The sequence below is a fragment of the Lynx canadensis genome, chromosome D1 (assembly GCF_007474595.2).
Source record: "Lynx canadensis isolate LIC74 chromosome D1, mLynCan4.pri.v2, whole genome shotgun sequence".
In the NCBI taxonomy this organism is placed as follows: domain Eukaryota; kingdom Metazoa; phylum Chordata; class Mammalia; order Carnivora; family Felidae; genus Lynx; species Lynx canadensis.
In genome coordinates, this window is record NC_044312.2 from 86,833,096 (window position 1) to 86,977,274 (window position 144,179).

The 144,179-nt window shown below is 43.2% G+C and overlaps 1 protein-coding gene and 1 long non-coding RNA gene across 2 annotated transcripts; one reads left to right on the forward strand and one right to left on the reverse strand.

The window, feature by feature from the left end:
• Nucleotides 1-3,181: 3,181 nt before the first annotated feature.
• WT1 (WT1 transcription factor) lies at nucleotides 3,182-52,924 on the reverse strand. The gene is made up of 9 exons (XM_030333286.1): nucleotides 52,423-52,924; nucleotides 46,771-46,893; nucleotides 46,196-46,298; nucleotides 35,757-35,834; nucleotides 14,586-14,682; nucleotides 11,485-11,635; nucleotides 7,694-7,783; nucleotides 7,005-7,097; nucleotides 3,182-4,555 (listed from the first exon to the last, which is right to left on the reverse strand). Exons 1-9 carry the CDS (start codon nucleotides 52,865-52,867, stop codon nucleotides 4,434-4,436), a joined length of 1,302 nt encoding a protein of 433 aa, XP_030189146.1. The 5' UTR covers nucleotides 52,868-52,924; the 3' UTR covers nucleotides 3,182-4,433.
• Nucleotides 52,925-53,425: 501 nt separating this feature from the next.
• Nucleotides 53,426-118,372, forward strand: LOC115525946. Its single transcript, XR_003972498.1, has 4 exons — nucleotides 53,426-53,560; nucleotides 82,576-82,728; nucleotides 107,731-107,778; nucleotides 116,459-118,372. It is a non-coding gene; the product is annotated as an uncharacterized LOC115525946 (long non-coding RNA).
• Nucleotides 118,373-144,179: the final 25,807 nt, after the last annotated feature.

The following is a 144,179-nucleotide window of genomic DNA, read 5'->3' on the forward strand; positions in this document are numbered from 1 at the left end:
GTGAGAAATTCTTTTTCTTAATGTTTATTTCTTTTTGGCGCGGGGTGGGGGAGGGGCAGAGAGATTGGGAGACAGAGAAGCTGAAGCAGGCTCCACAGTGCCAGACCAGAGCCGGTTGCGGGGCTCAAACTCATGAACCCGTAAGATCATGACCTGAACCGCAGTTGGACACCTAACCAACTGAGCCACCCAGGCGCCCCTACCTGTGAGAAATTCTTAGAAGCCACCCCGTCTGCTGCGAAGCTTTGAAGAAAAACGCCCCCAGTTGAGAACCACTGTTCCCCTCACACACACACCTCTCCCTGACACACCTATTGGTCCAAGACCAGAAGTGCAAATGTCCTGCAGGGAAGATAGGGTTCTAGAAGCCACTGCCTTTGCTTGTTGGTACCCAAGATGCTAAACAAGCAGTTCCTGGTAGGAGCAGGACATGGGGAATTCCTGCCTGCCAGCGAGGCTGGCCTCTCCAAAGCCACAGAATTCCAGTTTACAAGTGTCAGGGAGGTTGAGGCCTGCTGACGGGATGGGGACTGAGCAAAGTACAAGGGCTGGATGTGCAGGTGTGACCACAGGGCACACGTCACCTCGCTGAGGGTGGCCTCCCTGCTTGTGGGAGGCCATCAACAGAAGATGGGGAGACTGTGTTGGAAAACAAGCTCCTCCGTGAACGGATTCACCAGGGCTAACACATGCAGTTCTTCTGGCCACGTTCAGGATGAACGCCCCCGCCCTCAGCCCCATGGGCCACCGCAGCACAGCCCTGGGCCATCTTCCCTGCTTGCTCTCTCAGGGCTGTAAAGGCTCAGTGTGGTCCCACGACTGGCAGGTGCAAATCTCATCAGTCACCGTTCAGCAAGTATTCATGGAGCCCACTCTTTAGGTCCTTGCTACATAAAGGGCGGCCCACAGCCCAGCTGGGAGCTTGGGAGAAATGAAGACTCTCAGGCCCTCAGATTCCTTCCAAATCTCAGCGTTCCCTTTAGCAACTCTGCAGGTAACATGTGTGGTCACTTAAGGCTGCGAAGGCCTTTATTAAGTAACATGGAAGGGGAGATTTTTTCCTCCAGAAGTTCACACTCTGGGAAGATAGGATTTATAGATAGGAAACAATGCAGCAGAGTGCAAGTCAACATCATCAAGCGTGATTTGGTGGACATAAAACATCAAGTCCTGCCTCAGCCACTTGCTGTCACCAAGCCTCAGCTTCCTCGCCCGTTAAGTGGCAATAATACTTGCCCCGTCTACCTTACAGATTGTCCCAGGTGGGAAAGTGCTACACCCACATAAGGTACTATTTAATGTTCCATTCTTAGAATGCTACACAAGTTCAGAGATGAGAGCGCTAAAGATGTCTGGAACAGTCTGGGAAGATCTGGCAAAGAGGAAGGGGGCCTTTAAGACACTGAACCACATACTGAACTAGACACTACAGTAACGCAAGATGGAAAAATGCACGTTGTGACAAGTGCACCTAACAGAGCCTCTAGCCGGAGCCACAGAGAGCTCCCACTGACCAACTTTCACCAGCTTTCATCCTCAGTTGACTGACGGTCAACTCCATGGCTCTCAGAAGCACAAAGTCAGGGCCACCCAGTGCTTTGCAAAAGACACAAAGCTAGATGTCTCTGTGGGGATGCTGGCAAGAGCCCTATTGCTGCAAATCTTAACCCTGGTTGGGAGTCTATGAAAATGGATTCGTCATTTTGCAGAGCTGTGAAGATGGCTGGATAGTGTGAGAGGACGGCCTGGGTAGGGGGAGGTAAAGGAAATTAGCAGGTGAGTGCTTGGGTAATAGTTTTCCTAGGTAATGCTTATTAAGACTTTGCTATATTGTAGATGTTTTCTTTTCTTTCTGTTTTTTAAAAAAATATTTATTTATTTATTTTGAGAGAGTGTAAGCACACAAGTGGGGTAGGGGCAGAGAGAGGAGAGAGAGAATCCCAAGAAGGCTCCACACTGTCGGTACAGAGCCCAACTTGGGGCTCAGTCTCACACACTGTGAAATCATGACCTGAGCCAAAATCAAGAGTCGGATGCCCAACCCAATGAGACACCCAGGTGCCCCTCTTCTACTTTTTTAAATTTCATCTTCACAACAATCCTATCAGGCAGGGGAATCTTTTGCCCCCATCTTACAGATGAGGAAAGCTTTCCCAGCTTTCCAAAGCCCATGACCTTAACTGCAAGCTAAACCACTAGGGCAGTGTGAGAATCTCTGGTCTTCCTCCTGCAGTTGAAACAATGTGGCTTTGCTTTTGTTGTGAAACCTGGCTCGCTCTGACTTGCTGACGTTTGCCATGCTTGTCCTGAGCTTCTCCAGAGAAATGCTGTCTTCTGGCAGGAAAAGATAAAAACGGCTGATACAAATGAGTCACCATACTCGCTATAATTAACAGTGATGCAAGAGCCAGATGCAAACGTAGAGCGGCCTCAGGACCTGACTTTTAGGCGGCCCAAGCTTTGAGCTGCTGAAAAGTCTTCATGGCTGAGCTGCTGTCTGCTCAAGATACATTTTAAATGAAGAAATGAAACCTGGATGCATGCAAACTCCAAGCTAATGGAGCTGAGAGGGGCAGCGCCAAATTAATCTCCTTATTTACAACTGAAAAACCGTACACTAGAACCAGAAAGGGAGTTTATAGATAATGTATAATGTATAATGTGCTTTTACACTTGGCTGCCCTGGAAAGTCTAAGCAGTTTTCAACCTGCTGAGCTAATTTATGGCAACTACAGCTGGAAACTCCGTTGTGCTAGGTAGGTGTCCAACCTATAGCCTCCTGGTTGCAGTATATACCAGAAAGTCCTGGAAAATTCTGGAAAGTGAACTTTCCAGAAAAGTCCAGTTATCAGTAGCATCCCTCTTCTCTTTTGCTGACTTGGAATAAAAAGTGATATAATAATAGCCTGATTAAAATAAACCCTCAAACACACTTCCGACCATGCCATCCACAAACCTATCTGACTGCAGCTTGAGCATGATCACTTTATGGTGCTGGCTGCTTCCAGAATGGATAATTGCCTCCTGAGGTTTGACAGAGAGAAACAGATAATAGTTAGGACCAGGATAGACTACACTAGTGCTCGTGATTGTCCATGTCAGTAGCATCTTCTTACCTGTTTAAGACTGTCTCAACTGTCCTTAAGATTTGAACACAATACAGCCGATACAATCTTGCCACTTTCCTTTCGAATAGACTTTAATTAATTGAGAGCGAAGTGAAAAATGCAGGTTACATTTTTAGTGTTATCATTGATACGTTGTAAGATCAACACCAAAACAGTGATGCATCTAACATTTATACATTTCCTAACTTCAGTTGTCAAAGAGCAAATCATTATCAGTATTTTTATTTACACAATAAGTTCAAGCAACAGTAAATAACAAACACCCTCGTTTGCACACACACACACACGCACACATACACACACCCAACCACCTTTAAACAATGGATTTCCTCACACCAGTCTCATTTTTTTCACATACACTGGTAGACTCAAAGTTATCAGTGGAGATCCCGGACCAGCCCTATTTTCTTTCAGAGTCACTTTAATTTTTACAACTTGAAGCCACATAACCAACGTGGTCGGTACACTCAAAGGACACCCCAAATGATAATAATGAATTCCACTTTTTTTGTGTGAGGAAATATGTACATCTCTGAAGATGCATAGGATTACCGCGCAAAAAAGTCAAAAATAAACAAAACCAAAATCTCAGATCTTCAAGCACAGTCTCTTAATAGCATTGTGCTAATGTTAACATTGTATTAACTGAACGGAAAAATTCTTTTAGGTTTCTCTACAGAGGTACTGGTTAGTTCGGATTCTTTTTTTCAGCTGCTTGAAACACACGAAATTTTTAAAGTTGCATGGTAGTCCTACATCCTGCCTTCCAGGTTAGCGGCCTGCCTAACCTCCGGAATGTCGGACAGGACTCACCCCCGGTGCCTTGCTCTCTGATTTATTTCTTGCTGTTAGTAAATGGAAACCATGACAAAGTTTACATTAGCAGACACATACACATGCCCTGGCCTATAAATATTCTATGATGGAAAATGGTACAATGACTCCATTCCTAGTGAAAAGAGCGTAAAAGGAGAAGAAGAGGGCGGGGGGACATTATCAACAATGGCTCTTCTTACAGTGAAAATCCAGACCAAATGGCAGAGATGGGCTTTTAACTAACTGGACATTGTTAGCCACTTCTCCAGGGCCTACGAGCTGACTAAAAGCAGGCAAAGCAGAGCCCAACTCCTCCGGGCAAACCTGGTAGGATCCAGTGGTACAGGCATCTTGTCTTGGAAGCTGGATGAAGATCACCTGCCATTTCCTTCTTAGAGAGTTGAGTGTGGAGGAACTTTAAAGTCAGATTGGAAAGCAGTTCACACACTGTCCTGCCTGGGCCACAGAACTGTCCCCGGGTGGGACCCCTCAAAGCGCCAGCTGGAGTTTGGTCATGTTTCTCTGGTGCATGTTGTGATGGCGGACTAGTTCGTCTGACCGGGCAAACTTTTTCTGACAACTGGGCCACCGACAGCTGAAGGGCTTTTCACCTGTTGACACAATTGCCAGTCAGAGACACTTGCAGCGGAGAGACTGGGCACAAGTTCAACTATCAAAGGCCCGAGTTAAATTATCCCAAGACACCCACTCCCGATTCCCTCTAGCTCTTTCCCTAGGCTAACAAATCGGGCTCATTTCATAGGCAGCCTTGAAACGGCAGCACCTCTGGGCCATTAAGGATTAAAAAAACTGTAAAAATTATAAAATATTATTCAGTCAGAAGACTGGGGAAATGGCAGAGAAGGAATGAGTCTTGTTAATGAAAGTGTCTGGGCAATTCATATGTCATCAAGGGGGAGAAACATTTGTTTCGGCCTCTGCTATTAGGCCATTTTGGGAATTGTGTAAATGCTTCCCCTCCACTGCCTCTTCAGGGAATTGAGCTCATCTGGGCTGCAGGGGCTCAGGATCATTACTCTGGATACTAACGGATCGATTGCCATCCAATAACAGAGCTATGACTGTAACTTTACTGTGTCTGTCTGTGTAGATATTCTGAATGGGCTGGATATTTTAAAATAAATCCCTGACACCAGTTTGCAGGATATTTGCTTCTTTAACATTAAAGTGTTACTCAGAGTATAATCCCTATCATAGTTTTAAGATTCTTAACAAGATTGCCAAAAGATTGAGACTTTTCCATCTAAGGAGCTCTCAGAAGTTCCTTCCAAGCTTCATTCTGGATAGGGAGGATAATGAGGGCCTTAAATTAAATATGCCCAGCCTTGTGCTAGGCATCATCTATATACATTATTTCATGTATTCCTTGCAACAGCCCTGTAACAGAAGCATCGGTATCCCCACTCTAGATATGAAGCTGGACATCTGGTGAGGGCAGACCCAAGCAGGACTTAAATCCAGGTCTGTCTATTCCAAGGTTCATGCACTTTGCAGTATCCCACCTCCCAGACCTGGCCATAATGGAAATAGAGCTGTGGCTTTATCCTAAGTAAAAATACTACAGGAGCCTATCTCTGGTCCACTAGGGAGATCTTTCCAGTTTGCCTCTCCTATGAGAACTATTGTTTGGGACAAGCACCAAGAAACGTCCCAGGGGAGGCACTGTCCCAGCGTCAGGACTGGGGGCTGATCAAATACAGGGTGAAACAGTCTGCCAGAGACACAGGTCATTTTGCACACATGCAGATATGCACAGGGTTCAGTGGATGGAATGGGGAAGTGGGGCAGAAGGGGCAGGGTACAAGGGACGATAAGTTTCTCACCAAATTATGAGCTTGGACTAAAAGAAGCAATACCAAAGGCACCTGAGTAGGGCAAAATTTATGCCCACCCCACCAACTCGGGGGCACAGATGCCTTGATTCTGTAAATGCAGCCTATTTGGGCTGAGAATCTGGGACTCATGATCTCACGTTTTCCTTCGCCTCCCACTCACTGTTCCTCTGCTCTTCCTGATCTAGCTCCTGCCCCTCCACCCGACCTCCAGCCAGACTGTCAAAGGTTATCTCCTAATAGACACATCCCAACCCTTTCTCTTGTTGGTCAGCTACGCTCCTCAGTCTCTCAATGCCATTCAGCTTTGCTGACATTGACTCTCTTCCTGATTTCTATATTCCCTGGGCTGTGAGATGAACCCATGCTCTTTCTCCAACAAAGAAGGCTGTGGGATATTGTGGGACTGGGAGCAAACAGAATTGGGTTTGCTACTTACTAGCTTTGGGACTGTAAATAAGTCATTTCATGACTATGTGCCTCAGTCTCCTGATCTGGAAAATGGGGATAAAACATGCCTACCCTCCTCTTCTTACAAGGGTGTTGCAAAAATACAGTGAGATAACCCTAAGCCTTGGCCCTCCTCCCAAAGTTAGAAAATACATAACAAAGATGGAGCTATTTTCATTATGAATCACACCAGTCTTGTGGAAAAGCAAAAACTTCCAGCAGCCAGGGAATAAATGTCTTATTCCCCTCTCTATACCAGTAGAAAGGAAATAGTAGCCATATGCTGATACAAGTCTGGCAGAAACCATGACTGCTCCTGGGACATTAACTTTTAGCACAGCAAGGATTCAGGTCTCTGAAAATTGTGTCATGAAATGTGAGCTCTCCAAAGAATAAATATCTGGCTTGGAAGAATTTCTGCTGTTTTTCTGTAAAGTTGATTATGCTATCAAACTGAGTAATGCAATGTGATGTGACAGAAAACTGGGCTACTTCAACTCTTCCTTTTGTTCTGGACGCTCAGTAATAAGTTCTTTTCACATCTCCCTTTTGCTAGTAGTTCCCACCCCACCTCTTCTGAAACAATGTTATTATTTAAAGACAGCCATGCATTGTTCTTCCTCTCAACTGAGTCTAAACCCGCTCAGAACTTCTCCACTAGACTTTTCCAATCTCTCTCTCATCACAAACAACTTCATTCAACAGTATTTTTTTAAAAAAAATAATGAAAAATAAATGTGAAGAAAAGTTTACGCACTTGTTTTACCTGTATGAGTCCTGGTGTGGGTCTTCAGGTGGTCAGACCGGGAGAACTTTCGCTGACAAGTTTTACACTGGAATGGTTTCACACCTAAACGGACAGAGAAGGTCTAGCCGCAGCCCTAACAATGTGGGAGCATAACGAGGCCCACAAGGCCTGCTTCCTGGTGGCCCGAAGAGCCGGGCATTTCCAGCCACCTGTGATGTCTGTCTCACCCTCAGATTTCCCCAGGTCCCCAGGCCTAGCATGAAACCACCTGATTCTGCAACAGTAATCCTTGAAGACCTGCTTGTGTTTTGGGAACAACTAGTCCTTAACCACAAACGTCCAGCTTCTCACCAACGTCCCAGCTGTGTCCGAGACTGAAAAAGTGAATCACACACTATAAATTGGATTATGCTCTCCACCACCCTGCTCTTTACTGCTGCTCAGCGTGTCATCAGCAGATGGCTGGTGGGATCCCACTGTTCCGCGGTTTGCTGGAGAAATGTGGGATGTTTCCTTTTCTTTTTTTCTTTTTTTTTTTTAAGAACAGGAAAATCCCCAGATATTTGAGGGGGAGGGAATTATTGGAAAAACTAAACAAATGGCTAACCCTCTCCCATCCATATTCAACAACAAAGAGAATCACAAAAGCAGCTGAAACCCAGAACATACTACCAGCAAGGAGAAGTGAGCCTACAAACCTGTGTGTCTCCTTTGGTGTCTTTTGAGCTGGTCTGAACGAGAAAACCTTCGCTCACAGTCCTTGAAGTCACATTGGTATGGTTTCTCACCTTGGGGAAGACACACATTCCATTTGAAAATGACACTGGAGATGGGGATGTCATTAAAGGCTACTTCTCCTCAGGGGACTGAAGGGATCCCAAAATGCCTAAGGCACTTGATGGACCTTGCTAGCGTGGTGAGGCCAACGGCAATGTGAAGCTAAAGGCCCACCTGTACTAAGCTGGGTGTAGAATGGGGAACTGGTTGATTGAGGATGGTCTCTAACCTGCAAGTTACAAGTGGACAGGAGCTCGGGTTCTGAAGTCTGACACTAGGGTCACATCCAGCTCTGACACTTAAAGCTCTGGGTGAGGGGCTATTTCCTTATTGAGAAATGGGGCTGATAATCTGACAGCTTCAAAGGATTTATGAGCAGATTAAACAAGACCATCCAGGGGCGCCTGGGTGGCTCAGTCAGTTAAGCGTCCGACTTCGGCTCAGGTCATGATCTCGCGGTTCGTGAGTTCAAGCCCCGAGTCAGGCTCTGTGCTGATAGCTCAGAGCCTGGAGCCTGTTTCAGATTCTGTGTCTCCCTCTCTCTCTGACCCTCCCCCATTCGTGCTCTGTCTCTCTCTGTCTCAAAAATAAATAAATGTTAAAAAAAATTTAAAAAAAAAACAAAAAAAAACCAAGACCATCCACATAAAGAGCTTAGCCCAGAGCACTGCTAAAAAAAATAAAAATAAATAAATAAATATAAAAATAAAAATTAAATTAAATTAAATACTGGTAGAGAATCTTTAGATCAATAATAAACCAAAAAAGTGTTAACTCCTAAACTGAGTTGGAGGCAGAATTCTGGAATGGATATGCCTTGGAGCTGGCCTCATGAAATAAGTGTTTTATGTTTTATGGCCTAAAGATTTGGTGTTCTCCACTACTGACTTCTCATTCCTGAATCAAGCACAAAAAGCCCCATGGTTGTGAGACACCCAAGTTAAACCAGGAGCCAAAGTATTTAGAAAGATTCTGGTATCCCTTTATCCGAGAGACATCAGTAGTGGGATTACACAACCTTCTGCCTCAGAATGCAGAAGCCCCACCCCTGTCCTTGCTAGAGAAAGTTCAGCCAAATACTGGGAACTAAGCCCCATGAGTGCACTGAGCGACCTTGGGCCTTCCCACCTTCTTATGAGAATTCTGAGTCACCAGTGTTCTGGGATGGAGAGCAAGCTATCCCAGGACCAGTCAGTCTTTCTGTTGCAGGGCAGCCCTTAGTTGCCTTTCAGGCCTCATAACTTCCTCTATTCCCCCTGATTAGTCTGCATTCCTGCTATCCCAGAGCTCACCCTTCCCCAAATCTGCCTTGCACTTTGCTGACCCCAACCGCCATTTGTCCCTATCTCCATCCACGTTCCCACCCATCAAAAAGTCTGCCGTACATCCCTCTCTAATGCCCCTTGTTTCCTCTTCAATGCCTTCTTGGAAATTTCATGTTCAGATTGAAAGCCCTTCCTTCCCTCAGTACAGAATTGATCATAGAACACCTAACGTGGAAGGCTGCGTCCAGGGCTGCCTTGCACCGTGGGCTGGAAAATCCTGAGGGCAAGAGCCTCCCGTTAACTTTGTATTTACATCTGGCCCGGTGCCTTATACTTCAACAACACTACTCAGTCTAATATCTTTTCCCTGCCTTTCTGCTTCTGCTCCTTCTTGACTTCCTCTACCGTACCCTACCAACCCTCTGATGGTTAGCTTAAGCCCTTCCTCCTTCTGGGATGACTTTAGCTCAAATCAGCAACTCTCCTCAAGTTCCTCCAGCCTCTGTTCTAGTACATTATCCTATGCTCTCTTCATCTCTTTTCATTTGTGTGTAGCCTAGCTCCAAAACAGACTCTAAACTTTTGAGAAGGGAGTTTGTGACTTGGGAGTTAAAAGGCATGAGTTTGGGTCCTGCTTCCACTATATCCTACCCACCTGATAACTGTTCAGGTGTGTGAGGATTAAATGAAATAATGCATGTGGAGAGTCTGGCACATAAAAAGTATTTAATACAGAAGTACTTAACATTATTACATATAGATAAGATTGCATTCTTTCAAGAAAAGGGCTGCAGGACTGTTAAATACCAGGCTGCTGTCCTGTCTTCTGCCAAGAAGAGCTTCTTAGAGCCTCAGGTGGGTCTGAGGGTCTTGGTTAGCTTGTCCACTGCTTTCCCTTCACACATACATCTCCCCTTTACTGCTTGCTAAGTGTCTCTTCCCCATTAAAGGTTTCAACAACCATATTGCCTTCAATGCATTCTCTTGCATTTCTCCAGTCACAATTTTACTCTATCATTTTCCTTATAACTTTTACAGATACTTCTCAAATGATCATATTGGGGGAAACATGTAAAAATATAACATCCCTAGTTCTCTCACCTTTAACCTCAAAGCATGTGGTCTACTGAGTGCAAACTCACTCTCTTCTTCAGCTTCCCCAAAGCAAAATAAGCAGTAATAACAAAACAGTAAGGGTAGTTGTAACAATGAAGCTGTCCTTCCAGTTATGGGGAAAAAATGACACCAACCCCCCTGCAGGAAAGGCTGTGTTCCACACTCTTTCCCTGCAGCCGACACCCAACCACACTCCCGTCCAGTGCCCACAAGGCCAACAGCAAACATCTGTGATCAATAATAAAATCACATCCAAGATGGCCAAGAACCAGACGAGGCCAATTCTCTTCCCTAGAGGGAGGCGAATCCCTTGACCTGTGGGAAAACCCAGCCTTCCTTGACACATCATCAAAAATCATGTTTGTTTGTTTTTTTTAAGATTGAAAACAAAAATTAAACCTACAAATCCATTTTCCTATTCCTATCTGGTTATTACTAATCAAGCAGTTAAAAGTTTTTCTTTGGACCATCTCTCCTTAAGTCTTATGATGACCTTGCCCATCAATCTCTCAAACTGTCTTATTACCAAACTCCCAGAATAGGTCCTCTCTCTTTAGAGAGCCTAATAGAGAACCTCTCTCTTTAACAAAACAATAGTGACACTTGTTTATTCAGGCCATTGACATAGCGTACTATACTACGTGCTTCATATCTAATGCCTTTAATCCAATTTTATTTTCAAAGATAATCTAGTTTGGGGGCACCTGGGTAGCTCAGTTGGTTAAGCATCCGACTTCAGCTCAGGTCATGATCTCTTGGTTTGTGAGTTTGAGCCCCGCGTTGGGCTCTGTGCTGACAGCAAAGAGCCTGGAGCCTGCTTCAGATTCTGTGTCTCCCTCTCTCTCTGACCCTCCCCCGCTCACACTCTGTCTCTCCTTTTCTCAAAAATAAATAAACATTAGAAAAAATTTTTTAAAGTTAACCTAGTCTTAAAAATTATATAAGGTAGGCATTGTCATTTCCATCTTCCACAAGGCAAAATGAGGACCAAATGCTCAATGTCTCACCATTTGGTCGTGTAGCCTGAATTCAAAGACAAGTAAGTCTCTTTAGTTCTGTGGAATTCTCTTTCCATCACTCTGCTCAGCCCTTCCTGAAGACAGTTTACTGACTTTTTTATTAAAGGATGGACAGTCAGGATGCAAAATGCCCCTGCAACCTTTTTTTTTTTTTTTTTTAAATCACCTTGGCCAGACCTTTCAAAGCACTGCCTACTGTCAATCCAAGAAATCTCCTGTGTCCTTAGAGGTGTGACAGCCAGGAGGAGGAGCTCCTGAACCACCCTTGCCCAAAGGCCACTGGAAACAAGGCTGGACAGCAGACACACTTACCAGTGTGCTTCCGGCTGTGCATCTGTAAGTGTGACAGCTTAAAATATCTCTTATTGCAGCCCGGGTAAGCACACATGAAGGGGCGTTTCTCACTGGTCTCCGATGCCGACCGGACAAGAGTCGGGGCAACTCCGGGCACACGTCGCACATCCTGTAGGCAGAGTGTAAGAGAAATGGAGGCTTTAAGCCACATGTGAACATTCGTGTCAGTCCTGAGGGAAAGTGAGCTTTAGATTAAACCTGAGGAAGGGATGGCAGATATTAAAACCTAAAACCACTCCCACGCATACCCCAGATACCCACAGCAAGCATCACTAATGGGTGACAGAGCAGGACATTCTACAATGCAATACTTCAACGTCATCACTGTTGATCAACCAGAATCAGTACTTCATCTGTCTGTTTGGGGACGCTGATCCAGAGGATCTGGCAAAGAAATGCTGGTGCTACAAGAGCTCCCAATCCATCCCATCCCTCAGCTTCTCCACTTGAGGCAGTGAGGTCTGGAAGTCCAAAGTCCCAGGTTCTATTCTACTTTCTCCCATTTGGACACATGGCCACATGACCTCAGGCCCCACCTGCAACAGGTAGGGAAGTCCTTATTAGAGAGAAATATGGGATACTAAATGAACCCCAAGCTGACCACACTTTCCATGTGGGAGTAAATGACAAGGAAGGAGGAGCCCCTGAGATTTGAGGGTTCTCTTTGTGAAGGGGCTAAAACCACCAAAGGCCAATGGTGTAGCCAGTGTAAACATTTAGTAATACCACCAGAAAACACTGTCTGCCTTCTGTGCACTTTACATGTCCTTCATTGTTTATTCCCTTGATCCTGTGGGAGTGGGTAGGTGAATGGTCAGTCCTCCATGACAAGGCACTAAAAGGCCACAGTGAGGCAAATTTTTCCTGCTCTCAGGACCCATGACCCCTAGACAGGAGCAGTGGGAGTGCCCCAGGGGCCACTGAATCCTCCTCACTCTCTTACAGATGTGCAAAAGTCAAGACCAAAGCACACATCTATGTTTTAAGACCTGGAACTGCCTCTGAGCTTAACCCATCCCCTGCTCTGTGCATTTTCCACACCATGCTTATGTTCTAGTTTCTATTTCACACTGCCTTGCACTGTGGGAGCTTCTTTTTTGAAGGAAAAGTACTTAGTGACATACGACTTTGCTGTTGACAGGCCACAGTGTCTCAAGGCAAATGGTGGCGTAAATTTAAATGGTGAGCCAGCTACGTTTGAATGGTAGACTCTAGGAGAAAATGAGTCGGTAGTGAAACAGCACCTGTGAGATCTGGAGTCTATCAGCAGCCATGACAGCGAGTCTGACAAACCGGGCTTTGTGGAAAGAAAGACAAATGGAGCTTCCTTCACTTCCTTTAATTCAATCTAGATGCAGCGCACACAGCACTGGGATATAAAACTGAGTTGTCAATGTCAGTCAAGGGTCCCGGTGGAGGATTCCGGTGGTATTTGTTGAAGGAGAGACTGGGATGACTCTTCCCATACTTCCATCAGATTTCCGTATTTCTGCAATCCTCGGCTTTATTCTCACCCCTGGAAGGTTTGGGCTGAGGGCACATGCTGTTCTGTCACCATGATGCTTCTGGAAACATCAGTCAGAACATCTAAGAGCTACCTGCCCCACACGTCATGTGGGGACCTGGGTCACACACAACTTTTTTCTAGAGTACTGACTATGCTGGTGAAGTATAACCACAGTTACTCATGTTACAGCCACGGAGTCATAAGTGAAAGCCACACACGCAAATCCTTGGTCACTGCGTGTGATTCTGACCTCCCCAAAGAGGCTCTGCTGAGGTGGCCTTCCATTGACTTCCCCGAATTCTCCAGAATGTCTACCTTTTTACTTTTCTTTCCTCACTCTCCTTGGAGACCCCTCTCCTCCAAACTGTTCACAGCCCCGTTTCCCTAAGCAATGCAACGTGGTAGTTAAAAACAGGGGCTCTGGAGTCAGGCAAAGCTTGCTTTATAAGTAGTTATGTGATTGTGGACAAGCCACTCATCTCTGGCCTTCAGTCTCCTCATCCATAAAGTGGAGATAATAATACCTACCTCATAGAGGTGCACTAAGGATTAACTGGAAAAAGAAAGTTTAAGTATAGAACCTTAAATGCCTACTGCTAAGTGGCAGAAGTGAGTCTGAACTGTGTGATTCCAACTATATGACATTTGGGGGAAAGGTTAAACTACAGACACAATGAAAAGATCAGTGGCTGTCCGGGGGAGGGGAAGAAGGGGGGACGGATGAGTAAGTAGAACATAGACATTTTTATTTTTAGGCAGTGAAACTATTCTGTGCAATAATGTAAGGGTAGACCCGTGACATGACACATTTAACAAAACCCATGGAACCACACAGCACAAAAAGTCAACCCTAGTGTAAACTATGGACTTTCATTAACAATCACACACCAATACTGGCTCATCAATTGTAACAAGTGTACCACACCAATGCAAGATATTAACAATAGGGAAGACTGTGGGGGAGGGTGGGGATGAGGGAGAATTTGGGAACTCTGTACTTTCTGCACAATTTTTCCTTAAACCTAAAACTGCTCCAAAAATTACGTCTATTAAGACAAAAAGCCCATTACAAAAGTCAGCACAGTGCCTGGCACATAGAAAGGGGGCAGCACCCACAGAGTGGGCGCCATTACCATCATTATGGTTAGTAGAACACTCGGCAAGGCACAGCCTACCTTTGGGCACTTTACAATGCAGACCAATTCAAGGGTCTGACTTGGGAAGTCAGGAGTCCAGGTCATTAGTTACAAGAGCCGCAAGCCCACCTGGAGGAGTGAATTAAGCAGTGAAGGGGGAAGGGACGGGATTCTGCCAGAAGCATCTTGGTCTGAGTCAGGGAGATGACCGCGTTCACAATGACCTGTGGACAGGAGGCTGCCCTCTCTGCCCAGGAGGAGAGGAGAGGTCTTTATTGTCAGAGGAGCCTATAATTAAGAACAGACTTACCAGGGCCAAATGGCCATCAGCAAGCAAGTGAAAGGCTGTTGAGAAGGAAAAGAGGCATTGACGTCCCCTTCCAGCCAGCCCTCTTCCCCTCGACCTGAGTTCTCACCTGAATGCCCCTGAAGACGCCATGGGTGTGTATTCTGTACTGGGCACCGCAGAGGATGGGCGTGGTGTGGTTATCACTCTCATACCCTGTGCCGTGGCTGCAAACACAAAGAGGGAAGAACAAGGCTCAGGTCGGTCCACAGGCACCCTTTAGAAATGTGCATCTACAGCAGAAGGAATGTTTTTAAAAAGCTCACAGGACAACAGCCATTGGTTTTTGCATCCTTCGCTACTCTGGAAGCAGGGCTTTGTGAAGGGCAGGGGGCTGTTCAACCCTTGCATCACCACCACGCGGCCCTCCCTTGTGCTCAGGGAGGCCATCTGTGTCTATGCTTCTCAGACAAGCTGGGAAAAGTCACAATGGCTTTCATCCCCAGCAAGTTGTTTACCATCTAGCCAGCAGAACAGACAGCTGCGAATGTCTCCGGAATGAGCAGATACCTCAAGTTTCACATTAAGTTCAATGGATTTTTGTTGGCACCTCGTGACTCAGTTTTTACCAGATAGCCCCAAGAAAGTGATGACACAGAAGAAATGTCACATTCTCAGAAGTGGGGATTACACATCAGTGACCCTTCTCCACTTAACGGACAGATAAGTTTTCCAGATCAACTTAACTCTTTGCAGCCAACCCGTGCCGTAAGCGGACACTGGATAATCTTCCCTAGCATTAGATTGCCTAGTCCTCTAGTTGGTGCTCAGGCTAATCCTGGCCTGCCAGCAAGGGCTGAGGGATGTGGAACATTGAAATGAACAGCTTGAGAGAAGCGAATACTCTGAAAGTATTCTCTCCTTTAGGTCAAAGCTGGTATCTGTTCTGCAGTGATTTTACTTCCAAATGAGGCAGAGTAAAGATTCTTATCTACATGGGCAGGACATTATAATCACATCTACAATCACCACAAGGAGCTTCTATGGAATATCTCTGTGAAATGGTGCAGCTGCTTTGGAAAACATCTGGCAGTTACTCAAAAGATTAGACATAAAGTTACAATCTGACCCAGAAATTCCACTTCTAGGTATATTCCCAGGAGACATGAAAACATGTATCTACACATAAACATGTACACATTGTGTATTAGCAGTATGATTCATAATAGCCAAAAGATGGAATCAACCCAAATGTCTCTCAGCTGATGAATGGATGAACGTAGTATATTCCTAAACTGGAATATTATTTGGCAATAAAAAGGTGGGAAGTACTGATACATGATAATGTGGACAAGCCCTGAAAACACGCTAAGTGAAAGGAGCCAGCCACAAAGGGCACACCTATTGTGTGCATCCATTTAATTTTTTTTTAATGTTTTTGATTTATTTTTGAGACAGAGAGAGACAGAGCATGAGCAGGGGAGGGGCAGAGAGAGAGGGAGACACAGAATCCGAAGCAGGCTCCAGGCTCTGAGCTGTCAGCACAGAGCCCGACACAGGGCTCAAACCCACAAACCAAGAGATCATGACCTGGGCCAAAGTTGGACGCTCAACTGACTGAGCCACCCAGGCGCCCCAGTGTGTGCATCCATTTAAACAAAATGTCCAGAATAGGCAAATTTATAGAGACAGAAAGTGGTTTGGTGATTGGCTGCCTAGGACCGGGGAAGCTGAGGGAAATGGGAGAGTGATTGCTGAAAATGTCCTAGAACTGTGGGAGCGGTTGTACAACTCTGTGAATATACTAAAAACCACTGATGTCTCTACTCCAAACGAGTGGACTGTATGGGATGTGGAATTTATAAAGCTGCTTTACAAAATTAGCTTGGGGAATAATGAGGTCCATGCACAGTCTTTTTCCCCCCAAGCCGCCAGGTGTAATTAACTCGCTGTCAGGGCTGAGGGCCTCCACCCTCTGCCTGTGTTACTCTAGAGATGCCAGGGGTCCCAGTGTGGGAGGCAGGCAGCTTGGCTGATCAGCCCACTCCATCTGAGGGTGTGGGGAAAACCTGGGGCTGGCTCAACTCCCACTTCCAAGGCTGGGGGTGGGGGGGAACTCCTGGAGAGAAAGGGTGTTTGCCAGGATGACTGACATGGTCCACACATCCCGCAGCCACAGCAGCTGTGGAATTTCATGTTTCATTCTGGCTCCAAGCTTTTTAGAAAGAATTGCCTGTCTCCCTTGCATAGATAGTGAGAGCAGTTTCAGGAACTGGGTAGCAGTTTACAGTTATACTATAAAAGCAGTGGGGATGTAAGAACTGAGGACAGTGGTGATGTGGTAGCAGAAAGAGGACAGGACAAGAACGATGTGGCCAGAACATTTTGCCCTGAAGGCTGTGAAGACATGCTGCCTCTGTGTGGCTTCATCATCTGTATGGAGCCAAAATGTGACTTACACATTTTCTGGGGGTGAGGGCTTTCTAGGGACACAATAGAAATCTGAATTATTTTTAAGTTCTGCTATCAAAGAGGAAGAATTAGGAATCTGTTGTCTTAGCAGCTGATCTCTGGATGTTACTTGGGTTCCTGGAGGGTGTGAGAAATAGATTTTCCTCAAAATACTTGTTCCAGGAAATGAAGTGCTATACTACTCAAAGGTAACCTCATAGCCAGATATAAGCCAACACACTGAAGAAGCAACCAGAGAGGTGCCTGGTGGCTCAGTCGGTAAAGTACCCAACTGTTATTTTCAGTTCAGGTCATGATCTCACGTTTGTGGATTCGAGCCCCGCCCCGCATTGGGCTCCAGGCTGACAGCACAGAGCCCCTCTTGGGATTCTCTATCTCTGCCCCTACCCCACTTGCACACTCTCTCTCTCTCTCTCTCTCTCTCTCTCTCTCAAAAATAAATAAATAAACTTAAGGGGGGGGAAAAAAAAAAGAAGCAACCAGAAACAAGACTCTACCTGCCAAATAAACCCCTAGGTTCTTCTATCAAGTCCATGAATAAAAACTACAGCTGGGTCCTGCCTACTGGCTTTGGTGTTTCCAAAAGACAAACAACACATCAATGTAATTCCACACTGTGGAAACCCTACAAAGCTCTTCCCAGTGCGGTCTGCCCAGAACACTAAGTATAACCCACAGGTATTTACTATGGTGACAACTCTCTCTAGATAAGTAAAGGAAATCAGGTCAGTGGTCTTGGGACTGTATACTAACAGAGGGAGAAAAGGTATCTACTCCAACCCTCATTTCAAAGCCCTTCTAGCTCATCAACAGTTGCACAACACGACTGGTGGAGAATTTTTAAAGAATCCCATTCCATTTGGGGAGTGCTTTAATTGTGAAGAAAGGCCTTTCTGAGCCAAGCAGAAATCTGCCGCCTCCTTTCTGTCTTCTGGAGAACCACAGAGTCTTAGTGTTTTACAGCCAACCCTGCGTGTCTCCTCTGCTCTATGGTAAACTTGGCCTTGAAAACAGACCAGCTTGCCCCTCTCTGTATCCTCTCAGCTGGGTGACTGAAGTTAAGGCACAGAGTCCATAATGTCCCATGAGATGGATGGAATTTAACTCCTCTTCCACATGACAGTCCTTCAAATATTTGAAGACAACTTTCCAGGGTACAGAGCTGGGGTTCTCTCAATGATCATAACAAACTGGTATCTAATTCCTTTAGTGTCTGTATCATCCACCTCTTGATTCCCTTCCTTTTGTAACGTCTCTCTCAAAGCATGGGCTTAAAATGGATCCCAGTGCCCCCAGAAGAGTAGGGAAGGAGGACCATCCATAAACACAAAAAGTTTAAGAATTATGAAAATAACATAAATGCGTAAGGCCAGAGAGTACATGCCTCAGCCAAAGAGATTCCATTGCAAATTTCTGAAAATCAGTATGCTAGTCAAACACAGCACAATCAATGCGTTAGGCCCATAAGCTATCTGGACTCAATGAACGCATCTAAGGGGACATCGCTTCTAGCATTCAGGTCACAGTGGTCTTCCCCCCTCAAACAGAATCCTCATCGTCCACAACAGCAAGAACTGCAAGTAAGGCACATGTCTCCAACCTTGAGCTTGAAGACATGATTTTTTTTAATTCAGTTCAAAACTACACAGTTATCCTTCAAATTCCATTTTATTTCTTTTAGGAAGTATTTCCAACTGTTGAAATCTTTTTGACTCAATTTGGCTTCCAAAACATTGGCTTTCCATCCCATTTCATATTTCCTCTACCTTTGAAAAATCACTTTTTCTGTGTTTCCACTTAAAAAAAAAGGATTGGGGTTCCTTGGTGGCTCAGTCAGTTAAGCATCTGACTTCGGCTCAGGTCATGATCTCACAGCTTGTGAGTTCAAGTCCCACATCAAGCTCTGAGCTGACAGCTCAGAGCCTGGAGTCTGCTTTGGATTCTTTGTCTCCCTCTCTCTGCCCCTTCCCAGCTCACACTCTGTGTTTCTCTCTCTCTCTCAAAAAAAAAATAAACATTAAATTATTTTTAATTAAAAAAAAAGGATCTTCCTTATTGTTGTGGGGAACTATTATATTTACAATATATATACTATACTTGTTCTCTGGTATTCAGGAAATGGTAAAAGGTCTGTCCATGCAGCAACCTGAGGGAAGCCATCACAGAGAATCTAGTCATTTGGATGGGCAAATGTCATCAGTGGGAGTTAATCTGAGGCAGAAATGGAACAGTCACCACCATTAAGACCCAGCCGGTAGCTTAGATGGTCAGGTAACGCCAAGCTTTTCCCTGAGAGAATTAGCCTTAAAAAGTTCCAGTGACTAAGCCGTAAATGAACTAAATAGGAGTGAGGGTAGGGTTCTTAGAGGTCTGGAGCCATAAAGCCTTCCAAGAAGAGCAAGGAGCTATCTGCCTAGTGAAGAGATTTCTGGAGCCAAAGATGCACCTTCCAAATAAAGCATTCACAAAGCCCTGGATAGTATGGGGTAAAAATTTATCGGGACTTGGAGACAAGAATGTTATCATTCATGGAGCAACTCCAGAGTGGAGAGTGAATCCCACCAGATCAAGCAATCGAGAGACCCAAATCTCTCATAGGGTAGAAATATATGCAGTGGCTAGACCTCCCCTCCAACCCAGACAGTGAGGAAGAAAGTAAGAACTCTGCTCTACCAGCCGAGGACTGGCAATCATACGAACCCAGTGTTGTCAGATCTTTCCATTCTCCAGAAAGTCAGAAACCAAGATCTTTATGTGAGATCGTTTCAGTGTTAAATTCTGGCAAATAACTGAGATTTTACAGAATCACTGTCAGGTCAGACAAAAGATCTCTGGCCTCAGGGCCACCTGAGGTTTGCCACCTCTCAGCTTTAAAGGTTGTGCAGGAAGTTTAAGCTGCAAAATGGAAAATTCTGTCTTGATTTTGTTCTCTCCTTCTGTATGGCAACAAAGTAGGGGTGGGGATGCACCTGATTCTTGAAAAAACAGCATTAAAACCTTCCAAACCCTTGAAAGTGTGAAAAGATGCTACACCTACACAGCAAGCTTGACCAGTGCCACGATGGCAAAATCCAGAAGCACTCGTCATCTACAGGTATCAGCGGTTTACCTCTAACCTTCATTGGCCCACTTGCAAGTAGCTTTAAGCACTGGAGCTATAGACAGAAGACTGTAAATTCTAGTGTATCAGTTTCCTACAGCTGCTGTAACAAATTATCACAAATCTGGGGTCTTGAAACACAAATTTACTCCTTTACAATTCTGCAGATCAGAAGTCTAAAATCAGCCTCGGTGTCCTAAAGGCAAGGTGTGGGCAGGGCTATTTTCTTCTAGAGGCTGAGGGGGAAAAATCTCTTTCCTGGTCTTTCCTAGTTTCTAGAAATTACCTGCATTCCTTGGTGTCTTCCTCACATCACTCTGACCTCTTGCTTCCTTTGTCACATCTCTAACAACTCCTCTGTAGCCAAATCTCCCTTCTGTCTTCTTCTTATAAGGACACTTAATTCCATTTGGAGCCAACCCAGATAATTCAGTATAATCTCCCCCATCTCAAGGTCCTTAACTTTATCCCACCTGCACAGTCACTTGTGCTACAAAAGGTATCATTCACAGGTTCCAGGAATCAGGACTTAGATATCTTTGGGGGTTCATTATTCAACCTACCATACCAAGGGAATCAGACTTACTCAGTTTCTTACAGATAGATACATTTGAAAGAGCTCAGTTAATCTGGATCCTTTATCTCCAGATGAATCTAGATGACTAGTCCTGAAGAAAAACATCACCTCCCCATCAGACTAGGTGAATGAGACTAGGTGAATAAAGCACAGTGCTTGGCACATGGTATGCCCTCGGTAAATGTTTGCTATTACTTACTAGTCAGATCTGCATTTTGCAGCAAAAATATTGAGATTTAAGAAGACATTGAGTTATCTGCCCAAAGTCAGACAGATGGCAAGTGGCAGAGATGGGGCCTGAATGCAGGACAGCCCAGCTCTTCTTCCTTCAAAACTAGCTAGACAATTCTGGTGGTATAACCCCATCCTGGGTTCATGTCTATCATCGTGACACTGGACTAATTCCCAGCTCTTTTCTCCAGTGGTATGAATGAAATCAGGCATGCTGAAGGCTTAAAAATGTTGTGGGAGTGGGTAAGATAAGAGAAGGGGAGCAGTGAAGAGGAACAAGTTTAAGATACTCAGTCTTCAGTGCACTCCAGCTTCTGCTCTGAGGCACTATTTTTATTATGGTATAAAGAAAGCACAAAGCTATCTATGATAGAAATGGCCTGCTTATATGTGACAGAGCAACCAAAACTGAGCACAATTGTTACAAAGAAAATTCTTTCCACATAACTGGGAAAGTACACTGAGCAGGAACAGTTATCAGTAGAGCATATACCTCGTGACTTTATTCTTGGAGGAGGTGTGGACTGTACATTTTCCTAAACAGCTTTAAAATGCATAAAAATGCATCCTGAGAAATTCTGCTTTTCCTAGACAGCTTTAAAGTATGTAAACATGTGTCCTTAGAAAGTTTACAAAAAGAGAAAAATGTCCCTCATAGAACACAAATTATGAACCCTCTTCATGCTAAAAACCTGTACGTTGAGGTTTGGCCCAGAAAAAAACGTAATGTTAGAAGAGTAGCTTCTTTAGAAATGATTAATTTTGATATTCCACAGGCACAAGAAGATTAATAAAAAGGAATTGAGGTTTTACAGATGAAGAAAACCAGAGCTGCCCTGAAATCCCTTATCAACAGAAGAGGTTTAAAAAAAAAGGGGGGGGAGGAAAGAAAGAAAAGAGACTTTTGAAGGTAATTAACATCTGATATAAATATTCAAAAAGGGGAAACCTCCACCTGTGACTTCTCTCTTCCACCTCTAGTCCTTGGCCAGGTAGGCATCCCCCTATCTTCACCTCTGTCTTCTCACCTCTGCAAAGTTAATCGGGTTGAAGGAAAGCACCTGGAAAAACTTCAAACTCCTGCATATCCAGAAAATTGAATTTACCCATCAATCTCTGGTCTCTGTCCATCCTTGATACTCAGGCTTATATACAAGATGCTTAAATGTGTGATTCTTTTTGGTGTTGAAAATAAACTTTGCTGCAAGCCTTGAGAACCATCACCCCTGTCCCATGTGCCACTTTTGAGGGAAAAGAGCACTGGAACCATGTTCAAAAAGTGTGCCTCTTTAAAGGTTAGACACAAGAGATAAGGCTAAACACACCAGTTTAAATTACTCTTGCTAAGAAAAAGAAGAAAGAAAAGAACCCAAATCTAATCAGGCCTCTAGATCTAACTACCTATTTATATAGGAAATACAGGGGATGGAGGTCTAAAGTTAAAAAACTGTAAAAGAAAGCAATCTGCTGAATCCAGGTTGTGAGATATTTTACCAGCCAACTGACCTGCTATCTCCAACATATCAATACCATGAGGAGAAAAAAAAAAAAAAAAAAAAAAGAGGAGGTGGGGGTGAGAAGGACAGTTACAGCATAAAAGAAACTTAAGGGAGGACAACCAAAGAAATAAAACCAAGCCCAAAGAAACAATAAGCCTCTGCACAAATGCTCAGCATTCACAAGGACACACCATGCACAGAGATAGTTGGGACTTGAACTAGAGGACTCAAACTAGAGGACTCAGAGCTGAAAGAACAGGAACTTCACCTAGGAAGCCTAAGTGGTCACACCAGAATGCTTACGTTTAAAAGCTTCACTGAGGGGCGCCTGGGTGGCGCAGTCGGTTAAGCGTCCGACTTCAGCCAGGTCACGATCTCACGGTCCGTGAGTTCGAGCCCCGCATCAGGCTCTGGGCTGATGGCTCGGAGCCTGGAGCCTGTTTCCGATTCTGTGTCTCCCTCTCTCTCTCTGCCCCTCCCCCGTTCATGCTCTGTCTCTCTCTGTCCCAAAAATAAATAAAAAACGTTGAAAGAAAATTAAAAAATAAATATTGTCCTTTTAAAAAAAAAAAAAATAAAAAAAAAAAAAAATAAATAAAAGCTTCACTGATTGAAAACCTAATTTCCCTGTAGCCAGAGTAATTTCAAAATTCGCTTTCACATCCACTTATAAGATGTGACTTGAGAAGATGAATACATATTGAATTCTCTTTCTGCACATAGTCAGAGGTGGTGGCAATGAAGCACAACCACCTCTAGCTCAACGTGAGTGCTTTTTTATTCTCTGCCTGGATGTGATGTGCTAAGGGCAATATTTAAATCAAATTCTGCACAAACATCATCAGCAATGCCATCTAGCCAATCTCTTTCTTCAAGTAATTTCACCTTTTATAGCGGGAATCTAACAAATCAATTGGTCAAAGGATTATTCTGTTCCTGCAAACATAATGGGAAAGAGCAAGCAATGCAGATTCTTTTATGAATCCAGCACAGAAAGTAGAACCTAAAAATAAAACAACTAAGTTAAAGTTGATTGAGTTAAAAAAAAAAAGAAAAAGGGAATGTCCACAATCTGGTGAATCATGGGTATATAATTTCCTCTGAAGTATAGTCTACAGAAAACAATCAGCTATTTTTTTTTCTTGAAAAATTTGTCCTCCTCCTCCCTTCAGGTGTTTCATTTCAGATCTCAAGAATAAGATGCAACAATAGCCAAATGATGGAAAGAGCCTAAATGCCCATCAACTGATGAATGGATAAAGAAGTTGTGGTTTATATACACAATGGAATACTACTTGGCAATGAGAAAGAATGAAATATGGCCTTTTGTAGCAATGTGGATGGAACTGGAGAGTGTTATGCTAAGTGAAATAAGTCATACAGAGAAAGACAGATACCATATGTTTTCACTCTTATGTGGATCCTGAGAAACTTGACAGAAGACCATGGGGGAGGGGGAGGGGGAGGGGAAAAAAAAGGTTAGAAAGGGAGGGAGCCAAAGCATAAGAGACTGTTAAAAACTGAGAACAAACTGAGGGTTGATTGGGGGTGGAAGGGAGGGGAAAGTGGGTGATGGGCACTGAGGAGGGCACCTGTTGGGATGAGCACTGGGCGTTGTATCGAAACCAATTTGACAATAAATGTCATATTAAAAAAAATAAAATATAAGTTGTATGTATCAGATACAAAAAAGAATAAGATGCATTTTTGACTTTTAATGAAAACATAATATAGTTTGTGTCACTATTTTAATGGGTTTTTTGTTTTTTTGTTTTTGTTTTTGTTTTTTTTTTTTTGAGAGAGAGTGTGAGTATGAACAGGGGAGGGGCAGAGCGGTGGGGGGGTGTGCTGACAGCAGAGGCTGATGTGGGGCCCGAACTCACAAACTGTGAGATCATGAGCTGAGCTGAAGTCAGATGCTTAACCAACTAAGCCCCATAGATGCCCCTATGTGGTCTCACTTTCAGTTGGAAAGTATACTATAGTAATTCTAACTATTACACCTTTTAATGAGCACTTTTCCCATGAGCATTAGAAAGAAGGCTTCTCCTCTGCACCATCCTTCATTTTATTTTCTATCCAGGTCTCAAACATCCCTATGGCATCCAGCTCCACATGTGATCTGGAAGGGAGGAGGACTCACCCCACTTTCATTAACTTTGTTTTAATTCTCTGTTGAGTATCTCTTGTTCTGCCCACTCCACATCCATCCCACCTTCCTCTGGAAACAGGGCCCTTTTCCTTTCTAGGAAACCATCCTTCTCTTCTAATCCTCCCCTCTGGCTCCAAGGGTGAGGACATGCTCAGGACCTGGCCAATCAGACCAGTGCATTCTCTAGCCACATGACCCAACCCAGGCCATTCAGAAACTTCCCTGGGTTTCTACCAATAGAAAGGTATTCTCCTTTTGAGGCTGTAATTGCCAAAAACCAGAGCTATTTTTGCCACAATGGAGAGAGCCTGTCTGAGAAGGCAGCCAGCACAGAAAACAGTAGAGATAAGAGACAAGGAAACCATGTCCTAATAACACCATCTGAGACCCTGAATCCACACATGGGAGTTTTAAAATACAATACAGTAAGGGGTGCCTGGGTGGCTCAGTCGGTAAAGTATCTGACTTCGACTCAGGTCATGATCTCCTGGTTCATGGGTTTGAGCCCCATGTCCATGTGGAGCCTGCTTGGGATTCTCTGTCCCTGTCTTTCTGCCCCTCCCCGGCTCTCTCTCCCTCTCTTTCAAAATAGATAAATAAACTTAAAAAAAAATAAAAATACAGGGGTGACTGGGTGGCTCAGTTGGTTAGGCGACCAACTTCGGCTCAGGTCATGATCTCACAGTTCGTGGGTTCAAGCCCTGCATCAGGCTCTGTGCTGACGGCTCAGAGCCTAGAGCCTGCTTCAGATTCTGTGTCTCCCCCTCTCTCTGCCCTTCCCCTGCTCACGCTCTGTGTTTCTCTGTCTCTCAATAATAAATAAACGTTAAAAAATAGATAAATAAAAATACAATATAGTAAGCTGCCAAATTTAAATTTTTCCTTTATTGATGCCAGTTACAACTGGGATTCTGCCACCTGCTATAGAAAAAGTCTTGGTTTGGGGCACCTGGGTGACTCAGTCGGTTGGGCATCCGACTTCGGCTCAGGTCATGATCTCGTGGTCCGTGAGTTCAAGCCCTGCGTCGGGCTCTGTGCTGACAGCTCAGAGCCTGGAGCCTGCTTCTGATTCTGTGTCTCCCTCTCTCTGACCCTCCCCCTCTCACACTGTCTCACTCTCTCTCAAAAATAAATAAACATTAAAAAAAAAAAAAGAAAAGTCTTGATTCATACATAATCTAGCAGTTATCTAAAAGTAATTGGATTTATTTTTTCAGCAAATTTCTCAGAACATGGTATCTATAAATGAGTAATGGTCCCTTCAAATTGTTACCTTTTGGAAGATGCCTACTTGTTCCAAACATGTTATCATTACTAAAACCTAAGTTGTATTCCTCTTTTGAGAGTTTCTTTATAGTTCTGGCTCCTAGGTCTTCACTTCCCATGCAATCCTGTCATCAGCCGCTATTTAACAGGGGACACAGGCTGAGTGGTTAACAGCCTGACAACAACACTTGTATAAATCAGCCCTTATGAACCAACAAGCTTTCCTCACCACTTGAAATGGTACACAAACCTCCTTCAACTGAACTTTTCCCTCTTATTTAACACTCAGAGCAGAGCTAAGAGATATTTTACATATTTAAATCCAGTTTCTCACAACTTTTTGGAGAGAACACAGTCCAAAAACACCACAGTTTTACTGGGCCCTACCACTCGGAAGGGTATTTTTAGGTGGGACTTACATTCCTACTTCAACACACACAAACACAGGAACTACATTTTCCCAGACCACCTTATTCAGACCATATAATAAATAACTGATCTCTCCTTACATGTGTCTGGCATCGAGGTGATCGTTCATCAGAATCCCAATTTCATCTAACTCACTGGGTTTACCATTCTCAATGCTTTGGCTCTACGGCCAGAAATTGCCGCTAGGGTGTCCCAGATCCACACAAGAGACAAACCCACACAAGAGACAAACAGGAAAAGATGGAACAGGATCTTTTCAGCCTGGATTCCTAAAGGCTCCTACCCAGCTAGCTTACATGCTCTTGAATCTGAAAAATTTACTCAACTGTGCTCAATTAGTTAAAAAAAATTATCCTCCCTAAAACCCTAGGATTAAGCACAGGGCTCTTAAGACTAGATGTCCCCTGGGGTGCTTGGGTGGCTCAGTTAAGTGCCCAGCTCATGATCTTAAGGTTCATGAGTTACGGCTCATGTCAGGCTCTGCACTGACCCTCTCCCTCAGTCCTTCCCTGACGTGCACACGCCACATGCACTCTTCCCCCCCCCCCCCCCGCCCCGTGTCTCTCTCTCTTTCAAAAGTAAATAAATAAACATTAAAGAAAAAATTAGGGCCGCCTGGGTGGCTCAGTTGGTGAAGCATCCAACTTTGGCTCAGGTCATGATCTCACAGTTTGTGAGTCTGAGCCCCACGTCGGGCTCTGTGCTGACAGCTCAGAGTCTGAAGCCTGCTTCAGATTCTCTCTGTTTCCCTCTCTCTCTGCCCCTCCCCCGCTTGTGTTTTGTCTCTCTCTCTCTCTCTCAAAAATAAGTAAAACGCTAAAAAAAATTTTTTTTTTTAAGGATTAGATGTCCTCTGCTTCTCCAGTTGAAATGGAGGCTTGTAGGTGTGAAGGCTGTGTGAATAATCATCTTTTTCACAGGCCCCACTCTCCAAACAAATGTTAGTAACACAACAAAGGATTTCAAGGTGAAGAAACAAAAGAAAATCCTTGTACTATATTCATGAGTGTAATCACATTCATTCTCAAAGAGATTTCGGAGCCAGAGCATTACTGCTAAAAGTCTTGAAAAGGAGGAAATTCAAAATAGACACATCTGACACAGAACAAGACTTGAAAAAATGTTGAGGAATACCATCCACGCTCTTGAAGAAAGGGTTAGATCTTTTTCAAAAGTCAATCATCTCCAAAATTACTTTTGTTAAGTAGGCTCCACACCCAGCACAAAGCCCAACACAGGGCTTGAACTCATGACCCTGAGATCAAGACCCAAGCTGAGATCAAGAGTCAGATGATCAACTGATTGAGTCACCAAAATTTGGGTGCCCCCAAAGTTAATTTTTAAACTATCCATTCAAAATTCTAATTAAGACTTAAAAATAAACTTGTTATTTTAGAATTTTATATTTACAAAAAATTTTCTAAGATAATACAGATAGTTGCCATATATCTCATACCCAGGTTCCTCTCTGATTCACATCTCACATTAATATAAGTGCATTTGTCACCATTAATGAACCAATATTGACAAAGACTTTGAAATTAACAAGGTAAATCTAAAATTCATCTTGAAGAATAAACAAGAAATAATAGCCAGAATTAGTTTGAAAAAAGATCTACAATGCTAGTAAACTTTTCTATCAGATATTTAAGTAGACTATAACAGTATGATAGCTTGACAAAAAGAACCAGAATGATCAAAAGAAGAGTAGAGTCTAGAAATGGACCCAAGGAATTTGATAGGATCCAAGGATTGATAAAAGTAATATTTGAAGTTAATGAGGAAAGACTGGATTATTCAAAATAGTTTGGGAATACTGGCTAGTCTTCTAGAAACAAATCAAGGTGGAATCAAGTTGCCAAATAAATGTAAGATGAACTAAATGTTTAAATGTAGAAAGGTAAGGGGCACCTGGGTGGCTTGGTCGGTTGAGCATTCAACTTCGGCTCAGGTCATGATCTCGCAGTTCTTGAGGTCAAGCCCCGCATGGGGCTCTGTGATGACAGCTCAGAGCCTGGAGCCTGCTTCAGATTCTATGTCTCTCCCTCTCTCTGCCCCTCCCCTGCTCGCAATCTGTCTCTCTCAAAAATAAACAAACATTAACAAAATGTAAATGTAAAAAGGTAAATTAAAAAATAAACCAAAAAGATACTAATAAACAATTAAAATTTTAAAATCTTGAGATGGGAAAAATCTTTTAAAGAATTTTTTTAAGTTTATTTATTTTGAGAGAAAGAGAGAGAGCGTGCAGGCATGTGAGTTGGGCGGGGCAGAGAGAGAGAGAAACCCAAGCAAGCTCCATGCTGTCAGCACAGAGCCCAATGCTGGGCTTGATCCCATGAACCATGAGATCAAGATCTGAGCTGAAATCAAGAGTCAGACACTTAACAGACTGAGCCACCCAGGCGCCCTGATGGGAAAAATCTTTTTAGGCATGATATAAAAGCCAAAAACCTGAAGCAGTAAAACTGATAATGTTTACCATAAAACAAAAAAATTCTGCAAGGAAAAGATAAAACCATTAAAAGAATTAAAATACAAACCAGAGGAAATACCTGAAGTGCATATGACATATAAAGGGTTAATATTCTTATCAACAAAGAACCCTTGCAAATCAAGGTTACTAGATGAACTATCCCAGCTTTTAGCTAACCAGTCACCACTTTCCCATGGAGCCTCTTCTCTCTCAAGGACACTGTTCCAGCAATTCTATGCTCTCCCACCAATAACTTCTTCCCTCTTCTTGATCATTCTCATTGGTAAACAAGCATGCAGGTACTTCTCTCTAAATATAAATAAGTGAAATAAAGCAAAACAATAAGAAACCACTTTGTCCTGACATTCTATCCTCATTGAGCTATATATAACATCATTTCTTTGCTCCTTTTTGCAGCAAAACTCCACGAAGTGTCTTCGTACAAATGCCTCCAGTTTATCTCCTCCTAGAATCTCCTACACACACCTGTATCAGGCTTTCTCTCTCTCCCTCTAATCTTTCCAGATACAACTACAGTTACTAGTTCAGTAAATGTTTCCAGGAGTTTCTCTTTGCAGATGCAAACACACCCTAATATGTTGAAAAATTAGTTATCATTGGGTGGTGAGAGAAGAGATATCTTTTCTCCTCTATAATGTTTTGGTGCTGGCCTGAATTTTTAAATACATAAGTAAGCCTGTGTTACTTTTACAATCAAGGGGGGAAAAGTTGTTTTCATTTTGATAAAGTACCATCTTAGCCTTAAGAACATTGTATCTGTGGCTTCGCTTTTAAAATGAAGAGTTAGAAATAAAGCTAGAATGGGATGCCTGGGTGGCTCAGTCGGTTAAGATCCGACTTCAGCTCAGGTCATAATCTCATGGCTTGTGAATTTGAGCCCTGTGTTGGGCTCTGTGCTGACAGCTCAGAGCCTGGAGCCTGGTTTGAATTCTGTATCTCCGTCTTTCTCTGCCCCTTCTCTGCTTGTGCTGTCTGTCTGTCTGTCTGTCTGTCTCTCTCAAAAATAAATAAACATTGGGGCGCTTGGGTGGCGCAGTCAGTTAAGCACCCAACTTTGGCTCAGATCATCTCGGGGTTGGGTTTGTGAGTTTGGGCCCCGCGTCGGGATCTGTACTGACAACTCTGAGTCAAAGGCCTGCTTCGGATTCTGTATCTCCCTCTCGTTCTGCCCCTCCCTGCTTGTGCTGTCTCGCTTTCAAAAATAAATAAACATTAAAAAAATTTTCAATAAACATTTAAAATTTTTTAAGAAGAAATAAAGCTAGGATAAATGAAAATTTTCACTTTTAATAAGAAAAAAAAAAAAAAACCCTACTGATACATGCAACAGCCCCTCACTTCACAGAAGCATTTATATGGATGGCCTTTTACTAGCGTAGCTTCTATGTCGATGTTTTCCTAGTTGGAGGTTATGATTTTTTTCTTGGGTAAATGATAGTATACTTCTCCCCCTCCAACACCCACAGCCCCACACACATGCATGTGCTCATGTGTGCTTGCATGCATGCACACGCTCACACACACACACACACACACACACCCTTATCAACAGGCTGAAATCCGACTTCATCTTCTTTTTTTTTTTTTTAAATTTTTTTTTTCAACGTTTATTTATTTTTGGGACAGAGAGAGACAGAGCATGAACGGGGGAGGGGCAGAGAGAGAGGGAGACACAGAATCGGAAACAGGCTCCAGGCTCTGAGCCATCAGCCCAGAGCCAGACGCGGGGCTCGAACTCACGGACCGCGAGATTGTGACCCAAATAGTTTTTTAAATGAAGTTTTTTTTTTTAACAAGTTGAGAATATTTTCAAAAATGCTCTCTTGATGATTGAAACGCAGAACTTTGCAATGTCCTACAGAAGCTGAAGCCCAATCATTTGTTATAAAAAAAGAAAAGGATACAAATGTATATGTCTGCATAGAAAAAGGTCTAAAAGTGTATGCAACATAACATTAACAGTAGTTTCATCTGAAATATTGGGGGTGGGGTTAATTTCCTTCCCTGTATGGTTGTATTTTCTAAGTGTTCCATAATTTGTAACATTACTTCAATAATTTAAAAAATTAATACATTATTTGAATATATGGCCAAAGAGAAAAGGGTGGGAAAGGCGAATAGCAAAGGAGGCGATGGGGAAGAAAGAAGTAGCACGGAAGTGAGAAGTGAGGGCAAAGAAGCAAGTCCACTCCAGATGCAAGGAACAGAGACACAACTCAAAATCAGTCTCCATCCCCATCCTGCTGACCCAGGAGTCCCATGTTTGTGCCGGCAGTACCACTAGGAGATCCTAGTGGAGTCCAAATCAAAGCAAAGAACCACTTTCCCTGGCATAAAGGTAACCATTTAAAAGAAGAAATTAACAAAGTTTTGCTGGGGGTGTAGCTGGAGAATTTCACTCAAGAATGCTGATATTCACAGAACTGCTTCTCTCTACCTTCCCTCTACATCCTGAGCTCCAGGAGCCACTTAAAAGCAGGCTATCTATTTTCAAGAAGTAAATCTCTTGGACGAGTACCTTATGTTTATGAGCTGGAATGGGAAGGTGCTGGGCTGTGTACTGGAACTCCCAGCCAGAGAAGACAGTTATCTCTTTTGGCACAGGTTCTCAGGGATGAGACCATGTCTAGCGGGGATTTTCTCCAGATTCGACAGCCTTGGCCCTACCAAAATGCACAGCTTTGTTTTCACCATACATCCATCACTCATCGTGAGCCTTTCATTTTTCCTTTCAACCATCCACAGGTCAGATACTGTGTGTTCCCAACAGTCTGTGAACTTCTTGGACCAGCAAAGGGACATTCATTTTTCTCAGCACTCCTTCAACATTTCTATTGTATTCGATTTCCCACTCCCCCTGCCCAGCTCCCTGGAGAGTGACTTCTTCCTTGTTTTAATAACTTGGACCACAGTCAAGGTTGATGTGTTACTCCATTTTGTAGGATATTTTCTTCAGAAGAGACAAAACAGACTAACGGAGTAGCTGGGGCTTGTGGGCAGCTTTAGGAATTCAGCATCCATTAGGAACACACAGGAAAGATTTTTAAAGAAATAAAAAGTAGGCAACACAAAGGCCTCATAAACAGAATTATTCATAAAGGTAGACTAATGCTTTTCCTGGCAATTTTCTCTCCCAGTGACCCGCTTTAAAAAAATCTAATTTCATTTGTGAGTGACGAAAAGGGTCGGAGTTAAGAAAGTGGGTTCATAAAGTACCTTCTCTGACTTAAATTGAAATACAATACTCTCCCATTTGAAGTCATAAAAGTAGTTCTGATTTCAATGGGCACACAGATATAAGAAAATGAATAGAGAGAGGAAGAGAGAGGAGTAAATCAGGGTCAAGAGTATCCCTTCCTCCCCATTATATCATGTTTTCATCTCATCTTGCCCATACTCTCCCTAAAATCCCATCCCCAACCATTGTAATAACACTGCTCCCTGACATCTAATGAAAGATGTCTCCAAGGAACTGGTTAGGACACAGGGAAAAGCCCTGTTCTTTTTTTTTTTAAGTAAAATTTTCAAGGAAAAAAAAGACATGAACAAATATTTAATGGGGGTTATTCTGAAGTCCACATCTTTTTAATAAAAAATTTGATAATACTACATTTTTATAAGTGATATGGAAATTATCTTTTTTTCTCCAAAACAGGAGTCAAACCTCCAGTTTTTCTGTTATATATCTATTGTGTCACCATGATTCTTCTTACCATTGATTTCAAACAGCGGCAAGACACTAGCTGTGAGTTTAAATAAAAAATAGTTATTTATCTTTCTTCATGGAATATCTTTATTCAAATGTGTTTTCCATATTAACAGTGTTTTCATACCGTGACAAAAGTAAGTGAATATGGCATCAGAAAGAAGAATGACACCAACCCAGATTGTGTCTCCCCCGGACAAAAGCCCAATTTTCTACTGGAATAACTGAATTCAACTGAATTCAGTTCTTGGCAATTCATGGGCTTGGAGGGTAGAACTAAGGAGTAGCCATTTTTAAGAGCCATAAGAGAGGCAAACTGTGGGTCATGACACATCAGTGGGTTGTAAAATCAATCTACACATCACAAGAAGCATTTTTAAAAATGAAATTGAATACAGTAGAGAACATCAGCATGCACAGCTTGGAGTAAGGGTAAGCACTGTTTTATGAAAATGTATGTGGTATGTGTGTGTGCATGTGTGTATACTGGATCTTGGTGTAAAAGGTTTTTTAAGTGTCACTATCTAAAAAGTTTAAGACACTCTGATCAAGGGCTCAGACCCTGGACTCAGAGAGAAGTGGATTCCAACATGGCTCTGCCACTTACTTGCTGTGTGAACTTGGATTACCTGGCTTAGTCTCTCCACCCACCTCATCTGAAAGATGGACATACCATAGAATCTTAGGATTGTCATGAGATCAAAAGACCCTTACACAGGGCCCAATAATGTTAACATCCACATAAGGCACAAATCACAAATGGAAACAGGCATTGGTTGACTTACAATATGTTCTAAAGGTATAAATCCAGTGTGAAAGAAGATGTCAGTAAGTTAGACAATTGAAACTTTTTTTGCTCTTCAAAGAGTTGCTCCTCTGTAGGACTACCTATAGGAGATATCTTATCCTTTTCATTCAGCTTTCTGAATAAAAATAGTATTCAAGAAATATATTTTGGTTTCAGAACTCCTTTTCCAAAATGCAAGCACCAGACAAATAAAAACTCTTCTAGTTTTTTTTTTTTTTTCTTAAATGGGGTTGAACAAAACAAACTTCACTTTGTGCTTCATCCTTACAATATAGCTTCTGATTCCCCAGCAAGTGACTAATATCATGTGTTTAAAGACCTTAAAAGGTATCAAAATTATCTCTACTATGGGAAGACCCAGAGTTAAACACATGCCAAGATTCCTTATCTGTCATTTTTGTAATCAAGCAAACAAACAAACCCTGTACTCCAGCACAAAGAATTTTAAAAACTGAAACATACTGCTCACTTCATAATCATGTTCTGACTATTCTTGGCATTTAATTTGGGGACAGTTTCTGAATTCTGAGAATGGGAGAGAGAAGAAAAAGAAAGGGTCCAGAAAGAAAGGGTGAGAGCAAGAAGCCAAGGGACATCAGACAAGCTAAAGGACAAAATGCTGAAATTGTCAGCAGCCCCTTGGATGGAAGTGTGGAGATGAAAGTTTCAAGTCAATGGGCTTTTTTACTTTTGGGTCTAGACAGAGAAAGGTGAGATTTGGATAAAATAGAAAAATTGGGGGAGGACGTGGGGAGAAGGATCTAACAGTAACTCCTGGAAGACTCAAAAACAACTCTGCTGATCATTGAAGGGTGACTCAAAAGCCAGGACTGAGTAAACAAAAGAAAGAAGGATAAGAAGAGGGAGACCGGTGCCAGGGTTCCAGAAAATAAAATCAAAAGAAAGAGCTACGGGAATGTCCCAGGGTGCAGGCTATAGCGCTGGGAAGTCACAGATGTTGAGAATGAAAAAAAGTTTTTGCAAGAATTCTGGCAGACTTGGGGTAAAAATTAAGTTCTCCCTGAGAGATTTAAAAGCAAATAAAGAAAAAGAAAGTTATGTATGCCTGAAAGATCTGACTGATCTAACAGGAATATGTATAATACTCCAAATTTAGTATTTAGTAAAACATTCCAGAGGAAATGAACAGGGTTCCTGCTGCATCATTGTAAAAATTGCTTTCTAGGAGTATGTTGATGAGAATTGTCACCACCTCCATTTTTGCCCTCAATATGTCAATGATAAATAAGAGGGAGAAAGGGAGGAAGAGAGGGAGGGAGGGAAAGAGAGAGAGAGAGAGGGAGAGAGATTCTTCCCATCCCATTACACCAACGCTACCCTGATTACCCACTGTCAATCCTAACTCCTGCATCACCCCAGGCGCCAGTCAACAAGGCCTACATCATTGGCTTTGCCATCATCGCATCATCCACTCACTTGCTCTGCCCTTCTGTCCATTTCACTGAGCTGGAGCTCCCAGCAGCAACTCTAGAAGAGAAGAAGAGGTGGGGAATGGGGAATGGAGCATGCGTGGCTCTAGCAAGCCCCCCCAGATCCCAGAATCCAATGAAAAGTCACTAATACACAGAGATGTGAAGCTAGTTGTCTAGTCCAGAGTGTTGAGCTTAATCCCCAGTGCCACTTGGGTTGCTGGTGGGGTGGAAGGCAGCACATTGAGGCTGGAAAGAGCCTCTGCTTTGGAATTAGATCCAGACTTGGAATCCCAGCTGTACCACTTAACATGATGTGAACATGGGAAATGATGTACATCTCTGAGCTTGATTCACTTATTTGGAAAACAGGGTGACAATACCTAAGCCCTACAATGTTGTCAGGAAGATTAAGTGAGGTGACCTAGAAGAGCACCTACTGCATCACAGGGATGTCACTACAGTCACTAGTGTCATATTCTAATGTCATATCATATCTTCACTAGAGTCCTATCCTAATGCCGTCAACTTAGACTTGTTAGAAAATGAAAAGTGAATCCTTGTGCTGTTGGAAGCAAGTCCCACCTGTTTGCCTTTTTAAATATTCAGGTGCAAAGCATTTCCCATGCCTATGCTGTGTTCTCCCTATTGTGACTGTATATCAAACAGGAAGAAACCCTTTTGGTACAACCAGGTGTGAGCACATCTTACTCTATAGTGTCCAAATCTTCATCGCTCAAATACGAATTTGGATCCTGGGCATTATAAACTGAAAGGATGTCTCAATAAGATAACGTAATACTTAACATCTGTGATATCATTAACAAAACAAACATTAAATGAGGTTGAATTGTCACAATTGTGAAGAATTCTAAAACATTCAATAAGTAAAGGACACATTGCGTTTTTCTCAATATTCTCAATCCCTTGTTCCAGACACATACAAAAATCCCCTCTTTATGTTCCTGAAAATTTAATACTGTCCACAAGCCACCAACCGGGGGAGGAAAGTATTTTAATCCTACAGAGAGCCATGACTATTCTAAAGCTGCACTTTCTCATGAGTTATAAGTGCCTTTAAAACGGTTCAAGCAGGTGTACTTTTTAAGGGCCATGGAACAGAGAAAACCTTACCCCTTTAAGGTGGCTCCTAAGTTCATCTGATTCCAGGTCATGCATTCAAGCTGGGAGGTCATTTGGTATAAATTGTCACTGTTAGAAAAACATCCAGAGTTAAAAACACATAATTACAAAAAGATATACAGCTATTTCTTCAAAAATCAATGGAGGTTTACCTTTATTTTGCAACGAAAGCCTTCATGTTTTCCAAAATGACAGAATATGGGAGTCTGAAACGATTTTCACCTCACCCCACTGATTCCTGCACAGTTATTCACTTCACACACAGCAGAAAGGATGTGAGAGTAATCTGGAAGCCTTTTAAAAACCTGAGTACAGCAAACACAAGTTTCTAAAGAGGTATTAAACCTTTCAGGGGAAGAGGCTAAAGGGAGTAGAACTCTTGAAAGGCAACACAGGCTGGATAACTCAACATTAAAGTTAAAAGCCTGGAGCTGAAAGTAAAAAGATGGCAGATTAATTATTCGTGAAAAGGCCATTAAGTTGTTTTAATCAAAAGGATAAGTATCATGTGGATTATGAGGGTCTAAAAAGTCAAAGAGTGATGTGTGGTGGATGGTCTAATACTCAAGGATGTGACAAGCAAAAGGAAGAGGATGATAAAGTCTATGCACAACTGAAGGAATCACTCTCTAGAAATTTTATCACCCTAGTACAAGTTGAATGGAGTTAAAAAAAAAAAAAAAAGGCCCCAGCCCTTGTTCTAGAAAGTTCTAAGAAGGAAAACAATCTCTGATTGTTTACATTAAGACTCCACAGGAGAAAGTACACTCTCATGTAAACCAACCAAAAATTGTTCTCTCCTCTCCTCTTATAGTTATCTCACTCCTAGAAAACCGGCACATAAATCAATGAGCAGAAATCTCCTTAATTACCAAGCTGTGATAGGAATACATTTAGTCCTGAACCGACATGGTCAATTACGAAATTTGAGACCTAGAGATGAATGGGTTGTCTGCGAACCCTTGGTCTAAACACATTACAGAGGAATACCTTCATTCTACCTTCACGGCAAAGAGAGAGAAGCTTTCAGTATCTACTCTGCGGTATCAGACCCCAAACCTAGACAACCTCTGTCTTGTCATGGCATGCCTTTGGGTTGCTTCATTGGGCAGGGGCAACACCAAATTTTAATTAAGAGAAGGCATTGTCAGGCTAGCCAAACTGGGAACTTGTGGAGGGGGTAAGGGAGATTGCAGCAACTTGGAATAAATGGACACCGTGCTCCCTCTAGGCATAGCTTGATAAATCATGGCCCAGTCCCTCTGCCGTTCACATAATCACTCTGAAAATGATTTGGAACTCCTTCGTGGCGGGCACACAGGATAAGGGGAAAATCAGATTCCAGGAGGGAATTTTACATATGAAACATGAAGTGACTTCAAACTCGAACTATGTGTCCTTTCATTAGTCAGTGTCTATCTGGGCCCCATCATTCATCCTCGTGTCTGACTGGCTATTATGCTACTACAATATCCTACATATCAATGAAAAAACATGATTAGTTTCTCCTGCAGCTTCTCCATTTGCAGTAGCGGCCCGTGCTGGTCTGTGCCACTACCGTTTCGCAATTCCACAAATTCTTGCTGTAAGGCTGGTGTAATTAATTCCTGAAGGACCCCAATTTTTATTAGAAGTGCCAGCCCTGCTGCATTTAACACAGAAGAGTTTCGTGAACTTTCTTTGGGCTGACAGCTCATTAATAAGCAGCCTCCTCCACAATCTCTACTGGTTTTTGTTCTCTTGCGCCTTTTCATCAAGCAATCCATTTATTAATCTCGCCATTAATCTCAGCCAACAGGCATTGTATTCCCCAGGCAGCTCTGTATTTTTGTCACTGATTTTTAAAAAATTGTTCACCAACTAAAATCACTCAGCTCCGGTTGACAATTTTCCTAGGCCCTATTGGGATGTGGGGTCTTTCTGAAATTATTTCATCTTTGCATAAAACTAAGACCATAATTTTCAAGAGAGCTGGGAAGCAAGACAAGGGACAGAAGTTTATGCACATGGGTTAATGAGTCTCAAATATCTAACTTTATGATTTAGGAATTTTCTCACAGACTTAAAGAGTAGTCCAGTAGATTCCTAAGGGTCTCTATCAGGAAGTACCCCAAAGAGAAAATATTTTTAAGGCCATTTTCTCAGCCCCCAGAAAGCAAATTTTCTCAAATATTCAGTCTATGTCTTCCATGTATGTATTGTCCTAGTGTGTGCTTAATAAATATTCCATACTGCCCCAATAAGATAGTTACTAGTCAGACAAGGCTATATTGAGCACTTGAAATGTGGCTAGTGCTACACGCTGAAATGAGATTTTGACTATTTTGAATTAAATACAATGTATTAAAAATTAATTTCACTGTTTTATTTTTTAATGCAGCCACTAAAAAATTCCAAATTATAAATATGGTTTGCATTGGTTTTATTGGACAGTGCTGCTCGGTAAGTTTTAAGACCTTGAGCCAATCAGTTCAGCTCACTGCACCTCAGTTTCCGCATCTGCCAAATGGAAATATTAATCTCAATCATTCTAACTTTACAGGGATGTTGTAAAGCCCTAAAAATGGCTCTTTGAAGACTATACAGATCATAAATTTTAATTTTTCCTAATCTATCAAATTTTTCACAGTACTTTTCACACATTCCCCAATATGCCCCACAGGTACAGTGATGATCCCCATTTATCAGAGAAAGACTGAGGCTCAGAGACATGCCTGATGCTGGCCTGCCTGACGCTCCCACCTCACCTGCCGCATCCCTTTGAAGGCATCCTGGCATTATTTGGCCTCTAAGCTCATCGTCTACCATTTAAATAATAGTAATCATTATACAATAATAATACAGACAAGTCTGGAGGTGAAAGAGAACATGTTCCAGGAAGCATTGTGACTTTCTCTGTCTCCAGAAAAGTTAAAACATGCAAGATGCCCAACATGTCCTTTTCAGCTAAGAATCCTATGCCAAGATTGCAGGAGGAGCCCCACTTCTTGTTTTAGTGGTCCTGATAGCTCAGCTTGCAAATCCTCTTGAAGGGAGAGAAGATGGGATGGGCCAATAGGGGAGAAGGACTTTTAGAAACCCCCCAACCTACTAATAGGTTTCCTGAGTCCAGTGATAGGATCAGAGCACAATTTTAACCACATCCTGCCTTCTGCTGGCTGAAGTTCCTCAGTGGTTCCGTCCGTCAGCTTTGGCTGGCACCACCTTTTTACTGGAAGTCAATGACAGCAATGACAATAACTCCTCTGCTGGGGAGGAGACAGAATGTGAACCCGAGCTAAAAATACTGGACCCAAGCATGCTCCAGCTCTGATCTCTTTGGGCAATCGGTCAACACCCAGCTTTCATCGTGAAAACCCACAGAAAGAGGCAGCGCTGGTCAAGGAATATATGGCCTCTGACAAATAAAGCATCTAATTATTAAATAGCCACTGTAGGTGTTGACCACCTCATTCCCAGAGGAGATCAGATAAGCAGGTGGTTTGGCTCAAAGCAACCACAGTGGTCACGTAGGCATTTCAGCTCGCCATCTAACCCTGTTCGGAAGTGAACTCTGCAATTGCAGGCTGCCAAAATATATTCCAAAAGTCATGGTATCCTTTATATTTTTTTAAGTAGACTTTTTTTTTAAGCCCCTTGTTTCCTATGTAAGAAATGTTTGAAGTTGGAAGCAAGGGAGAGAGGAAAAAACCTTCTGTAACTGGGATTAATGCAAGTTGGAGTAAAATAAAAGGAAGTCAGTCCTAGCAAAAAGAGGAACTTAAAAGGAAATCGGTAGTAGATCATATAGAGTTTGTTTTGGCCTGGACTCCAGTATTACTGAGTTCTCGACCTCCACACAAAAAGAAAGGAGGAAAGAAAGCCCTCAGCTAGTATCTGGACTGGGACTCCTCCGCTCTTCAAATGTGTGTGTAATTCAAGTACATTTTCATCTTTAAGAGTGTTTACTATATATTCAGCAGAACAAGGTAGAAAAATTCATGTCACCAGTAGAATGGAGCTGACAAACCTGTTTAAGACCAGTGTTTCCTCTGCCAGATGGTTGCCAGCTGGCAAAGTAGCACCTTGGTGGAAGTAAAGAGTTTCCCCCAGAAGACTGACGGAAAAAATGAATGAATGGATGGATGAATGAGAAAAGAAAACACCAACCAAGAAAAATGCAGATATAACTGCCATCTGTGATCAGAATTCATGATGTCCAGCTTTTGCTGCAATAGGCCTGTCCCGCACCAACAGAGAGGCCCCTGTGGGTTCACCTCTCTACCTGATAACCACGGCTCAGGAAAAGAGGCTGCAGCCAGACTTCCACACTGCCCTTTTCCTGCGTTCTTCCCCCCAAGGCGCCATAGAGGCTGCCTGTTGAGAAATTTCTGCCCAGCAGGCCCTGGTGAATAATTATTTTACAGTCAATCTCTTGGTATTGTTATTTCTCTCCAGCTCACCAGTTCACCAAAGAAAAACCCACTGGGGATTCAATTTCTATTAATAAACACTTGGTCAGCACAAGAGTTGCAGGAATATTTGAAACTAGATTTTTCCCCCTCCCTGGAGACAAGTCCGTTTCAAGTCTTTGGTTTTGATACTGCCCACCCCTGGAAACCATTTCACCTTTCTGTCTTCATGACTACCTATGTGGGAAACAAATATCAGTATTGTCTTAAGTGAAACTTGTACACCATGTAAATGTACATATGTTCGCAAGTGAAAAGAAGTGTTATTGAATATAATATTATTTCCTTGGGCATGAGCTGTCCTCTGGCACATGTCTATGTTGAAAGCCCACCTAACTAGTATATAGTGCACTTCCCAAAGACCTGGCTTCCCCAGAAACTCTATGCCTGCTATGGAAGTCTCTCTCACATGAAAAACAATCTGCTGGTAAAAGCCTCCACTGTCAACTTCGTCGCTCATGAATCAACATTCAAGCATTTAAATTTTTTTTTACTTTTTAAAAATTTTGTTTATCAGTTTTGAAAGACAGAGAGAGTGTGAACGGGGGAGGAGCAGAGAGAGAGAGAGAGAGAGAGAGAGAGAATCCAGAGCAGGTTCCAGGCTCTCAGGTGTCAGCACAGAGCCCCATGTGGGGCTCGAACTCAACGAACTGTGAGGTCATGACCCCAGCCAGAGTCAGACACTTTACCTGACTGAGCCACCCAGGCGCCCCTGAATTGTCAACATTCAATTAAAAATATCTGAATCAGTAATTATTGCTTCCCAAATTGGGAGCAGTTTTACCTAGTAAGGGGCAAAAGGAAATATCCTCATTTAAATTGGTAGCAGATTTGCTAAAGAAGGATATGCAGGAGCACCTGGGTGGCTCAGTCAGTTGAGCTTCCCACTTGGACTTCGGCTCAGGTCATGATCTTGCAGCTCCAGTGTTCAAGCCCCGCATGGGGCTCTCTGCTGTCAGCAAAGAACTCGCTTTGGATCTTCTGTCCCCCTCTCTCTCTGTCTCTCCCCCACTCATTCTCTCTCTGTCAAAATAAATAAATAAACTTCCAGGAAAAAAAAATAAGGATATGCAAACCTAATAAAAGAGCAAGAAGAAAGGGAAAGGACTAGAATATCTTTTAAAAAATAGTGTGGAGAGGAGGATTTTTCAAAAACAGGGCACAGAACTCCTTTTCACAAGTAGCTGTGGAAATCAACCCATGAACTGGGCATAGTCAGAGATCGGGGGCTCAACTGAGGTCAGCCAGCAGAAGAGGCAGAAGGCCTTATGGAAGAAGATTCAAAGGACGTGAGCAGAGAAGGCCCAGCTAGCTTCCTGTTTTAGGCAGAAATCAGGGAAAGTTTTTGTGCTTAGTGAGTGTGAATTTTACTACTGTCTCCCCTCAGGAGAGCATGGGGTCCAACCACTCCTGGAACATTGCCCGTGAGCAAGCACAATCACAGTGGCCCTACAAGCGGTCATTCCTCCTAGGTCTGGAGGGATGGGGAGAAAGGTCTTTAGGTGCCTTGACTGAACTTCACCCCCAGCAGTTCACCCCAGCAGTAAAGGCTAAGCTAGAGGTGTCTGAAATATGAAAGACAGACTTTGTTGAATGAGCGCTTCAGGAGAAAGTCTGTTTCTGACGACACTCACCAGGGAGAAAACTGCCCTGAATCCATTAAGGGCTTTCTATTGAAAGTTATGGGTAGAACTAGTGGATAATGGGATTTCTTTCATTACTGGAAAATAAAGACCTTTCTCTACTGAGGCCCCGGACAGATGCCACCTTTGGAAAGAAAATGGCACTTATTCATCAAGAGAGATAGCAGGGTGCACTGGGTAAGAGGATGGATTCTGAAACCTCACTACCTGAAATCAGGGACCTTACTGTGTCATACTGGGCAAATTCACCTCCCAGGACCTCCTCTATAAAATGGGGACGATAACCTATTACCTGGCTCAAAAAGTCATCATCTGGATTAAAGAAGTCAATCCTGATACAGTGTTTAGAATGGTGTCTGGATGAAGTAAGTCTATATAAGCATTTGCTCTTCACACTTATCAGCAACAGTGTTGGCACAGATTGTATAAGGGGAGTATTCCGGGTGGAGGATGCTGGTGGTCTGGAATCCCTCAGTGATTCAGAGCACAGATGGGTTTTGAAGTCAGAGAGACTGAGGATCAAGTCCTGGTCTTGATTCTGACTCGCTGTGTGACCAAAGCAAGTTACTTTGCGTCTCTGAATCTATTTCCTCTTCAGTAGGATAAAGATTAGAGTACCTACCTCACAAAGTCATCAGAAGTTAAATGAGTAAACTGAGTGACGCACTTAGCACAGTGCCCAGCAACACACAGTCAGCATGCAATAAATCCTCGTCATTATGTTAAAAGGATTCATGCATGGTTCACCCAGCTGTGATCATGGCCCCTACGGAGAAGCCAAAATCTGTAACCTTTGGACAGAACTCCACCCACCTTCATATGGGGGCAGAGAGGATGGGAAAAGCCATCTCCTATCACCTCCCGTAAGTTAACTGTGAGCATTTTCTATTCACTACTGTTCACATCTACACACAAATGTTCACACATAACTCCCCAGATCTGTTCCCTGAGAGAGGAAAAAGACTTGTATAACAAGGAGAGAATTTTGAGAATTTCCTCAAAGCAAATACATATTGTGCACTGCTTATTTAATATTAGTGTATGTACCACTACCTTGATTTTATTCTGGGAAGGGAGACTACATTAAAGACTGGAGAGACAGAAGCTTTGGAAAGCAGTGGGGAAGAGGCTGGGCAGGCGGCCCCAGGGGGTCAAGTTCAAGGAGGCTAACAAAATACAAGCAAGCCTTTCCCAGGAGGTCCCAATTTTAGATGGAAGGGAATGGAGCCAGGGGCCAATAGAGGCACCACTAAATATCTTAAAACCCAAAAGTTAAGCCACTAAGTGATTAAAATTTAGTCTTGTTTCCTATGCTTTTTCAAACACTGCATTCACAAAAGCATTTAGGTACCCTCTCAAACTTTTTTTTAGGAGTAAGAAAAAAGGAAATGACGTAACTGCAGTAATTGCATATGACCAGTTTTAAAATATCCTATACCTGTCTGTTCTATCATTATTACTGTATCTGATCTTTGAAAAGTGATTGAAAATGTTATGAATGTAGGGTGAATGGAATTTCAAAGACAGTACAAAATTCAAGGGAGCAGACTTTTTTCCTACAGGGGTCCCAAATCCTTTTTTAGGAGATTTATTGCTTAGAAATCTTCTCTAACATGGGGCACCTGGGTGGCTCAGTTGGTAAAGCCTCCGACTTGGGCTCAGGGTATAATCTCACGGTTCATGAATTTGAGCCCCATGTCGGGCTCTGTGCTGACAGCTCAGAGCCTGAAGCCTGCTTCGGATTTTGTGTCTCCCTCTCTTTCCACCCCTCCCCTGCTCTCTCTCTCTCTCAAAAATAAGTGAACATTAAAAAAAAAAAAGAACTTTTCTCTAACAGAAGAAAATGGTATATTTGTAACATAAATATAAAAATGAAAACCAAAAAAGGATCCAAGGCGCCTGGGTGGCTCAGTCTATTGAGTGTCAGACTTGGGCTCAGGTCATGATGTCATGGTTCATGAGTTCAAGCCCCACATCGGGCTCTGTGATGACAGTCTGGTCTCCCTCTCTCTCTACCCCTACCCTGCTTGTGCTCTGTCTCTCAAAAATGGACAAATGGCAAAAAAAGAAAAGAAAAGAAAAGAAAAAAGATCCAATGGATAAGCAAAGATTTCCAAAAGATGAACCTAACAAAATTGCTTTATACAGTGGCCGATCAAAAGCTGGATTAGAAAATGTGAGAGTTTCACCTATAAAATGCAACCCAAGTGACTTTTCCTACATCCAAGACAACCACAATTTCAGCACTAAGTCAGAATCCACCACAGGGGCAGAGAATTATGAAACCAGTGGCTGTGATCACTTCATCCCCACCTTCTTCACTTTCTAGGTTGCTCAGCCCCTCTGATGGTCCCCTTCCAACATCTCCCAGTCCCCAAGCCCCATGGAGGTATCCCAGTGCACCTAAATGACACTCACTCCAGCAGCATCAAGGTCTTTCTCTCTGCCTGGGATAAGACACCAACCAGGAACCACGGAGGGAGGAGTGGGCGAAAGTCATTCCATGGGGAACCATTCCAACTGCGCCCCCAATGGCTACCAGAGTAACAGCAATGCCACCCTGGCAACCGGCAGGAGCAGCTCCTCAAAGATGACGATGACCCTGCCACCACAATTTTGCTGGGGTGGGGCTAGGGGTGTCCACAACAGAGAATGGCTGTGAGTTCTACACCCATTCCAGTGACTGACCCACCAAGGGGAAGCACAGAAACAGAGAGCTTGGGGCTGAACACTGGGCCCGCTGTGCCAAAGAACAGAACTAGATTCTAGCTAGTGAGAATGAATAGGAAGACGACAAGGTGTGGTCATTCTACCTCTCTGTACAACCTTTGTGCATTTCTTTGCTTCCTCTCACTCAAAGAAAGAAAGAAAGACGAAAGACGGGGAGGGGAAAGGGAAGGGGAAGGGGAAGGGGAAGAGGAAGGGGAAGGGGAAGAGGAAGGGAAAGGAAAGGAAAGGAAAGGAAAGGAAAGGAAAGGAAAGGAAAGGAAAAAAAAAAGAGTGATCTCGAATCCAAGATCCGATTAGGTATGCCGGATTTTCCCATCAAACGGAAAGGTTTCCGAAGTCCGTGGGTCTCAAGCATACATAATAGAAGGGGCTCGACCCTGTACTTCCACCGGATAGGGGAATCAGACCAGTTCCAGGCTCAAGTTCATAAGCACACCCGGCCTTTGGGATGAGCCGCCCGCTCGGGAGCGAAGATTCCTTCCCCTCCTCCACCTGTGGGACTAAGAAGTCCCCCAGGCGCGGCCATTCCCCCCACCCAATCTCCCAGGGCAGGCGCTTTTCCTTCCTTCATTACCTCACTACCTCCTTCCCTTGACGTCAGCCCCGGGTCCTCGAGCAGAGGGGGGAGGATGGAGATGCATTTGGGGGCAGTCGGTATCAGGATCCCCGTAGCACCGGGGTGGGGGGAGGGGGAGGGGCGGAATATGAGGTAATGCGCGCCCAATCCCCCGCCTCGAAGGCCGAGAGCGGCCACTTCCCTCCCCCCGCTCCACCTTCCAGCCCCGCGCTCGCCGGTGTGTGCACCAGTTACTAGGCAACGCTATCGGAGAAGCGGGATGCCGGCCAAGTTCACCCAAAGTTGAAGAATAAATTTGGGGGAGAGAAGGTGGAGGGTGGAGGGAGAGCCGGGAGAACGCACAAGGGACGGGAAAAAAGCTTGGAAGGAAAAAAAGCTGGTCTTCTGCCTCCCAGGAACAGGAACGAGGGCGGGCGCGGGCTGGAGCCGTGTCCCCGGAGGACGCTGCTGCGACCCGACCGCAGCCCGGCACACAGTCCGGGTCCGGTCCCTGCCCGGAGCCTGGAGCTGGGAACCACGCCCACCGAGCGCCGCCGCAGCGGGACACTCTGGGGCACAGGGGTAGGGAGAAGGCTGCGGTCAGAGTGTACGCGCCCTCGAATTACTCCCAGAGAAGGCCGGCCCGTGTGGCTAGTGGGCGAGGAGGGGGCTGAGACGGGAGAAGACCGGAGTGCGAGTCGAGTCCATGTTTAATCTTTGGTCGCGAGCGAGTTCAAGTCCTTTAAAAAGGACTTTAAAAAATAAGGAGCCCTTTAAAAAATAACTTCTTGAAGCCCCACTCTTCTTCAGCTCAAACAGTAATCGCCCTCATTTATATTTAAAAAAACAAACAAACCAAGAACACCAGGAGACGAGGAAACCTACTTCTTTCAAATCAGAGCCTGGAGATCTGCTTTAATTTGCTTTAAGTAGCTAAAGGTGTCCTTTGCCTCCAGGACCCTGCATGCCCGCGGTCGGGGCTGCCCGCGTCGGACGTTCCCGCTCCCGCCGGCTCGCGCGCCCCAGACACCGTGGCGAGCGCCTTCCTACCTGCTGTAGGGCGTCCTCAGCAGAAGGGCCTGGCTGCCAGTGCAGCTGTCGGTGGGGGTGTGGCAGCCATAGACGGGGGGCGGCACAGAGTACTGCTGCTCGCCTGCGGAGAGCCGAGGAGAGCGGGGTGAGCGCGCCCCAAGGGCTCGGGGTGGGAGTGGGGACGCGCGGGGCGAGGCCGAGGGCAGGGGCTGGGACAGAGAGCATCCCCAGCTAGTCTCCTCGGCTAAACTGGGGGCAAGGGGTCTGGATGCCGGCGCGTGCCGAGAGAGGGCGTGCAGATCGTAAGGAGCTAATCAGCTTCTCACTGCACAGTCCTTTATTAGCCACTTCGTAGAACACGTAGACATATTCGTAGGCTTGTTTGAGTGGAGCTGTCCCTAACATACTTGGGGGGGGGCGGGACAAAACTCAATCTTTTCTTTTAAATTGAGTGAGATTGGGCTGATTATTTCTAAAAATCCCTTTAGATGTCCTCTTCTCCCTTTCCCGATTTGCTGTGGTTTGGAAATTATGGGGACGGGAGTGGCATGGAAGAAAGAGAGAAGGACCCCACCTCATTCCCGCCTGCTTACCCAGAGAGCCCTGCTGGCCCATGGGGTCCTCGTGCTTGAAAGAGTGGTTAGGGAACTGCGCCGCGTGGTGCGAGGGCGTGTGACCGTAGCTGGGCGTCCCGTCGAAGGTGACTGTGCTGTATCCTGCGAGCGCGGCGGAGAGAAGCACAGCGTCAGGGGTGAGACTGGGTCGGTGATTCTGAAGCAGAACCAGGGTAGAGAAGCGCCTGGCCCCCGTACTCGAAACCCCAGCATAGGGTGATGCCACCCCACCGGTCTCCAGAACTTTCGGCGGGGAGCCTGGTCCAAGCCCAAATGTGTGACCTCGGAGCGGCTCCCCGCCTTTTCTCAAGAAAAACTCTGACCTCCCCGCCTTTTCCAATTCATTTACGCCCTTGTCTTCTTCCACCTTGCCTTCTGCTTCTGAGCCGAACCTCGGGCAAGTGAAGTATGAAAACCGCCAACCGCTCGCCAGAGAAAGTTCTTCTTCAAAACAAACACGCGGCTCTTGCTCCGGGGCAGCGCGGGCGAGCGAAATGAATCTGTTCGGCTGACCCCGAGCTGACTCGGAGCCGTAAATCAGGGGACCGCGCACCAACTTTCATAATTACTCGGAGCCAGTTAAACGGCATGGGCTTTAAATGGGAAGAGTAATTACCGAGTAATGTTATCTGAAGCTGCGCGACCCTACACCACGACAGGAAAGCTGGTGAGGCCCTTCCAGATGGCCCCGCCGGCCTCTGTCCTATGCCCTCCTCCTTACCCCCTCGGACCCACTCGCACCCAGTGCGTCCCTAACCTCTACCACTGTGGGGGCCACGTTCCTTGCGCTCCAGGCGGGGAAGGGCGCTTGTTTTAGAGTGTGCCGGACTGTACCTCCATTTCCCTTCATGGCAGTGCACGGGCCCCCTGCTCCAGTTTCCTGCGGAAAAACTAAGGGCAACTGTGTTCTTCCCCAACTCCCCGAAGGCTGGGTTAAAAAAAAAAAAAAAAGTCTTGATTGAAAAATGTATCTCTTTCTGTAATTGTCATTAAATTGCTTTAATCTATTCCTCACCAGCTTTTGGGAAAACTGTTGCCATCTCTGGGGAAAAAAAGCATCCTCCAGCTAAGATGAAGATCAGTCCTGGAACCCTGAACAGACTGACTAGTGGGATTCCCTCCTTCTATACACGCAGTCCCCAAGAGTCTCAGGACTGAGGGTCCAGGACAGGAGGTGAATGAGATCTGCCCTGATGCTCACACAGCCTTCATGCAGGGCCACAGTGCCAGCCCACCCCCACCCAGTCCCTGTACTGGATCTCCAAACTCCATTCAATTTCGGGGGAGTGGGTGGGTGAAAAGGCCCCTCACCCCCTAACTCTTGCCCCAGGCGTGACAGAGGCTCTGTGACAAGTGTCTGTGAAGATTTAGAATGGAAAGAGGAAGGAGACCATTACCCCAATCTTTGAAACATAACCCCCCAAAGAAAAACAAAAACCCAGCCTCTCCTACCCACACCGGGCAGTGTTACATGTTGGAGTGGAGTGGGGAAGAGGGTGGGTACAGGTCCCAATTACCGGATTGTACTAGGCAGGCCAAGTCTCGAACACTGCTTGGTGCCACAAGTTGACAACTTAAGAAGCTTTTATAATTTGCATGACCCCAGAGTCCTCAATCTATCGCCTGCTAAGTAGGCAAAGATAACCCCCCGCCCCATTAGCTGTCAGGGCTGGGTGAGAACCTTGGGCCTCCTTTTGGGAGCAAAGGCACAGCCCTGATTGAGGCCTGTCAGCTTACGAACGAAATTTGGCTCTCAGTGCCACATTTTGCAGAAAAAAGGCCGAATTTTGAAAGAAGTTTTTTTAAACAGGAGAAACAGAAGCCGCAAAGAAATTGTCCCTAGACAAACCCTTCTCCATTTCTGAACTGATGAGTAGAAGCTGTGGCCCAGGGCACGGTGCTGTTCTTGAAGGCGGGCTCCGCCAACTGTGGGATTGCAGGCTGCAGTTCCCGCACCCGCCGCGTCGGCTCCGCGTCCAGCGAGGTTCCCAAGGCCCCCCACCTTACAGGACACGAAGACCCGGGGACAAAGGCCAGCCTCCAACCCCCTCCCTCAAGACCCCCCCCCCCCCCGGCGGGGCCGAGGCGAAAGCGTCAGCGGAGGGGAGGGAGGGCTCTTTTAATTAGAAGCTTATCCGACGCGGGACTGATTAGATCGCGCTGTCCTGGGGCCTCGTGCTGGTCTAGGCGTTGAGAGCATGGGGGCGGGGACCTAGGGAGGGACAGTTGTTGGCGAAAAGAGCAGCGTATTCAAAGGCTCCTTGTACATGCCCGAGAGGGAGAGGCTCTAATCCGCCAAGGTAGCGCTTTTCCCACGGTTAGTCAGTGCTAGGGAATGGAGTGCAACCTTGACCGCAAGGAGAGGCGAGACACGCTCTGCGCGTCTTTTCCCCCGCTCGAGGCATTGGAGGAACCCAGGAACCGCCTGGCCGCCGGGCCTCCTGAGAGCTGAGGGGTAGAATGGAGGCTCAGTTAGGAAGGGGGTCAGAAGGCTGGAAATGATGACTCCACAGCTGTGGCAGAATAGGGGAAAATCTGTCCCCCAACGAAATACTCAAGTGACTCAAAGAGAAGTGCCCTTGGCCCTTCTCTAGAGCTGGTCTCTGCACTGAACCTGGGGTGGCTTGGTGATGCCCCCTGCGCATTAAGTCTGAGACTACCCCAGTCCTCACTCCACTACTGACTGCCCTTACAAACCATGAGCCCTCACGCCCAGACCACTATTAATTAGTTCAGTGCCCATCCAATGGAACAAAGGAAATCCATCTCAACAGAGGGGCCAAGATCCCTGGAAAAGGAGGTAGAAGTAACCTAATATGGTCTGGGTTCGAGTCCCAGCTCTGCCACAGAGAGACCTCTTGCACACATAATCTCTTAGAGCCTAGATTTTGTCATCCAGAAATAAGCAACTTCTCCGTCAGGCTGTGAGATATTTAAAAGATGCACTCTGTCTTAATACTTCCCAGTGCCTTGCATAGAGTAGAGGCTCAACAAATGTTTGCCGAGTTAATGTTTATGATATTAGGAAACCACCTATACTATTTAAGAAATTATAAAAAAAAAATGGGGAGGTGATGGTATGATCCCTTGGGGGGGGGGGGGCGGGAGAGGGTGCCAATTGTCCTCTCGTGTGGGCCACGGCAAGGCTGCCTTGCCTAGGAACGGGGATTCAGAGTCTTGACTCCTCTCTGCTGGAGTTTGGCCTGGGTCTGCTGATGGCCATTCCCATACTTTAGGGAAGGAGCTGATGCCCCTGATTCTCCCAACACACACACACACACACACACACACCGCTAGGCCCTGCATCCCTGGGGAGAGCCACAGGAAACTAGAAATCAATAGGATAAATCTAGAATCTCAGGGTTCCCGAGGCCAGGGCTGAGCAGCTTCTGACATTCCCACCCCACCTCCCAGCTGCCCAGTAAGTCCCAACAGCCAGGCAAGCATGACCCGTTTTACATTTTCAGTGCAAGAAAAACCTAAATTCACAGAAGGAACCCCTTACAGGTTGTGGTACATGTCTGGGGCTGGCTCTCCTCTGGGTTTTCCCAGAGTCGAGAAGAAAACTCCACCTGCCAATCCTGGTCCCAACTCCCAAGACTTTTATCTCTTCAGCGGCTGGGCCTACCTACTAGACAGGAATTCAGACGTTTCCCTTAACTGTAGTGCCTACTGGCTAAGAAGCCCACAGTCTCACCGCCCCCCAACCCTATGCTAACCTGATGGGATCCCAGGCACCAGACCTGCCTATAGAAGGGGTCCAAACAAAGTGAGAGAGCCCTGGTTCCAAAAGTCATCACAGAATCTAGATGAACTCAAATAAATGATAACAGCATGGTAGTATTTTGAGCCCCAGAAATAGACCAAATGGCTTCTCAGACTCTGCAAAGAGCACACATCCACACACAGACTCACATCACACCCCTGCCTGCCAGTCTTGTGGGTTTCTGGTCCAGTCAATTTTAGGTGGTCTCCTGCCTTCTGAATTTAGAACCCCAAGTCAGAGGAAAGTTGGATTTCTGCTCCAGTGGCACAGAACTTCAGGTGAGGCCCAGCCCCCAAGTTGCCCATTTCAGCTTTCCTCTTACAGATGGGGAAACTGAGACCTGGAGATTTGCAAACGGTAACAACCTGCTAATTAGAGGTGACACGATCAGAGAACACAAGCCTCTGAATCGACACCGACTTGTTCCAACATCCCTTGGGGCGAATCAAGAACTTCACTTAGAAAGACCTTGAGTGGAGGGGCCCCCGTGAGCCTGCCTGCAGTTGCTCCTCAAAACACAGATCCCAGATTCCCTGAACGAAGAAGGGAAGACGGTTTCGATTTCACCAGGGCTTCTGGACAGCCAGGTGCTCCAGGCTGGGTTAAGTTAGGAACCGCCTGAAGAGACTCCTTTAGAAGTTGCAGGAATCTTCGGGAAGCATAGAGCCCTTCAGTGCCTTGGAAGCCCTGGCACCTCTTGCAAACTGTCCATGCTCTACTTCTCCCATCCCACGCATTCCAGAAGCATCCCAGTCCCTAAGCTAGCGGGAAATTTTGTTCCAGCAAAACCCTCCGCCATTGAATTCGCAAGGCGTTTCCTAAAATAGTGAATCAACTCAAATTGATATAGTTTCTCACACAGCACAGAAGTCCAATTAGGATAAATTTGTAAAACAAACTACAGGGGCTCTGCACGATTTGTTCCAGCTAGTTCCTGAGGGGAGTAGGTGTGCAGTCGCCAGAGAGGGATGAGAAAACTATTGGCTGTGTCCCTATGTGTACACCGACTGAAGTGGGCAAGTAAATTGTTCTTGTTCTAACTCCCATGCTTTGCAAAAATCTTTCCTCATCTGAGCCCCGAGTTTAACGGCAAGAAGGAGGCAAGGCGCGTTGAAAGGAGGGCCTGTGCTTGGGCCCTACGGTAGGGAGGACCCGGTCCCACACAGCTTGAAATAGGATAAACAGAGTTCTCTTCCAGCCCTGGAGCCCTCATGGACGCCGCCTGAGCTGGACGCCAGGAGACATCCGCTTCTTATACTACCATAGGGACACGGTTCCAGGAAAGCCACTGTATACTTGCTAGCGGGTTCCTTGCCTCGTTCTTTGCTCCGTGATACTTATCACACGTCTAATGTGTGCCATCACCGTATTAGGGGCTGGAGCGGCTCCTGACATTTTGGCTCAGGGTAGGAACACCGGCTGCACACCCGTGCTGGTCCCTCAATTTAAAAGCTAAAAAGGTCCAGTGCCTCCTAACAGTTTGGTGGTGCCTTGAATCACAAAACACCTTCCTGAGACGAGACAGCGCCAGACACCACACCCGTTCCCCCTTCCCACTCCCACAGAGACTCTAAGTCCCGGAATCTCCCGGGGTGCAAGGGGCTCCAGATGACCCCCGGGCTCTCGAGAACCAGTCCGGCTCCTGGTTCAGGAGGATGTCGGGGGCCTATGCCGGCACATACTCCCTCTCCCTCTCCCGGGCCTCCTCTCCCTTAGCCGCTGCTTCCGCTATCCACACAGTCCTTGGGGAGGCAGCCGGGTAAGCGCTGGGGTCAGGGAAGGGGTAGGACAGGGGAGTGCCAGCGCGGGACGGTAGCCCCGGCGCCACCACCCCGCGTATAGGGGGCGCTCCCCGGCCTGCTTACCCTGGTTGCGAATAGCCGGCTGGCTCTCGAGGCAGCTGGGCAGGTAGGGCGCATTGGGGAACATCCTGGCCTGGCTGGAGGACGCCTGGCTGGGCGGAGGAGGACCGAAGGGCCCGTAGCGACAGGCTCCAGCTGTGCCGGTGAACTGGCCGGAGAAATGCACGGTGAAGGCGCTCAAGCACTGCTCCTCATGCGGCTCCGCGCCGCCCCAGCTCGGCTCTTGTTTGATGAAGGAGTGAGGCGGCGGCGGCGGCGGGGGTGGCGGCGGCGCCGGCGGCGGCGCGGGTCCGCCCAAGGAACCGTAAGCCGAGGCGCCCGGGGGTGCAAAATCCAGCACTGGCGCCCACTGCGCGGCGCCGCTCACGGGCAGGGCGCAGCCACCCCCGCCACCCAGCGAGGGTACCGCTGGCAGCAGTGCATTCAGGTCCCGCACGTCAGAGCCCATTTGCTGCGGCTCAGCCCCGGACGCCCCGCCGCTCCTTCGGCCTTGCAGATGCTGGGCACTGGACTCGGCCGCTCCTAACTTGCCCCAGATGCCACCCGGGCCCCGGAGCCCCGGCTGTTCGGGCTGCGGAAAGCACCCTGGCCCGGAGCGGAGCGAGTGAGAAGACGCCGGCTCCGGGGCACACGTGGAAGCCGGTTCCTGCGGCAGAAGGAAGTCCAGGATCGCGGCAAGGAGGCAGCGGGGCCCCGGCTCCTGGGCTGCCGTCCCGGCTCTGGGTGGGTGGGTGACTGAATGAGTGGGAGGGAGGGCGGGAAAGGGGGAGCGGACTGGCGGTCGGGTTGCGGAGAGCCCCCGGGTGTGGGCGCTGCCTTGAACTCCTTACCCCAGCTGCCTGGCTGCCCCCAGCTTCCCAAAGCTCAAATAAGAGGGGCCGGCGGCGGGGGAGGAGGAGGAGCCAGGAGCCTCGGCAGTTCCATTCACACCGCAGCCCAAGCCTGGCCGGGCGGCGCGCGCGGCTCGGCGGGGGCGCCCTCGCGGCGGGGGGGGGGGCGGGCCTGAGGGAGCCTACCTCTAGGAAACACCCTCCTCTCCTACCCGCCACGCGCTCCTAGCTGGCCTGTGGGACACAGCCCTCCCCCCACCTCCCCTTCTCGGCCTTCTCAAGTGTGGGCGCCTCTGGGAGAGCCTCTCCAGGTGAGCAGTGAATGTCCCCACTACGTCCATTTGTGATGGGGGGGGGGGGGATGGGGTTGTTAACGTGAGAGGGCGGGCTCAAGGGAGGGGCAGGTGAGCTCCCAGACGGCGGGAACTTCAGGAAAGCACGGAAAACTTTCCCGGGCTTCAGAGAGGCTAATTCCTTCGTTCTGCGCCCGCAAGCCCGGCTCTTGCTTCGTTTCTAGAGCCGCCGGGCAGGAGTGGTGGCCGTAATCTCAGGTTCACTGGGGTGGGGGTGACACCTTGTGGGTTCCAGAGGCCAGACTCAAGGTGAACGTGGGTGACTTGGGGGACGGGGTGCATCAGCTGTGATAAACGGCATGTTTCGATCGTTTGGTAGTTGGTTAACTTGGTGACATTTGCGCCCAGAGGAGGGCAGTTGCCGCCTGCCTAAAAATCGGTGCCAGCGGCACTTAATCTTCCTTTCCAGCGAACAGCGGCTAGTCTGGGAGGGAAGAATACCCTTAGGGAAACACCCAGAGCCTGCACATATTCTGACTGGAGAATCTCAGAGCCCGTTTTGGAGGGTGAGGGGTGGAAAGGATTCGAAGACAAGCACGCGGGGAGACGTTGGATCCTAGAGTTAATCCCACCTAGCTCGGCCTCTGCTCACGGTCAAGAGTACCATTCTGGATAAGCAGTAACTGATAAGGCGCAAACCGGCTAGGAGGACCACGAAGGAAAGCACACAGTGGCCCACAGTCGGTGGCAGCGTTCGCGTGGTTTGGAGCTCTGAGATCCGGGCATCGCCGCAACAGACTCCTCCCTCCAACTAGTCACTCTTTGGGAGCCCCACGCCTCAGGGCAGGTGTTTGGGGTTTTGTTTTGTTTTTGTTTTTTTGTTTTTTTTTTTGGTTCTTCCAGAACAGTCAGGATTTAAGGGGATGCAGACCCTAAGCAAGGAGAAGCGCTGGGAACCCGGGTTGGAGTGCGTTTCGGGGCACGTGGAAAAGCCCGGGAGAGGCAGGGGGTAGCGGCGACGGCGCAACCTGGAACCGCCTGGAGCACGGGCGGGCAGCGGCCGGTTGCCGCCAGGCCTCTTATTCCAGGCTGGCCGCGGATGGGGCCCGCAGCTCCAGCGAAGCGACAACCAAGGTAGCCGCAGTTTTACAAAGAAACAGAACGTTTTAAAAAGCTTTGACATACTCTCCATTTCTTGCTCTTTGCTTTTAATCTGCACTGAGTAAAACGAAGGAAGTGGGAGTTGCGTTAGCACGCTCAGGGCCCACACGCCAAACAAAATTCCCTCCTCTTGGGGTCGCTAGTCCTAGAGGCACAGGAGACGGTGAGGGCAAAGGTCGGGCACAGGCGCTACCGGGTTGTTCCCCAGGCCACCTACGAGGTCCTACACCCCTCTCTGCGCTACTTTGGTGCTTGACTGTGCTTGTTTCCACTCAGAAGCTTTATATATTTTTAAAGAAATGAAAAGGCTCTGGAGACCATCTCTTCCTCCCCCTACACTCTGTGGATTGTCCACCACGCTCCCACAAGTGCCATCTCTAAACCTGCAGCCGGGCTGAGGGCTAGGCAGAGGGCAAGGACGTTTGGTCGTTTTGGTGCAGAAAGGCCCCGCGAGACGAAACTTCTCAGGCCATTTTGCCCTTAGAATGCCCCAGACCCCTGTCTCATACTTCCCACTTTTATTTCTACTTCGAAGGAATTTTTCTCAACTAGGACTCACTCAGGCGCCACGAGGGAAGGAAAGCCCTTTATGAAAAGTCAGGGATTTTCATTTGCAAACGAAAAGATCCAGGTTGTTTCTCTTTCACCCAACATTGCAAAGTTTTTTGGTGGGTATTTGGGGGGGAGGTGGTTTGAACGGGAGATTTTGTGGTTTTGAATCCCAGACAGGGCAGAAGTGCTTAATTCCCTGCCTTTATGTTTTACAGAAGAAGTTCACCAGTGGGGTGGGGTGGAGAGGAAAGGGGGGGGGGCGAGAAAATTTAGGACTCCTCTCTCCACCGCCATTTGTTGTCTGAGAATCCTAGAGGGAGAGAGGAACCGTAGTGCGATCCCCGCTTCAATCCTGGGGTGCCTCCTCACCCCAATTTAGTAGTCCGAAGGAGTGGGAGGAGTTCCCTGCAACCCGCGGGGTCAACAAGTCAGTGCTGTGCGTCCGGAGCCGCTCGAAGTCGGAGGGCCTCACCCCAGAGGGCCTCACTCGAATGCCCCCTGCCCATCCCCACGCCCGGAAGCCCTGGAGCGCCTGAGCCACCTCCGGGGAACCAGCCAACTGAGGTCCCACTTCCTCCGTTGGGTAACGTTCTCTGCGGGAGCTCGGCGGTTAACCGCGCAGCCGCGCCCGCTACGCTGGCCTCGGCACCCGGAGCCTGCCGGAGGGAGAGACAGACAGTCTGGCCGCGAGGAAGGTCCACTCTGTAGCCCGCCCCCGCATGTAGGCGCTGTCCTGCACCTCCGGAGCTCTAGGCCCAAGGAAATGAGGGCTGCGTAGACCTGGCCGCGCACTTCTCTCATCCACGTTCCCACTCAACGTCAGCGCTGAGACCTGTGGCACAGAGGAGCTGGTCTGAATCACCGTTTGGCAGAGATGGAAGTTCAACTCCCCGTCTACAGAGAAGTAAACTGAGGCCCAGGCAGCGGAGGAAAGGCAGCTGTGGAGCTCAGTGGTTAAAAGCCAGGAACTGGTGGTCGGAGAACGGAACCTCAGGTCCACCAGGTAACAGCTGTGTAACCCTGGATGAGTTCCATAGCCTCTCTGAGGCTTAGTTTTCTTATTGATCAAAGGGGATAGTGGAATCCTAGCGTCCACCTCATGGGGTCATAAGGATTAGACAGGAGGATAGTGTTGGTTTATGCGTTCAATAAACGTTACAATTTTGTCACTATTCTTGTTTAAGGATGCGTAGCAAGATAGTGGCAAAGCCGAGCTGAAACCCAGGTCGCTCAACGTCTAGCTCGGGGCTTTACTCCCACGACCCCTCTGCCTTCCTAGAGCAAATGGAATGAGTAAAGAAAGGAGGGGGAGAGAGAAGCTGACAATCCATATGGCTTTGGTACGTTGGTAAAACGCATCCTGGCCTGGAAAGTGCTTAATTATTGCAAGATCAAAAAAATCGCTGCTGAGTGGGAGGGGGTACTGAGGACCTCTAAACCCCCCACTTTGACCTCGGCTCTGACCAAGAGCCGGGCCCGGCGGAGCAGCCGCGGCCCCAGGGGGCAGCGCATACTCCCAGGCGCGCTCCGGGCGTCACCCCGCGGCCGCCGACAACTGAATAAACACACCGAAGCACTGCGATCTGTCAAGGGCTGGGGCCGCAGACGCCGAAGAGGAGTGGCTCGACCGCCAGCCGCCCCGAGGAACTGGCGCTGGGTTAGCACCTCGCGCAGGAGCTCCGAGCGCAGGACGGGCAGCCTACCGGCTGCTCCTCTCCACCCTGAAGCCTCCCAACTCTTAGGTATCTGCTTCCCCCCAGCCGCCCGGCAGGCGCTTAAGCCCGTTTCCAGCCCGGTGCTGGCGGTAGAAACCCCAGCTTCATTTCTTTAAATTAAAAAAAAAAGTCAAGGAGGGACTTTTGTCGGAGTCCACCTTCCCCTTGCCCTCCACCCTGGTTTCCTCTGCTCCTTTGAAAAAATAACCCGATGTTTTTGAACAACCACTCGTCTACAGTTCAGACTCCGTTCTCTGACCCAGTTTGGCGTTCAGGACCGGCGAGAACCACCACCTGGGTCTTGCAAAAATATCCCCTCTCCCCCAGCGTGCAGTTCTTGGAATCGCCAGTTACCCGTCTGTTCTGATGCCACCGCGAGATGATGGTCCCCAAGCTCCCAGAGTCCCCATTGGAAGGATTCCGCAGCGCTGCCTCTATTATTATACCGTAAATCTTTTTAAATTCTGGAACTAATTATATAGAGGATATGTCTCAATTTGTTCTGCATTAATGCCACAGTGGGGATGGAGGCCGGGCCGTGGCCAGAGCAGATACGTAGGCCCATGAAATTGATGAACTGAGAGTTGCTTGCAGTCCTCAGCGCACCATCTGGAATTCTAGTCTGAGGTTACAATTAGAACTCCTGACCCCAGATTCAACTTTGCAAACAACAGGGGAAAAAATGGGGAAAAGAAAAAAAAAAAAACCCAACTTATTCTGCACCTGTAAAAAAAAAAAATCTCCACGCAATCTTAAAATCTTCCCAGCTTAGAAGATTCTTTCCAAGTATTCTTTTGTGTTTTTTTTAACGTATAAAAGATAATGGAATATATTTTATAGACTGGATTTTATCTTATCCCTTTCCCTCTCCCGGCTGCACTCAGTTTAATAGTTGTCAGGGCTTTTTTCCCCCGTGTTTTTCCTAAGTGTTGGATTTAATTATATGGGACCAAAATATACCTCAGTAAATTAGCTTGCTAAATATTCTGTCATTTTGTGATTCTGCCTTTGAGAAGCAGCTTAATTACAGAATCTATCTGGATCTAGGAACTTGACCTGCTCCAGCTAAAACTGTAATCAGATATTTTATTTGCGTTTAATTTTATTTGTGTTCTCAATCGGTTAGGGCCAATTTCTTCCTTCTTTCTTTAAGTAACATGCTGCCTTATTTTCCTCTCGCTTTGACCCTCTGAAGAAAATGAAGGACCGTCAGGCAGTACTGGGGAATCTGTTAAATTTATTAGCATAAATGCTTAGACAAAATGAGATATAAATCATTCAGATGTATTAAGCCATAAAGTATCCCAATGAAGTCAGTGCCTCACAAGGGTCCTGGTGTATAAATGTTCATATAAAACAAGTATCAGTATATCTTTCAACTGAATATATGCCGTAAAAATATCCAAATGTGAGTAAGGATATGGGGGCAATGGCAGGGCAGGAAGGGTATGTTCTCAGAGCAGCCTGTTAGCGCTGTGGTGGCTCGAAAAGTGAGGCAGAAAGGAAAAAATCTCCACAGTCTGCATTAGTAATACTCAGTAGACAATTTTTGAAGAAAGGTATGCAGGATAGATTCGAAGAGAAGACAAGAAATAAGGAAAGAAGAGATGAATAGAGAGCAAACATGCTATCTGTAGAATGCTTCCCCCCCCCCCAAAGGTCAATTTAGCTTTAAAAAAAAAAATCTACTCAGAAAAGGCACTGACTCTTCATACAGATAACGGATGAGCCATTAGTGAAGAGCCACCTGAGCCTTCGTCTGTGAACCCGGATATGTAGCTGGTCGGCAGGAGAAGGATGTGTATTCACTAGAGGTGGACTGGGAGAAGAGGGGTGGAGGGGTGAGGAAGGGGAGTTGTCAGAATTCCTAGCAGAGGTTTACCAAGACAAAAAAAATCTGACAATGTTTAAGGAGCAATGGCTTGCAAAGCTCATAATCACAGCTCTCTGTAAATCTTGGCAAACCAAGGCTTTCTTTGCCTTTTAGAAATGATTGTTCCAAAGCTTTCTCTCTCTCTCTCTCTCTCTCTCTCTCCTCTCTCTCTCTCCTCTCTAATCAAGGAGTTTACCAGAGAAAGGGAAATAGTCCCCCCTTTTTTCAGCAGGGACATCTCAGCTTTTGCGTGCTATCAGTTCATTCACTATGGGGCAAACTATTTACTGGCACTTCCGTTGTGCCAAGCATTGTGGCAGGGACCGGAAAGACAGGAGTAAGAGGACAGGCTCTACTCTGCTCACACAGAGGTTACATTCCAGTAGGGATGACAGAAAAATTACACGCAAACAAGGCAGATGCTTTCAGATAGGGATAACTGCTACAAAGGACACAAGGAGATTTTCTAGACTAGAGGACTAAAAGTAAGACAGGGATGGGAACAAATATACTCCCGCTTCTTCCCATCTTTTACCTGAACTGCCCTCTATCTTAATGTGTTTGTTAGTATCCTACCTTACTGTCAAGGGGCAAGAAGGGCTTGAAGGATTTGGAATGTTTGCTCTGGACAGATCTCTGCCTATCAGGGGCTGGACTTATGGAATCAGGAGGGTGGCAGTTTCTATAGGGCTGGATTAAAATCACCACCACCAGCTGAGTGTGAAAGTTACCTGTGCAACACTCCATTTTCCTCCTCTTCAAGATAAAACAACAGCACCTATTCAAGTTGAGAGAACTGGATGAGGAAATATAGACTCTGTTTTCCTTTGCTTCTAATTAGTTGATAAGTTCTACACGTAGTATCAATATTGGTGTGGGGTTAAGAAAATCTGCACTGCTGTTGGATCAGGGAGAAGGGCAGGAAGAGAAGCCCTTGCCAACAAGTCTGACCTTAAGCAAAGTGGTTGCCACCTTAAAGTGAATCGAAATCATTCTGTCCTACAGCCAGGCCTGAAAGGAAATATATGGCTTCTGCTTCAAAATCAAGCTTAGATTCTTTCCTTTCAGTACAGAAGGCTATATAGGTCAGCATCAGCTTGAAAAGTTTCGGATTGTACTGTTCCTTACAGCCACATTCAGATATGCAGTGTGGTCCAGAATAAAGATCCTGGGCTAGGTATAAAATTACCTTGGCTTGGGGTGCCTGCGTGGCTCCATTGGTTGAACATCTGACTCTTGATTTCCTCTCAGGTCATGATCCCAGGGTCGTGGGATTGAGCCCTGTGTAGGGCTCCATGCTGAGTGTGGAACCTGCTTAGGATTCTCTCTTTCTTTCCTTCTGCCTCTCTCTCAAATTAAAAACAAACAAACACACACCTGGGCTCAAATCCTGTTTCTGCAATAACCCAATGGCCATGGCCTTGGGAAATAGCTTAAGCTCTTGATTTTTTTCAATATCCTTATCTGTAAATGAGGATGATCGTAAGAATGAAAATAAATTAAACAGAGTGATTTAAAAACTGCAAAATGCTAAGCAACACACACAGAGAAACATCAAGACCACTTGTAACATGGGAACTAACCGGGGCAAGAAATGCTACAGGGCGCTGGAGAGTATATCACTTTCTCTCCTGTTTCTCTGTAAAGTGGGCATAGTACCTTTCTCACAGGACTGTTGCAAGAATTAAATGAGACATATGTAACTACCTGGCATAGAGTGCTTGCTACCTAAATGCTGCTGTTACTATTATTGTTATCTTTCTCTGGCCATTCTCCTTGCTCCCAGAGCTGAGCTTTACATTTTCATACTGTGGCAGTATGAAATAGTATAAAGAGCAGGGCTTAGAGATCAGATGGCTCTGATCGTCTCTTTATTCTTTGTTGTCCTTGAGGCTTAAGGTTCATAACTGTAAAAATGGAGCTAATGATACATTCATTTCACAGAGCTGTTTTGAGAACAGATTAATACAATGCTTGTCAAGTGCCTGCATGGTGCTTGGCATGTAGTCAGAAATCAATAAATGGTAGTTCTTAAATTTTCAGTTTGTTTAATCAGAGAATATTAATTTACTTCAAAAAACAGATCAGCCACCAAGAACTTGAATTACAGCATGATTCTGAGCACACACAGAAAAAAAGTCCCATCTTCTTTTAAATTCACCTGTACCACATTGAAATCTCACTCCACATAGGAAAGACTTTGCAGTCAAGGCATTGGCAATGACTTTCCTTTTGACTATGAGTCCTTTAGGTAATAAGTTAGAATCCCATTTATTTTCTCTGAGTTTCTTTGCAGAATGTCCAGCATATATCATGAACTTTAGTGATCTCATGTTTTTCAAAATAAGCAGAAAACTGTTTCCAGCCAATGAAGAGAAAAAAATGGTTTGACTCTCTTCCTGGGTTGCCACATAGCTTTTATTAATAGCTCTGTAACAGGCTTGAACATAGTATCAGCTGGGCCGCTTAAGATATACAAAAGTTTATGAGAAGTTGCTTAGGAAAAACAAGATAGAGTCATTAGAATCTGATACTGGTCAATATTGCCTTTATTCCAAGTCTCCATAAATCACACGCAAATGAAACTTCCTATTGTGATCACTGGTTCCAGATCTAAAGGATCTCCCTCTCCCTTTTAGTAGAAATTAAATACATTAAGAAAGCCCAAGATTTTTTTCTCTCCCGATACAGTGGCTAATTACAAAATTTCCTAAGAGGTAATAAATATTAAACTCTATCAACAGTTGTGACACACCAATGAATGATAAACACATAACTTTGATTCTCTATTTAGGGCATATGTTTATCTTTAATTATCCCCAACCTGAGAATGGAATAACTGTTGTTCTCTGTTATGTTTATTATTTATTTCTAGAGTGACACCACATTTTTATCTTACCCCAAACAGTCTCAGGTTAAGCTGTTGTCCAGCTTAATCATTAATTGCTCTCTTTTTACTTCCCAAAGTGTCCTGCTTGGTAAGGACTCCACTTGCTTAAAATTTTATTTTATAAAAGAGACAGATTCAAGAAAGCAATCAGAACAAAAGTGAAAGACAAGAGTTAATTGTGGCTAGTGAGGAGAACAAAAAGTTGGATTAATATTAGAAATCAAAGGATGAAGATAATTACTGTAATTGAGCATAAAACTTAGTTCTGAGCTTCCCAACAGCCAAGTCAAAAAAGGAAAATAAAACTAGTTACACATCTCCCATTATGAAATAGTAAGAAGAAACCCAGTTTTTTCAGAAAAGAAAAAATTTTCTAGTACTAACTCTGACAGAAACTTAGCTTACTGGCATTTTCTCTAAGGGTCATCAGATAATGGTTAGTGACTTCAACAATAACGTTTCAAAAGATGCAGAGACGTTCTCTGGTGGCTTCTCATTTCAATCCAATGGTGCAGTAACAAAATTATAGTTCTTTAAAAAATCAAACAAACAAAAAAACCCAAGCTTTTTCTAAAAAGAAAGAGGCAGTAATGTAATTCCTTTTTATAGTTTTCTGAGTCTGGCCTGATTCAAACTAACCTAATGCATTAATTTTCAGAAACTGCCAACTGATATTAAAGAAAAAAAAAAAACACCTTTGTTCATTAATCATCAAATAAATTTCAATGTGAAACCAAAACACTGCTAGGAACCTGACCCTTATTCTCTTTGTGATCTGATTTGGGAGAGCCCTAGGGCAGTAGTAGCTCTTAACTGGGGTGATTTTCTACCTCCCCCTGCGCAGGGCATCTGGCAAAGTCTGGAGACACTGTGATTGTCTCAACTTGGTGGAGGTAGGAAGGCGGATGTTACTGGCATCTAGAGGCCAGGGGTGCTGCTAACCACTCTAAACAGTACCCCCCCCCTCAACAAAGAATTATCGTGCCTAAAATGTCAGCAGTGCTGAGGTTGAGGAAGCCTGCTTGAGAAGAGACCATCATTTTCTAGCTGGGGTAAAAAGAAGCTTCATGGGAGGAGGGCCCTTGAGCTAGGTTCTCCCACCCCATTCCAGTGGAACTGGAGGGTGCCTCTCCCCAGCCTCGATAAATGGTGGGAACAAAAACAGGCAGGTGAGAAAAGGCAAGGCATGTTGTAGGGATGCCTTCCACAAAGGCAACTGTGGGTTAACTAATTTAGCCAGAAAAGAGGGAGAATCTATGTGAAGCAATAAGAGAGAAAGCCAGAGAGTACACGTGAATTTAGGGCAAAGAGTTTCTGTTCTGATGTTATGCTCCAAGATCCCTAAACATTGCTAGTGTTATTGTGTTTTTTTTTTAAACCACACAAATCAAAAGCAGCATAAACTTTTATGTTCACAAAGATCATCTTTGGAATAACCGACTTGTGCTGTATATATATGGATAAGTACATGTTTTTTTTCTACTCCCCTACATCATTTTTCCCCCACTTACATAGTAGGGATTCCTTCGAACTCCGTTTTATATCACATTAAATTAAAAAAAAATTAGTGCCTACTTAAAATACAACCTACCAAGGCACAGAAAATTCTGAACCACTGCTGTAATTAATAGAACATTGTAGGAATCACCATTAAGAAATATTATTCTGACCTAGTTCTCCATGTCACGCTGCAGACTGCCCTTTTCTTGAATCATGGAATGCTTTGTGAGAAAGGACTGCTAAGCTGGGTCCCTCGGTATTAGCCATCTCACCGCTCAAGTTCAGCCAGAAGTGGACAAAACCCTCTTCACCATGTTGACATGTTTACTTCTGGGGGAGGAAAATATTACTGTTGCCAATTCGGTTTTCCATTCCATTCACTTGCCTGGAACATATGTTTTATTCTTTCCTTTGATGATTTACAAATAAATTAGCATGATCCACTAAGGTCTGCCAACATATATGCGTTACTGGAGAAATCTGAGATGTTGAAAAATGACTGTAATTTATTGTATCCCGATACTTTCTTCTTACAGACCAAATAAATAGCATCAGTTAGTTTATATACCTGACATATTTATTGCAGTAGTCCCGCGAGCACTTCCCATAGTCATGTGTTCTCACACATTGTTTTCCACGAATTGTGTTTTGAAAGAAGCTAGGGAAATTCAGACCAGAGAAACAAGATGTTATCTTTTGGAAAGGATGAGCCGACTCTTGGAAGAGGATAATCCATTCAGAGCTTTCGAAAGCCGAGGTCCCTCCAGTGGGTGTGATAAATCCACAGGATCTGAATCCAGGATTTTGCACTAGGACCTTGAAATCAGCAGGAACAATTTAGTTGTGCTCCAGATAAACACAGTGTGTTGTTGTTGTTGTTGTTGTTATTATTATTATTATTAGATAAACACGAACATCTGTTAGGCCAATTTTACCCTATTTCCTTAAGGCAATTGCATTCACTGAACACAGTTCTAGTTATGTCTATCTTAACTGGATCTGAGATGAGTGCAAAATGCCAAAGCTGCTCCTTGATCATCTATCTCTGTGTTTGAAATACAGATATAAAAAATAGAAAATTTCACCTGTCATCTCAGATGGGTCACGTGCTTGGAGACCCCCACGGAGACTAGAGTTCCCTCCTGAATTCCATCAATAGAACCATTTTCAAAAGACAAGTATATTTGAGATAGCTGGGCTTCTTCACTTTTAAATAAATGTTGGACATGCTTTAAGTAATTTGGGGGAAGTGGAGCAGCAAGAGGATTCTAAATAGTTTCTAAGAAATTCTCGATCATCTCCTTTTCCTAATTCAATATGCTACCTTCCCAGGTAACATTCACTTCACACAGGATATGTAAGGTAATTTTTCTCTGGGTTGAAACAGCAGGGGTGCCTGGCTGAGTGTCTGACTTCGGCCTCAGGTCATGGTCTCATGGTTTGTGGTTTGAGCCCCATGTCAGGCTGTGTGCTGACAGCTTGGAGCCTGGAGCGTGCTTCAAATTCTGTGTGTCCCTCTCTCTCTGCCCCTCTCCCACTTGTGCTCTGTCTCTATCTCAAAAATAAATAAAATAATTTTTTAATTAAAAAAAAAAAACAGCAGTTTGCAGCAGGTTACAACTGCAAGGCACTTTAAAGAGCATCTAGCCCTCATTTTTCAGATAAAACATTATATGACTTGCCCCAGATTGCCCTGCTAGTTAGTGGCAGAGCTCTCCCTAAGGTCAGGCCCATGGGAGGAAGATCCATCCTTCTGTCACAGCATTCATTGTTCACACTTACGGAGTACATATCGCAGTCCCAATGATCAAACAGGAGGCACCCAGTCCTTGCTCTCAACTTGTTCTGTCTGGCTGTGCTGTAGGACTTGGTCACTATTGAAACAGGGTGTGGAAGCTCCACTGAAAGAAATATCCTTGTTACAACCCTCCCTCGTACCAGGTCCAAGAATTCTCTTCAGTTCTCCCCTGTGGTAATCAGGGAGACTAAAGGCCACTTCATTAAGTTTTAGAGAGAGGGCCTATGGTGGGCCTGTAAATAATTACCTAATCACAATATTGTTAAAATTAAGAAAGCATCATTATAACTTATGGAGGACCTGACATCCAGGGATATCTCACACAATGACAGCCATCTTTTTTGTTTGAATTAGTAAATGATGCCTTGCAGACGTTTAGCAACAAGGATGCCCCAAGGGGGAGCTCTTCTGGTTTGGAACTGAATTGAAGCCAGTGGCTCATCAAACCCAAAGCACCACAAGCCTTTCCAAACTGCATTTAGTAGCATAATCAAAGGAAGATAACCAGAAAGCCACAAAGAAACCGTTAATCCTCTCTACCCTGTATTTTTTGTTGCCTGTTTAAGGCTGATGAAATCCTGACAGCATGGTGGGGGGGGGGGTGTTACACAACCTGCAAGCATCACAGACATTTATCAAAGATCAAGTTCCAAGATGTAAAACAAAATAAAACAAAGATTTTCTCCTAATTTGACTCCCAAAGGACTCAAAAAGCATTTCAAATGTGTCCAGTAAGGCATTAAAAATAATTATCCCATAGAGTAATTTCTCCCTTGGTTGTTTTAATATATTTTTGTCTACAAACAAGTGAAGTTTTCTAAACTGTTCCCTTGGCTTACTTGAAAGGTCTCTAGAACAAAAGTACTTTGGGTGACCCCAGGATACCTGGCAACAGTAACCAAGGATGTGGATGAGGCTGAGAAAGATAAAAACAGACGATGCACTTTTTGATGTCAGACCTAAAATATTGTATACTGAAAACAGGATAAAATGTTGGAAGCCTAGAAACAAAGAATAATCCCATCAGGAAAATTAGTGAGCTTATTTAAGAGAATGTTAAGTAAAATTTCTCAAAGTGTACTATAAAATCACTCTTATGCTACCCAGATGGCCCTGTGGGGTGACTTCTTTATGTAATTAGAATTGGCTTTCCTCCCCTTTTCCTCCTTCTTGCCTCCTCCTTCTCCTTCTCTTCTTTTCGTAATAATAGTTATTATTATTATTGGCCATCATTTACTGAGTGGCTGGTCTCTCTCATACATTCTCTCTACTTCTCATAACAACCATTTTAATTAACGGTTATGATCCCCATTTCTGAGATGAGGAAATAGATGCTGAGAGGTTGGAACTGCCCGCTATTAACCACCGAGGACGTAATGCAGGCAGAACAACAGTCAATGCTCTGTGTGGTGCAGCATCCGAATTCTGGAAGGAAGTGAAGTAGGTAAACTTCACGGATCCACTTCTGCAGAAGCCCTTGGCCTAGCTTATTCTCAGATTCATACTTAGGGTCCAGCCCAATTGTGACAAGATCCACAGACCCAATTAAAATTAAATTGCTTTTGTCACAGAAACTGTTTCCAACCACACGGTGTCAACCAAAGTCTACCCACCCGCTTCCTGTTTGTATCAAATTCTGGCATGCCCTACTTCATACAATGGCTGTGTCCCTGAAATTAATTTTTTTTTTTGTTAAATAGTGAATAACAGTATTACTGCACTGTGGGGGAGTTATAGAAAGAACTTACTATTTCAAGGAATCCAAGGCAATTTTTTTCCCTTTCTAAATGATTCCCCCCTCTCTCTTTCTCTGCCTCTCTTCAGACCTGAATTTTCATGTGCAGGATTGAATCGAGAGGAGCAATGGCATGTATGAGTACACCAATATTGTGTTTAGATAAAGCAGGAGGAAACTCTATTGAAGGTCCACTTAGGCTTCCAACAAGGTGGCTCACAAAAGATCTCAGGGCTAGCCGTTTTCTGATGGTCACAGGAAGAGGAAAATGCACCTTTGTAAACCCAGAGCTCACATGTACTATAGATGTTCACCTGTGCATGCACACACATGCACACACAACCATTCCTGACATTTACTGAGCTGAGCCTTCTCAATTTTTCTTCTTACAAGGGCAGCTTCTGTTTACATGTGTCTCCCCTCCTCACTCCCACTTGCACAAACAATCCTGAAGTTGTGAGCTAAAGGGATATTACCAATTTAAAAAGGAAAATGGCTTCATAGGGGCAAATTGGCACCTTCTGGTTATATGAAAAGACAAGACTCCATTACAGTTGACTTTCTGGAACTTCTCATACAGTTGGTAGGAGAGATGGGTTAAATATCCCAGGGAGGGAGTCCCAGACTCAAAAGTTGAGACAGCTCTGGCTGGCTGAGTGCCTTAGGAAGACAGCTGTGGGTCCTCAGTCAGGTATTTGGGACCACCACTCTTCTCAGAAATGCATCTTGGTTCCAGTTTCCCCTTTATCTCTGGCAGTAAGCACTGTGATAATGAACTGAAGACTGTGGGTAGAACTTGGAGCCAGCTGCTGAAGGATGCCCCACCCTGCTGGGGTCCAACCCAGAAAGCAAGAGCAGCTCTCTTAGCCTAAGCCATGCTTCAAAGGCTGGGCATGAAACTTCTTGGTTCAGTTTTTTGTTGTTATTGTTTTGTTTTGCTTTGTTTTGTTTTGTTTTGTTTTGTTTGCAACCTTTCAGGATTCACAAATGAAGCTTTAAAGCTTATAAGGGTGGCATTCCCACCATTTTGGTCATTTGGCTTCTTTGAAGAGTGGACAGGTCTGGGCAGGCTAGCAGTGGCACAAGGATAGGAATAACAATAAATAATAATGGCTACCTTTTATTGGGTATTTGTTGAATGACTGGCACTATGCTACCTATTTTCTTAGATTATTTCATTTTATCCCTACAGAAACTCTGAGGAAAAGTCATATAAACATCCCCATTGTATATATGAGGCATAGAAAGCTTGTCATTTGTCCAAAGTCCCACAGATGGAAAATGGCAGACTCCCTCCAAACTCTGCCAGTATTTCCCATTAGCCAAATCCTACTGGAAGTGGAAGGCAAGAAAGCCCATCATGGCAATCTATACAGGTCAGCCTCTAGTGGCCCAGAGCAAGGTGAAGAAAGGTGGACATGGACTCAGAGGGGCTTGTAGGCCTGAGAATGACCTTATCCCAACCTTCACTTGATTCCTATTTGGCCGACTATATAATGATAGATTAGAAATAATTCTCTCTTGGAATTTTGAAGACATTGCTCTTTGCCTTTCAGCTTCTAGCATTGCTTTTGGGAAATCCAAAGCCATTCTGGTTTCTGAGCCCATATATAAATTAGCTTTTTCTTCCTGAAAGTTTCTAGGATCTTCAGGAGTCCCCTAAAATGCCCAATTAAACTCCCAATCGATCTATTAAATAAATTATCCCAACAGCTATTTTGAAAAACAATTTACAGAGACAGGAAAAGGAATTACTTATCCATTTTTGGAGAAATCACTTTTCCCTTAAGCAACATTTAGAGGCCAGTCTAATAGAGGTATTGAATTTTGAATTTTGTTTAAAATACATCTTCCGGGGAAAATCATGTCAGAGATGGGGAGGAAAAAAATCACGATAGTGGGAGTATCCAAAATTATAGTATTTCTACTCAACATCTAAAAATGTTATCCTATCCTCACATGAAATCGCTGTTGAGTAAGATCAACCTAGGTTACCACTAAACAGCGTGTGTCTTTTCAATAGCCTGGGGCCGCAGACTCTTCAAAAAGCAGATTTATAAAACATTTCTCTTAGAAAAATGGTAAGATTTGGTGCACGGTACGCCTGGGTGGCTCAGTCAGTTGAGTGTCCAACTTCAGCTTAGGTCATGATCTTGCAGTTCGTGAATTCGAGCCCCTCATCGGGCTCACTGCTGTCAGCACAGACCCCACTTTGGATCCTTTGTCCCCTTTTCCCTCCACCCCTCGCCCCCCAAAAAATAAATTTGAAAGAAAAAGACAAATGATAAGCTTTATTTTTAATAAGCTTATTATTTTACATGAGATATCATAACTGGGAGATTACCCTGTTGTAGAAACCAGAATCCAATAAGTTACCCCAGCACAGAACAATGTGGGTGACAGAAATTCTTTTGCAGGTTGTCGTCTCCCAATGGAGCCAAAGTTGCTTGGCCCGAGATTATTTCCATGGTCTGTTGGACACCAAAGATGAGGCTGGCTCTTGGCCACGAGCTAGGCTGCCCAGTCAATAAGACCTGCTTTCAACAACCCAAGGCTGCACTGACTTCTGATTTTTTTTTTTAACAATAGAAATGAAACTGCCACAGGGAAGAGAGAGAACAATGGTGTTTTGACAAATGGAACAAAGATCTAGCTTGACTGACAATTCAGGTCAGAAAGAAAAAGAAGGCACAGGAAGACTGGTGTGGGTCCTCCCTCTTGCCAAGAAGCAAGCACTCTGTGGGAGGTTTCCACCGACATGACGAACTGGCTCAGCAGTGGCCATTTGGGTTGAGCAATTGTGTTGGATGTTTTCTGGCAAAAGGGTGCTTTTTCTAGGACTTCAAATATAATTAGAGTAAAAACTGCGCAATCAACACGTACAGTCAGAGTATCTTTGAAACCTAAGGAAGGAAGAACCAGTGAGAACTTGTGAGATTCCCTGAAAAATGTTATTGTCCTGTTTCTTTGGAGATCTGCTAGAATAGGTCAGATGGGAGTTCTGGCCTGTGGATGGGGCTTGGCTAAGAAACCTCTAGCTGCCCTTTCGAGACTTGTAATCCTCTAAAAATGGAAATTAGGAAGCATTCATTCATGACCTTGAAAAAAATGTTTATAAAAGTATATTATAATGTATCAGTGAAACGAGCTGGGAAAAGGGTTTATGTGAAAGTTCATGTGAGAAATGCAGCTATTAGCACGCATGCCATTCCCCACCTTGACCCCAGCAGGAATGTGTAAATTGTAACATATGGAATGTAAGCGTCTGTTGAGATGTTTCATAAATCTGCCTGGCAATGAGCATCACAAGGCCCTGCGTGAGAACGGGCCCCAGAAAGGGAGAGACGGTGAATGTCACATCTAACTCTAGGCTGCTAATCAGCCCAGAATCTGACAATCAAAAATGTGCAGACAATGTTCTTTAATAATATCAGTTACTTTCTGACAAAGTGAGCTTTTTTTTATGGGACCCGGCCTAGGAATAGGAAATACATTCATCCATTCACTCAAGAAATGTTTATCAAGAGCCTGTAACATGGCAGGCAGTGTGCTGGGCACCACAAGTACAGTGGGAACCAGAGAGAGAGACACTGCCTTGCTGCCTTACAACCTGAGGTGTGTAGAAAAACAGATGTTAAACAAGTAATAACAAAAATAATTTTATAATTACAATTTGGATAACTGCTAGAAAAGAAAACAATAGCTTATGCCAATAGTACACCCCCTTGTCCAAACTTTCTACGTGGATTATCCCATTTAATCCTCATATATCCTCCTGTGGTAGATGCTATTATTTGCCCCATTTTATTTATGTTTGTTTATTTTTGAGAGTGAGAGAGACAGAATGCGAGTGGGGGAGGCGGAGAGAGAGAGAGAGAGAGAGAGAGAGAGAGAGAGAGACAGAATCTGAAGCAGGCTCCAGGCTCTGAGCTGTCAGCACAGAGCCCAACGCGGGGCTCGAACTCACGGACAGTGAGATCATGACCTCAGCCGAAAGTTGGATACCCAACCGACTGAGCCACCCAGGTACCCCTAGCTCCATTTTAAAGATGAAGAAATAGGGGCACCTGGGTGGCTCAGTCTGTTGGGTGTCTGACTTTTGGTTTCTGCTCAGGTCATGATCTCACGGTTTGTCAGATGGAGCCCTGCATCAGGCTCCCTGCTGATAGTGCGGAGCCTGCTTGAGATTCTCTCTCTCTCTGCTCCTCCACCACTTGTGTGCATGCACACGTGCATGCTCTCTCTCTCAAAATAAATAAACATCAAAAAAATAAAGAAATAAAGTCATGAAGGTCTGCACATCTTGCTCAAGGCCACACAGCTAATGAGTGGTGGGCTCAGAATATAGTGTCAGTCAGCATGAGTCCAGGCCCCCAGTTCCTGACTATGTGCCATTTTTTTTTATGACCTTTTAATGAGGAAAGAGCACTGATTTAGATTTGCAGGTTAAAGAAAATGTCTCTCAGGATATGATTTTAGGCCAAGCCCAAAGATAAGTAGGAATTAATTGGTTAGAAGAAGTATTTCAAAATTGGTGAAATAGCACGTCAAAAGGTCCTGCAGCAGAAGGAGTTGGCTTTGGAGGCTGGCGTAACTGGGGTGTGGGGGGGTGAAGGCAAGGCTGGAAGGTAGGCAAGGGTCAGAGTAGGTGGGACCTTGTAAATCCTGCTAAGAGTCTTGAGCTAAATCCTGGTTAGTGTGGAGCTCCTGAAAGACCACACTTTGTCTGGGCCTCAGTGGAGTTACCCCAGGCACAACTGCTACAGCTAGGAGAGGAGACGTGTTCTTCCCATGGAGGATAGAGGCTGCTGCTGAGCTAGGAACTCAACCGTCCTTCCCACTGTCTCCTGCAGAAGAAAGAGGATTCTACACAGTTCTGTTCTTATCAGCTCTCTGTCCTCTGCTGTAGTTAGAAGATGGCAATGTTCAGAAGAGACTGATGTTATGTGCTGAATGTTTATGTCCCCCTCCCCGAATTCATATGTTGAAATCCTGATCCTCAGTGTGATGGTATTTGGGAGGTAATCAGGTCATGAGGGCAGAGTTCTCGCAGATGGGATTAGTGCCCTCATAAGAAGAGACAGAGGGGGCGCCCGGGTGGCTCAGTCGGTTAAGCATCTGACTTCGGCTCAGGTCATGATCTCGCAGCTTGTGAGTTCAAGCTCCATGTTGGGCTCTGTGCTGACAGCTCAGAGCCTGGAGCCTACTTCAGATTCTGTGTCTCCCTCTTTCTGCCCCTCCCCTGCTCACGCTCTGTCTCTCTCTCTAAAAAATATTTTTAAAAATTTAAAAAAAGAAAGGGAAGAGACAGAGAACTAGCTCCCTGTGAGGATACAATGAGGCGTTGGCCATTTGCAAGCGGGAAGAGGGCTCTCCCAGAATATGACCGTGCTGGCACCCTGATCTTACACTTCCATCCTCCAGAAATGTGAGAAATTTCTGTTGTTTATAAGCCACCCAGTGTATGGTAATCAGTGATTACCAAACTGACTAAGACAGTCAGCCCAAACTGACTAAGACAACTGGAAAACGTGGGCACTTCAGTGGCTCAGTCTATCAAGCTAACCAAGAGTCTGACCAAGCTGACCAAGAGTCTGTCAACCTAAACTCTTGGTTTAGGCTCAGGTCACGATCTCACGGTTCGGGAGTTTAAGCCCTGCGTTGGGTTCTGTGCTGGCAGCACAGAGCCTACTTAGGATTCTCTCTCTCTTCCTCTCTCTGTGCCTCTCTCCTGTTTGTGCACTCTCCGTCCCTCAAAACAAATAAACATTAATTTTTTTTTAAAAAAGACAACTGGCAAATCAAGAATTCATTCAGCACTACCTAATATTAACCTTAGGCACCACCATTAATTTTGGCTTTGTCCAAACCACAGGAATTAAGATTAAGAAAACTATCCCCCCCCCCCAACTCCAAATTTCCAAGTTAAAAATGGCAGCATTTCCTTACACTCCTGAGACAGACACTCTGTTATTCTGGGGTGTTTCTTGAAATCACTTGTTTCATTTATTCATTCATCAAAGGTTTGTGTACCTATTGTGTGGCAGACATGAAGGATAGGAAAGCAAGTAAGACTCAAGCCCCCGTGGGAGGCAGAATAATGCATCCTCAAAATGTCCTGGAACCTGTGAACATATTACCTTATGTGGCTGAAGAGTGTTTTGCAGATGTGTATAAGTTGAGGACCTTGAGTGGGGAGATCATCCTGGATTAGGCAGGTGGCCCCATATAATCAGAAGAGTCCATTTAAGAGTGAAAGAGGGAGACAGGAGGGCCGGAGTCAGAGAAGCAGTTGTAAGGACTGAGGGAGAGTAAGCGATGCATTTCCTGGGTTGGGGCCACAAGCCAAGGAACAAGGGCAGCCTCTGGAAGCTGGAAAAGGCGAGGATTGGATCCTCCACTGGAGCCACCAGAAAGGGATGGAGACCTCCCAGCCTACCTTGGTTTTTAGCCCAGTAAGACCCTCTTGGGATTTCTCATCTTCATAACCATAAGATAACAAGTTTATATTGTGTCAGACCACTAAATTTGTGATCATTTTTACACCAGCAGTAGGAAACAAATGCACTCCCCGTTCCAGCCGGAACCTGGCCCAGGACAGACATTTTAATCCCTCAGTTTCCCACTAGTGCCCAGATGCAGCCTCGTAGTCTCCCAACTCAGCAGTCCAGGTGGGGGCTCACTTACATCCTGCGGGTGGATGCAACTCACTTCCCATCCTGTGGGGTCCGTGCAACCACTTACCCCTGAGTGTGACCCCACCGGCATTGCTGTATACCCAAATATTAATTATGTGGATATTTCTTAATAATTCTTCTAGAGTGGGGTTTCTACATTGGTTCTGCCCCCTGATTGCTGTGTCTCCTCGGGCAAATTACCTACATTCATTCCCGGGCTTCAATTTCATTACCTTTAAGATAATAATATCTACGTCCAGGATTGTGAAGCCTAGGTGACTTTGGTATGAAAGCATTAAAAATCATAACCTGGCACACAGGATGTGCTCAACAAATTTTAACATGGTCATGATGACTGCTATGATTATTCCCTACAGTGCTTAACATGAGGCTTAAAAGTCCTTTGGGGGCATGCCGTTTACAGTGTGGGACACACACTGGACGGGCAAGAGTGGGTGTCAGTGGACAAGGGCTAATCGGGGGGAGATTGAATTAGGGTGAGAGGATCAAAATGGAATGAAGTGGGTGGGCTTGACAGATACGGCAGAAGTAAAACCACCAGACCAGTTGGTGAGTGGCATTTGGGGGTGGAGATGTGCCAGGAACGACAAAGTCAGAAGCCTTATGATGATGTGCTAATACGGCATGGAATGAATCCTTATTTTGCTTTTGTGCTCTCCTGCTCCCTGGTTTTTTCCTACTGCGGTCCTCTTTCCTGTCTTCCCATAATAAAGAAACATCATACAAATTAAAAAAAAAAAAAAAAAAAGAGCAAAAGGAGGCACCAGGTATAAAAATGTAAACTATTTGGCAACATGTAGCAAAATAAGAGACTTCTTGTACCTGAATTTGGGCTTTTTCTTGCCACTATGTGGAGGAGGCATCATAATTGGGAGGTAAGAGGGAGTATAAGGTAAAAGAGGAAGAAAAAATAAGTAGAATTAAAATGTAGGAATTGATTTTTAGAAAAATAAATTAATGAGTAGCATAAGAAAGAGGTTTTTTATTTTTAATGCCTGTAATGAGTTTGGGCTGGAGGTGTAGGCAGCAGGTAGCAGAGAAACCAAGCCCTCTGTGCCTGTGCAGGGTATGGATGGGGACAGGGACTGACCGATGGGGAAGAGGGAAATGTTTTGGAGACAGAGGAGAGCTGGTTTCCAGGCCCCACTTTGCCACCAATGAGCATTTGAGCACGGAGTTTACCCGCAAGGATTCCACGAGGTAGCTCTTGTGTTCGTGGGATCTATGAAGTTCCAGGGAGCTGAAGGGAGGGGTACAGTCCCCAGAGGAGCCCATCTCGCTGGCATGTGAGTTGCCGCTAATATCTCACAGGCCTCACCAGCTGGAGGGTAGCTAAAGGGAACTACCTTCTCCCAAAAGGATGTGCATGCCCTTCTGCCTCTGTCCTCCCAAAGTGACTCCTATGAAAGCTGGAATGTGTCTGAGCTGGCCCGCCAGGAATTGCTGAATGGTGGAGTTTATTTCTGCATGAAACAAAACACCTATTTTTCCCCCCTTCTGCTTGGGTCCATGATTTGGCTGTATTTAGCAGAAGAAAGGCAGGGAAAAGGCACACTTTGAAATTGTAGCAAGGATTTGAGCAGATTGAGTTTAATTTTGGATACAAATGTCCAGGAAAAGTCTCCCTTGGCTCCCGCTCGTGGTTCACTGAGGCGTAAGGTGATGCTCCATTGAAAGGCCTGCTGATCTCAGCCAGTGCCAGCTGATAATGACAAAGTGCAGGAGGAGGGGGCCGTAGGCTGAGCCCAAGGAGGGCTGCTCTTCCCCAGGATGCTTCCAAAGACTCTGCCCAGCTCCACCGTGCATGGTGGGACAGAGGGCAAGAACCTGAGAGCTGCTCGAGTCCCAGCTTGGCGATAAACATGCTGCATAGCCTTTTCCCACAGCTTAGGTTTGATTTTCCTGTTCCATGAAATAAAGGGACTGGAATAGATGAGCTATAAGATCTTTTCTTCCTGATGTTTTAGGATTCTGACATTTGGACCATCTATAGATGCTGGAAAGGAATGCCAGCCAAGTGTGTAGGTTAAAATTTGGCACAACTATTTGGGAGGGCACTAGCTTCCAAATGTTTTAAGGTACATGCCCTTGGCCAGGTGTCAATTCTTGGGATGTATCCTGTGGAAATACTAGCATAAGTATGCAAGCATGGATGTTTATAACTGCAAAACATAAAAAACAACTTTTGTGTCCACTAGTAGGGAAGTGGCTAAATAAATCTACGATACAACCACAATAAAGAATGCACGTCCATATGTACTAAAAATAAAAATATCCCAAATATAACTTTAAATGAAAAAATTAAATTGCTGAGTAAAAATTATATACAGTGTGATTACATTTTTCTGAAATGAAATCCAGGTATGTGCAATGCATATTGTATTTAGTTATATATTTATATGCATATGTCTAGAGAAAAAGTTTCACACCAAAAGTAATGTGGCTTCCTGTGGGGCTGCACAGTTCAGTATAGTAGCCACGTGTAACTACTAAGTTCAAAATATAGCTGGTGTAACTAGGAACTGGATTTTAAAATTTTATTTAATTTTGGGATGCCTGGGTGGCTCAGTCAGTTAAGCTTCCGACTCTTGATTTTGGCTTAGGTCACGATCTCATGGTTCATGAGTTCGAACCCTGCATTGGGCTCTGCGCTGGCAGCATGGAGCCTGCTTGGGATTCTCTCTCCTCTCTCTCTGCCCCTCTCTCTCTCTCTTTCAAAAATAAATAAATAAACTTTAAAAATAAAGTTTAATTTAATTTTAACTACTTCATATTTAATTTAAAAACGGGTACTTCAACTGTATGTTTTGTGAAATCTAAATACAAATCAAGTATTTTCAATGAAAATTTAGCATCCAAATTGAGATGTAAGTGAAAAGTACACACCAGATTTAGAAGACTTAGTACCAAAAGTAGTAAATATCTCCATAATAATTGTATATTTTATGAATAATTTGTTAATGTTGATTATATGTTGAAGTAGTAATATTTGGGATACATTACTTTAAATAAAATACATCATTGAAATTAATTACACCTGTTCCTTTTTACTTTTTTAATGTGGCTACTAGAAAACTTTAAATTACATATATGGCTCACATTATATTTCTACTGAGTACTGCTGCTTTGGGAAGTGGAATAGCAGAGAAGCTAGACTAACTTTTTATTTATATACTTTCATATTGTTTCATATTGTTACAGTATTGTTACAGCTTTGCCATCACGTTATTATAAAGTGGAACTCTCATTGTGGTATCTCTGTGATTTTCCAGCATCTTCTGATTGCTTGACCCTTTTTTGGATGACTGCTATCCTCAGCAAGGATACCTCTGCCTGACAACCATCCCAGCTGTGTTGGAAAAGGGTGTTTCTCAGAGAGTAGGAGTTAAGCCCAAGAGAGGGAAAAAAAAGAGAAATAATCCTTAAAGAAATCTCCCCTGTTCTCTCCTGCTCCCTCCTTCTCCTGTATCAAGATTCCCCAAAGCTTTAGGGGATCTTTAGTCCTAGGCTGAACTTCCTACCTCACTAAATGACAAGGCCAGGATGTTAATGTTCCCCACACAGACACGTCTGCATTATACATAAAGATGTCTGTGTTACACATAAACACATTATGGCTGTAACAATATCACTTTCAAAGGAGCACTAATCCGCTGAAGTCATCGAGTCAGAAAACATTTGTTTCTCCATGTCTTGTGTCTGAGCTGTGTGTGAGAGAGAATAGTAGGAAGGAGGGAAGGAGGAAGGATGGAGGGAAGGACAAAAAGCGACAGAGTGCACTTAATAAAACCCTTCTTTGCAGAGGCAGCTTTTCAAACTGTGCCTCTGGTTTCTTATTTGTTTGCTATGGTGTCACTTCCCTATACAATTTTCTGTTTAAAAACATTGATTATAATCTTTTCTTTTTTTTTTTAATCTTTATTTATTTTTGAGAGAGAGACAGAGCGTGAGCAGGGGAGGAACAGAGACAGGGAGACATAGAATCTGAAACAGGCTCCAGGCTCTGAGCTGTTAGCACAGAGCCCGACGCGAGGCTCAAACTCATGAACCGTGAGATCATGACCTGAGCTGAAGTCGGCCCCTTAACCAACTGAGCCACCCAGGCGCCCCTGATTATAATCTTTTCTATACATACTGACAGATACACAGATGACCCTAGTCATAATCTTGGGTATGACGTTGGGTTTGAATGGATGTCATAGGGTGATGGTGGAGAAAAACCCAGCTGTGGTTCTCAAGGACCAGGAAATAGCTCCATGCTCCCCCAAAACCCCAATTACCCATATCTCCCTAGATCATGTCTCCTTAGATCATATTCACTTCTTTCTATTTGTCTTCCTTGCTAGGCACCTCTGTCCCCAGTACTTAGCACAGAGTCTTACAAAGAGTAGGCTTTTAATAAAAGTTTGTTGGTTGAATGAATGGAAGAATGAATGAAGAAATAAACAGCCCTACCCGTCAAGGGTCAGTCTTATCTAAAACATTAATGAAATTAGAGTTTCATCTCAAAAATGGACTTTTAAAATTTTCCATCTTGTTTACACTGTGTTTATTAAATACCTATTATGGGCTAAAAGCTTGCTAAACAAAGCCATATTTTACCCACAAACACAAATACACACATACACACAAGGTCCCTGCCCTTATGAAGTTTACAGTCTGGGGAGAGAGGGAAGGCAGAGGTCAGGCATAAATACACAAAATTAAAAATTACAAATGGTAATAAGTGTTCCCAAAAATATGATCAGGGATGATGACAGAGAATAAAGGAAGGGGCTATGCCAGTTTAGCCAAGCCAATTTTTCTCTTCTCTGAAAAAGTGACATTTAAGCCAAAGCACTGAGGATTGGGAGTCAACTATTGAATAAACAAGTTAGGGTTGGGAGGGGTACAGAAGACAGGAAGAGTCTTCCACACACCCAGGAGCAACACTTGCTGCTTCTGTGACTTGCCATCCAAATGTGCTCTGTAATTCGAACGTGACTTGATTCATGTGGGTGTTAGGGCCCATACTAATTTGCATGCCTGGCTAGGTGTGGGAGTCTGTTGGGACCCACATGCTCAGAGTGTAAAGAGGCTGATTTCCCTTATTAGAAGGGCCATGTGATTGTAAGGGGGGTGTTCTGGCAGTGGGCTGAGGAGTGGTTGGCATTAGGCTGGTAATTTCATTCCCTTGTTTTCAAGGTTCTCATACTTCTTTAACGTTAGCTTCTGCTTTTCAGATCTCTCACTAATCAAGTTTTATTTTATTTATTTATTGAAAAAATTTTTAATGTTTATTTATTTTTGAGAGAGAGAGAGAGAGAGAGAGACAGAGCATGAGTGGGAGAGAGGGAGACACAGAGTCTGAAGCAGGCTCCAGGCTCTGAGTTGTCAGCACAGAGCCTGATGCGGGTGTTTGAACCCATGAGCTGTAAGATCATGACCTGAGCCGAAGTCAGACGCTTAACTGACTGAGCCTCCCAGGTGCTCCAAGTTTTATTTTAAATATGTATATTCCCGTTGTCAGTAGTTAAATTGGATTCATAAGAGAGATAATTCTTACTTTTCACCTTATACTCCTTATCCCTTTTGACTACTTTAAGATAGGAGTTTTTATAACTTATAAAACTAGTAATACATACAATTGTAAGCTATATATACAGTTCTGTTTAACATGTAGCCCTATGACTATGGACGGGAACTAGTTTTCTTCTGATTATTAATGCAATATAAGCTCAATGAATTTAGATTTGGAAAAATCAGAAAAAAAATAAAAAATAAAGTAAAATTCTCCATAACTTCATCATGTAAAGATTACCACTGATAATGTCTTGTTATATTCTTTCCCAATGCCTTTTTAGAAATAGGATCAAATTCTACTTGTTAATTTCTAAAGCTGGCTTTTAAAAACTCAATATATGTAGAAACCTTTCCATGACAATAAATGCTGAGCTTTTGTATGGATATATCGTAATTTAAGTTAATGGACATTTAGGTTGCAATTTTTACCATACAATTAACTTTTAATCTAAATTTTTATGAAATTTTATGTGTCTGTCACCATCCAGAGTTTTACCTGATTCCTCACTATTCAGCAAACAAAAGTGATTCTTACTTGGCAATCAAAAAATAGGATTTTCTTTGCAAGTACATAATTAAGTACTTCAGGTAAGTTCCAATGAGTGCAAACTAGATGTTTGAAAATCTAGATCAAATTCAGGACTGTTTCCTAACCAAATCAAATTCAGGACTGTTTCCTAACATCGCTAAGCAATTTAAACTGCAAGTTTCACCCTTTCAAAATTCCCTTCAAGTTTCCCTAAAAATGCCCTTTCTTAAAATATCAACTTCTCAGAAGGTTGGTGGTGAGGGGTAGGGAGCCATGCCCCTGAAGTATCTAATGCTTTAAGACTAGCTCATGTCTGTTGCTTGGAGGTGGTGGGGTGAGGCGGGGGGATGAGTACTCCCCCAGAGTCCATTGCTCTCATCACAGCTGTTACCCTGTGACCAACATGTCAGGCAGGTGAGGAGGGCAGGACAAGAGGCAAAGTTCCACATGCCTAGGAATCAGAAGTGTGTAGGTTGGAAGGATTCTAGTCGTTGGAAGCCCCCACATGGCAGGACTTGAAAAAGAGAACCTCAACCAGTCTCTCCAGCAAAACAGAACATCAGCCAGGGCTGGGATCTTGCAAGATCTTCATGCAAGATCAGCCTGTCTCAAGCCAGGGAATACACAACGATCCGCCCCACCTTCAAACCTGATGTTCCCCTTAGTTACAATCCTGTGATTTCCAAAAGACTATTTTCTGTTTCTTTTCAGCTATAGCAACCTGCTCTCTTAAATAGCTTCTTTATCTAGTGGGGCAATTACAGTCTGTGACTAACAGCTGTGGTTCATAAACATGAGTTTCACTGTTTGGGTCAGTAGTTCTTAGCCTTTTCCGAACGGCAACTCCCCCAGCTGATCTTGGCATTAAGAGAAGCACCTCTCCCTCAGCACTCTGATGGGTACTCAATAGTGCAGTTTACTGGTGGAGGGTTCTGTTTTCCCATTATAAAGGAGGTGACATTTTTATTAAGTTGCAAGTCCTGGCATCTAATACCAAACATATTTCTGGATGTTGGTTTTATTAGTGGTTTTAACTTTCCCCATTGAGTTTTTCTTTGTATTCCAAATAGCCATGTCTTTCTTTTAGAAAAAAAGGTCCTTTCAAAAAGTAGTTCTTCACTGTAAAACTTGAAGGAGAAAATCTGCAAGATCTAAGGCTTGATGGTGAGTTCTTAGACCTGACACCAAAAGCACATTCCATAAAAGAAAATAAAAAGATAAATCACACTTCTAAAGAATTAAAAGCTTTTGCTGTGTGAAAGACTATGTAAAGAGGAGGAAAAGACAAGCTTCAGACTAGGAGAAAATATTATTTGCAAACCACACATCTGACTAAGGATTTGTATCAAGAATATATAAAGAACTCTCAAATTTCAACAGGAAAAACAAACAACCTAATTAGAAAATGGACAACAGAAGAGCCATAGCATCAAAGAGGGTATACAGACAGCAAATGAGCACATGAAAAGTTGTTCACCATCACTAGCCATTAACGAAATGCATTTGACCATGATGAGATACTACTACACATCTATTAAGGTAGCTAAAGTAAAAAAAAATAACGACAATGCCAATGCCAAATGCTGACAGGGAATCAGAGAAATTGGATCTCTCATACATGCCTGGTGGGAATGTAAAATGGTACATTGACTCTGGAGAATAGGTTGGCAGTTTCTTAAAAAAACTAAACATAGGGGCGCCTGGCTGGCTGAGTCAGTGGAGCATGTGACTCTTGATCTCGGGGTCATGAGTTTGAGCCCCACATTGGGTGTAGAGATTACTTATATAAATAAAAACTTAAAAAACCTAAACATAGACTTTCCATATGACCCAGCAAATTATCCCTGGGCAGTTACCGGAGAGAAATGAAAAAAAACCTGAACACAAATATTCATAGCAGCTTTATTGGTGATAGCCAAAATGCACAAAATGCTAAAACATCCATCAATAAATAGTTAAACTATGGTCCGCCATACCATGGAATCAAACTCAACAACAACAAAAAAGCCAACTATTGATATATGCAGCAACCTGGAAGGATCTCGAGGGCATTATGCTGAGTGAAAAAAGCAAATGTCCAAAGGTCACATACTGTATGATTCCATTTATATCACATTTGTGAAATTATAGAGATGGAATTCTAGAGATGAGCAGGAGGTGGGAAGGAGGAAGCTTAGTGTGGCTATAAAGGGTAGTATGAGGGAGATCTTTGTAGTGGTGGAATGGTTCTGCATCTATATTGCAGTGGTGCTCACACAAATCAACACATGTAATAAAATCACACACACACACACACACACACACACACACACACACTGTACCAATGTCGATTTCCTGGCTTTCATATTGTACTATAGTTAAATAAGATGTAACTACAGAGGGAAATGGGTAAGGGTATCCAGGACCATTCTGTGCTATCTTTGCAACTTTCTGACTCTGGAATTGTTTCAAAATAAAAATTTTTCTTTAAAGAAATTCATGCTTAGTGTAGAAAATTTAGAAGGTGTAGGAAAAAATATGAAGAATACGGTTTTAAAATTCATACCCTTTTGATATATGTATTTGTTTTAGAATGTTAGAGTTTATTGCTTAATTTTTGATTTGAGATAAAAGTCACTTAACATAAAATGTCATTTTAACTTTTTTAAGTGTACGATTCAATGGTGGTTTTGGTTTATTCACCATATTGTGCAACCATCACCATTGCACAATTCCAAACATTTCCATGAGCCAAAAGGAAACTCCATATCCATCAGGCCCTTTTCCCTCCCCTGCAATAACTAATCTACTTTCCACATCCCGTATGATTTTACATTTACAAAGTGTGCCTATACGTGGAATCATACAACATATGGTCCTTTGTGACTGGCTTCTGTCACTGAGCATAATATTTTCAAGGTTCATCCATGTAGTAGCCTGTATAAGTACTCCATTGCCTTTTGTGGTTGAATGATATTCCACTGTATGGATATATTTAATTTTTATTTTTGATAAAATTTTTCTTTGTTCCTTTACTTCAGGATCTGTTTTAGATAGTTTAGTGAACTCTCTCCAGCCTGGACTGCTGACCTGTGACCTCCCATTATTCAAACCAAGGCTGACACATGTGGGCATCTGGAGCTTTGTTCCCTCACTTCTCAGCCTCACCTCCTAAAATAAAGATGCTCCATTAGGTAAGTTGTTAACTGGGACTCACAAGGTCTATGCAGGGGAGGATGTCCTTGTGGCCCATCAGAGATGATAAGCCAAGTCAAATGAATGGAGTCAGGGCGGGAGGGATGGGAGACAGCCAGCCTGTCTATGAATAGCAGAGCAACTTTAGTAGCTCCTGGTCACAGGCTTGACCCACCTCTCTAGAACAAGGAGCACTAAATATTTTTCCCAAAGCAATATTTTGCTAGCTTGTTTTGGAAAAACAAACGTGTTGCCAGAGTGTCCCAGCTCTCCACATTGTGCTCCTGAGTCTAGAGCTGTCTGTCCTACAGTGTTGCGGTCACCTGCTCTCTATTAAGCATTCTTTCCTTCTGTCACTGGTGTCAGAACTGGGCTGAGTTGACTGTGCCCATAGTACACTGGTGTCTTAATGAATGTGAAGCCTATTTACTGAGCCCTTTCAATGCGTAGGCCCTGGACTGAGCCCCTTTTTAAAATTTTTTCAATGTTTATTATTTTTGAAAGACCGAGCGTGAGTGGGGGAGGGGCAGAGAGAGAGGGAGACACAAAATCCCAAGCAGGCTCCAGGCTCTGAGCTGTCAGCACAGAGCCCAACATGGGGCTCGAACTCACAAACCATGAGGTCATGACCTGAGCCAAAGTTGGATGCTTCACCAACTGAGCCACCCAGATGCCCCTGAACTGAGCCGTTTACATTTATCATCTTGGTTTAGTCTCACAGCAGTTCCATCAACCATGTTCTTATTCCCATGGTAAGATTCAGAGACAGGGGCTTAAAGAGTTTTAGGGTCCAGTCCAAGATCATCTCACCACTGAGTGGCTTGGCTAGGATGCAACAGTGTCCTATTAATCATCCAAGTGTGCTGAGAGCATAGATCCTGGAGCCAGTTCAAATCCTTGCTCCCTGTTCATTAGCTATTTGGATTTGCCTCCATTTCCCTATCTGTAAAATGGGACTAATAATAATACCTACCTCATAGCATTGTAAAAATTAACTACATGTATCTGTGTACAGTCTGAGAGCTATGTGCCATGTGAGTGATCACTGTTGTCATAGTCATTGTTAATATTACAGTGACTCTTAAAAATAGGAGAGTGAGGCAGGAAACAAACAGATGACCCAAACAGACACCATTTCGTGTTGCTTCATGAGATTTCTCCTGGCCAAGTAACACAAGATGTGCTGCCTCCAGACTGCTGCTCCCAAACCCAGGGGCTTTCAGCAACCAGCAAAGTGAAGCCAGCCATTTGCAAAGCCAAATTCTTTAGGTCAGTGATGAGTCTATTAACAGGAAAGGGGACTAAGTGGGGATAACTCTTTCTCATGAGAGCCAGCAATGGATTTCCTTTGAAAAAGTATATTATGTGGCCACCCAGAACCTTGCCTTTTGTATATATTTGCTTAGGAGCATCCAGTGCTCATATTTTGTGTATCTCTATTATCACAACACACCATGGATTATCAGTGCTACAGGAAATACAGCCATTAGTGCCTTTAAATCTAACCAGATTAGAGAACCAATTCCAGAAACTCTACAACCAAAACACAAAACTCATCTTTAAGATTTGGTTCTTCTAGAGGCACCTGGGTGGCTTAGTTGGTTAAGCATCTGACTCTTAATTTCAGCTCGGGTCATGATCTCACAGTTCGTGAGTTCGAGCCTCACATTGGGCTGTGTGCTGACAATGCAGAGGCTGCTTGGGATTCTCTCTCCCTCTCTCCTTCTCTCTGCCCCTCCCCGACTTGTGTGCTCTCTCTCCTCTCTCTCTCTCTCTCCTCTCTCTCTCTCTCTCCCTCTCTTTCTCAAAATAAATAAGTAAATAATTTTTTAAAAGATTTTTAAATCTAGATAGAGCAGCTCTAGATTTCTATAGGTTCAAAAGGATAACATGAGACATTACCTGCCTCACAGTGGGTTAGTTGCAAAGATTAAGAGCGCTGGTGTTGGTTGAGCCTTGCCTAACTCCTCTAAATTGGCGGTTATCAAGCAAATGATCGTTTCAGTCAGGGCCCAAATTGGGTTCAATCTGAAATGCCGTCAATGGCCCTGTGAAGGACTTCTTTTTGAGAGGCCCTAACTTGGCTGAAGGAAGATAGGCCAGGCTTAGCTGAACCAGATGGGCCTCACTGAACTCAGGGAGCTACAAAGAAAGGACTTTTCGGGCAAGCTTCAGACTAGGGTCTTACATACAGTAAGAATGTCCTGCTGACATAGGGCCATGTGCCATCTTTATAGCACTGAGTCCCTCCCTGCACAAACTCCAGGCTCCCATGGCCTTCAGGAAGGACAGGGTTTACAGCTGATCTTATTTAGGAAAGAGAGGCTCTTACCAGAATCCCTGAGTACAAGCAATGCCTGGTTTTTGTGGGAGGGGGGAGGCAAATATACACTTAGGACTGGTGTCCAAGAGAAGTGCTCTTAGAATTCTCAGGATCTTTTTTTTTTTTTTTTTCATCTCTATTAAGAACGATATGTCTTTAAGATTTTGGAAACTTGTCTTTATGTGGTTTTTACCCGTATTCCCATTCCATGTACTAGTAGAAGATACTAATTGAACTCTTTTATCTTATGATGAAGAAGCTGAGGCCCAGTGTCAGACAGCCATACAGTAATGAAGGCCCAGAACCCAAGACTGCTGACCTCAGTCCAGTTTTCAACCCTCAGAGTCACACTGCTGAAAGATGATTCTAAAAAGTCCTTCTACGTAGTTTGTTCCTCCTCTCTGCCAAGGCTGGTGGGTGCCCTCCTGGCAGATAATTTTATCCACACACTGTTCAGAGTGCTCTGTAGCATGTTCCACCACAAACTAGAGCTTCTGCCCAGATGGGAAGGGAGTAACTCAAGGTCGGTATGAGAACCGAAGTGATTAAAAGCCTCAACAGAGCAATCCTGCTGATTCAGCATGACTAGAGAATGGTCTTTCTGATTATCTAATGTTTCCACTCATGTTTGTTCAATGAATGAATATATGGGATGTTGAAATATAAAACCAGCAATGCTACTGAATTTAATTCGATCTTTCTTCCCTTCGTGTGTCAAGGTCATCATGATGAGTATGGGTTTACTGTTCTGGAGAATTCAACCAATAGAGAACAGGGTTGCCCATTTTAGGTAATTTTAGGTAATTTGCTGACCCTGTTGTAGAAGGTGAGGATGACCAAGCTGGTTCTTCTCTCTCTCTTTTAAAAAGTGAATCCTCGGGGGGTGCCTGGGTGGCTCAGTCGGTTAAGCCTCCGACTTCGACTCGGGTCATGATCTCACGGCTTGTGAGTTCGAGCCCCGCATCCGGCTCTGTGCTGACAGCTCAGAGCCTGGAGGCTGCTTCGGATTCTGTGTCTCCTCTTCTCACTGCCCCTCCCCCACTTGTGCTCTGTCTCCCTCTGTCTCTCAGTAATAAATAAACGTTAAAAAAAATTTTTTTTTAAAAAACTGAATCCTCAGACTAACTAACTTGGATGTAAATTAAAAATAAAACAAACAAAAAAGACATAGAGGTCTTAAAAGAAAAAATATGTAAATAAGTAAATAAAATAAAATACCCCCAAAGATTCAAAAAAAAAAAAGTGAATCCTTGGAGCACCAGGGTGGCTCAGTTGGTTAAGTGCCCAACTCTTGATTTCAACTCAGGTCATGCTGTCATGGTTCATGGGATTGAGCCTCAAGTTGGGCACTGTGCTGTCTCCCTTTCTCTCTGCCCCTCCCTTGATCACACTCTCGTGCTCTCTCTCTCTCTCTCTTAAAAAAGTGAATCCTCATATCAGTCCACTTATCTTCCACTTATCCTTTTCTTCATAATAACATCTTAAGGAATGTACACACACACACACACACACACACACACACACACACACACGCCTAGTATCTGAGCCTTTAGTTGATTGGACCATAGTTAGCCAGTTGTTAGGACCATCACACAGAGGATTACGTCTTAAACTTTCCCCCTGAATTCTCTATTAACAAGACGGGAGACGTGCCATGGGTCATGCGATTCTTTTTACTCTGTTTAGGAACATGAACCTTGAAGCCAAGAGGCAGAAACCAGCCCACTGACACAACTGATGACTACACACAGAGCCACTTGGTGATGGCTTCAAGAAAATGATGTCAGTTTTTAAAAATAATTTTTTAAAATTCCAATGACCAGTTAGTTACAGCTTAAATTTTTACATGTTTTTTTGAGCAGGCAATGAATTAAGCACAAGGAAGAGTAAGCAAAGAAATATGTTCAGTAAATTAAATAATAGAGGCTTTTACTGACACCATTCTTTTAACTTACTGCTTTTCAACTTAAGCTAAATGTTTTAAACTTTTTAAAATAATTTTTACACAAATCGAGATTTTATCTACGTCCAGGTAGATTCTCCTGGCTTATGTCCAAAAGACTTGGTCCTTTTGAAAGTAGGATTCTTTGCTTTTCTTCGAGTACTTATTAGCATCTTTTGCTTGTCAGGAATTATGGCAAGTATCGAGGCTGCAAAGGAGTAAGACACAGCCCCTGTCCTATGGGGACTGACATGGAAACTAAATGCTCAAACTAGGGGTGCCCGGGTGGCTCTGTTGGTTAAGCGTCCGACTTTGGCTCAGGTCATGATCTTAAGGTTTGTGGGTTCGAGCCTCACGTTGGGCTCTGCTTTGACAGCAAGGAGACTGCTTAGGATTCTCTCTCTCTCTCTCTCTCTCTCTCTCTCTCTCTCTCCCTCCCTGTCCCTCCCCTGTTCACACACTTGTTCTCTCTCTCAAAATAAATAAACAAACTTAAAAAAAAACATGACAGGAGAAAGTAGCATCGTTCTCTACATGAACGTTGGGCTCTGTGCTGACAGCCTGGAGCCTGCTTCACATTCTGTGTCTCCCTCTTTCTCGGCCCCTCCTCCACTCACACTCTGCCTCTCTCTCGCGCTCTCTCTCTCTCTCTCTCTCAAAAATAGATAAACATTAAAAAAATTAAATGCTGAAACATTTTCTCACTGTCACATCATTTTCCTTCTTCGTCTTCAATCTATGCTTTATAATCTTCCTTACACGTCCTACGGTTTCTCTACAGGGTTTATACATACTTTCTCTACTTGGTTCTCTTTGGGATGTACATGTCATTCAATTTGACCAACTTTGGTTAACCAATGTAACCAAAAATGCTGCTGTGCATTTTTTCTTTGTTTAACTTTTTTTTTTTCCTCCTGGAGTCTTTCTTTGGCCCTAGCTAGCAATCTGAAATATTGAGGAGCTAAACTGAGAAGAGTCTGCTTGTCTCAGGTGCCCCACACAGGTCTCACTGGTAAGGGTTTTATTATATCTTTCTTTCCCAAGTTTGTTCTAGGCTACTTATCCCTAAATTGTCTTCTTTCATATTAATGAACCATCATTCTTATCCACAAAGCATTATTCATAATAGTTAAGAAAAAAAAAAACCCAGAAGTAACCTGTATCTTCATCTGTAGGGAGGTAGTTAAATAAACTATGGCATATCCATGCAATAGAGCCCACTTCATGCTTTAAAAAGAATGAGAGGTCCCTAAAACTGTGGAACACGTAAAAAGCAGAGGTTAAAATGGTGGTTGTTGGAGGCTGGGGCTTGGAGGAAAGGGGGAGATGTTGGTCAAAGTGTACATAGGTTTATGTGGGATGAATGAGTTCTGGAGATCTAATGGACAGCATGTTGACTATAGTTAATACTGTATTGCATCTTGAAATTGGTAAGAGTGGATGTCACCACGTGCAAAAAATGGTAACCATATGAGATGATTGATATGTTAATCAGCTTGATTGTGGTCATCATTTCACAATGTACACATAAACCAAAACAACATGTTGAACACCTCACGTATGTGCGATTTTTATTTGTCAAGCATAGCTCAATAAAACTGGGTGGAGGGGGAAATGAGAGGTCTGTATGACCAGGTATCTGTGATACATTGTAACATTTTTAAAAAGCAAGTTATAGAACAATATGGGTTGTATGACCCATTTAAAAATACATATGTGAAACTGTATAAAGTGTATCTGAATGCCCGCATGTGTACACACACACACACACACACACACACAGTATTTGAATGAGAAAATTCTAGGAGATAAACAGATGTAACAGTGGGGAGTCTAGCAAGCGAAGTAGGTGAGGAACAGATGAAGGAGGGATGCACTTTTTAATAATGCACTTTTGTATTCATTCTTTTAACAATGAATAGATATAGTTGTTATAAGTAAATAAATAAAAAGAAGAATATAGCATTTTCCTAGGTATTTCAAAACTATGTATTCTTCTAGGCTTGCACAGCTGGTTTAGTTTTCATTTACTTTGATCATACACTTACCTCCTCTCTTATAGCTGGAGGGCATTAAGGCTCCCAGACTGACAACTGTGTCCCCACCTTCCCCTCTGCTGCCTCTCCAGATTCCCCATCCCTCGGGATAATGCAGAATATGTTTCGTTCGGACTCATTGTCTGAACTGTACATTGTTCCTGGAAATCTTGGTCACGTGATAGATGGAGTTGTTCTGGAAAATCTATCCTCCAGTCCCTGAAAGGAAGCCAGAGTGGTATTGTTCTCATCTCACAGATCAAGAAACTGAGGCACAGAAAGTTGATGGGGGCTACAGGCTACCTAGGCCACATGAGAAGTTAAAAGTAATGGGATATTGTGGAAAAGGTGTTGGGTTCAAAGCCTGGAGTCTCAAGTTAAAGTTCTTGACATACTACATTTTATTTAAGCAAAATTTTGACTCCCTAAGCCCCAGTTTTCTTGTTGGTGAAATGATTATAATACTTGCCTCCCAGAGTAGTATTATTACATGAGAGTATTTAAAATTTTTGTTGCATATGGTAAAGCACCGTATGTATCATAGAAGGACCAACCACAGGAAATTAGTTATGAGTAAGTCAGACCACTGTAGTTGCATATACAACTAGGCTTTTGTTTGTTTGATTTTCTTACACTCGAAACACAAATTTAAAAATGTCTTTCAAGATTCTTAGAAATCTTGTTCCTTTAAACTCAAGCTTTATTTTTCCCCACCCCAAATATTTCTCCTCATGCCTTTTAAAAGAGGCACAAAAGTATCAGTTCCACAAGGAAGGCAACAATGCTCTGCTAGAATGCCATACCAAATTGGATAGAAGTCTAAAAGCAGATTAAAGTTGTTTCAAATGCTTCAAAGAGGAGGAAAAATCTAATCCCCCAAGCCTTCTTTAAATCCATATTCCTTAATATCAGAAAATTTCCCAAGTCTTTTAAAAGGCCCAAATATCATTTTACAGTTTGGAGTAGTAATGGAAAACACTTCCCCATTTTTAAGAACATTCTTCCTTCCTTAAAAAAGGGCTCAGTAAAGCTGGGTCCCCCTTGTGAAGGAACTGGGCCCACGAGTTGCCTGCCTTAGCAGGGAGTGGGGCAGCCATCCCCAGGGCCCTGAGCCTGGGGCTGAGGGCTAATTACTACCTGGAGAATTCCTTCAAGAAGCAGTGTCAGGCATTTCCCTGTTATTTCTGGGCGAGATCTGCGTGCCTGTCATTGTGTGGAAGAACGCCCAGTCCCTCCACTATGTAACACTGAAGGAAAGAAAGTTTCCAAATGAGAAGAAAAACAAGGCTTGTAAGGACAGAAGTAAGTAGGACCATTCTCACTGCTTTAGAAAACTTCTTCTTAAGCTGTCTTCACCTGCCCAGAGAGGCCAACTCTTTTCCTGAAACACTTTTCCACCAGGAAAAGAATCATCTTCCCTTGCTGACCTATGGAAACAATTCTAAGAGCCCCAATTATAACAATGAATATTGATTGAGATTAACCAGGTATCAAACACTTTGCCAAAGGTTTTACATGCTGTATCTCATTCAATCCACTCAATAGCCTTGAGACAGGTAACGATTATTAGCCCCATTCTAGAGATGACAAAGTTGAGGTCTAAAAGGCTAATGCAGCAGCCAAGTGACAAATAGCTACTTAAGTGATTGAGCAGGTGCACAAGCCTAGATCTTTCTGACTCTGAAGTCTATGCTAAAACAACAATGCACTGCCTAAATACAGCTCCCAGGCAAGTATGGAGAGGGCCCGTATTGAACACTTCTGTTCTACGTTCTAGCTGAAATTTTACTACAATTAACAATAGCAGCCAGTGTCCCTGGTAAGCGTGCTGAGTGATTTACATGCCTGGTCTCATTTAATGCTTTCCAGCAGGTTTAAGTGGAATAAATAGGCTACCCTGACGCTAGAAATACTTTCTGCCTCTTCTTCAGAATTTTCTTTTCTCCTTTTCTCCTGTCTTTTTCCTTCTCTCTCTCTTCATCTCTGAGATGTCAAGTGCATTCTGGTTGCATTTTGACCTTGCCTCCAGCCTGGCCTAAATTGCAAACCTTGGAAGAAGATAGTGAAGGGAAACATCTTTTTAGGTATCTTCTACTTTAGTAGGAGAAGTTTGGGGGGGGGGGGCGCGGAGGGGGGGTTACAAGCGTCCCTCTCTGCTCTCCGTCTTCAGGACACCTCCCTGTGGACAGTGCCAGAACGGTGACCTCAGACCACAGCCTGAACACTGATTACAAGTAATCCAGCTCCCGAGGTGATAGAGTGTCCTTTCTTTAAAAAGGAGATAAAAATAGCTAAGAAACAACACTTTCCTTAGTTCTCTGAAAGGTTGGCATCCTTCCAGGATAGACTTATGTACTTTTTGTACTTGGAGGAAAAAAAGAGATGGGATTTGATCCAAGAATGGTCCTACAAACGAGAGAAATATGGAGCGAGCAGCTGGAGCTGGGCAGCCAAGTGGTACCACCAGCTGCAGGCCCATTAATTAACATTCCCTGGTATGTAGCATCTCTAGTGACCTTGATCCTTGTTGAATTCACAGAGATAATTTTTACAGAGCCTCTACTTTTCTCACTGCAGTGTATTTATCCAAGGAGTACCTTGCATATTTCCCCCCATATCTCCCAGCAGTAAATTTATTCTAATTGCAAAGAGATATAGCAAAAGCCTGATTGAACACTTGGCAGTTTATAGAGATTTATTTCGGAGGCTTAAGGGGGGTTTTTAGAGTGTGTGACTAGAGCAGGATTGAGGGGAGCTAGGGAAAGGAGCCCAAGAGAAAATGTAGATTTAATGGATCTATAAAATGACCCCTCTAGATAAATGCTTGTTCCAAAGATGCTTAAACAGCCTGACCCAAACCGGGGTCTGTGACAGCCAGTCTGACATGAGGTGTCTGAAGCATCGCATATTTCTCTATGGGTTTTCAGGTTTCCATATGAAATTTGTTATTCCCCAGGCAGAGGTGGGAGAGGGGTGAATCTGTTTTCCAGAGGGAAGAAGTATATTTAACTAAAAATTTCCAAGTACTAAAGACTATGAAAAGAGGCAAAAATAAACTTCCAGCACCTGCCCTTAAAATCGCTCTGCTTGTGTCTGTCTAAGCTGCATTCCGAATTTTAAACGTAGGATCTTAGAAGGCAAATCACGAGAGCCTAGCAGGGGTTCTGTACTAGAAAGGACAGCCTTCGGAAACTTCCAGCCCGTAATGAGACGGGCGGACACTCTATCCTCTAATGGGGCCTTATGCTCACAATAGACTTTGCATGCACACACTACTGAACTTTTCCACGAAACCCTTCTAGGCTTTTGATCCCACGGGTGGCATTCATCTTTTTTTTCAGCTGCTTTGCAAGTTTTGCTGAGGATGAATTTTAGGACTTTCAACTGTTAGATTTGTTATATTATAAATCTACTCACTGTACTAAAATGGAGACATTTGTTCTGGAGGAAGAGGCAAGACAGGAAAGGGTACAAAGTAGACACTAGTGAGGAAGAAGGCTGGAAAGTCGGTGACTGGACACTTTAGCCAGAGTCTAAATGAGGAGTGGGTCAGAGGTTTGTGATGTCCCCTGCATGTTTGCTTTTTTTTCTTTTTTTCCTTCAGGAATTGGCATAAGGAGACCTTGGGAACATCTTTTTTAAGTTTCTGATTGTCAAGTTTAACACACAGGGGAAAAAAGCCATTTAACAAGTTGTTTTAAAGTCAATACCCAGAAGCACCTGGGTGGCTCAGTCAGTTAAGGGTCCAACTTTGACTCAGGTCATGATCTCATGGTTCATGGGTTCAAGCCCTGATTCGGGCTCTGTGCTGATAGCTCAGAGCCTAGAGCCTGCTTCGGATTCTGTGTCTCCCTCTCTATCTGCCCCTCCCCCGCTCACACTCTGTCTCTCTCTCTCTCTCTCTCTCTCTCTCTCTCAAAAATAAATAAACATTAAAAATTTTAAAAAATAAAGTTAACACCCAAGTCAAGATGTATATACTATTGCTAACTTTCCCCCATAACCCCTCTCATGCTCTTAGAGATAACCACTATTGTGGCACTCATGGGGACCACTTCTTTGCTTTTTTAAGCAAAACACCAAGTGTGCATCTATATAGAATATAGTTTACTTTTATATCTTGGAAATTTATATAAATGGAATTAATGTATTGTTCTTTTGTATCTGGCTTCTTTTGCTCCATTATGTTTGTAAGAGTACCTTGTGTTGTATGGAGCTCTAGTCCATATTCATCATGGCATGATCATTGTGACAGAATATTTTTTATTTACTGAACTGTTACATGTATTGCTGATGGACAATGGGGTTATTTCCACTCTGGGGATATTGCTAACAAAGCGGCTGGGAGGGTTCATGTGCGTGTTTTCAGGCGCACTTGAGAATTTGCTCGGCCTGCCTGGCTAATGTCAAAACAATCCAAGCTTGAATCGAGATTAGTCCTAGGTGTAATGGCAAAATGGACAGAATTTGTCATTTGTTCATTCATTCCATAAGCATGAACTAAAAACTTCTATTGATGGAATAGCAAATAGATGACACAAGCTATCTCTCCTCCCTTCTGTGCTCAGAGCAGATGTTACTAGTTCACCGGGGTGTTCTTTCCTATTGAGTCTGAAGTGGCTTCAGAATCATTTGCAACGTGGTCCTCAAGGCAGCCACTGTTAAGGATCAGAGATGGGGGTGTGATGTTTAATTTTTTTGTCTCAACCCAGCTATGTGGCCAAACATTATTCCAGATGTTTCTGTGAAGGTTTTTTTTTTTTTTTTTTTTGGTTGAGATTATCTTTTTAGTTGAGATTTACTCAGTCAGTAGACTTTGTTTAGTCTTTTTATTCAGTAGACTTTGAGTGAAGTAGATTACCCTCCATAATGTAGGTGGGCCTTATCCAATCAGTTGAAGCCCTTATAGAAAGAAGACTGATTTCTCCTGAGGAAGAAGGAATTCTGCCAGAAGGCTGCCTTTGGATTCAAACTGCTCCTCTTCCCTGGGTCTCCCACCAATGGGTTACCCCTGCAGATTTTGGACTTGTTATTCTCTGCAATCAAGTGAGCCAATTCCTTAAAAATATAAAAATCTCTCTCCGTCTCCCTCTCTCTCTGTCTCTCCCTCCCTCCCTCCTATTGGTTCTGTTTCTCTGAAGAACCCTGACTAATACAGGTGGCATGATATTGACATAGGATGGTCTGATGGGAAAGGAACAGAAAGCCTCTCAAACTAATTTAAGTAAAAGGGATTTATTGTTGATAGAATAGAACCCCTTAGAATTAAGCATCAGGGTGGATGAGGGAAGATGGCGGCGTAGGAGGACGCTGGGCTCACCGCGCGTCCTGCTGATCACTTAGATTCCACCTACACCTGCCTAAATAACCCAGAAAACCGCCAGAGGATTAGCAGAATGGAGTCGCCGGAGCCAAGCGCAGACGAGAGGCCCACGGAAGAGGGTAGGAAGGGCGGTGAGGCGGTGCGCGCTCCACGGACTGGCGGGAGGGAGCCGGGGCGGAGGGGCAGCTCGCCGGCCAAGCAGAGTCCCTGAGTCTGGCTTGCAAAAGCGGAGGGGCCTGACGGACTGTGTTCTGACAGCAAGCGCGACTTAGTGTCTGGGAGGTCATAAGTTAACAGCTCTGCTTGGAAAGTGGGAAGGCTGGAGGACAAAGGGAGGGAGAGCTGCTGAGCCCCCGGACGACAGAGCTCAGTTTGGTGGGGAACAAAGGCGCTCGCCAGCGCCATCTCCCCTGCCCATCCCCCAGCCAAATCCCAAAGGGAACCGGTTCCTGCCAGGGAAATTGCTCGCTCCGCGCAAACACCCAACTCTGTGCTTCTGCGGAGCCAAACCTCCGGCAGCGGATCTGACTCCCTCCCACGGCCACAGGGCCCCTCCTGAAGTGGATCACCTAATGAGAAGTGAGCTAAGCCTGCCCCTCCTGCCGCCGTGCACCTTGCCTACCCACCCCAGCTAATACGCCAGATGCCCAGCATCACCAGCCTGGCAGTGTGCAAGTAGCCCAGACGGGCCACGCCACCCCACAGTGAATCCCGCCCCTAGGAGAGGGGAAGAGAAGGCACACACCAGTCTGACTGTGGCCCCAGCGGTGGGCTGGGGGCAGACATCAGGTCGGACTGCGGCCCGCCCACCAACTCCAGTTATACACCACAGCACAGGGGAAGTGCCCTGCATGTCCTCACCACTCCAGGGACTATCCAAAATGACCAAGCGGAAGAATTCCCCTCAGAAGAATCTCCAGGAAATAACAACAGCTAATGAGCTGATCAAAAAGGATTTAAATAATATAACAGAAAGTGAATTTAGAATAATAGTCATAAAATTAATCGCTGGGCTTGAAAACAGTATACAGGACAGCAGAGAATCTCTTGCTACAGAGATCAAGGGACTAAGGAGCAGTCACGAGGAGCTGAAAAACGCTTTAAATGAAATGCAAAACAAAATGGAAACCACCACGGCTCGGATGGAAGAGGCAGAGGAGAGAATAGGTGAACTAGAAGATAAAGTTATGGAAAAAGAGGAAGCTGAGAAAAGAGAGATAAAAAATCCAGGAGTGTGAGGGGAAAATTAGAGAACTAAGTGATACACTAAAAAGAAATAATATACACACAATTGGTATCCCAGAGGAGGAAGAGAGAGGGAAAGGTGCTGAAGGGGTACTTGAAGAATCATAGCTGAGAACTTCCCTGAACTGGGGAAGGAAGAAGGCATTGAAATCCAAGAGGCACAGAGAACTCCCTTCAGACGTAACTTGAATCGATCTTCTGCACGACATATCATAGTGAAACTGGCAAAATACAAGGATAAAGAGAAAATTCTGAAAGCAGCAAGGGGTAAACGTGCCCTCACATATAAAGGGAGACCTATAAGACTCGTGACTGATCTCTCTTTTGAAACTTGGCAGGCCAGAAAGAATTGGCACGAGATTTTCAGTGTGCTAGACAGAAAAAATATGCAACCGAGAATCCTTTATCCAGCAAGTCTGTCATTTAGAATAGAAGGAGAGATAAAGGTCTTCCCAAACAAACAAAAACTGAAGGAATTTGTCACCACTAAACCAGCCCTACAAGATCCTAAGGGGGGACCCTGTGAGACAAAGTACCAGAGACATCACTACAAGCATAAAACATACAGACATCACAATGACTCTAAACCCGTATCTTTCTATAATAACACTGAATGTAAATGGATTAAATGCGCCAACCAAAAGACATAGGGTATCAGAATGGATAAAAAAACAAAGACCCATGGGGTGCCTGGGTGGCGCAGTCGGTTAAGCGTCCGACTTCAGCCAGGTCACGATCTCGCGGTCCGTGAGTTCGAGCCCCGCGTCAGGCTCTGGGCTGATGGCTCGGAGCCTGGAGCCTGTTTCGATTCTGTGTCTCCCTGTCTCTCTGCCCCTCCCCCGTTCATGCTCTGTCTCTCTCTGTCCCAAAAATAATAAAAAAACGTTGAAAAAAAAAATTAAAAAAAAAAAAAGTTAAAAAAAAAAAAAACAAGACCCATCTATTTGCTGTCTACAAGAGACTCATTTTAGACCTGAGGACACCTTTAGATTCAGAGTGAGGGGATGGAGAACTATTTATCATGCTACTGGAAGCCAAAAGAAAGCTGGAGTAGCCATACTTATATCAGACAAACTAGACTTTAAATTAAAGGCTGTAACAAGAGATGAAGAAGGACATTATATAATAGTTACAGGGTCTATCCATCAGGAAGAGCTAACAATTATAAATGTTTATGCGCCGAATACCGGAGCCCCCAAATACATAAAACAATTACTCATAAACATAAGCAACCTTATCGATAAGAATGTGGTAATTGCAGGGGACTTTAACACCCCACTTACAGAAATGGATAGATCATCTAGACACACGGTCAATAAAGAAACAGGGCCTGAATGAGACATTGGATCAGATGGACTTGACAGATCTATTTAGAACTCTGCATCCCAAAGCAACAGAATATACTTTCTTCTCGAGTGCACATGGAACATTCTCCAAGATAGATCATATACTGGGTCACAAAACAGCCCTTCATAAGTTTACAAGAATTGAAATCATACCATGCATACTTTCAGACCACAATGCTATGAAGCTTGAAATCAACCACAGAAAAAAGTCTGGAAAACCTCCAAAAGCATGGAGGTTAAAGAACACCCTACTAACGAATGAGTGGGTCAACCAGGCAATTAGAGAAGAAATTAAAAAATATATGGAAACAAACGAAAATGAAAAATACACAATCCAAACGCTTGGGACGCAGCGAAGGCAGTCCCTGAGAGGAAAATACATTGCAATCCAGGCCTATCTCAAGAAACAAGAAAATCCCAATACAAAATCTAACAGCACACCTAAAGGAAATAGAAGCAGAAACAGCAAAGGCAGCCCTAAAACCCAGCAGAAGAAGAGAAATAATAAAGAGCAGAGCAGAAATAAACATATAGAATCTAAAAAAAACTGTAGAACAGATCAATGAAACCAAGAGTTGGTTTTTGAAAAAATAACAAAATTGACAACCTCTAGCCAGGCTTCTCAAAAAGAAAAGGGAGATGACCCAATAGATAAAATCATGAATGAAAATGGAATTATTACAACACAATCCCTCAGAGATACAAACAATTATCAGGGAATACTATGAAAATTATATGCCAACAAATTGGACAACCTGGAAGAAATGGACAAATTCCTGACACCCACACTCTTCCAAAACTCAATCAGGAGGAACTAGAAAGCTTGACAGACCCATAACCAGCGAAGAAATTGAATCGGTTATCAAAATCTCCCAACAAATAAGAGTCCAGGACCAGATGGCTTCCCAGGGGAGTTCTACCAGACGTTTAAAGCAGAGATAATACCTATCCTTCTCAAGCTATTCCAAGAAATAGAAAGGGAAGGAAAACTTCCAGACTCATTCTATGAAGCCAGTATTACTTTGATTCCTAAACCAGACAGAGACCCAGTAAAAAAGAGAACTACAGGCCAATATCCCTGATGAATATGGATGCAAAATTCTCAATAAGATACAAGCAAATAGAATTCAACAGCATATAAAAAGAATTATTCACCATGATCAAGTGGGATTCATTCCTGGGATGCAGGGCTGGTTCAACATTCACAAATCAATCACGTGATCCATCACATTAACAAAAAAAAAGAAGAAGAACCATATGATCCTGTCAATCGATGCAGAAAAGGCCTTGACAAAATCCAGCACCTTTCTTAATAAAACCCTTGAGAAAGTCGGGATAGAAGGAACATACTTAAAGATCATAAAAGCCATTTATGAAAAGCCCCACAGCTAACATCATCCTCAACGGGGAAAAACTGAGAGCTTTTTCCCTGAGATCAGGAACACGACAGGGATGCCCACTCTCACCGCTGTTGTTAACATAGTGCTGGAAGTTCTAGCATCACAATCAGACAACAAAGGAAATCAAAGGCATCCAAATTGGCAAAGATGAAGTCAAGCTTTCGCTTTTTTGCAGATGACATGATATTATACATGGAAAATCCGATAGACTCCACCAAAAGTCTGCTAGAACTGATACATGATTAAGCAAAGTTGCAGGATACAAAATCAACGTACAGAAATAAGTTGCATTCTTATACACTAACAATGAAGCCACAGAAAAGACAAATAAAGAAACTGATCCCATTCACAATTGCACCAAGAAGCATAAATACCTAGGAATAAATCTAACCAAAGATGTAAAGGATCTGTATGCTGAAAACTATAGAAAGCTTATGAAGGTAATTGAAGAAGATTTAAAGAAATGGAAAGACATTCCCTGCTCATGATTGGAAAAATAAATATTGTCAAAATGTCAATACTACCCAAAGCTATCTACACATTCACTGCAATCCCAATCAAAATTGCACCAGCCATTCTTCTCGAACTAGAACAAGCAATCCTAAAATTCATATGGAACCACAAAAGGCCCCGAATAGCCAAAGGAATTTTGAAGAAGAAGACCAAAGCAGGAGGCATCACAATCCCAGACTTTAGGCCTCTACTACAAAGCTGTAATCATCAAGACAGCATGGTATGGGCACAAAAACAGACACATAGACCAATGGAATAGAATAGAAACCCCAGAACTAGACCCACAAACGTATGGCCAACTCATCTTTGACAAAGCAGGAAAGAACATCCAATGGAAAAAAGACAGCCTTTTAACACATGGTGCTGGGAGAACTGGACAGCAAATGCAGAAGGTTGAAACTAGACCACTTTCTCACACCATTCACAAAAATAAACTCAAAATGGATAAAGGACCTAAATGTGAGACAGGAAACCATCAAAACCTTAGAGGAGGAAAGCAGGAAAAGACCTCTCTGACCCTCAGCCGTAGCAATCTCTTACTCGACACATCCCCAAAGGCAAGGGAATTAAAAGCAAAAGTGAATTACTGGGACCTTATGAAGATAAAAAGCTTCTGCACAGCAAAGGAACAACCAACAAAACTAAAAGGCAACCAACGGAATGGGAAAAGATATTTGCAAATGACATATCAGACAAAGGGCTAGTATATAAAATCTATAAAGAGCTCACCAAACTCCACACCCGAAAAACAAATAACCCAGTGAAGAAATGGGCAGAAAACATGAATAGACACTTCTCTAAAGAAGACATCCAGATGGCCAACAGGCACATGAAAAGATGTTCAGCGTCACTCCTTATCAGGGAAATACAAATCAAAACCACACTCAGGTATCACCTCACGCCAGTCAGAGTGGCCAAAATGAACAAATCAGGAGACTATAGATGCTGGAGAGGATGTGGAGAAACGGGAACCCTCTTGCACTGTTGGTGGGAATGCAAATTGGTGCAGCCGCTCTGGAAAGCAGTGTGGAGGTTCCTCAGAAATTAAAAATAGACCTACCCTATGACCCAGCAATAGCACTGCTAGGAATTTATCCAAGGGATACAGGAGTACTGATGCATAGGGGCACTTGTACCCCAATGTTCATAGCAGCACTCTCAACAATAGCCAAATTATGGAAAGAGCCTAAATGTCCATCAACTGATGAATGGATAAAGAAATTGTGGTTTATATACACAATGGAATACTACGTGGCAATGAGAAAAAATGAAATATGGCCCTTTGTAGCAACGTGGATGGAACTGGAGAGTGTGATGCTAAGTGAAATAAGCCATACAGAGAAAGACAGATACCATATGTTTTCACTCTTATGTAGATCCTGAGAAACTTAACAGGAACCCATGGGGGAGGGGAAGGAAAAAAAAAAAAAAAGAGAGGTTAGAGTGGGAGAGAGCCAAAGCATAAGAGACTGTTAAAAACTGAGAACAAACTGAGGGTTGATGGGGGGTGGGAGGGAGAGGAGGGTGGTGATGGGTATTGAGGAGGGCACCTTTTGGGATGAGCACTGGGTGTTGTATGGAAACCAATTTGTCAATAAATTTCATATATATATAAAAAAGTTCAAAAAAATAAAAATAAAAAAAAGAATTAAGCATCAGGGAATACTTTTAATATTTAGGATTATCCTCCTCAATATCAAATAATAATTGCACTATTTTTATCTGAGATATTTTCCAAAATAAAAATGTGAGTGTAGGGGCACCTGACTGGCTCAGTCAGTAAAACATGTAACTCTTGATCTCAGGGTCATGAGATCAAGCCCCACATTGGGTGCAGAGATTACTTAAATAAATAAAACTTTTTAAAAAAAAAACATGGTGAGTGTATATACAGTTTCTCCCCAGTCTCTGAGTGTCATCAGATGCTCTCAGCCAATGAGATCTAGAGTAAAGAAACCATTCTGACTTTTCTCAGCCAGTGAGCATTAATTAGTACTATGGCTGCTTCCAGCCAATAAGCTGAACTCTTTACTACACTACCAGAGTTAGATGTGTCCTGTGATGTATTCTGTTTTTTCTGCCCTGGCCTCCCTTTGTGCCATCACTTTTGTATTCTGGCAAACAACTTTGACCCAGGATGGCTGACCCAAAGGGTCTAGGTAATAATACGGGACCTACTGCAAAGGAATAAAAAGAGTGTTGTGTTAGATGTTAGAATACAGGTTTTCCAGAGGCTGTAGACCCCCCAAGTCATTGGATAAAGAAGCAGAGAGTTTAGCTCAGCAGATAAATAGGGATATAGATAGGAGTCCTTTGACTCATGACAGGTCAGCGAAGCTCAGAAGGATGGACCAACAAATACACGAATAGGAGCGGGGAGAAATTATGGAAGAGAGGATGATGGAAGACTGATGGCCAGCTGCAAAGCCTGTGTCATATCTCTATGGGGACTGTTGCACGTGGGCCTCTTCAGGCTGCTGCTAAATAGAAAGGGCCCGACCTCTGCTCTGTGTCTGTGACTGTGCTGTCTGTGCTCTCTGCTTCTCCTCCTTCTCTGCCAGCTTCCCTACCATTCTCCTCTTTGGGGATCAGCCCCCTCTGTAAGGCTCTTGGCTCCCACTGCTCCATCACTTACGCTTGGTTTGGCTTTGGGTGACTGTAGCAGGTGTTGTGATGCACTGCCCAGGTTCTCTGGCCCATCCTGGAGTTCACCTGCAGTAGTGGTAGACCATCTTTCATGGACTGGCAACTCCCTGCCTCAAGCATCCACATCTCTATGCTCCTCAAAGAGTTGTTTTCTTGTACCAGGAAGCTTGCTGGGCTGCAGGAATGTGCAACCCCAAACAGTAGACATCAGGAGTCACTGCAGAAATGCCCCAGCCTTCTGGTTCTCCAGTGGGGCAGTTCTGAGGTGTGTCCCTCACAGTTTCTCAGGGCATCTCAAGCAGGATTAAACCACAATTTCCCATGGTCACAACCTGCTTGTTAATACACCTTATATGGGCTTTTCTCCCTTCTCTGCCTCACTTTCCCCACCCTCATTTGTACTTCCTTTAATAACCTCCCAGATAAACTTCCTGCACCAAAGTTCTTGTGTCAAGGTTGAATTTTGGAGGTCAGAGTTTTATGAGACCTTCCAGTGCCAAACTTTCTGATTCCTAGCCCTAACTCTTATTTTGTTGTTGTTGTTGTTGTTTGTTTTTTTAAAGCAAGCTTCATGCCCAGCATGGAGCCAAACACAGGACTTGATTAATTACCTTGAGGGCAAGACCTGAACTGCGATCAAGAGTTGGACACTTAGGGGTGTCTGGGGAGCTCAGTCAGTTGCGGGTCCAACTCTTGATTTTGGCTCAGGTCATGGTATCTCAGTTCTTGGAATCTAGCCCCTCGTCAGGCTCTGCACTGACAGTATGGAGCCTGCTGGAGATTCTCTCTCTCTGCCCCTCCCCCACTCTCTCTCCTTTCTCAAAATAATAATAAACTTAAAAGAAAAGTCAGATGCTTAGCTAACTGAGCCACCCAGGCACCCCTCTTATACTCTTTAGTTCAAAATTTTGTAAGCAAATCTGACTTGTCCAGATCAAGGGTGACGCATGTGTTCCTGGTTCGCTTAGGTACGGGTAGGTGGGGAGGCAGAGAGCTTAGTGTTATTTAGGACATGAATGACATTTCTTGCACATCTGACTTATCCATGCCGCGTGTTGTGCTGGACAATGGGACACAGAGAACAAAACCCAATCTCTGTCCTTAAAGAGTTCTAGTTGGGAAGTAGACTTATAAATAATACTTATATCACCAAATGGTAAGTTCTATAACAGTGGGGGGGGGGGAGAAGTAACAAGTATTATAGAAGTAAAATAATTATGGGTTGGGGCATTGAAGGATGGGTTGAAGGTCATCAGGAGAAAGGGTTTAGAGAGGATTTTCCAGGTAGAGGGCAAGGTATGGAGCAATGAGAACACAGACTGCTCCCTGGCTGCTAGACAGTGTCTTACCTTAGCAGCTTCTCTTTGTGTTTTGTTTTCTTCCTGAGAGGAATGATGAGGCTTCATGGGAACACCCCAGATGCTCTGAGTTTAAGCCTTCTTTTATTTTCCACATCAACGGGGAAGGTGTCCACATGTCTTGAAGTCAGGGAACATATCACTTTACAGTAGAGGGAGAAAAGTATTAGAGGATGGTGGAAAATGGAAAATTGGAGCACAGAGCCAGTGATAAGCAGTTAGTTTTATATGGTTCATGGTAACTGTTCCTGGAGTCATCAGGAGTAATATTTATAATCAGATAAGTTGATGCTTTCTTAAAATTTTTATGTTTATTTATGTTTGATAGAGACAGAGTGTGAGTTGGGGAGGGGCAGAGAGAGAGGGAGACAGAATCTGAAGCAGGCTCCAGGCTCTGAGCTGTCAGGACGGAGCCTGACGCGAGGCTCAAACCCATAAACTGTGAAATTGTGACCTAAGCCGAAGTTGGACACTTAACCACTGAGCCACCCAGGTGCCCCTATAATCAGATAAGTTGATGCTTTGGATGAGTGTCTATGGCTCTTTTGCTTCTGGAAAGCCACATTACCTGTCTTCTGCAGACCTGTAAGAGACTGTCTTCACATGGAAGAGACCTACAGTGAGAATGACATTGAAAATATTTAACCACCATATTGTAGATGCTAAACCAGTCAGAAGACACAGTTCCATAGACATCGGGATGGTTGGACAAAGTGTGTGCGGGCTGAACCCCAGCCCTATCTTGGGGACCATCAAACCTGACACTTGTTTGGCAGAAGAGGTTAAAGGGCTTACCCGAGACCGTGTGGTGACAGGGCTAGGAGTGGGACCCAGGTCTCCTGCATTTACCCTCCAACCCTCTCCACTGCAGCCCCTGACCTCAAGGCCTAGGGGAGACAGGTGGAGGCCCTACTGGTTTATCCTAGACTTGACTCATACCTATGGCTGTCCATGGGCAGGATGTCTGATTCTCTAGAGATCCCAAGTGGAAAAAGCTTTTGTACCTCCACTCTGAGAATTACAGCTCTTACACTGTTTATGCTAGTGTTGAAAATTCTTTATCCACTGGTAAATGAACATCTACCATTTATGTAATTGAAAGCATAATTTATTTGCAAATAAAATATGTTACATAACATATGGCAAAGGATGCAGGGAAATAGCTTTTTTTTTTTTTAATATTTATTTGTTTTTGAGAGAGAGAGAAAGAGCACAAGCAGGGGAGAGGCAGAAAGAGAAGGGGACAGACAGAGGATCCGAAGCGGGTTTTGTGCTGATAGCAGAGAACCCAATGCAGGGCTCAAACCCATGAACCACAAGATCATGACTTGAGCTGAAGTCAGACACGACTGACTGAGCCACCCAGGCACTCCTGGGAAATAGTATTTTTAAAGTTGCCTATCAGACTTGTTATGATGAGCACCAGGTGCTGTATGTAAGCGGTGAATCATGGGAATCTACCCCCAAAACCAAGAGCACGCTGTATACACTGTAGGATAGCCAACTTGACAATAAATTATATTAAAAATAAATAAATAATAATAAACATTGCCTATCAGATGTGCAATATGTCACTATTATTTTCCTTAAATCCACCTAATTCTGACTCCAAGTCCCCCTCCTGCCAGACTTGTGAGAAAGGTAACTATCCACCTGCCACTTTCCAATCCACAGGCTTGTACAGAAGTCCAGGGGTCTTATGAAACAACCAGGGCTTGGCCTTATCATTATTATTCATTTGTTCAACAAATATTTATTGAACACATACCATGTGCCAAGCCTGACTTGGGGCTGATAAGTAGTGATGTACAAAAGAGATTAAATCCTTGCCCTCTCTGTTCCAGGCTGAGTAGTACTCTGTTCCTCACCTGGGGCCCAGGAGGCACTCATTGCCATGCTGGAATTTGGCCTTGCTCATGTAGCCTCTCCCCACTGGATGCTGCCTATCTAGACACTGCCAGGAAGCAGGGAGAGGACACCATCTAGATGATTCTGCACTTTTTCCTGAAGGGGACCTCTTCTCCTAGACTCATCACTTCTCAAAGGCATCCTCCCTCAGCCCTCCCTCTCCAGACCACCCTTCATGGTGCTTCAAGGCACAAACATTTTTTTTTTAAGATCATAAATTTACATTTATTTCTTGTTGTAATACCATGTATCAGAATACTCGAACAAAATTTACCATCTTAACCATTTTTTGTGTTCTATGGCTCTCCTGCTTAGTACCAAAGTGCATTTTACCTGAAGAGGCTGCATCCAATTTTGAGCTCGGCTCAAATTTTCCAGGCAAAGCATTGCAAAGCCTGGAAGTCAGTTGAATGAAGGGAAAGGGAACCAATGTAATATTTCAGGCAACCAACCTGACATATAAACATCCCACTGTCAAACCAAGCTACAGTGCTGACTTGTCCATGCTGAACTTTATACCACATTCTCACTATGTACATTTGGCCAACAACGTGTGTGTGTGTGTGTGTGTGTGTGTGTGTGTGTGTGTGACTGTGTGTGCACATGCATGTGTCCCACAGCTGGGTCTCGAAAGACTCTTGAAAGACTCAGTGGTTTGGTCTAATACCAGATCACTTTCCATTCAGATTCCTGCTGAGTAGGAGATCAACCTCCACAGCACTTCAAACTAATGCCCACTGTCAGCTGGGAAAGTCCATGATAAACCCATGCTGGGTAAAGTATTTTCCTGATCAACTCCTAAGGATCATTCGGGGGATATCGACATTGTAACTGGGGACACTGAAAACTAAAAAGCTCCCAAGACACAGAAGAATGGATCCATAAGGATAGAATTTCATTCATTGTGACAGGACAAGATTTTGGATGGAAGAATAGTTTTGTGTTTCACTCTCTTATAGGATATCTTGTGATTTTCACATGTTTATCCAGCATTAAAAAGGGAGGGGTGTTTTTGCAGTGCTCTTCCTTGGCAATTTCATCTTCTGCAATGGTATAAGCCATGGACTCTGATTTTCAATTTCTCCCTGAGTTCTGTTTTCATAAATCCAACTTCCATCAGGATATACTCATGGAATCTCAAATTCATATGTATACTACCAAAACACCTCTTCCTGGTGTTTCTAGTTCTATTAATGGGGTTTTTTCTCCCTTCCTTTGTGTTTACAATCTCAAATGATCTCTGGGTCTTTCCTTTCCCTTGCTTCCCATATCTAGGTAATTAGAATATTCTACAGATGTGATCTCCATAAGATCTCTCAATGTATTCCTTTCCATCTCCATCCTCCATCACCTCCTCATCCTGGATCTCCTGAGCTTTTACCTGGACTATTGCAGTAATTTCGAAGTTGGTTTCTTCAACATTGGTGTCTGGTCACTCCTATGATGGTCTAGATTAATCGTCCTAGTTGTGTTTTCAATCATATTACTAGATGGTGAGGACTGCATTTTATTCCTTTTTATATCCCAGTGCCTTACATAGTAGGTGCCCAATAAAGGCTGGATTGGAATTATGTTGTTTCCAGTGGCTTTCAATTCCCTCTGTTTAACAGAAGGGGTTATCATTTAACTAACTAACTGCTTTTCTGCAAATATCACTATACTCTAATACCCACACTTTTGGTACTTTCTTTTCCATTTGGAATGTACATCTATTAAAATTCTGGTCATTCTTCTTTATCTTTTAAAAAAATTTTTTTAATGTGTATTTATTTTTGAGAGAGACAGAGACAGAATGCGAGTGGGTTAGGAGCAGAGAGAGAGGGAGACACAGAATCCGAAGCAAGGTCTAGGCTCTGAGCTGTCAGCACAGACCCCGATGTGGGGCTTGAACTCACAAGCTGTGAGATCATGAATGTGGAGCCGAAGTCGGACGCTCAACTGACTGAACCACCCAGGCACCCTTCTTTATCTTTTTTATATCAAAAAAAATTTTTGATGAGAAGCATGTATTACTTTTTAATATAAAAGCCCTCAACATTTTAAATTTAGCATGTTGAAATATTTCATGATAAAATGTATTTGAATCCTCCCCATCTAGACTATTATTTAGACATTTAAAATTGTAGTTATGGGGTTTATTATTGTTTTCTTTTTAAGTTATTTATTTATTTTTAATGTTTTTGATGTTTATTATGAGAGAGAGAGAGAGCATGGGGGGGGGGGGGGAAGGGCAGAGAGAGAGGGAGACACAGAATCTGAAGCCAGGCTCCGGGCTCTGAGCTAGTCAGCACAGAGCCCGAAGCGGAGCTCAAACCCATGAACTGTGAGATCATGACCTGAGCTGAAGTTGAACACTCAACCGACTAAGACACCCAGCACCCCAGTTTATTTATTTATTTGAGAGAAAGCAAGCATGAATGGGAGACGGACAGAGAGAGAATCAAAAGCAGGCTCCATGCACTGTTAGTGTGGAGCCTGATGTGGGGCTTGATCTCATGGAGCTGAAATCAAGAGTCTACACTTAACGACTAAACCACTCTGGTACCCCCTATTGCTACTATTTTTTACATTTTTTTGCATTTGAGTATTTTCATAATAAAAATTTTAAAGATACTTACCAAGTCTGTATAAGAACATATAATATTTATAATTTTAGGGTGGAAAAAAAGAAGCATGTAGTAATTGTTAGTGATGGTCACTGATAGTTCCCATTCTCCTTCCTAAGCACTTCCTTGGAGTTATGGTGTGGGTCCTTTGTGCTTCACTCTCTTATAAGGATAATCTTGTGATTTCACATGTTTATCCAGCATTAAAAAAAGGGGGGGGGGGTTTGCAGCGCTTGCTGCAAGCAGCGTGACTTCTTTGGTCAAGTAAGTGTGATGGAAACTGTGTTATAACTTTTAGATGGAAGCCCTGAACAGCCACAGTATGACTCATCATATTTATTTGCCCCTGTTACAGGTTCTGACAATGTGCCGATGTCAAAACTCCATTAGCCTGAGTCCCTGAGTAAGTATGACATGGAGCAGAGGCTCTGCTGACCTAAGATGGATGTGTAGCATAAGTGGGGAAAGAAACTTTTGTTCTTCTAAGCCACTGATGTTTGGGGATTGTTTATTGCTGCAGCAGAAGCTAGCCAATTCTGACTGATACAAAGCAGGAGGTAGCTTCAGGCATTGTAGATAACCAGGTACTCTGAAGGCCTTATAAACCACAAAAGAACTGAATCATGTTTTTTAATGTCCATGTTATTTTTGAGAGAAAGAGGACAGAGTAAGAGCGGGGGAGGGGGCAGAGAGAGAGGGAGACACAGAATCTGAAGCAGGGTCCAGGCCCTGAGCTGTCAGCACAGAGCCTGACATGGGCTCAAAACCCACGAACTGTGAAAGATCATGACCTGAGTTGAAGTTGATCACTCAACTGCCTGAGCCACCCAAGCACCCCAGAATTGAATCATTTTTTAAATACATTGCTGGGCATGTCGGTAGTGAGGGAATTGTCTAAGGACAGCTCTTCTCCCCAAAAATGCTTTGAAATCAGAACTCGGAGTCAGAGTGCTAGGAAAATAAGAAAATTGGGTTGTCCTGAGAGCCAGTGCAAATTAGTAGCAGTGTTAGAAGCTCTAAAGCATCACAAGATGGGGAAGCCAAGAATCTGAGACTTCTGCATTAGGCCAGGACACCCCAAAAGGGGCAGAAGGTCTCAGGTTGGTATTTTCCCTCTACCCCCCCAAAAAAAGCAGAAACAAATCCTCACAAAGGGAAGGCCATTAAGATCCATGTTTGAGTTCAAATCTGAGATCACCAAGCCCAGAAGGAGGCAGTCCACTGAGAGACAGAGAGTTGGCAGAAAAACAAACATCCAGTCTGACCCCAAGAACTTCAAATACTGGAATTCTCAGATATAGGATATATTTTTTAATTTACAAAAATGGCCAAAGCAATGATTTAAGTGCTAAGCACCACTGCAAAAATGTTTTTAATTTTAACTTATTTACTTGTCATAACAATTCTATGAAGCAAGTATTATTATTATCATCCCCATTTTATTTTATTTTTTAAGAATAATACTTATTTTATTAGGTAGGTTTATTTATTTATTTATTTTTTTTTGAGAGAGACACAAAGAGAGCACAGGGGAGGGGCAGAGAGAGAGGGTGACAGAGGATGCGAAATGGGCTCTGTGCTGACAGCAGAGGGCCCTATATGGGGCTCAAACTCCCGAGCTGTGACATCATAACCTGAGCCAAAGTCAGGTGCTTAAGGAACTGAGCCACCCAGGCACCCTAGTCACCCCCATTTTATAAATGAAAAAGCTGAGGCACAGAGAGATTAAGTAAATTGTCCCAGGTCAACATTTCTTAAGTGGTAATGCTACGATTTGGATTTAGGTAGTTTGATTCTAGAGTCTGCAGTCTTCACCACTACGTTTTGCTGCCTTTCTAACATAGAATTGGAGCATACGAAGAATTTAAAGAAATAAGGGGGGGGGGAGGGGAATACCAAAGATAAGCAAGCAACAAAGGACCCTCAGGGATGACCAGGTAGATCTGAAGAAGAATAAAAGAACCCGTAGAAATGAAAATAAAATGGTTGAAAGTAAACATTTGATGAACATGTTACATGTCTGAAGAGGTAATTAGTGAATTGAAGAACTGTCTGCAGAAAATATCCAGAAGGTGGCATGGGAAAGAAGGGAATGGAAAGTATGAACGGGAAGGTTAAAGATATGGAAGATAAAATGGGAATGTCTAATACATATTTAATTGGAGTTTTGGAAGAAGAGGATAGAGAAAATGGAAGGCCTAATATGTGAAGTAATAGTAGCTGAGAATTTTTCAGAACTGATGAAAAGACCTAAATCCACAGATATAGGAAATAGCATATCCCCAGCATGATAAATTAAGAAGAAGTTTATGTCTTAAACATGTTTCTAGGGAAACTGGAGAACACCAAAGACAATGAGAAAATTTCCAAAGCAGCTTGGGAGAAAAGAAACAATCACCTACAAAGGACTGAAACAGACTGTTAGTGGACTTACCAATAACAACAGTAAATGCAAGGAGACAGTGGAATAATATATTCAAAGTGTTGAAAGGAAATAACTGTCCACTGTATATCCGGAAAAGCTAAGGTTCATGAATGAGAATAAAATGAAGACATTTTCAGATGAACAAAATCTAGCAGAACTTTACTAAAAGAACTGACCTCATACCCATCCTTTAAGATTCATCTCAAATGTTATTTGTTGCATTGGTGGTATAGCAGTGAGCACAGCAGCTGCCTTTCAAATGTTATTTCTTCCATGGAGCTCTGGCCTAATTCCCCTCTTTTGAATTTTAGTAGCATTTTATTTGATCCTTTCTCATGATGCTTATCAAATTCACAGACGGAGATTATACGTGCCTGTTCTTAAGAGCTCCCCCCCGCCACCCCCACCACTGCTCTTACCCTCTCTCGTTAAAGGCCCCTGGAACACTTTGGTGTCTAACTCACCTTAACTTTTGTATAGTTCCTATCATAATACATGCATGTAATAGGTGTTTAATAAGTATTTGTTGAGGCCAACTGGTCAGTCTTTTCCAGTGTTTCATAAAGTACCAGTTTACAAAGATGTTCCCTTCCAAGGCGTGTTATGGTCAAACCCTCTTCAAAAATGCTGCATAGAGGACCATATCTCCCTCCTGGAGATCCATGGTTTAATTTGTTTTACTCACCAGTTCCTCAAATCATTTGATTATAGAACAACTTCTTCTACTCTTTACTCCATGAATATTGCAAGAGACTGGTGTTTTTAAGAACACATTTACTACAGAAGACAATGACTTATTTGAGTGTCCAAGCCAGAGAGTCAACATTTTGGATCCTAGCTCTATTAACAACTAACCACATAATTAGGTTTTTAAAAAATACTTTATTTATTTTTGAGAGCTCAAGTGGGGGAAGGGACAGTAAGAGGGGAACAGAGGATCTGAAGGGGGCTCTGTGTTGACAGCAGCAAGCCCAATGTGGGGCTCAGACTCACAAACCATGAGATCATGACCTGAGCCAGAGTTAGATGCTCAACCGACTAAGCCACCCAGGTGCCCACCACATAATTAGTTTTAAGTCATGTGTCCCCTGGGTCCTTATTTGTGACACATCATAAGCAGGCGGCCCCTTCAAACTCTCAAGTTCCGTGAATTAAAGGGCATTGTGTCTTCCAGTCAATCAGTCAGTCATTCTACACATATTAAATTCCTCCTGCGTGGCAGTGTGCAAAACACTGTGCATATAATGGTGAGTAGATTGGCATGCTTTCATTTTGCTACCAGTGGAGAATGATTTTCTAGAGCAATTGGAACATTGTTCTTTGACTTCCAGAGTCAAATTTCTTCTTGTTAAAAATTGAGCATTTACCATCTCATTTATTATGTATATCAGGTTGTGGAATGAATGTTTAGAATCTAAATTTATGGTCTATCTAGGCTTATGATTCTATTTTACCCAAGAGCTACATTGTAAGAATCAAAAATTTAACATCATCGGGGTGCTTGGGTGGGTCAGTCAGTTGAGCATCGGCTCAGGTCATGATCTCATGGTTTGTGGGTTTGAGCCCCGCATCAGGCTCACTGCTGCCAGTGTGTAGCCCGCTTTGGATCCTCTGTCCCCCACTCCCCGGCTATCTCTGCCCCTCCCCTGAGCACTCTCTCTCTTTCTCTCTCTTTCAAAAATAAATAAACTTAAAAAAAATTCAACATGATTACTTAAGTGATCTTTACATTTTCCTCTGTAACTCTATGTTTGCATCTTTAATTGTCTTTGTAAAAGTACAATCCTCTGTAGTTTAAAAGGGAAATTCTAGGGGCACCTGGGTGGCTCAATCGGTTAAGTGTCCGACTTCAGCTCAGGTCATGATCTCACGGTCCGTGAGTTCGAGCCCCGCATCAGGCTCTGTGCTGACAGCTCGGAGCCTGGAGCCTGCTTAGGATTCTGTGTCTCCCTCTCTCTCTGCCCCTCCCCTGCTCATGCTCTCTCTCTGTCTCAAAACTAAATAAAAACATTTAAAAAAAATAAATAATAAAAAAATAAAAGGGAAATTCTAGTGATATGGCAGCTACTGAACACTATTTTGTTCTAAGCATTCACATGTATTATCTCATTTAATCCTTACAACAACCACAAGACCCAAGTACTAGTACTATTCCCATCTTACAGAGGTTCAATAACTTGCTCAAAGTCATACAGCTGGTGAAGCTGGATTTTGACCCAATGCAATATAGATCTTGAGTCTGTGCTCTGAACTCTAATATTAAACTACCACTATTCTTCAGATATTGTCCAGAAGGTTTTCTGCTGGAAATTTAAGGGTTAGCATCTCTGAAAGTTTGAACAATCATATGAGATTTTTAAATGTCTAACTCCAGCCAGGTAGTATAGTGAAGAGGTAATGAAAAATTAAAAGCTTTTTCTTTTCTTGGCTAGGCACTAATCTTTGTGGTTATGAATATATCCATGTGCCAGAGAATTGCACTTTAGATAATAAGTTAACATAAAATTGTTGGTACAGTTCAAACCTGACAGCTCTGTGTGTCTGATGTGTTCTCTGAAAGTAACTTTAAAGATAAGACTTTACTCTCAAATCTGAAATAGGTTCTTTAAACATTTCCAACACCATATGGTATTTATGGAATTGTTTCAATTATATGGAGAAAAACTATAGTGCTAGGAGCTCTAGGAGTAGAGGAATACTTTAATCATAAAATATTGTATTGTCAGAAAAGAAGCAAATATAATCAAAGAAATGTGAACCAAGCACTGTCAGTGAGAATTCTTGGCATTTAATTTTAGAAGCCATCTTGCATGGAAATGAATAAATATAAACACAGTACTTTATCTAGGATATGGCAAGAAACTTCAAGATTGTAATGTGCATTAAGATAACATTCCAAACGTATCCTTTCAAGTTTTCAGCCAAGAATTTGTTTTTACAATTTCTTTGCAGTTGGTAAATGGCTAGACTCTACTTGAGATATCAGTTTTCATGCTTATGGTCTCAATCCCATTGTGTGTAACTATTAACTTACTGTATGACCTTGACAAACTCACTCTCCTCTACCCCAACCCAGATGAAGGAGGTGGATCTCTTAGGCCCCTTCTGATTTTAAAATTCTGTGGCTCTAGCCTATGGATTATGACATAAACAACATAAAAAGTGCTTGCTAAAGGGATTGGATTTTAAAAATTTGGGCTACTTAAGCATCTTTAAGTGATCGACCTTAGACCCAGTTACAAAGAGAATATAAACCATGGCAGCCAGTGCCTATCAGTGATTTACTTGGTTCTTGTGCTGGTTAGCAGCTACTGTGCTTGTTTCAAAACACCACGCACCTTCTGTGGTTCATAGAGACAGTCTGTTCATGTGCTTCCTTGGCTCCTCAACATGAATGGGGTCTGAGAGAGTCTGGCAAAAGAAGAAGTGATCACAATTGCCATGGTCCCTGAGATGACCTTTAACACTCTCTCTAGCTGCAGAATGAAGGTGGGGACCCTGTGGTACACTGCCAAGTTCTCCCTGGAGACTGAGCTGCTTACCCCCCTAGCTACTTTGAGTGTTGACAAAGCTGCTGACAGTTCTTTAGCTCAGACCCTCTCAGGAGATAGCCTTTGGATGAAGAGAGCTGCTTTGCCCAAAGCCACCCCACTTCGGGCCAACCTACATCTAAAGACTGCAGATTCCATGAAGAGGCTGGTTAACGGCGAACCCTCTGCCCCAGTGAGGTCCAGCTCTTAAGGAGCCATGTCAGAGCCTGAGCTCCCACAGTGTGGGCTGAGGTCTTTATTGCAACATCGAGGGCACGATAGTGCAGCTTCTCCTGTGGCCCACAGATGTCGCCCCTGAGCACTCTTCAGTTAACTTCCTGCCCCAGATAACTCTTTCTCAGAGTCCACTTCTGGGGATCCAGACCTGCCACAGAAACTTATGGACTTGAATTCAAACTGGGCCTCTACTTATTTCAACGCTGTGTCTAGGGGAAAATTTCCTTTTTAGTAAAACTGACATAATAATAACTATTTCACAGCATTGCTTATTCTAAGGAAATGAGGAAATGCACAAATGAGTCTAAAGCACATAGGAAATGATTAGTACCAGTAATTAAACATTTATTGAGCCCTTATATGTCATGGTATGTACTTCACCACCACAAACTCCATGAGAATAATATCCCTATTTTACAAATGAGAAAACTGAGGTACAAAAAAGTTAAACAATGTCTCCAACATCACACAGCTAATAAAACAGTCAAGAATTCAAGTCCAGGCAGCTGGACTGTAGAACCAGCACTCATAGATAAAACCCTACAGCTTCCCATTGCTAAACGAAAATTTTTAAAGTATTTGGGTGATGACAAATAAAAGCCCAATAATGTCACCTGATTCCAGAGGACCTTTAAAGCAAGGCAATTGTAAAAGAAAAATTTTACAAATAATTTTGGTATCCCTATTGTTTATATTTTTGTGTTGCTATAGATTATGCTTATTTATGCTTCAGATCAACCCTTTTTCATCAGGAGAGTAAATGAAACAGTTGGAAGGTAGGGGCTCCTACCCTGTGATGTGATGGTAGTTGATCTGTGAGATCATTTATTTTTGTTGTTTGTTTCTATCTTAATGAAATGTGAACTGAATTTCTATTTTACTGAAAATATACTAAGTACAAGGTGAAAAAATAAATAAAGCAATGACATGTTTCACTATTAGGTAGTAATTTTGTATACTAATAGGGTTTTTGTTATATCATATTACCTAGGATTTTAAGTATCTCCCTCCCTCTGTCATTGGGAAGTACATTGTAATGGGGGAGGGGGCACTCTGGCAAAGGCCTCTGCCATGCCCTTCCTGACCCCTCATTTACAGTCTACCCTTGTGTTCACTTCAGACTAGTCTGTTATTATCCAATGGAAGAAGGCCTTTGTTTCACATTTCACTTCTAACCTAAACACATTTATGCCATAATTTTTATCTTAGGGGATAATGTGTTAACAATGCTTGTGTGGACCCCTGTTATACTTTTAAGGTCAGGGATGTCTGTTTTACTCTTTAAGGCACAATCTGTTAAAGATTTTATGATTTGCAAACAAAGTGGTTTTTCATCTTCTGCTTTTAGATAACTAAGGTATAAGAGAGATCCTTCTACACCAGATACATTAAACATCTAAATAATTTATAGCTCCAGGTATGTTTGCCAGACTAGCATAACTGAATAAAGTCAACAGATTAAATGTTCCCTTGGCAATCAGTAAGGGTATGAGATACAGCACCTGGGCTGCCCCATTGGGTCTCGTTATTAAATCACAAGCAAGAGCTCAGTATCCCAGGGTCCCAGGTGACAGGTAGGGGCTGACTTTGGAGGATGGAGTCATCGCAGTCATTAACCATGACTTAGGAAGAGGGACTCTCTTAGAACAATTGAGATAGAGAAAGAGAAGGAGGGAGGGGGGGGAGGAGGAGGAAAGACAGACAAAGAGAGGGGTGTTGGGGAGAGACTATATGTTTCAGTGAGGAATATTCTAGTTATTTATATGTCACTAAATTGGGAATTCATCAACATAATAGTGTGTATTTGTGCAATCTCAGAGAAAAAGTTAAAAAGAGTTAGGGAATATTTTGTATATGTAACCACTATCACTATCAAGGTCAGAACAAGAACTTGCTAGAAAAATAGACAATATTTCCCTCTTTCTAATTTTTTAGAAAGGTTTTGACCAGCACCTGGTCAAACGTCTCTTTGCCTAGAGAAGGGACGTTTGGTCTACAGAGCTGATGGCAGCAAGAGAAACATCAGAGCACAGGATCCGGGGAGTTACATGTAATCTCCAGTCTAATTCTTGAGGGTTTTAAGTGTCAGAGACCAGTCATCTCATCTTTAACAAAGGGAATTTATTAACCAAAATATATTTTTAAATTTGCACATCTAATGATGGGAGAGTTCAGATGATCTGTGAAAAGTTGGGGTGAGAGAGTAGCAAGCATACATTTAGTCAGTGGAAATCCTATTTTTAGATCATATTCATTGCACCCAGTGGACAAAAAGGGTCCCATTCAAAAATAAATAAATAAATACCTCTCTCCTCTCTAAATGTCTCATGGGAATTGTATGTGCTATAAGGAAAATATGAAAGGCAGAACTGTGCTTATACTTTTTTTAAATGTTTTTTTACTTTTGAGAGATAGCATGAGAGTGAGGTAGGGGCAGAGGGAGAGGAAAGAGAGGATCCAAAGTGGGCTCTGTGCTGACAGCAGCAAGCCGATGCAGGGCTCGAGCCCACAAACCACAAGATTGTGACCTGAGTTGAAGTCAGACACTTAACTGACTGAGGGACCCAGGGGCCCCTATGCTTATACTTCTTAACTATTGTCAGCACAGCTCATCTGGAGATGAATGGGATAAGAAAAAGAAAAAACAAACATTCCAGGTGTATTGTATACTGTTGGCTTTAGTAATCACTAGACTTCTGGTTCTATGATAGCTCCTTTGGGGTGGTGTAAGAATTGGAAGGAGAGGGGAGAAGGGTGTGTGTGTGTGTGTGTGTGTGTATGATGATTTAGAGCTCCTAACCTACAAAATATCTGAATTTAAGGTAAAACCATTAAATCAGGTTCATTGCTGAATCCTCACAGAACACACTAACCTTTTCATTTTCATTTAGGAAGAAAGGGTGGAAGAGAAGCTTCCCATGCCTGGCATATAAATATGGCCTTGAAAATGTCCACAGACGTGTTGTTGTCTTGTTGAGTCTGCAGCCAGGAAGGCAGAAATCTCTGCAGCAAAGCAGGTGTGAACGTCCCCCTATTTCAGAGGCAGCTCTCTTTGAAGCTGGAAAATCAAGGACGCTGGTACCTTCAAGGAAACAAGGATATAATTATCACAACCCCCAACTGGCCGGTGACCTTCCATTCCTCAGGCCACCCTACTCCCTTCACTGGCCCCGGCCCAGGTCCTCACAGACTCAGAGCTCTGTGTCCCAGACCGCTAAGACCGAGGAACAACCCCCTCACGCACCCTTTGAAAGCATTCTTAATCTCTCTCTACTGCACTGCTCTTTCAGACATAAATCCGCCAGCCCAGGGGGCCTCTGAACCCCCCACGGAGGGAGGCCCATTCAGGCCCAGTGGAGTCTGAACAGCTTAGGGGTAGAATTTATGCTTCCTCTCACCTGTGCCATCTGTCTGTGGCCCCTACTCTAGTCTGCTTTTGAAGGTTTGAACATGACCCCCCAGCTTTTTGCCAAGTCTGCCATCATCACCTCAGTCACAGAAGCAGACTTCTCAAGGCCATTGGAAGCTAATAACAGTGACTCTCAACTTCATTATTATACTTGAAATGTTGAAAGCAGAAGCCTAATAAAATGAGCTCAGAAAAAACAAACCAAACTATAAATTATCATGTGAAAAGAGTGGCTGAAGAACTCATCTCCTTGGAATACCTAAGGACTGTTTCTCAGCTACAGCAACAATCTGGTATTTGGTTTCCTTCCCTTCACTGTGCAAAAGCCTTGGCTGTGTTCTCTTAGCAAAGATTCTTTTCTGTTTCTATGAGTCGACTGTCCAGAATCAGGAGTTACACAACACTCCCCACCCAACTCCTTCACACACACACACACACACACACACACACATACACACACACTCCCTACCCAGCCTTGGTCCACTGAATTGTAATAATTCTTTTTGACCGTAAGGAATTTATCCTACATTATCACCAATCAGTACTCATTGCAATTATTTATTTTAAGATAAGAGTAAAAGTCCACTTCCTTAACTTCATAAAGACTATTTATGCTAAACTGATGTATTTAATGAAAAAAACACCAGAAGCATTATTCCCTGTAAAATTAGAAGCAACTTAGGGATGCCCCTATCACTGTTACTATTATACAATGTTTTGGAAATTCTAGACCTTTTCAGGGGATATTTAGCAATATCTGGAACCATTTTGTCATCACAACTTTGGAAACTGGAGTGCTATTGGCATCTGGTGGGTAGAGGGGAGGAATGCTGCTAAATATTCTGCAAGGCCCAGGAAAGCCCCCACAGCAGAGAATTCTCCAGCCCAAAGTGTCAATAGTGCTGAGGGTAAGGGACCTTGCTCTATACAGTGCAACAAAACGTGAAACATAAATAAGAGAAAAAAGTTTAAAAAATAACTAATTTTTATTATCATTAATTGCAAAGAACATGTATCACCTAGAAAAGCAAACCAAAAATACTTAACTATGCATTATTAAAGTTCATAAAATAGTAAATAATGCAGCTGGCTAAAAATTTTTTCAATTCTGTGAGAGACTTAAGAGTCTTTCATTTTCCTGCAGATTTATTTATCTATTCTACAAAAATTTCCTGAGAACAAAAGGGTTGGTTTTATAAAAGAACACTTAAGAGATATAAGATGACTTTTACACTTTAAAACATGGAAGAGACTAAAAAATTTTAAAAACCAAGTCTATTAACACTGTAAGACAAAATTATAGGAAACCCAAGTGGACATATCTTCCCAAACTATAAGCTAGACTGGAGACTTTTTAAAAAAGATTTGTTTAAAGTATGAAAACATTATTTGGGGGTAGTAAACACACACACACACACACACACACACACACACAAATACTCCTTTTAGCAGATTAAAAACTTCCTCAGTATTTTTTAATGAGGGTAGTACTCTAATGGCATCATTGGAAATCTAAATAGTCCATCACAATACATAATTACAGTCCAGTAGATGAAACTTCTTGAGGGGACAGCCCATATCTTATTCATCTTTCTATCTCCATAATTGACACATACCAAGAACCCAATGTTTATGAAATAATGAAATAAATAAAAACATTAACAGTGAGAGATGGTCTTTGAACTCACTACTCAAAAAGTTAACATAGAGCTACTGCAATTGTAATTAAGGATCTAAGAACCCACATCTGAAAGGCTGAATGAATGCTCAAGATTTTAATAGGAACTTTTTGCCTCATGTTGCAATTATAAAAAAGTACAGGCTAAAAATAGGATGAGTGAAGTGGAATCAACCAGCAATGTCTTACTAAGAACAGTAAACTCCATTTTTAAATGTTGAAGACTTGAAAGAACCTATTAATATCTATATGCACATAACCTAAGTCTCAGTGATTTCCTTGATCTTTTGTTCATTTTCATGACAAGCCTTCAGAACTTGAGAGGAAGGGAGGGAGGAGAGAAATAAAGGAAGGCCAGGTGGAAAGTCACAATCAGGAAATAATCAAAAGCTTTTGCTTTATCCCTTCCATCCAATCTCACAGACTCTCCTGAGAACCTTTCCTCCTGAATGTTTAATAACATTAATTCCACAGTTTCAAAGGATTGAAAACCCAACAATCCAGTTTAATATAAGGTCATCCAAAATGCTCTATTGGGATAGATTTAGGGTCCAGGAAGCCTCAGACAAGTTCACCAGAGAACATATTCCAGGATGTTCTCTTGTTCTGTTTGATATAAATTTCAAAGGTTAGGGATGAGAAAAATCACAGTTACTATTCAATGAGCACTTGCTATGTGCCAGACATCTTCCTAAAGAACTTTTCATACATCTTCCTGGCCAACCCTCACTACAGCCCTCCAGATGAGAAGACTGATGTAGTGGAGGTAAGACAAGAGGGCCAGGCCACCCATAAGCTGGCAAAGTCAGCTGCACCTGCCAGCCCCCAAATCTAGACTTATAAGTGCCACACTGCAGGTATCTCCAGAACATGATATTTCTCTCAATTGCCCATTTTTCATGGATTAGTCATAAAATTTTCAGGTCAGCAAGCATTAGTGGGAAAGTATTAGCACACAAAGGGAGACAGGGAACATAAAGGGAGTACATGAAACAGTCTTTGTCTAGAGGACATGCTATCTTCTTGGAGAGACATGATAGGGAGCAGGCAGTGAATAATACTATCTGTAGAGAATGCTAACGGACAGTTCAAACACGGGTCAGAGTGGATGGTATAGCCAATAAACATGAGGATGATCGAGAAGCGGAAAAAGAAAACACCAGATGGCATTGTTAGGGAAAGTCTTATTGAAGCCCTGAGGATTTGATAGGACTCTCCCAGGATTTGGACAGGTTGCTCAGGTCAGTTTCTGCCCACCTAGGCTGCCAGACCAATGGTGGCCAGGCATGGGTCTGTTCAGGATGCAGAGCATGGAGCAGAGCTTGACCAAGAGACAGGACCCAGGGTGGCCCCCAAAACCAGAAGCCAGGAAGACCATCCTGAAGTGGAAGCACTAGGCCAAAGGCAGGAAGCAGGAGCAAGGCAAAAGGGAGGAACTAGAGAGCTCAGACCAAAGTCGGGACTTGGGGAAAAGGCAGAAATGAATCTGGAGAGCCTTCCTAAGCTGCTTCATCCCAAAGGCAGACACTCCTAATGGGACGCGACCCCCAGCTGTGAGTGGGGAGCATGCTGTGAAGGATGCTGAGGAGGGCTGGAGAGGAATGAGTGTGTGAGTATGGTCTGGGGGATTAAGAAAGAGCCAGCCAGTCTAGAATGGAGGGTGCATTTGTGGGGAGTAGTATCAATGGGATAGGCAAGATGAGACCAGCTGAGAGACGAGAGGACCAAGGGCAACAGCTTATCAAGATACATAGGCAGATCTACAGTTCGATGGACAAGTATACATTCACATGATCAATATGACTGTTTGGGACTGGTTAAGTCCTATTTCTTATTCCATCACCTGCCAAATTGTGAATCTCAGCTCTGCCACTTACCACGGTATGACCTTGGGGAAATTACCTAACTTCTCTGTGCCTTCCATGTTCTCATCTTTAAGATAAGCATAATAATAGTGTCTACCTTCTAGGGTCGTTGTGAGGACTGAACAGGTTCATATATGTCACCTGTACAGCATGGGGCCTGGCATGTGCAAGTGTAATGTGAGGGATTGCTGTCTATCATTCCTTCCCCATATTCACCATTGTAGATTGAGGACTCACAATAGAGGGGGGCATAGAGGGAATGGGGGGAGGGTATCTCACAGTCATATCTTCTCTTAATCACATGAATTATAATGCTCTTTTGGGAAGTGCTCAGCTCCTGAATATCTTCCCTGTGTCCAGAATAGTACAGAGAAAGCCATCATGTTTGCTATAAAGACTGTACCTTGAGGGGCACTTGGGTGGCTCAGTTGGTTGAGTGTCTGACTCTTGATTTTTGCTCAGGTCATGATCCCAGGGTTGTAGGATTGAGCCCCGAATCAGGCTCTGCGATGAGGTTGGAGCCTGCTTGGGAGTCTCTCTCTCTGTCTCTTTCTCTCTGCCCCTCCCCCTGCTCTCTCTTTCTCTTAAAAAAAAAAAAAAAGACTGTACCTTTATAACAGCTTGGATTTCAGTATCCCTGCCTGGCCTTCCCCCCCTCACCGTCAGTGGTATTCTGGGCTGATGTCTAAGTGAGCAAGTTCCTTTCTGAAATTCTAACAATTATAAGTGCTGCTCAGGGCCTCCACCATGCTTTCCATGTGATGCACATATTTCAGTGTTATTTGTGCATTATTGTAAGAACAATGAAGACAAGGAATAAAAAGAAGATGAAAGAGAAGGGAAAGAGAAATAAAGCAAGAGAAATTATTTCCTTGTACTTGACTGTCCTTTTCTAGCATCTCAAGGCTTTCTGCCATTACTCGAATTAGAAAAAGGCCAAGGGAAGAAACATTTATTGAAATCAGGCTGCAAGCCCAGCACAGTCCTGGTTATTCACACACTCCAAAAGGTTAAGCCTCTTGCTTGTACTCACTCAACAATGAAGTGGGAGAGCCTGGCTCTAGATCAGGTCCACATTTAATTCATGGAGCAGCTGTATAGGCAGACTCTGTCCTAGGAACTAGGTGTACTACAGTGAAGAAAATGGACAAAAATCCCTGCTCTTGTGGAACTTAAAGTCTAGTGGGGAGACGTGATAAACCAGATAAGTAAGTAAAATATAAAGTGTTTTAGAGGCGCCTTGGTGGCTCAGTCGGTTAAGCGTCTGACTTCGGCTCAGGCCATAATCTCGCGGTTCATGAGTTCGAGCCCCGTGTCAGGCTTTGCGCTGACAATTCAGAGCCTGGAGCCTGCTTTGGATTCTGGGTCTCCCTCTCTCTGCCCCTCCCCTGCTCATCTCTCTCTCCCTCTCAAAAATAAATAAACATTAACAAAATTATTTAAAAATGTATAAAGTGTTTTAGACAGTAATAAGCATTAAGGAGGAAAAAATAAAATGGGAGAGGGGGTAGGTTGGGACGGGGAGAGGGCAATTTCAGAAATGATGGTGAGGGAAGGTCACAACTGAGCAAAGATAGGAAGAAAGTAATAACGCCACCAGATACACTTGTGTGTATCTGGGGCAAGAATCTTCCTGGCACAGGGAAGAGCCAGAGCAGAGGCTTTGAGGCGGGTGCGTGCTTGTCATGGTATTGGAAGAACAGCCAGGAGCCCAGTGTGACAGAAGTGGGGTGAATGAGGAGGAGAGCAGGAGGGAAAGCTGGTAAGTAAGGGGGCTGGAGCACCTATGTCTCAGAACCCTTAGTAAGGACTCTTTTTAGGGATATGGGCTGCAGCTGGCAGGTGTGGACATGATTTGACTTGTACACCTGAATAGCTTTGTCTTCCTGCTGTGTTGAAAATAGACTGAAGGGACAAGGATAGAACAATGAAGAGGATATTGTAATAATCAGGTAAGAGGTAAAGGTTAAGACCAAGGGATAGCAACAAGGGTAGTTAAAAAGGGTCAAATTGACTTGGATATATTTGGAAGGTACAGCCAATAGGATTTCTTAGCAAATTGGGCAGGCATGAGAAGAAAAATGAGGCAAAACAAACAAACAAACAAAAAACCAGGAGACAAGAGGGACCCCAAAGTCTTTGGCTCCAGTAAGTGAAAATGGAATTATCTCTACCTGAGATGGGCATGTTCAAGATGCCTGTTCAACATCCAGGAGTGAAGAAATCTAGGCTGCAGGTAGAAATCGGTCTCAAAAATAGGTCTCAAAGCTCATGCTCTAGCTAATATCTTATGAACATGGAATTTGGGAACTTGTATCTATTTTGTATGGGGGTGGGAAGAATAGATTTCCAGAAGTAACAAGAATGAAAAACCAAATTAGACAATCTCAAAACCTAGTTTAAGGTATAACTTTCAAACTCCTGATCTTCCCAAACTTTATCTGATTATCTGGGACCTTCTCCTACCCTAACTTCTCCCCACTCCCACCTCAAACAAAATCTATCTATGCCCAGGTTGGTTCTGGCATGATAGCAACAGGGCCACCACTCCCAATGGAAATGAATGTACCTTTTCACAGCAAACTTTACAGAGACAGTTGTTCTCTGCTTGTTAACACTTTCTTACGGCCACCATGAACTCGTGTACCATTTCACTCATCAGTTCTTTGGACTACTAGCTGCCTGGACCTCTTGGCCATTTCAGAATTTTTCTACGTTGGCAAAGGAGGAAGATTGTAGGTCAACCTAATCGTTCAAACAACTCTGCAAGGCATCAAGAGATTCATCAGGGCCCTTGTCACTTGAGTTTTCTTATCCAGGTTATAAATTAGGGTCACTGTGATTTTTTAAGACAGCACATAAAAGGGAGAGGTAATTGATCATTGTAGGAATAAAAGACCTAAGAGCAGATGTCTTTTGTCATGGATGTATGTGCTCATATCTGTACTGTTCATTGCTTAGGAGGTGGATATGAGATTTGGATTTAACAAATTTATTGATCTACACAGCACAGGTTAAGTGCTCTTGCTTATGTTAATCTCATTTACTCCTCACATCAGCACTGAGAAATGGTATTGTATTATTTTGCAGTGGGAGAAAATGAGGCTCAGAGAGCATGAGCCACCTGCCCAAGCCCATGCCACCTGTGAGTGGCCAGAGCCAGTTTTGCAACCCAGGTCTTTATGGCTCTTACTCCCACGCCATATTTTTGCCTCATAATCTGAACAAATAATGAAAGATTTAAGACAAAACAGATAATCTCTAAGCCTAATGTTAGCCAAAGATGACGTATCTTCTCTTTAGAAAGGAAATATCCATGTGGGAGAAATTTCACCTTCGAATGTAGAGATTACACGCTTAGTTGCCAGGAGAAAGTGGGTAAACACTTTATTCAATGCCTCAAAGATGCGATAACAGAGGCGAGAATTTTCCTTTTCTCATTTGCTTAAGAGACTGTCAAAATTCACAACCATAAGATGCATACACACAAAATGTGTGTGTGTCTGTGTGGGTGCATGAGACAGAAGGGGAGGGGAGAACACCAATCATTACTCTGGTACAGACTGTCCCCAACTATGATCGTTGGATTTATGATTTCTCAAATTTACGATGGTGGGAAAACCATATGCATTCAGTAGAAACTATACTATACTTCAGATTCTTAATTTGGATCTTTTCCTGGGCTAGCGATGTGCATCCGATCCTGTCTTGTGATGCTGAGCAGGGCAGTGAACCACAGCTCCCAGTCAGCCACACAACCATGAGGGGTCAACAACAGATATGCTCACAACCATTCAGTACCCACACAGCCATTCTGTTTTTCACTTTCAGTATAGTATTTAATAAATTACATGATATTCAACAATTCATTATAGAATAGGCTTTGTGCTAGATGACTTTCCCCAGTAGTAGGCTAAGGTAAGTGTTTGTTGTGTTTTTTTTAACGTTTATTTATTTTTGAGACAGAGAGAGACAGAGCATGAACAGGGGAGGGGCAGAGAGAGAGGGAGACACAGAATCTGAAACAGGCTCCAGGCTCTGAGCTGTCAGCACAGAGCCTTACTCGGGGCTCGAACTCACGGACCATGAGATCATGACCTGAGCCGAAGTCGGACGTTTAACCGACCAAGCCACCCAGGCGCCCCTAAGGTAAGTGTTTCGAGCACATTTAAGGTGAGCTAGGCTAAACTATGATGTTCCATAGATTAGGTGTATTAAATGCATTTTCAACTTACCATATTCTTGACTTAGGGTAGTTTTATCGGGACATAATGCTATCAGAAGTCAAGGAAGGTCTATATTCTGTTAAGTGCTTTCTATATGTGATTGCTCTTAATACATGCCTCAGTCCTTTGAGGCATTATCTCCTTATGTTACAGAAGAACAAACTGAGAATCTTTCAGGTTAAGGTTTGTGTACTTACCTACAGTCGCCAAAGCTATGAGAAGCAAAATTCCAACCCCAGTGGGTGTGAGTCACTCCCATTTCCCCTATAGCCCAAAGTACACCATTGGAAAACAGTACCCCTCCTGAAATGGCTACTCTCAAACTTCACCCATGGGCGTGTCAACTGATAGCTTTCAGACTGACATCATAGTACTTTTGATCCAATCATAAAAGTAAGCATATTCTTTTGGCCCACTAATTTCATGTCTGGGAATTTCCCCTAAAGAAATATTCAGGTATACATGTGCAAAAATTAATGTGCAAGTAAGTTCTATACGTTGTTATTTATCATTAAATTATTAATATTATGGGGTGCCTGGGTGGCACAGTTGGTTAAGCATTCGACTCTTGATTTCGGCTTAGGTCATGATCTCATGATGGTGAAATGGAGCCCCATGTCCAGCTCAGTGTTGAGGTGTTGCCTGCCTAAGATTCTGTCCCCCTCTCTCTCTGCCCCTTCCCTACTTGTTTTCTCTTGCTCTAAAAATATATACATATATACAAAGATATATGTACATATATATATATTATATATATATATATATATATATATGTATATATATGTACATATATATATATTAATAGTGTTACTAACTTATTAGATTCAAATGTCTAATAGGAGATAGGCTAGATCCATTATGGTCCTTCATGTACCATATTTACTGGAAATGTTAGGAAGTCATTAAAAATCACATTGTAGAAGAACATTTGATAACATGTGGACCCTGCTATAATACATTCAGTGAACATGAGCAGATGCTATCCCGATTGTATTGTACAACTGTATAACTACAGGGTATATAGTATGCATTGAAAAAAATACTGAAAGAGATACATCAAGCTTTCTGAAAAGGTATGACCTCATTTAATTTGGTTCGAGGCTGGCAAGAAGCCTTCCCAAACCAGAGGTTCAGTGCTGTGTCTTTGTGAGGTTCTATAAGGATCAGCATGTCTTCCCACCTCACGGAACAAAATCCAGATTTCTTAACTTAGGCTGCAAAGTCCTAAATGACCCTGGTCTTCTGAACATCTATCCACACTCTCTCTGTGTTGCTCACTATGCTTCAGCCATGCAGGTCCTTTTTAGCTCCTAGACTGCACCTGCTCAACCCTCCTGCTGTGCAGGGACTTTGCACATGCTGTCCCTTCTGCCAAGAATGTTTTCTCCCATTCTAATGGCTGGTTTCTTTCTTCAGCTCTCAGCTTAAATGTCATATCTTCAGCGGAGTCCTTCCTCGACTACCTCACATAATGTAAGCATCCCATTTTATTCTCCCCCTACAGCATCCTGTTCTTTTTCTTTTTTCACACACACATGATAATTTGTAATGACCTATTTATGTGTTTTACTTATTCACTGTCTGCCTTCTTATAGAAGCTAAGCCGTATGAGGATAAGACCCACATCTGTTTTACTCACTGTTGTGCATGAAATGCCTACTTAGAGGCTATTCAGGATAGGCGCTCAAGAAAGATTTGTTGAATGAACGAATATGTGAACAAAGATAATACAAAGCTCTTAGGCACTGACTGCACCTAGCAAAGTGCCGTGGATGGTTTAGAAGAAGAAGGCAGGGACTAGAGAGTAGGTGGCTGGTAATCAATGTAAATCAGTGCAACACACAGGCTACAAGAATTCATGCAAGGAAATGTTTCACTTTTTTCTAAAGCCATTTTCTAAGAATGGCTCATTGGATACGAACAATGTCCTACATCCTAGAAGTGATATGAAATAGAGAGAAATATCACTGAGCACAGGTCTCCCATGTTTCTAAAGGTATCTAGTGCCAGACACATACGTTGAAGTGGAACCTGTATCACTTTGCATGTGATCAATTTTGTCCACACAGTCCCTCAAAATCTGACTTCCTTCCTTAAACAAGGTAAGAGAAATGGGGCACCCGGGTGGCTCAGTTAAGCTTCCAACTCTTGATTTCGGCTCAGGTCATGATCTCCCAGTTTGTGAGTTTGAGCCCCACATGGGGCTGTGCACTGACAGTGCAGATCCTGCTTAGGATTCTCTTTCTCTCCCTCTCTCTCTGCCCCTCCCCTGCTCGGTCTCTCTATGTATATCAAAAACAAAAAATAAATAAATAAATAAAAATATTTTTAAAACAGGGGAGAGAAGCTACTGCACTATAATCAGAGAGCTTATCCCAAATCCCTAGGGCTGTGGTTCAGAAGCAGAAGTCATCGTGTCTTCTGAAGAACCACACAAAATACTAAAATGGAGGCAAAAAAAAAAGAACAAATCACTCTTGTGTTAAAAACTTTGCACATAAAATCTTGCAGAAGGCTTAAGAACAATTATAGGGAAAAATAAAACAGATTATTCTACACATTAACTTTTTATTTTTCCCCCTGCAGACTAGAAAACAGCAACCTTTATCAGACTCTAAAAACAAACACGTAGAGCTAGCCTAGGGCCCATCAGTGCTCCCAGGGAATGTTGCCTGTGGACATGAAATTGGGTGTTTGCAGCGGGGGCTGGAGTGGCATGAATATTTTCCAAGCCTTATTCAAACAGTAACTTCTATCTGCTACCATGCTATCAATTTTTCCAACAGTGGATTGCAAATTCACCTCATAAATCAATCTGTACAAGAGGTCAGAAGCCAACCACAGCCAATTAAAACCTCTCAGCAATAATTCATCCAAGATCTGAGTAAGGATTTTTTTTTTTTTACAAGTCCTAGGAGGCTCTTGTTTATTCTAATCAGATCAGTAGAGGAAGAACTAAATTGGGTAGAACCTGCATTTTTCTCTTATCCCAGAACACAAACTCAGATGTTTTTATAGGGAAAGGAAGAGGAAAAGGAGAAAGATATGAGGAAAGAGTGGGCTGAAGAATGAGCACACTTTCTTCACATAAAGTAGTATTACCCAGGCTCTCCCAACACCAGACCTGCTTCTAACTGACTCATCCTGGAGAGCTTCGATTCCAACCTGTTTGGGGTCTGATTCCTTTCAGTGTGGCGGCCACCAAAGAAATACAACAAAACTATTACTTAGTGAGTGTCTGTGACACATCAGGCCCTGTGGAAGCTTGAAGTAATCCTCTGTGTTTGTTGCTTTTGAGGAGACTATAGACTACAGATTATCCAGGTGTGAGAAAGTGCTGGAAAAATTAGGAGGCTACAAAGCATGTACATTCTGTAAGTGTACACAAACATATTCATATACTACAACTATACAGCTGTAATTATATTTTCACTGTAGGCCTGTGTTGAAAGCCGAGTGAATTTGGACAAATTGACTCAGCTTTCTGAGCTTCTGTGTTTCATCTGTAAGATGGGTAATAGTAACAGTACCAATTCATAGGAATGTGGTAGATTAAGCATTATGCTGGCAAAGCGTCGGCTTGCTCTCTGGCCCCCAGAGCGGCCGCTCCGTGCTGGCTGGAGCCAAAACAGTGGGAGATTCTAAGCCCCATGACAGTGCTCCCCGGTTATCAGCTCACTGGTTTCAAGATTCTCCCGCCAGGCGCAAGTCTAGCCTGATTCTTGATTGATCACCTGCAACGACATGTCCTTGAGGTTGGGACTGAGGAAGCACAGGCTCCCGGAGGAGAGTTGCCCCCAGCCTCAGCCTCCTCCTGGTGTCAGAACAGCCCACTGGGCAGCCTCTGCCTGGCTGGGGAGGGGGGGTGGGTGCTCAACGTGGCCCAACACGCTCCCTCTTGATTCGCAAGACTGGTTTAATCCTTCTCTCAGACAGCCTCAGGCACGCAAGCAAACCTTCCAGCTACCGTTTACAACAAAATGCTTTATAGGGCACCTGGGTGGCTCAGTCCGTTAGTCCGACTCTTGATTTCAGCTCAGGTCTTGATCTCATGGTTCTGAGTGTTCATGGGTTCGAACCCTGCATAGGGCTCTGCACTGATGGCATGCAGCCTGCTTGGGATTCTCTCTCCCGCTATCTCTCTGTCCTTCTCCTGCTAATGTTCTCTCTCTGTCTCTCAAAATAAATAAACTTTAACAAAAGTAAAACAAAATGCTTTATTTCCTAATTATAAACATAAAAGTAAATGCTTATCATAACAGTTGGAAGAGATTTGAAGTGTATAAAGGAACACAATTAATAGTCTGGTTGTCTCCACCCTCTCTACCCCCCAATCCACTACCCCCATACTGAGGGTAACCAACAGCAATTGTTCTGTAAATATCCTCCCATGACCTGTAAATACTTAAAAAATACAAGGCCGGGGCGCCTGGGTGGCTCAGTCGGTTAAGCGTCCGACTTCGGCTCAGGTCATGATCTCACAGTTTGCGAGTTCGAGCCCCGCGTCGGGCTCTGTGCTGACAGCTCGGAGGCTGGAGCCTGCTTCGGATTCTGTGTCTCCCTCTCTCTCTCTCTCTCTCTCTCTGCCCCTTTCCTGCTCATGCTGTGTCTCTCTCTGTCTCAAAAATAAATAAATATTGGGGCGCCTGGGTGGCGCAGTCGGTTAAGCGTCCGACTTCAGCCGGGTCACGATCTCACAGTCCGTGAGTTCGAGCCCCGCGTCAGGCTCCGGGCTGATGGCCCGGAGCCTGGAGCCTGTTTCCGATTCTGTGTCTCCCTCTCTCTCTGCCCCTCCCCCGTTCATGCTCTGTCTCTCTCTGTCCCAAAAATAAATAAACGTTGAAAAAAAAAATTAAAAAAAAAAAAATAAATAAATATTAAAAAAAAAATACAAGGCCAATATTTTTAAAATACACATGCCATCCTATAGACATATGATAACTATTACTCTGCAAATTGCTTTCTTTTCTCCCAGAGTCCAAAGGATTGTGGACATCTTTCCCAGTTATTATTTAGAAACTTTAGACAAAACTGTGAGGCCTTTACCCAAGTTCTGCAGGACATTCAACAAAGTAAATAGAAATATTAGCGTTGTCTTCCTGGTTACTATCTTTTAGATTTCATCCAAGGAGTTCCAAAGAGTTAGGTTTGGGATGAGGAAGTATGTCAGAGAACTCCTAACTGTTTTATTTCTCTATAAAACCAGAGTCGTTTAGCTTCCTTTTCCTGGGAAATTCTCTTTGGCTTCAGCTCTTTCTGGATTTTGAGACGTGTCAAAGGAAAGCTGGCAACAAGAGATGCTGTCTTCCTCGCCAGAGGTCTCTCTGCACCCACCAACACCACATGGTCTTATCTGAGGGTGGGGAAATGGTGTGTGTACTTGGGCAGACACATTTTGTCCACTCTGTGGTTACCCTGTGCAGGGTTACCTTCAGCCACACCAGCCAGGCATGCAGAGCCCGTCAGAAAACACATCCCAATAAACAGGGTACACTGAAGTCTCTTAGCTCTTAGAACAGTTGGCATTTCAATTGAAACTGCCCAGGGTGAGCCTCAGAGTAGAGGTAGAAGTCACTTTTCTCGGGGTGCATGGGTGGCTCAGTCGGTTGATCGTCAGACTCTTGATTTCAGCTCAGGTCATGATCTCACAGTTTGTGGGATTGAGCCCCACCCTTGGGCTCAGAACTGACAGCACGGAGCCTGCTTGGGATTCTCTCTTTCCCTCTTTCTCTCAGCCCTTCTCCCACTCGTGTGTGTGTGCTTGCACACGTGCACTCTCTCTCTCTCTCTCTCTCAGAATAAATAAACTTAAAAAAAAAGTCACTTTTCTCATCAAGTTCTGTGCAATTCCTGAGAAAATAGAGCCAAATCCTGTCCCACACCCAGGACTCCAGAGAGGCGGGAGGAGAGTGGAAGTTCACAGTGGATGTGGTCAGCCCCATTGCCCTCTTCTCTTGTTCTGTCTTCATCACCAGCAGGGAAAACACGACCAGAGAGAGGGGGACGTTCTTGGGATGATGTACTCAGGTATCTTTCTCAACTCTGCTGGGAAGACAAGAGACCAACACTCCCTCACTCTCACCCTGTGTTGGGGCAAGAGTATAAATAGACACCACCGAGTGAATCAAGATAAGAGCTAGGAAAACGTAATGTATCCTGAGAGAGAAAAGGTACTGTGACACCAAGCCTAAACCCCTAAATCCGGTCAGGCACTAACAAGGATAAGGAGGCTCCTTCCAGCTGGAAACAGAACAGCCCTCATAGAGTTATTTATCGCTCGCCCACCATGTTTATTATTGTTTGAGAGCCAGAGAAAGTGGCTGTGTTTACAGCGGGTTAAAGGGATATCAGAACACTCCACACGGGATTCGTGAGGCTCCTTAGCCTGACGGAGATTAGAAAGCACGGGATCACCCCTCCTAGACACACACACATATTCTCTAATCACACTCCGTGTGTGTTTATCCGTGGACTGTGAGCTTCTTGAAGATAGGAGTGATGCTTTATTCCCTGTACATCCTCTCCTAATCATCCTTTACAGGAAATGAGACTTATGAAGCAGGAGCTCAATAAATATTTGTGAAACGAACTCAGAGAACAGAATCTGTTCTGATTGTCAGTAAAAACAACTTAATCTTCAGCTAATACTGTTCAGAATCTAGTATAGGAGGAACTCGATTCGCCAGGGCAGAATGAAGAGTGGAGCAGCAGAGACGCTGCTCCCACCCCTCCCAGTGGGGTGAGGACAGCAACATCAGCCTTCCCCAAATGGGTGACTCCACCTGTGAAAATAATTTTTTTTAAGTTTCTCGCTAAAATTTTTGGAACATGGCAGTCAAATCCCCACCATTCCTCATGTTAGACATAAGGCTTAAAATATGTTTTTTTAAAGGAGTGTATGTAGATCCTCTCACACAGTGCCTGGAATATTCCCCCAGATGCTGGTTTCCTTCTCATCTTCCCTGTCCTGGGGGCTTTAATTCACGGAAGTTGGAGTAACCTGATGCAGATTCTTTCCTGAAAGCACAATTTGGCAGGAAAAAGGAGGACGAGGGCCAAGCAAACGTGTCAGTGAGGAACTCAGGGAAAGGTGCTGTCTTGGTGAACACTACAGTTTGCTAGTAAAAAAGTATGTGTGGGATTATCTGCGACATCAAGGCCGCTGGATGCTTAACAGCCAGGCTGAACACACGCGGGAGAAACCCAGCTGTCTGGAATCTTAGACTGCTCAGAAAACACGTTCTATATTCTAGGCTGTTCTTGCTATAAGGTATCTTGTTCCTCATCTCCCCACTTTAATAAAGAAAATATGTGGGGCACCTGGGTGGCTCAGTCGGTTAAGTGTCCGACTTCAGCTCAGGTCATGATCTCAAGGTTTGTGGGTTCGGGCCCCATGCTGGGCTCTGTGCTGACAGCTCAGAGCCTGGAGCCTGCTTCAGATTCTGTATCTCCTTATTCTCTGCCCCTCCCCTGCTCGCGCTCTGTCTCTCGGTCTCTCAAAAAATAAGTACAAAAACCTTAAAAAAAGAAAAAAAAGAAAAAAGAAAATATGTTTACATACTTTATGAAGAACCTTGTGTTTACTTTCTTTTGAACATGACCCAGAAAAAAAAAAAATGACAGTGGAAGGTATCGTACAACAACTAATAGTAGAAGGAGGTGAAAACTTCCCCCAGTCCTCTAACCCCATCCCCCTGAAATTTAAATTATTTGGGAATTTAAATTTGTTGTGCCCTGTTATGGCATTTACTTAGAGGAAGCATTTAGGTTTATAATATGAAAATGATTAACTGTGTCCTTTTGTTTGAAAGTTCTTTAAATTCCTTGTGAGACACAGGAGGTGGAAAGAAGACACCAGGTTCTATAGAAAAAACATATATATGTGAAGATATGAAAATAACATTATGGGTACCTCTGCTTTCTAGCTAACTTAAACTCTGATATGGGCATAACCCGATTTTTGAGGAAAATTTGAAAAATTCCATATTTCTTAAATTTGTGTGAAACTCCTTATAAGTCCTGATTGAAAAGTTATAGAATTCAGTCAAAAAAGTCAAAGTGAGACTCTGAGGCTATTTTTGTCTCTGATTTTGATAGTTTCTTTTCTAAATTTTTTTCTTTCCCAGCTATGTTTTTCTAATGCCATAATTTTAGCTTCAAATACTATTGTAACTATACTTCTAGTTCATCATAATTTTGTATTTACATATAAGCAAAATCTTTTAATCAATAAATACTGATTGAATTGCCAACATTGGGGGTGCCTGGGCAGCTCAGTCAGTTAAGCGTCTGACTTCATCCTGGGTCATGATCTCACGGTTTGTGAGTTCCAGCCCTGCGTAAGGCTCTGTGCTGACAGCTCAGAGCCTGGAGCCTGCTTCGGACTCTGTGTCCCCCTCTCTTTCTGCCCCTCCCCCACTCACACTCTGTCTCTCAAAAACAAATAAATGTTAAAAAAAAAATAAAAAAAAAAAAAGAATTGCCAACATTGTACCAAGAACTGAGTTTAAAAAGACTAATAACATCTCTGAGTCTATATTTTCATTAGCCCTTCTTATTAAAAACATAGTAATATTTCAATATACCTTTCATATGCCCTAAAAAGTAAACAAACAAAACCAACCAGAATATAGAGGGAACTTACAAACACTAACATTAGCAAACACCAACAAATGACTAACATAACTACACTAAAAAGGGGGGATGAAAAGAATCGACTTAAGTAACTGTGGGAAACAGTTATCTTGACTAGATATTGTCAGGCAAAAACAAAGAGAACCACCCATAAATGCTGTCTTCTATTTAGAAATGCATTTCTCATTAAATGTTTACTAGAACATTTAATAGTAAGTAAATAAGTTGTAGATAATCACAGCCTGGTTTCTCACTGTCAGAGAAAGAAGTTACAAATAAGGAAAGGGGAAAGGTTAAAATGAACACTGTGGATTAGAATTCAAGGTATCAATATAAGCTCATTATTATATACATACACACACATATATACACATGAATATATGTATGTTCATATATATGTATACATGCAAGCACACAGATATATATGCATAGAAAGATACATACAGATGTATAGATGGGTATAGTTGGTACTGATGGGTACATATGCATAGTTTATAGATATGTGATTTTCTAGCTCTGCTAAAATAGCCTAGAAGCAATGGTCCTCAGTTGCAGTGGGCACAATCAGTGCCCTGATCTTGGTTTCTAAGCACTGTTCTCTAATAAAAGGAACTAGGGCTTCTTGGAGAAATGGCAGGGCAGGGGCAAGGGCAGGGAAAATGTTAGGATGAACCTGGAAAGTGTTGTGGAGCCAGAAAGGAGGGAAGTGCTGTAAATAAGATGAGGGCATGCCAAAAGAAAACAAAAGTCTACCTATGGATGTTCCTAGTGAACAAGTTGGGACGCTTTGAGCAACACAATAAGTAATGAAACCATTGGATTTTGCCCATAGAACAAAATGAATATTCATGAGTCCAGATTGAAAAAAGTATATAATTGAGTAGATAAATAAATAGCTAAAAAGAGACAGCTTTTTCCTGCAGTAGAATTCCAATGAATAGGTATAGAAGGAAAGAAGGAGGTAGAAAATCACCGTTAGGTAAATATTACAGTAATTCTTGTTGTAGACAAGATCTACAGATGGATGTTAAAAAAAAATCAGTGGAGGGCGCCTGGGTGGCGCAGTCGGTTAAGCGCCCGACTTCAGCCAGGTCACGATCTCGCGGTCCGTGAGTTCGAGCCCCGCGTCGGGCTCTGGGCTGATGGCTCGGAGCCTGGAGCCTGTTTCCGATTCTGTGTCTCCCTCTCTCTCTGCCCCTCCCCTGTTCATGCTCTGTCTCTCTCTGTCCCAAAAATAAATAAACGTTGAAAAAAAAAATTAAAAAAAAAAAAATCAGTGGGAAAAATGTTGAAGACTTGCAAAGTCTCAAAGTATCTCCTTCAAGATATTTGTTAACTACAAAGGGAACAACAGTAACTTTATAATGGATAAAGTTGCAGACGCCACCTTCACCAAGGGACCAAAGTTAAAACCACCAATAATAAAGCATCTTGACATCATAAAACTTGATTTGAGAAGGACACAACATCATTTCTGTTGTGTTCCTGCCTAAAGTTTATAACCTTACTTCAATTGTGAGAAAACATCAAAAATCCAAATTGAGGGAAAATCTACAAAGTGAGAAGTAAGCTTCAAAACTGTCAAGAGACATGAAAAGCCTAGGAAACTGTTACAGATGAAAGGAGACAGAATTAACAAGTAGATGTAATGAGGAAGCTGCATAGGATCCCGGGACAGACAAAGAACATTAGTGCAGAAAGTGTTGAAATTCAAACTGTATCAATGTTAATTTCCTGGGTTTGATAATTATGCTAGGGTTATGTAAGATGTTAACACTCAGGGAAGCGGGGTGACGGGTATCCAGGAACCCTCTGCACTATTTTTGCCACTTGTTGTTATAAGTTTAAAATTAGCTCAAAATAACAGTTAAAAAAAGATTTAAAAATATTTTAGTCCTCAAAGAGAATTTAATAGGAAAAACTAGTAGAGGAAATTGAAGGCTAGGATGCCCCACCTACATAGTAGTGCATTACCATTTCTGACTTCTCCCTACTCTGCTTTCCTGTAGCACTTACCACCTTCTACCATCGTATATAATTTACTTACTTATTATAGTTAGTGTGTATAGCATCTTCCCCTGCAGAAGATGGGAGGGAGGGTCTTTGTTATGGGCAAAAATTTGCAAAAGAATAAATGCAAGACAGCATATATTAAGTACATGCTACAAACTCAGATGCCTACAAGGGTTGGCCAGGTAACTTAAATATATGAAGGGGTGTCTGTTTTGTTCACTAATGTATAATGTTGTGTGGCACAAATGGGGCCTGGTACACTTAATCAACGTTTTCTAGAAAAATTAATGTAAGATTTTTCAATTGGGTGCAAATTATTTGTCTGGAATTTTAGTAGTGTTTTGATTGTATAATAACTATGACTATCTTGACTTATACAACACAAAAGAAGGAATAAACTAAATTTACTGGTCAAAGATATTCTGGATAATACTTTTATCTGCTCCATACTAAACATTTTACTTTCTTTTGGATTCAAAACCTAAATTTGTTAGAGAGAAAAGGTATTTCTTAAAAATGCTGTACTAAGAGTGATGGTGTTACATATTGCTGGGTGCAATATTAGTTGCTGCCTAATTTCTAGATTTCTAGAAAGAAATTAGGCATTATGTATCAAGATTCTAAAAAAATAAATGTGCTTAGGTTTTCACAAAGCAACTCCTTTTCTGGAATCTATCTTGCAAATTGAACTGTATAGATATAGTCATCACAGAGTTAGTTATGAATTAAGAGATAGTTAAGAAATGAAAAGCTGACCAAAAAAGCATATCAATAATGCAAAAATGAGTAAGTACATAACAATATATTCAAATTATGGATTATTTTGCAGGCATTAAAATGCATGTTTATGAATTGCTTTTAGTACCATGGAAAAGTGTTTGTCCTAGAATGTTAAGTGAAAAAGAAGAGTATACAAAATTGTACAGACAGTATTATCACAATAATATACAATATAATTTTAAAAAGTGGAAATACGCACATGTGTAAACACTTTGGAATTTCTACCTCCCCCCTCTGCTTCTCTGTACGTTACTTTTCATTAACGTGTACTACTTTTTTTTTTTTTAATTTTTTTTCAACGTTTTTTTTTTATTTATTTATTTTTGGGACAGACAGAGACAGAGCATGAACGGGGGAGGGGCAGAGAGAGAGGGAGACACAGAATCGGAAACAGGCTCCAGGCTCCGAGCCATCAGCCCAGAGCCCGATGCGGGGCTCGAACTCACAGACCGTGAGATCGTGACCTGGCTGAAGTCGGACGCTTAACCGACTGCACCACCCAGGCGCCCCTACGTGTACTACTTTTAAAATCAGAGATGTTAATGATAAAATTTTAAAATATTTGATTGATCTTAAAAGTACTGTGAAATAAGGAAAAAGTCAAATGCCAAAATAAAATTTATTTAAAACCTTACAGTATTACCAGAATAATTGCCGAATGGACCCAAGATCTAAATGTAAAAAATAAAGCCAGGGAATTACTAAAAGGAAACCTAATACCACCCTGAATGCTCCCGATCTCGTCTGATCTAAAAGGAAATGTGGACAAATTTTTTCATAATCTGCAGTGAGAAAAGCCTTTCTAACTATGTCTCAAATCCTAGAAGCAATAAAAAGAAAAAAAAAAAAACATAAATTTGAATGCATGAAAACTTTTTAAGGAGAAACAAAAAAAAACCAAGCAAACAATAACAACAAAAGACGAATGGTGGGGGTATTTGCAATTCTTAATATAAAGAGCTAATTTCCCTATTGTATAAAGGACTCTTAAAATTGAGAAGAAAAACAGCAAAACCTGATAGAAAAATGGGCATAAAACGTGACCATGCAGTTTACAGAAAAAAAGACACAAATGACTGTGTTGATGCTCAACATAAGTTGATGCCCAACTTGTTTCATAATAAGAGGACTGCAAATTAAAACCACACGGAGATACCATTTCTTACCTATTAGCTGGCAGAAACCCACAAGCTTGATAACACTGAGGCTGTGGGGGAACAGACCTCTCAGACATTACAGGTAGAATATAAGGGTACATTCTTATGGAGGAGAATTTGGCCATAGCTATCAAAATTACACGTGCATTTACCCTTTGACCCAGCAATCTTACTCTATGAGAGTGCCCTTCTATTTTACTTTTCATTTTCCTTGCTCCCTAACCATGTGTGCGGTTTATGGCTAGTGTGCTCTAAAGACATTCTAAGGAGACTGAGTCTTACTCTTGCCACTTTCTACAAAAAGATCTTTCTGGGAAAGATCAGATGGGTCTGTTTAGAAGTCAGAGCTGTTTTTTCCATCACCAAGGGGATTGCTGCGGAACGCCGCCCCCAAAGTTCATTATCTCAGCATTTAATGTTTTGTTTTTGTTTTTTCAAAATACAGAAAAGTAATTAGAAGACATGATGGGCAATAACCTCTGTGCCAAATTACCTTGTTTTAATTTGATGATGCTTTTGAATTGTTCAAGCTCAAATAATTAATTTAAAAACTGCCAGTCGCTTGATAGGATTTTTTTTTTTGGAATGTGCATGCCAAGTATTATAAAGAATGTTTTTCACGGTAAAATCTTAACCCCCTAAGACACACAATGACCATCAGACCACTGATCTGCTTCAAATATTCGAAAGATAATAAGCCACAAGTTCACAGGAGGAAATTATTGCCTGGCCAGCCTCTAGCAGTCTAGGTCTGACTATTTCTTTAGTGACATTTATAAAACCCCATTGCTTTAATCAGATCATAAGAAGACTGAATCAGGTTTCAGATTCACTCAGGGTTGATAATTGAGCTCATTCCTGAAGGGCCTGAAGAGCACAAAAGCACTGAAGTGAAACCATGGAAATTAGTGATTTGAATAGGAGAATCGTGAACTTTGGTAAAGAAAACATTCCCCATCGGGGCTCTCACGGAACATGCTTTGCCAAACTCTAATAAGATTAATGAAGGTAAAATTAAGGAAAACACTGTGAATCTTGTTTTCAATGGAAGGAAAGAAGAGAGAGGGAGAAAAAAGATCAACCTCATTTATACTCTTAACTATGTAATTATGAGCCTACGTGGAGGGTCCAGCAGCACGTTGCTTTCTTGCTGAGGGAATGCAGTGTCTAGTTCTCTCTCGAGTTGTGGGGTTTGTCTTTGGAATAGTTGGCTTCTCCAAATGAAACTGGACCAAAATTCTGGGCCATCTTTTGTAAATGTTTGTTCTTCACAAGGGCAGGGTGACTTCCTAAGTGTGTAAGCTGGCTGGAGATCTGAGCAAGTTTAGAAAAGAGAGCCAGGCCTGCCCTTGAACTTCACGGGCGCTGCGCACAACAGCGCACACCCCCTCCACCCTGGCTTGGGGCCCTGACATGCAGCCCCAAGGAGCCTCCTTTCCATTCACTCGCATCCCCTAACCACACTGGCCTTGGGGGACGTCTGCAAGCTGGTAGGCACGCCCTGCCTTAGGAACAGTCTTCCTTCAGCTATCTGCATGGATTCCTCCCTGTCCTGGTCAAATGCACTCAATGAGGCCTTCCCTCAGGCCTCTACTTCCCCCAACTTCCCTGCCCATCTCCATGTTTCCTCTTTGCCATGGTTATTGTCTTCTAACTTAGTATACAATTAACTTATTTATTGTGTTTACTATATGACTCCCCTGATACAACATAAACTCCCTGAGAATAGGCTTTTGTGTTTTCTGCTGTGCTATCACTAATATAGGAACAGTGCCCGGTGCACAGTAGGTTTTTAATAGTTTTTGGGTGAATAAATGAATGAATTATCCTGCACGTGCTTTATCATGACCCTAAACTTCTTCACTGCAATTGTTTATGTAATTACATTTTCCTTCATGGATTTAAAGCTCCGTGCAAGCAGAAATGGTATTTATTTCACCCAGTAAATACTCCCAACACCTGGCATAATCCTAGGTACACAAATAGGCCTTCAACAATCACTTACTGAATGAAAGAATTAAACCATTCTGATAATCTTTCTGAGGATACTGAAATGGGAACAAAGAGCCACAGATTCTCAGTAACTTTGGGAAAATTTTTTGACTTGCTGGCCTCAGCTTCTCCATATAGACAATGATGGGATTGGGCCAGAGCAACAGTAAGGTCCTGTCTAGTCTTTGGAGTCCATTGGACCTATGCCCTCATTCTTCTCTTCTTATCCAGTTTATTTTTTATTTGAGTATAGTTGACACACAATGTTACACTAGTTTCAGGGGTCCAACTTAATGATTTGACAAGTTTATACATAATGCTATCCTCACCACAAGTATAGCTACCATCTGTCCCATTACATCGCTTTTACAACATCATTGACTACATTCCTTATGCTGTGTCTTTCATTCCCATGACTTACTCCATAACTGGAGGCCTGTATCTCTCACACCACTTCACCCATTTCTTTTTATTCACTTTTAGAAGTCCAATCAAGTATGGTTACTAAGATGTGTGCTCTTGAAAATTGTTTGCTGTGATAGTGTTCCCAATAGACATTTTAGACAGTCTTAGGGGGTTGAGACATGTAAATGGGATAGAAGAAACTGACTCATCTCTTGATACTGGTAAAGCCCATGTGATCTACCAATACCTCTTGAAATCATGAACTAAACTATTATAAGTTTTCATGGCAGCTGTAAGAAATGGCATAATTAATACAGCATGTAACAAGATGCCTTCATATATTTCTATCCTTAGTCTGTATTGTAATGTTCTCACTGCTTTAAAAACTCATTACAAACATTTGTCTTTGATTATTCTGTACTCCCAAACCTACCAGTTTTTTTTTTTTTTTTTTTGTGGGCTAGGAATACCCATGCTTTTATTGATCCTATGTTCTCAATAGATAAAGTGGCATTAAAATATTCTGAAGCTGACTGCATTTTGTTTTCTACGTTTAAATTCATTCTAATACAGAAAAGGCTAGGTGTGAATGGTCCTTGCTTAATAGTGACCAGCGTACCCTGGCTCCTCCAAATCATCAAGTCTGTCCCATGATATGCCACCAAATATAGCAGCTTCCTCAGGATATGGGCAAGTTCCCTCATACAGGGTGACCCATCATAAATTGAATCCACCCCAGTGAGGTCTTCAGTAGAGACTCAGCCTCGCTAGAAATTGATAGGAACCAATGTTAGATGGTTGAGGAGATGACATTTGAAGACTCAAGGCAAAGGAATTCTCTGGAGAGGGAATAGCATGTGCAAAGTTCTTGAGGTACAAATATGCTTCGCATGTACAAAAAAATAAGAAAATACTAGTGAGACTGATATAGGGTAACTGAGCAGTCACATGGAACAAACCAATCTAAGTAAGTTTTATTCTTAATTCCCAAGTTTCTCCTTCAAAGTTTGGTCTAAATGGCAGCCCTGGAAAGGCTGATAGGACTGAAATTTTGCACTCAGGTTGGGGCTCCCCAAGACAGAGATTGGATCAAAATCCTACTTCTGGACTTCTTAGACTGACTAATGTTTAACTGGTGGTTGTTTACATAAAGTTTCTCTACCTCTGATCTAACTACTTTGATTCTAAGCCCTCCTCTTCTGTTTCCACCCTTGACCACCTTGACTTCCAACACAGCTACATAATGTCCATAGTCCAGGATCACCTGGGCCTATTCACACCTCTCTTCCTGACCTGTCAGAGCTTCTCGACTTATCACCTAGCAAGTCAGCTTCCTGACTGTTGCCTCTCCCTTCCCTGATATCTGCTAGTTTTCACCCTTTGTCTAGCTTCCACTTCTGCCTTCTCTGTGTCTGGTTCACACCTCTGGCAGCCCAACATCAATACTCTGTCAGGTCCAGACTGCTTCTTGCTACTCTACACTTTGATGGAGGCTTTGTGCCAGGAGCTCACTTCCCCAGTCAGATGGCAACATTTAAAGAACCAGTGTTGGGGCACCTGGGTGGCTCAGTTGGTTGAGCATCTGACTTTGGCTCCGGTCATGATGTCAGGGCTCATGAGTTCGAGCCCTGCATTGTGCTCTGTGCTGACAGCTCAGAGCCTGGAGCCTGCTTCGGATTCTGTGTCTTCCTCTCCCTCTGCCCCTCCCCAACTTGGTCTCTCTCTCTCTCTCTCTCTCTCTCTCTCTCTCTCCCTCTCACAAAATAAATAAACATTAAAAAAAATTAAAGAACCAATGTTGGCTTATAAACACTGCTGGCATCACATAAGGAGTTTGGGCTGCAACATCTCAGAAACAACCTACACAGAATTTGCTGGCAAACACTCACCACCTCAATGGCAAAAGTTTCTGTAACTCAATTTCTTCTCTGAACTCAATACCTCCTTATTTTCCAAGCCATACAACTTGATATTGTGTGATAGTTCTGCATTATTTTTTGTTTTGTGAATATTTGAATATTGAATCCCAACAAACTATGCAGTTCTTGAAAAGCAAGAACCATGCCCTGCATTTCATCTGTAAATTTTGTATGCCTTAGTAGTGTTGTTCATCCATACAGTGAGTGCCTAGTAAATACTGGCTGATTGATACTTCATTGTCTTAATTCAGCTAGGAGTTTTGGGCACTGGAACAGAGGTGATGGAAAGTGTAGTCCCTCCTGTGTTATTGGAGCTAAATGCTACCTCTAAATGCTGGCTAAAGTTAGAGCCTGCGAGGCTGCGCAATACGACACTCCCACATCCCCGGAAGGTCCACGGTTTCACAAATCAGGACAAAAGGGCAGCCCTTCCTGCTTCATGTGATAATTAGATTGTTCACGCATTTGTTAATTCAGTGAATATTATTATTCTTAGAGTTATGCTCATGTACTATGTGTGGGTTATGCTATGTACAATATGCAGTACAATCATGGAGGACGCAAAAAAAAAAAAAATTCTGAACCATGATGTCTGAGGTGCCCTAGCTCAGCCTGAATTACAATCAGATAAAATCTTGGCTCTTCCTCACAGAGGAACATTGGGGGCAGAAATCTGCAAACAATGGGTATCACACGTCAGTATCTGGGCTGCTGGCTGGACTCCTGTCTCTGCTGGAACGTGCTGTCCGGGTGGAAAGCAAAACCATGGATCAAGACCTTTTGAATCCGGACCTCCACACTTCAGAACTTCCCTCTTCTTTTTGCAGCAGGATGTCAGATGCATTCACCGCAAGATTTTCTGATGTGAGCAAAAAAGAAAGATTTTAACTGCTTCCTGTGCACAGACCTTATACTAAAATGGACTTGTAAATTTTATCAATGAGCACAAGTGTAATGGGAAAAAAAGGACTTAAAAATCTCTTTCACTATGCCATGCCTACTGATGCTGTTATGCTTAGTATCTGTGCTAAACAGAGGTTTCATTAATTCATTAATTCATTCATTCACTGGGTTGTTTGTTCTTTCCTTTACATATTCATTTATTTAACAAATGTTTACTCAGTGCATACCGTGTGCCAGGCACTGTGCTAGGATCTACAAGTGATATAAAGATGAATAAGATACTACCTTTTGGCCTTAAAGCACTCAGAGGAAAAAGGAGGAGATAAAACATACACTTAAACTATGGATAAAAAATGTGATAAATCACCCAAGAGAATTAAAGTGCTAGGGGAACAGAGATCTGGCTTGGGAAAAGGGCTTCATAGAGGAGGTAGCTGGGGCCTAGGAGAAAGGTAGGAGACAAGTATGTAGAAATGGGAATGAGGTTGAGGATGGGGAATTATCGCCACCAACACAATTAAGCTATAGAATATTTATATCACATCACTAAGTTCCTTTGCACCTCCTGTAGTAAGTGCCACTGCCCCATGCACCTTCGTCCCACAGAGCCAGTGATTTTCTTTCTCTTCGTGTAACTAACTTTTGCCTGTCCTAGAGTTTTACCAGGTGGAATCATACAGTATGTAGTCTTATGGATGTGGCTTTTTTCACCCACCATAACGTTTTGAGATGCTTTCATGAAGGTGTTCATTACAGTAGTTTGTTCTAATTGCAGAGTTGTATTCTACTGTATGGATATGCCACAATTTCTTTATCTATTCACCTGTTTTCCAGTTTTAAAAGACTATTGGGGGCACCTGGCTGGCTCAGTTGGTTAGTTATCCAACTCCTGACTTAGGCTTAGGTCATCATCTCATGATTTGTGGGTTTGAGCCCCTTGGTGAGTATTGTGGGTCAGGCTTTGCATTGACAGTATGGAGCATGCTTGGGATTTTCTCCCTCTCTCCTTCTCTCTGCCCCTCCCCAGCTCACTTGTGCTCACACTCTATCAAAATAAACTTAGTAAATAAATAAATAAACAAACAAATAAATGAAAATAAGATTATGGGAGCACCTGGGTGGCTCATTTGTTAAGGGTCCAACTCTTTGATTTTGGCTCAGGTTATGATCCTACAGTTTGTGGCATGGAGCCCCGTGTCAAGCTCTGTACTGACAGCATGGAGCCTGCTTGGGATTCTCTCTCTCTCTCCCTCTCTCTCTGCCCCTTCCTTCCTCTCTCTCTCTCTCTCTCAAAATAAAAATAAATAAATAAATAAATAAATAAATAAATAAATATTTTAAAAAGATTATGCATAAAGCTGCTATGAACATTCATGTACAAGTCTCTGTGTGGACTTATGCTTTCATTTCTCGTGGATAATACATAGGAGAGGAATTTCTGGATTATGTAAAAAGTGAGTGCTTAACTGTATATAAGCAACTGCCAGACTGGCTTCCAAAGTAGCTGTACCATTTTACACTCCCACCAGCAGTGTATGAGAGTTCCAACTACTCCACATTCACTCATACTTGGTGCTGTGATTCTTTCTAATTTTAGCCATTTTAATAGGTGTGTAGTGCAATCTCACTGT

Excerpts from the sequence above, each read along its gene's own strand:
- WT1 (XM_030333286.1), bottom strand. The coding sequence starts at position 52,867 with ATGGGCTCTGACGTGCGGGACCTGAATGCACTGCTGCCAGCGGTACCC. Across the intron at positions 11,636-14,585 it reads GCGTCTTCAGGGGCATTCAG|GATGTGCGACGTGTGCCCGG; the intron begins GTGAGAACTCAG and ends CTCTGCCTACAG. Across the intron at positions 4,556-7,004 it reads GACTCATACAGGTAAAACAA|GTGAAAAGCCCTTCAGCTGT; the intron begins GTGCGTAAACTT and ends TTGTGTCAACAG.